The sequence below is a fragment of the Melospiza melodia genome, chromosome 1, assembly GCF_035770615.1.
Source record: "Melospiza melodia melodia isolate bMelMel2 chromosome 1, bMelMel2.pri, whole genome shotgun sequence".
NCBI lineage: Eukaryota > Metazoa > Chordata > Aves > Passeriformes > Passerellidae > Melospiza > Melospiza melodia.
Window position 1 is genome coordinate 11,243,403 of NC_086194.1, and position 124,982 is coordinate 11,368,384.

The following is a 124,982-nucleotide window of genomic DNA, read 5'->3' on the forward strand; positions in this document are numbered from 1 at the left end:
TGAGCTGAACTGAAACTGTGCATTACATGTTGTGTACTGTCAGCAGGAAAGAGGAACAATGTGCTTATGGAAGTTTTATCTCTGCTGCTGCTGAGCTCACTGTAGATAGAGAGGCTATGAAGAAACAAACTCACAGGGCATAAAGAGCTGAAAATTATGTTGTGTGTAAATGAAAGGTCATTTGCCTGTGTTTGGGATGAAAGACCTGCTATAGCTAATTCTTGGAAGGAATGGTAACTTGTGAATTTTTCATATGCCTAATTCCAGGATTAGTGCATCACTTATATATGATATGAAGAGGTTAAAGAGATGCAGCATCAAGGCTTGCAAAAAGCCACACTCTCTATCCAGATATATTAATAGTTATCTATTAATAGATCCTGTTACATGCAAATATGCTTGATGCTAACATTATTTAGCTAAAATACAAGCAATAAATACTGTTCTCTAAGGCACAGGAAATACAGTGAAAAACAGTCTATGCTTTAATAGATTTCTTGTGTCCTTGATAGACTTAAAGTTAGATAATCTACATACCTGACACAGTTTAAGCCACCAAGGCAAAGGAAAGTGTGAAAAACTTCTCAGCATTGCTTCGTTGAAATGACAAGAATACTTTTCCAAAACCAATGCCTTTTCTAATATTCACTCTCAATACATTTATATACACAATTCTTTTTTGTCTCATACGTGCAATCTAATACCAAATCTGACAGAAATGAGAAAAACCTGTTCAGCAGAGTGGCTAAGCAGTTAAAATGTCATTCAACAATTTGCCAGGTCACTGTCACAAATATGTTGCTAGGTGACTGTAGATGTTATCAGCCACTAAAATACATGCATTTTCCAGATGTATTCATTAAATCATTTTCTGTTGAGTGATTCTGTGGTACAATGAAATTGAACGCCTTATTAAGGACCTAAACACTTTAAAATATATAAGGACCTAAACATTTTTAAATATATAATGTAATCTGAATTATATTGAAAACTGTCATTTGTTGTGTAAGTGGAGGAAAGGGATCCAAATTTGGGAAATTTGACTAAGGGTTTCTAGAGATTCAGCTCCCTAGAAACTGCAATTTTACACTATCCTCTTGGGTTTTGTAACTTCTGTGCATACCTAATGCTCACATTCTGCATCTAATTGTTCTACAGCTGATCCCTGTTAATTGCCATTTGTATCAGCTAGTGATATGACTCATTAACCCTTTGGAAAGCAGTCTTTCAAAAGTTAATAACCGTAGAGTTTGAAACTTCAGGCTGACGTGAGACCCAGTCATAAAAACACTGGCAGTGAAGTGTGAGCTTGAGGCAGTTTCAGATGCCATTCTGGGAGCTGATTGTGCCAGCCACACAGAGCTCACCCCACAGTCGAGACCCCAAAAGCTGGGCTGGTTTTCCAGGTTCCTGTTCCAATGTCATGCATGCAGAGGTTGGTCTCTGTACCAAAGTGAGCCAGAAGAGCTGCCACACTCCTGGTAGTGTGCACTGGTGACGCTGGAAATGACTAGGGCACACATTTAGGTACTGGGCTCAGGTATAAAACCTGTATTAGAGGGTTCTAATCTGCAAGCTGACTCCACACTCCAAATAATGGGGGCAATTATTGGATACAGCTGTCTGTCTGTTATAGTGCAAGTCAGATCTACGGATTCATTCTGGCCTTGATATCTACAAATGTACATTGAGTAGATATGAGCAGGGTTCAAAGAATGTGCTACTGGTTGCATTTTTCCTAGAGCTTTGAACTGTAACATCTGTGTGTGCTTCCTGGTTCAATGTTCATCTGGAATGATCGAGAGATTACTTAGAGTGGTTTGGCAGGGACTTACAAGATCACAATTTTCAGCTCACACCAGCCTGCATCAAAGGTGTTCACATGTGCATGGATGTAAGTGTAAACTGTCCAGACAGAAAAACGTGCTAGTGTTAAATCCAAAATTATCTCCTCTAGCTCAGGGAGTTCCTGGCCATGAGGGAAGGCAGACAGAGTGTTTATTCTGAGAAAATACTGCTATTTATTATTTTTCTGCATTCAGCAAATTTTTCCCTAGGCATCCACTTTTGGCTGCATATCAGAGGTGAAATACTGCACCAGATGGATCTTGACCTGGTCTCTGTGGCCAGTTTTATGTTCTTAGGCCTGTGCAGCACTGACTCTTTGTGACAGTCTAGGTGATTTCGAGCAGCACGGGGAGTTCATGTCATTGGTCTCCAGGGGGTTGTAATAGGTACAGAAGGAAAATATCACAGAATAAATCCTTAATCTTTCTGGCAAAGCTGAAGGGAGGGCAGCAGTTTGAGGTTTATGGTTACTGTAGGTGCAGTTTTTAAGCATAGCTTAAATAGCTGTATGTGTTATGCCTCAGCTAAGTGTCCTTTACCACATCAAAAAAAAGTTTAGACAACATATAATGTTCTCTGTTCTAAAAGAGTGAGGGAGCACTTCACAGTCTGTCTGCTGGAGGGTGTGCTGTCCTGCCATTGCTCCAGGGAGAAGTGGTTTGGAGGAGATTCATTGCTCTTCCTCTCAGCTTCACTGGGATCAGCTCATGAAACAGGAGACTGTGGCCATGAGCTGTGGCTTGGGATCCTCACACCGGACTGTGTGACCTCTTGAGATCTCTTCCAGTCAACATTTCTGGAGCCCATAGAAGGCCTACACTAACCTGAATCAGTAACTCAAGGCAGCTATTCCAGGGCATCTCAAATGGCTTCACACTTTTATGTGATGGCAGCTGCATCGTGTCCCCTCAGCAGCAGAGTTCAGTGGGAGGGATGCAGCTGAACTGGGTGTTTGACACTTCACCAACCAAGCAGGTGGAAATGATCCACACCCTTTGGGATAGCCTGGCACATCTGACCTTCAGATGTCACTTCAGAAGGACCTGTGCCTATTATGATTCTGTGTCATTTTGATTCTGCCCCTTTTACTCTGCTTTTGTGAGATCCCACCTGGAGTATTGCAAACAGTTCTGGTGTCCCCAACATCAAAAGGATGCGGAACTGTTGGAATAAATCCAGAGGAAGGTCATGGAGTTGAAAAGAGAACCGGAGCACCACCCTTGTGAAGGCAGGCTGAAAGAGGTGGGGCTGTTCAACCTGGAGAGGAGAAGGTTGTGTGGAGACCTCAGAGCAACCTAAAGGGATACCTAAAGTACCTAAAGGGATAGACAGGGGAAAGGGGATCTACTGGGAAGCTGGAGAGGGACTCCTGACCAGGAACTGCAGCCATAGGACAAGGAGTAATGGATACAATTGAACGAGGAGAAATTTAGGTTAGATATTAAATGTAGTTAGACAATGGAATGAATGGTTTGCCCAGGGAGGCTGTGGATGTCCCAACCCCAGTGTTCAAGGCAGGGTTGGGACAAGGCTTTGAGCAACCTGGTCTAGTGGGAGGTGTCCCTGCCCATGGGACTGGATGGTCTTTAAGGTCCATTTCAAACCCTTATCATTCTGTGATTCTATGAGTATCCCATGTGTCCAGAGATATCTCCACTGACAGGACACACTTCAGCACACTTTAGGCAGCTGAATCAAGCCCTGGATGTCTCCTGGGGTGAACAGAAGCAATTTTGCTTTTTCATCTGCAGCACAGAAGGTGTCAGGATATCCTCAGTGGCCTGTTCACCTTAAATAATCATTCTCTGCAAGGCTGTGGTTGGTAGCTTTAGCTTGCAGAATCCCAGCACCAGGTCAAACAAACATCCAAGCCCTGCAGTGCACAAACGATGATCTGGGATAAAGCCCTGCTGTCAAATTACATTTGTTCAACAACTGCAGTTGCCTAACCAGGGCCACAGGTCAGGCTCATGTGCATGGTGGCTCATTTACACATTGTTTGGGTTCTGCCTCGTTCTTTCTGCTGTCACTCAAAGTGGAGCTGGGTGTAGGCACTGGTCCTGCTGGATTTTGGGGAACAGCCACCCTTTAGCAGTTCCCACGGGGGCAGGCCAGGGGGGGACACAGCCTGGATCCCACTTCCACTGATGTTTTACACAGGCACCAAAGGGACCCTCAGTGATGAAAGGCATCTGTCACAAGGCCAAGCAGAGAAGGATGAGCCCTAGGGACAGAAAGGTGGTATCTAAAGTTGAAATTACTTAAATCAATTGTTACTCAAGTGCAATTGCTGCAGCTTCCTTGTGGTATTTCCCAGAAGCCTGGATACCCTTGCTTTTCTCAGCACAGACATTGGAATATCTTAAATGAAATATATTCTTATTGACATTCCTTTTAATGCAATGTCAGAAGTTTCCAGAAAGATGCTCGAACTGTAGAAATTTAAGTCCATATTACTTAAATTTAAAATTAATTCTGTGTTTTGAATTTGAGCAATTGATTGCCCTGATCTTGGAATGAAAGTTCCAAAGAGAGCTTCCCACAACATGATGTGGAAGGACAGAGAGGTGCTCCACACACTGGAGATGGAGGGAGTACTGTAGTAGAGCCAGCCTGTTTCCCTGGAAATCAAACCACCTGAAACTTGGCTGCGCTATCAGAACACTGCAGCCACTGCCAAGGTCCTCTCTGCGTATTTAAATTTACACCAACTCTGTGTTGTGACAAAGTGCCAAGCACTGATGGGAACCTTCTGTCTCTAGTAAGAATTTTGGACACATAATAACAACACAGGATTAATATAGCTTTGCTTGAAAGCAGAATTTAAATGAGGTTATTTAGGAAAAAGCAATCTTATTTCTTTGAAATATTATTTCATTATATGAAGATATAATGAATTAACATCTATCTGGAAAATGCTTTTTTTTTGTATTTCACGACTACTTTTTAGCATTTCCAGACTGAATAATATTTTCTAGAATATATTTATTCTGGAATGAGCTTTTGCATCTTTGAGTGATAGACTCAATCAAGAAATTGATTGTGTACGTTTAACAAGAAAAACAACAACAGTAACAGTGGTAGTAATAATAACAGTAATAAACCAAACTTAATTCTGAAAAAATGTGGAAAAACTCAATTATACATTTTGTCTTTTTTTTTTTAATGACACATACACGAGTTTCTGATGCATCATTCAATCCTGTCTTACAAACTGCAATAGACTGAGATTTACAGGGGTCTATTTAGTTTATCCTTGCTTTGAGAGTCAGTTTGATTATAGCATACAAGCATTATCAGAGGAACAAAACACTGTAAACTAAGAGCTGTTTAATATAACAGAGACAACAACAATACAGACAAAAAATTAAGACTTACATTTTTATTAGCAATGAATACTATTTTAACAACACATGCAGATGAAATCACAACAGATTACCCAATGAAAATGGTGTTTTCTCCAGTAGTTTTTATCTTCAAACAGGCACTTGAATGTCAAGGTGATGGTGAGCTCTTCTGCAATAGTCTGGACCACTCTGTGAGACTGAGGGACACCTGAGGAAACCTGCCCTGGGGAAAAAGACCAGGACATTAAATTTTCCTCTCTCCTAACACAATTCCCTAATCACCATTGAGCAATTATCCCTTTCCATTTGCTCCAAAAGGAAAACAAGTGATAATGTAGATTAACTTAAATGGCTAATGATTATTCAGAGATGTAGGGTCGAAAAGAGTTTCCCTAAATTGAGCAGACTGGATCCTGCTGTGATATAAACACTTTTCTTTGTGACCAAGGCTTTAATATTTCTCCCTTGAATTCAGCTTTGCTCAGTCTCCCAAAGGGGCTGCACATTAACAGCACCTCTGGACTGGCAGCTTGGTACATTTAAAATAAACTTTGTTATTGGTGGGTTGTTGTAACTGTCAGAATTTTTAAAAGTTACATTTTCCTACAGCCCACTAGAGAGGTGTTAAGTCATTAAAATAATGTGTGGTCTGTTTATTTATTTATAAAGGACATATTAATGGTAGTTTATGGACAGCAAACTTTTCTGTTGCAAAATAAAAGTACATAACTGTTGAATGTGCTTTCTAAAGCTGTAGCACTGGCATCTGTTGTTCAGACTGTTAATACTTTAATATTTTGAAAAGCAAGTTAAATTAACTCTCCAGTGTTAATGCACATTGCACACACTCATGGGCCCCTCAATTTGCTCATTCTGGATGAGGCCATGACTGTATAAACAGGGACATTTCAGAGAAATGTATTCACTGATTTATCTTCAGCACAAAACACCAAATAATAATGAGCTAATATTTCGATTTTTCACATGGAGCACTGCAGCACAGTCCCACTCATTCCAAGATTGGCTCTTGCAGGATGTACCTCCCTTGCTGAGTGTGGTTCATGGTGCACCCCAGAAGCCTGCACATTCTTGCTTTTCTTAGAATGGATGTTGAGTTATCTTTAATAAAGTGCACTCCTACTGAGATCACTTTTAATGCAATGGTGGAAGTTTCCAAAAAGACATTTAAGCTGTCGAAATCTGTGGGAGTAGCAATGCTTAAGGACTAAACCTTTCTACTGCGCCACTAACAAAGTGCTTCACTTTCTACATGACTTGTGCTGTTACCAAGGGCCATTTTGTATCACTGAAAATAAACAGAGTGATTCTTATTCATAAAGCCTGTCTTGCTGGCCTCATTCCGAATGACTTTGGTAATGCAATAAATTTTTGCCACTTCCACTGTGCAGGAACTGTGCTCTCCAGCATTCCCACCACCTCTGTGCATCAGGTGAATTTGATTTTCCTGTAGGCTTTACTTACCCACACTTTGTTGTCTGTGGGCCTGATGCAGCCCAAGTGGCTCAAGGATGGTTTTGGGACCATGTCTGGTCCACGTGAAAGGACAACAAGGCAAGGTTTGAGTTTGAGGGATGCTGATGAGTTGGTTTGGAGCACAGGTTGATGAGGAGAAGGAGGCTGTGATAATGGGAAGGCTGTCTGGTGGTTCCAAAGTGCACAGGATGCTGCAAAGTGTGGGATTGGAGGCATTTATTTTAGTGTCATACTGAGGCTCTTCTAGAGGGAACATAAACTTGGAGCACAGGATGAAGTAACTGGTATTTGTTTTGCTTTTGTGTTTTTACTTCATTTGCCCTGTCCACACATGTCTAAGCCTCAAATTCCAAAACTTAACCACGACTTAATCCCTTCTCCTCTGGGGCCCTTGGAGGTAGAAAACAAAGTTGTGGTAAATCATATCATTAGACTTTAATAGCCAATACACAGTAACTAACATTTTTTCCTCCCAAGGGAGTTATTTAATGTTTAATGAAAATAGCAATTTGCATAATTCACTTGCAGTATAAAGGTCACCAACAATCTGTCACTAGGATAACAGGGTAATTACTTAAGATAACTATCTTCCATTGACAAAAGAATGTTAATTTCTTGAAAAGGACTATTTAAAATTACTGTATTTTAATTATTATATCATCTTTATTCTATTTTTAGGAATGTCAGAACATCTGCAGCAGAGCTGTGTATCACTTTCTCAAAGGCAGTGGGTGTTGAGACCAGGCTTCTCTATTAGCTGGTAGATGAATGGCAAAAATATCCATAAATATGAGAAATCTGAGGAAATCTGAGTGATGGACCAGTGCAGAAGAAGGTGTTTGGATCAGAGCGGTCCCACACCATGTCCCCTCTGTGTTGGGATCAGGAAGACCCTGATAGTCACACTCTGTGGCCACATTTCTCTTCAGAGAGAAAAGCAAGGCACAACTTCCCAAGGATATTTTCTGGGAATCACAGTGAGGAACCTCAGAGAAAGGAAAAATAATTCTTATCTCATTTGCTGCTCCTCTTGTGCACAAGTGGAATGCAGTGTGGAAGATTGTTTACCTGAATTGGTAATTGGATTCTGGTGTGAGAGTTTTGATTCACTGACCAATTGAATCCAGGTGTGTGTGTCAGGACTGGGCTGACAGTCACGAGATTCTGTGCAGGTGAGTGGAGCTGAGTGCTTGTGCAGATTCAGTTTAGATGCAGTGTAATATAGTATAGAATAATAAAGTATAATAAAGTAATTAATTAGCCTTCTGATAACAATGGAATCAGATGTATCATTCCTCCCTTCATCAGGGCTGCCTTGCTTTCACAATAATACTCCATCACCAAAACCTCTTGGGTCACAAATATTGTCCAAATAAGGGTTTTTGTTTTACAGTTTGTGGTTTAAGAGCAGAGAATGGTTCTTAGTGAAGCACAACTCAGCCAAGCACTGCACACCTGCATGAGCAAGCCCAGCCAAGGACTGGACATGATGGCATTCACACAGGAGCCAGCAGATGATGGAAATCTCTGCTGGGGCAGTGTGTGGAGCCCAGCACTGATCCTGGCAGCTGCTTTGGGCCAGGGGCCACCACCACACCCAGAATGTTTGCCAGGAATGTCCAAAACTGGCATCCAGCTACCAACTGGGCTGGAGCACCCTGCATTCCCAGGGGAAATGAGTCAGAACAGGCCTGCAAGAGGGATTTCCTAAATTGTGAGTCTCAGCAGTGCGGCCACAGCCACACAGGAGTACTCCTGGGCTGGAGCAAATGGTGTCACTTTGTACCTCATTGTCCTGCTTCTCTGCAGAGATTCCTATCAGGGCCATCAGCAGGGCTTGTAAAGATGACTCAGTCTAATAGAATCCTCTCCCATTCACTGCAAAGCCAGGAGGATTTCTCTCTTATCCTGCAGGTGCACCATAAAGGTGTCTTTAACACAGGGAAGTGCCCCTGAGTGAGTGACACACTGTTTGCAGAGGGACAAACCTACTTTTGCAACTCAGCACAATAGACCAAAACCACACCATGTTTCATTTAATGATTACTCCTGCACAAAGCTTTCAAATAATAAGCACTAGCATATTTTTAACCTGAGCAAGCTAAACATTTAATTTACTATTCACTTGACACCACTTTAGTTCATTAAAACCTCTGCAGCACTGGAGAAGGTGAAGAGGGCAATATGATTAAGATAGCATGGTTAGGGCAGGGCAGGGGTTTCTCTCAACTGAGAGTTGAGGGAATCTCGTTCTTTCCTTCAAAGACAGCAGTGGTGGTTCTCCTGGGCTGGGAGCTCCAGGTTTCCCTGCTCTTGGGCACTCTGCAAGGTGATGCTTTGGGGATAAGCCTTGCACTGCACAGAATGACCCCAGCTGTTTACCTACATGTCCTCAGAGCAGTGTTTTTAAGGGATATGATATTGATAACTCAGATCACCTCTGCTGTGATTTAGAAGACATCTAATTGCATTTATATAATTATAACTTAAATAATTATAAACATGTATATATATTTTAATACTAGTTGCCACTGTGAAATAAAGGTGATGTACCAACTTCATTAATAAAATCCTGGCAGCTATGAAAAGATGGGGGATGCCACAGCAGCAGCAGTAGGGGCCTGCAGGTGTTAGAGCTGATGTCCGAGCCCATCCCCAGGGAGGTGTCCAGTGCCCAGGGCTGGGGCTGTTCCTGCTCCTCTCCCAGGGACCTGAGGCACCACACACAGCCAAGAGCTGAACGTGTAATTCCTGCAAAATCTGTCTCCTGCTTGCATTTAGTCACAGAACTTCTTTTTCCACCTCCTCACAAATCAAGACTCAGGAAAACAGCACAAGATTCAATGCTGGATTTAGGCAGATTTCTGGTCAGAGGCTTCTCTGCTCTGCAAGCCCTCCAGCCCCCATGGTGAGCATGGCCATGACCATCCCAGGTGCAGCTTCCCAGCTACTGGAAGCCATCTCATTTGAAATCAGTGGTTGGTCACTTCTGTTTTGAATTTAGGTCCTGGGTGATTTCCCAATGCAGAACTCCCATTAAAGAGAATTAGAGCACAATAAAAATAGGCTTTAGGGGACCAGCCTGTCCAGTCATACAGGAGGTTCCTTATAGGATTATTTTCTTGATACACAAATGCATGCAAATAGTCACTAGTCACTTTGGAATCCTTCCTAAGAGGGGCCAATAGCAGACATACAGAAGAGAGCTTTCCAGTAACAGACATATGGAAGAGCTTCCCAACAGCAGCATTTCCACACAGTATCCCAGCTTTAAGCTGTCTGAAGTGTAGGCCTCCTTAAACCACAAGTGGCATATTTGTCTTAAACAAAATTAATGCAACACAGCATCTAAAAATAATCCCATGGAGTCATACATTCTCTTGTTCCTCAGCATTTGAATCACTGCAGCTGACTGCACAGTGTCATAAAACACATTTTGAGAATGAAAAATATCCAAAATTTTCCTAGAGTGAAATACTTAAAAATAAACAGAATCTCTCACTCTGTAAAGCAGCTACCTAAGTTGTTTTGTTTCAGAAAGGGCTGAAGGCTCTGGATGAGGAAGTTCTGGCCACTCCTTGGTGCCCAGAGGCCACACATGGCCAGAGATGTGGGCACCCCAGCAGCTTGGGTGCAACTCAGCCTGCATCAAGCTCTTAGTTGTTTTCCCACATGACCTCAAAACCTGAAAACAATTAAACTGCTAAAAACCTGATTATTCTCCAAAGCTGAGCTCTGTGGTGGAAGTCCCAGGTGTGCTCACAGAGTGATCAGCACAGGGCTCAGAGCAAACACCACGAGTGCAGCTGGGGGACCAGAGCCATCCCTGCTGCAACGATGCTCCCGCAGCCAAGAAAACTGACTCGAGCTGGCAACGAGCAGGGGGCAGGGAAATTTATGGATTCTTTCCTTCTTCAATCAACAGTTTAAAGGAGACACAGAGCAATGACTGGACCCCAAATGCTCTGTTGACTAAATCTATAAATAAGCAAACCTCTGTTGTTCACATTCTTCTGCTCAGGTGGTTTCTGGTAGCCCCTAAAATGACAAGAATCATCTCCAAAATGCTCAAGTTGTGAAAAATAACAGTATCTTGTTCTTATATACTACAATTTCATACTAATTTTACTTGGGAGTGTACAAAGCAAAAGAGGTTAAGCCAAGCCCTGGATTTAGGTACGTGATTTTTTTTTTTTTTACTACAAAAAGGAAAAGGCTGAGACATCCTCATTTAGGTGGCTTTGATTCATCCCCCGTGCTCTGAACTGGCTGTGCACGGTCATCACGGCGTGTGACAAACACCCCGGAGCAAGGTCTGTCCCCAAGCTTTGAAACATCCCCGCTTTGGGAAGCGCTACCCTCAGAGAATGCAGGTTCTAAACCAAAACCCGTCTGCGAGCTGCTCGCGGGGAAAAGAAGGCAGAAATCAGATGATAGCATCTCCCCCTGCTCCACCCGCTTCACGCTAATTATGTGACCTGAAAGCTCGTGCTTTAATTAGCCCGGAAACAAATTACGCTGGCTCCTCCTGGTGGCTGAGCCGGCCGAGCTCCCCAGGCAGGCCGCGGGTACAAGGGGTGAGCGCTCAGCTCCTCCCGGACCAGCGGCCGGGAGCTCTGGGGCTCTCTGTCCGTGGGGCTCTCTGTCCGTGGGGCTCTCTGTCCGTGGGGCTCTCTCTCTGTCCGTGGGGCTCTCTCTCTGTCCGTGGGGCTCTCTCTCTGTCCGTGGGGCTCTCTCTCTCTCCGTGGGGCTCTCTCTCTCTCCGTGGGGCTCTCTCTCCGTGGGGCTCTCTCTCCGTGGGGCTCTCTCTCCGTGGGGCTCTCTCTCCGTGGGGCTCTCTCTCCGTGGGGCTCTCTCTCCGTGGGGCTCTCTCTCCGTGGGGCTCTCTCTCCGTGGGGCTCTCTCTCCGTGGGGCTCTCTCTCCGTGGGGCTCTCTCTCCGTGGGGCTCTCTCTCCGTGGGGCTCTCTCTGTGGGCTCTGCTGCGGGGCCCGGAGCCGCCGAGCGATGTCCCTCAGGCCCTGCTGTGTGCGGCCACCCGCGGTCCCCGTTCTGGCCCTGTCCTCGGCCAGGTTCTGCTGCTGGTGGTGGCAATGTCCCTGAGCACCGCAGTGTTAGGAGTAGAAAAGTTGCCCATTTTTTTAAAAGGTTGCAGAGTTCACAGGTTGGGCTAGTTGCTGCTAGGGTGGAGTTCTAACTGTTTGTTGTTGTAATCACCTGTCGTTTTCGTTAGCTACCTGTTGTTGATGGTTCAGAATTCCCCCGTTTGTCGACACCCTGCTGCTTCCTGGAGGGTGGCACCTGCGACGATGAAGAGGAGGGGACATCAGGGTTGGCATGCAAATGAAGAAGCCCCTCACCGAACCTAGTAAAAACCCCTAAAAACAACGAGCCAACACGGAATTGAGGGGTTGAAGTGATATCTAGACGTGAGGAACGGAATCCAGTGTCCACTAAGACCCTTTTTACCCCTCACCCTAAACTAAAGATATCGGCTGGACAGAGGAGCTCGAATGTCAAACGGGAAAACTGGTGATCTCCCGATGCTCTCTGAGGATGGAAACCCCAGCTCTGCCTGCAGACCAGCGGACACAGCTGCACTCTTCCTCCTCCTCCGTGCCACTCATGGAAGCAGCGGCGGTGTGAGTGCGACCTGTCGATTCTTCCCACCTGAGCTGATCACTTTTAATAAAGACATTAAAAAAGAGAAAGTTCTCCTGCTGTATTTATTTCAGGAAAATGTGGTGGGTTCTGTGTATTGGGGGGTGTATGGTGCTGCTGGGACTCGGCCCTGCACCATACACCCATTTTTAGGGGACCATTCCTGGTGTGCGCTGCTGGGACTTGGCCTGCACATCCAGCTCCAGAAGGAGAGCTGGAATAACACAGCTGAAAAGCTTGCTGATGCAGGGGGTAACACTACAGTTCAATAATAAAGGAAAGCAGCTGGATTAGGAATTGAGCCAGTTTGTGTTCCCTAAGCCTACCCAGCACTCATTTTTGGAACGGAACAATTCCCCTCTCAGCATAGAGGAACCAGCGTCCCCCTGGGAGGCTCGCCGCAGGAGGGGGTGTGGGCAGGTCAGAGGACACTGTGCACTTTCATGGTGAAATCTGAATAAATACTCTGCATGGAAACAGGCCCAGTGACTGAGCACGCTGGCAGGCTAGCCTGGAGACCTGGCTGCCTTTGAAGGACTGTGGTTATAATTACTGTCACCATTACTTGCATCAAGAGTTACAACCACATGAGTTTGGAGCCTCATCACTTTTAGTCAGTGCTTTAAAGCTGCCTCCCTCTTATGCACGCCCAGAGGTTTTCTTGACCTATTTTTGGACAGTGAGGAATTATTTATTTTTATATACAGACTTCCCACCTAACCATGATAATACAGTCAACAGGAGGCTGGGAGGAACAGGAGTAATAGACCTGCACTCTCACCCTGACTGTACAACTCAACAGGGAGCAGCCCTGGATGTAATGCTGACTAGTGTTACAGAAATCCATCATACTGAAAGTGCTGGTGCCACAAAATGCAGAAAGGGGATGAGGATTACCTCAGGCTGTGTATTGTCAGATATTCTGTATGGAAGAAATTCACACAAGCCAGAACCTTTTACAGGTGTGAGATATGAGACCTCTACCAGTTCCTTCTTCATCCCACTCTTTCCTGAAAGTTGAAGTGTTGAATGGTATCAAAGGAATATCTGATTCCTAGGGAGAAATAATATAAAAGCCCAGTGGTGCATTTATATTTGTTCCAAGAATAGGATAATTATTTGGTTTATAGTTAAACAAGAGGATCTGTGCTCCCCATTTCCTCTGTATGTTCATCTGTAGCACCAGTATAGGGGCTACAGAGGCAGATCTTATGTACAGCTCACATATGAGCCCCATCTCTGAGTCAGAAAAGGGTATAGTCCAACAAACCCTCTTCTGCTAAGCCCCAATAAACATCCATTCATGGGCACCTTTGACCCCCAGCACTTCATCATCTCCATGGATAGACACAGCTGAGGAACACAGTGACATAAGAGAAGCCAGAGGACATCAGGGTTTTCAACAAGTAAAAAAACCAAACAACTGCAACAAAAACCCCAGACAAGACTCCCCTTTTCCATCAAGAATGAGTAAAAGGTCCAGCTGAAGCAAAAAAAAAATTGAAAAAAAGAATAATGATAGATGTGCTGACACATCTCCTGTATTTTTCTCAGTTTGGTGAACAGGTGAGGGATGAAATCAAAATGTATAAAAGAAAGAAGGTTTTAAATAATTTGGATATATATTTTAATGGGGTAAATGTAATTTAAATATGCAAATATGAACAGGCAGTGGGTTGCCCTGAGGGGCTGGGCACCTCTGTAAAGCTCAGCACCCCATGGATGGTACAGGAGTGAACACCCCTTCAGGTGCAGTATCTCTGTGAGGAACTTGAGCATGGACTAAAGCTCTGTCCAGCCTTGCAAGCTGCCTCTTTTACTGTTTCATAACAGATTTCCAGTAGAGCTTGTGAGAACAAGATAATGTCCAGCTTTGCCTTCCTGAATTGAATATACTGTGGCCCAGTCTCCAGTAATGTGCAGCTCAGGCACATCCTGAGCCAGAGGCAGTGTCTTTATGTCCAGCAGTTGCTCATGGACACTTGGCTGAGTCTGTTCCCCCAGAACATGAATCCACACTGTTCATGGGTGTGCAGCTGTGCCAGCTCATTAAGCACTGCCCCACTGGTGATGCTGTCCTAGATAAGTGGCATGTGCTATATTTTCCCTTTATCTAGGCTATAAAGTCAGTGTGAAATTTGTATAAAATGCAGCACAGATAAAAAAGAGCAGATTATTTCTACAGGTGGAAAGACTTTGAAGGTGACAGTACTATATTTCTTTAAGACTGACTTTGTGTTTGTTCCTGCAGTGCCCATTATGAGGAGATAATATAGTATGTTGGAATAGCTCTGTGCAGTAAAAGATCTCTTTTTCTCCAAAACATATCTGTGTGTAGCTCCCTTCTTCTCCATATTTAAAGCAGATGGTCCTTTTTCATATAATTGTTGTGTGGAGTCAGAGGCAAATATTGATAGATAGTGACAGAGTTTAATTTATTTCTTTGTTGAAGATTGATTTTTCTTGGGTTTCAGCAGTACTGGCTGCCTTCCCAGAAGTGTTTCTGAATTTATCACTGCTGGGTGCCAAACTGAGACGGAAAAAACAGCTTTTAAATACAAAACCCCTCAAACTAGGGGGGCATTTCAGCTTGGTGAAGTTCTGGACATAACCTCGAGTGCCACGGGGTAAGGACAGCTGAGAGAAATTGAGGCAGTGATTTATTTAACAGTGTCAATGGAGGGAGATCAGCCTTAGAGAGGGATGCTCCTGTCTGCCATGGGGTGATTACTCCTCACTCCTAACTTTTGGTTCATGCTGAAGATCTTTTCCTTCTTTGTCACAGTTGTGTCTAGGCACTGAGTGAAAGAAATGAGAGTGTAAATTGAGACAGACTTGCCCATCTGCAGTTCTTTGCAGATTCCAACACTCAGAGCCACTGTGGGAATCCAGCTACCCAAATTGTTGATGGCAGAAGATTCACTTCACATTGCCTGGCACAGGAAAGCTCCTGGCCTTGCTTTTTGAGTCTTCCTGCTGACAAACTTCGTGAGTTTTAACAGCTCCCTTCTGCGGGCAGTGTCTGCAGAGGGCAGGGAGAAGCCCACTGCTGAGGCACGAGGGAGGTGACATTCCTTGGAGGCACACAGGGATGCTGATGTGCCTTGTGTAACACCCCATCACTGGGGCTGTGCACACTTGTGCACAGCTGAGCTCAGCCATGGTGCTCCTCTGGGGGAGTTCAGCTGCTCCGTCTACTCTTGGTATCATCCTACAAGACAAATCAGGAGCCAAGGCAAAGTAAGTTGGATTTTGTGCTAAACTGGAAAGATTAAATACTTTTATCGACTTCATCAGAGTGAAGATATTTAGGTTTGTGCCAGGGTCTGTGGTGTATAGCTCAGGCTGCCAACAGCAGTGCATGTAAGCACCATTGCACCATTCAGCTGGCGAAGTTACCACGGCTTCTCTCTGTGTAAACCCCTCGTAGCAGCTACTCCTTGTTGCACTCATGTGGCTGGGCAAGCTCTCAGCACATCCTTCCTGAAGGGGCTGCAGCAGGGGGGATGTGGAACAAACAAAAGTAGAGACAAGAGGTTGTAAAGCAGTGTAAAGCAGGAGAAGCACCCTCTTCCACCACAGGAAGATCAAGGCAGTTAACAAAATCTCCGGGCACCCGGCAAGATCAGACCGAGCTCCAGCGCTCCGTGTGCTCGGAGATCTTCCCCTCCCTGCAGCAATGCGGCAGAGCCTCTCGCTCCCTCTAACGTTAAAACAATGCTTAATTTAAAAGAAAAGGAGCTCCGATTGTTCTGATCGCTGGTTTTCACCGCCTCAGGAAAAATGGAATGCCGCTTTCACTTCCCAGGGAAGTGGGAAAGTGAAAGCCCACAAAGGAGGCTCTTTCCCAGTCCTTTCCCTTTGCAGGGAGCTCTCGTCCTGGCGAACCCAGCTTTTCCTGACACAGGAGAGGTGTCAGTGCTGCCAGGGAACCTCCTGTCTCCTCCCAGCGAGAAGCACCTCCCAGCGGATTCATTCGGCTTGGAGAGGAGAACCTCTCTTTTTACCAAGGATCTCACCTCTCTGAAGACTCTTTATAATTAATTCTGCTCTTCTCTGAGCTTGGCAGCAGTGGCTGGTGCTGTGAAGCACAGCAGCCTTCGCTGATAAGCCCTGAACTCTGCATATCTTCCTTTCTTTGAGTGTTTTCTATCAGGAAAGCACCAATTTGTATTTCCTATAGAAATTGCTCCCAGCTGCCAGGCTGGATGGGCTTTTCTCTGACAGAAGTGGAGGTGTACTGAAATGTTTCTGCTCTTCTTCTGTGGCATCAAAGGAAGCAGCATGTGGCATAGGAAAAGGATAAAGGGGGACGCAGACACCGGTTCCTGCTTTCCTGCCAAGCAAAGGTGCCATTGAAGAGTTTCCCTTTCCCTTTGCCCTTCCCAGCAGATGGTTCTTCTGAGTGAGCACAGGAGTGCCACAGTGCCACTTTTTCTCTTGTCCCAGTGTTAGGTTCTACCATTCAGTTCTGACAGCACTCCATTTTAAGGAAGCACATTCCTCCTTTAACCTCTGCCCTGGTGATGTGAGCTGCAGACCCTACTGCTCCTTTTGAGGGGAATACAAGACATTCCTCATACTGAAAGGGCTGGGATGTGTTTCTGGTTTGAAATAACACTGTGCTGGGTGGATTTCATCACACATGGAGGGGAAAAAAGTCTGCAATCCCACATCTTCCATTGTACACGGCCTAGGTCCCACTGTGGCGCTCTTTGCAGCATGATAATACCATATTATTGGAATTATCATGGTATTGGAAGATCCGAGGAGCTCAGGTTGAGTACAGAGAGGTTTCTCTTCCCATCTAGCCAAATTCTAAAGCACAGGGTAAGATTTCAGCTGTTTACGTAACAAATACATTTTCTGTATAAAAAGCCTCAATGGCTTGCCTATGCACTAGAGCACAACTTTGGGCAGGTTTAAAACTGTACAACATGTCCCAGTGCTTCAGAAATCATCCAAAACATAGTATGTACAAGAAAATGTACACTGTAATATCAAAGCACTTTTCAAAAAATTGATCCTGGGCATAATCTCTAATTACTTAAAACTTAACCTCAGGAATTCACATTAAGAGGGATAATAATTGCCTAACTATATCAGAGCAGAACAAGTTCACAAGCAAAAATTCATTAAGGAAAACTCTTTCTTGGTAAACTACAGTGAAAATGACTGAAGGGATTCACACCTGTGCCCTTGAGATATGTCAGCTCTCCTAAAACCTAATACAGAGTTTAGTGTATGCAGACACCTTCCTCAGAAATAGCAAAGAGAAATTACAGCAAAACCAGGATTTCTCTTTAACTTGTACTGCTTTCTGAGTTCCTTTTGATATATATTTTACCTAAATCTTAAGAATTTAGCACCTAACCATGCTGGTTTTGTCAGGCCCAAGGTGTAGAGAAGCTCCAGGTAATGTCCTACTAAAACCTATTTCTAGTGTGCAAAAACAAAGCAAATGGTGCTAATTAACCTCTAGGGTCTGTCAGGCTGCTGTGGGAGTACTGAAATTATATTTCTGAACATTCATCTAGTCATCAGCATAGGCTGTTTTGTCATTGTTTAATTTCTGTTGAAGACAATCTTCTGGAACAGGCTGTATGTGTTCAGAGAATCCCACTCAGGATGTCATGGTGGTCCATACAGCTGATCTCATCCTATCTGCACACACCTATAGCCCAGGAACTTCTCCTTGCAGCAGAGCATCATTTCCATTCACTTCCAGATTCCTTCAGAAAAATCAAGTCATAAAAAGCACTTTAGCTTATCTGATACTCCCACTCATCCAACATCCATCTCACTTAGAGATAATTGAGCAGGGGATGCATTCAACACATACAGAATTTAAAGTAAAAAGCATCTAGAATCCAGTGTTGATTACTGGAAAATATTGGGCTCATCCTCCAATAATGTGCTCATCCATTAGAAATATGTATTATGAAATATCCATTTATTTAGACATTGCAGGGAAGATGAATGATGTCATCATTCATGATGTCATTGCAGGGAAGATGAATGATGTCATCAGAATTCCTTTTCTTTTTTTCTGGATGAGGGATGTGGTATTCCTGACATTAATATGTACCCATTGTGCAAGATCCCTTCATAGGGATATGTTGATCTGCATTTGAAAATGGATAAAATCAGCATTGTCATGATTGTTCCTGGAGGAACTCATTTTAATTGGGCTTTTGTTGTGAGAATAGCGAAAAGCAACACTGAAATTTGAGAATTTGCTTTAACTTATAGCCATATCCAGAATTTAAACTGAGATCTCCCATATGGAAAAAAAAAAAGAAAGAAAACCTCTAGGATATTGTATTGCCCACTCCATTATGTGGTAGTTAATAATTAAAAACATGCTGCAGTTCCTTTTATGAATTCATAATGTGGAGATGAAGGATTACTGCAAGTCGTAATTTGACATGCAATAATCTTGACTGTATTTCAGTAATTTGCAAGCAAAGCTTCATTTCCTTTCTCAATTTTGATGATACAAAGAAAGAATTAACATCAGATGTTTCCTCTGCACTTCCTCAATTCTGAAGGGCCTTCATTTAGCAGAAAATAACATTGCTCACAGTTTGCTAGAGCACTTCTTACATGTCACACAACAACCCATCACCCCTGGGGGACAGGCCCATGAGAGGCTGCCCTGGGGGCTGCTGCTGCTGCTGCTGTGATGGATGGATCCCTGCAGGCCTTGGGAACACACTCTGATCCATCACAAACTCGAGGGGGTGGATGGCAATTTCCTAAGGTAGAGTTGCTATATTTATGTCCCCAGGCACTGCAGCTGGTACCTAACCCTGGGTACAGCCAGGAGCTCTTCTCCCAGCTGTGTTTACCTGCTGGTAAAGGCCAGGCCAAGCTGAGCTCGGGAGCAGCTGGCACAGAAACACCTCCTGCCCAGCAGCTTCCCAGGAGGGGAGGGAAGAGTGCAGACAAATAAATGGACCCTGGGGTTAGCAAGACAGCATGGTTTCCTCAAGTGTGTTTTCTGTGCTTCACAAAGAAGCCACTCCCTAGCTTGAAGGGGTAAAGGAAGAAACACTGAAGCATCTGGAATGGCACAGTTGGACTCTGGTAACTCCAAGGGGATGGGTACAGTGTGCCATTGTGTCCCAGCCCCTAGGACAGCACAGTCCATCAGCAGTGCCTTCCTTGCACAGTAGTTCCACTCACACAGAGGAAGGTGTGTCACAGGCAACCACAAGGGTTTTGTGGGTTCAAATCAGTGTCCTGGTTTCCACCTGTGATCTTACCCCAAGCCTGGGCTGTCAGGAGGAATCCCTTGGCTGTGCCCATATTGACAGGCACCCTGCAGTGCCCAGACCATGCTGGACCAGGTGTGGACCTGGCTGTGGTCCTGAGCTCCTGAGGCCTGTGAGTGACACGTGTTGGGCACATCTGTGCTGGTACACTGAACAGTGCCAGGGAATGTACCCAGGGGCTGAACCTACAACATTTCTGATGGATGGCCCAGAGCAGGGCTTTAGATGTGCAAGACAGTGCTCTCCCAACCCCAGTGCTTCTGCCCCATGAGCTGCACGTGTGCTCTTAGCCAATATTTCCAAGTTTGCTTCCAAGGATGGTGGGGAGGAGGAGGACAGGACCTGCCTGGTCCTCTCTCCCTCTCCCCTCTCTCTCTCTCTCCAGCTGCCATAGAGAGTGAAGAGTCTGAAAGGGCAGATGTCTGTCACTAGCAAAGGGCTGGCATGCAGCCCTAACTGCAAAAGGCTGCAGACTGTGTGAGGCACCAACGAGGTCTCCCAAGTGCTATGTGCAGTTTGTCACAAGTTGGCATTTCTGGCTGCAGCCAAGGACTGGTGTCTGAATTTCCATGTCTGCACACAGCTTCCAATACCTTTAATGCAAAACAGCACTGCTCAGCTGTAAAAAGCTCTCTGTACTTTATGTGTCTGGTATTTCTTCATATTGCTGCTGGCAAATCCTCTTGCCAAAGAAGCTGTGGGCACAAACATGGTCCTTGCAGATGTGGACCACAGGCACAGCTGCTTCCTAGCCAGCCAGATGCGGCTTTTTGCAGTATAGCTCTGGGTGTAAAGCATGTAGATAATGGCATAGTGTACATGGGACTCATCTGCAGGCTACATGGAAGAGCTCCTCTCTATCAGTAACTTGCACATCAGTTGTCTCACTTCCAACAAAATGCCAGTGACTGGATGTGTCAGGATCAGCTCTCTGCATCACATGCACAGGATCCTTCGTGATCCTTGGTGTTAATACAGTGGAAACAGGAGTGACTGAACACCAGCTCCTGTTCTGTCTGCACACTGCTGTCTGTGGGAGCTCATGCTCTGGGGCAGACCACAGGCACACAGGAGCACTGCATCCCCTACAGCTCCATCCACCATCCCCTTGTCTCTGGAGCCCTCTGTTGCATCTCCTGTTGGGCTGCCTTGATATGTGCTATTATTTGAGAATTATTTGAGCACTTACTATGTTGCAAAGGTTAATTAATTAGGTTTTTTTAAGGGTGGGAAAATGAAAAGTGCTGTGTAAGTGCTCCTAAGTATTATAAAACAATGGTTCACAGCATCAGGATTTTTCCAGGTATTTCTTTGCAGCTTTAACTTCCTATCTTGGTACCATACAAGTTTCAATTACCAGTACTAGTTCAGTAGACCATGTATCAAATGATAATTCTCAAAACATGTGAGAAATAAATTCTAAAGGCTAGGAATGTTTTGTCATTATAAAACTATGTATATTTTAATATGCCATTTGTTATATAACATATAAGACATATACATTATCACATATGTATATATTACAAACAGGTATACATGTATGTATGTACATATGTATGCATGCATAGGGACAATATGATAAATTATTGTATGATAAATAGTAATTATTCACACATGATGCTGTGATAATATACCCCTGAGAAATAACACGCAGGTCCCTTTAATTTCACAATGTCTGTGTTTCTGATACTGCCTTAGTATCAATGTTTCATAGCAATTACAAGATTATACAGTAAATTATGCACATTAAATCAGTTACCATCATAGTTTGCTATCAAAGGCTCTCCTGGATTTAGCTCACTATTATTTCAAGAACTGTGAAGACATACAGGTGCTGCTGAAAGGTTCTCTATCATCACAGTGACAAGGTGACCTTATAAAGATCCAGACAGAAACTGGTAAGGAAAGGGTTTTAATTTCCTCTGTCACACTGTGATACAAATGGCATCTTCTCACAGTGGAGTGTGGTTGTGTGCCATATGCAAATACAGGAGAAGCGACAGCAAAGGAAAGCAAAAAATGCTCAGGAAAGCCAAAATGCTCAGGAAAGCCCGAAATGCTCCGTACCAAGTCACATTTATGTCTCAGGGAGTTTTCCTGATTTATTGGCAAAGAAAAAATACTGCAAGGACATTCTCATTGAGCAAAAATCAATGAAAGGTTTAAAAAAAACCAAAAAAGAAATTCATTCTGAAAATACTGAGCAGTTCTACAGCCATGTAATTAGCAGGTATTTTTAGTTTTTCTTCAGAAAGAATGCCAGGCAGCATTCATGTGATTGACAAGGACAATGCTGGGGTGAATGACATATGGATCTGTATGGCAGGACTGAAAGATGTGAAAAGAAAGGGTTTGAGATGGGTGGGGAGACTGGCAGCTGAAGGGCTGTGGGACAGGGAGGTCAGTGACAAGAAGGTAATGAAAATACAAAATTAAAATAGTGGAAAGTAGACTTGTTTGGTGGCCCTTTGCTCAGAGGAGGGAAGCTCCTGCCATCCAAGGGAGTGTCTGTTTTGAATAATGAGAAATGTTCTGTCTTTTCTCTCACCTCTGTGGCTGCAAGAACAGGGGACTGCAGAACTATTGTTGGCTGGCTAAAACCAGCCTGCAACCAGGCTTATATGCTCTAGCTTAGGACAGCTGAGTCTTCAGACACCGCTGGCCTGACATGGCAGAGTGACTTGCAGAGCCAAAACCCAGTGATGGTGGCAGGCTGGCAATCCTTTGGTGGGATCTGCACCAGGGAACACAACTGACTTGTGTTCCAGAACTCGGATAACCAGCAATTGCAACCCAGAAACATGAGGGGACAGCACATGAGGTCCTGGACCACCCACAGAAGTTAGGTCCATGAAGAATGAGTTGTTAGGGCAAATTGTAACAATATCAGTAGCTCTTGGCAAAATACAGCCCTTGGCAAAAGTATTGTTACTGTGCCTTACACTGAAACAATAGATCCAGCAGAATGCCATAAATCTTCTCTGAAACTGCCCAGAGGACTGCAGTGTTTCTTTTGGCAGTGTGACCACGCTGTGGTTCCAAAGCCCCACCTGCTGAGCCCACACTGGACAGAGTTTTCCCAGCTGCCATCTTCATCAAATATTGTTTTATCTACTTGCAGCTCCTTGGCTTTTTCAATGGCTTTAGCAATATCAGGGTGATACTTTTAAAATGTCATTGCTAATACATTTTAACTACACCCCAACAAAGATTTAGTATTATTCTAAAACCTGAAACCTGCTATCTTCAGTGTAGCAAAGTGAGGATGAAGGCATTACTTTTGGAAAGGACATCAGCTTAATTTCCAATTTTATGTCAAAAATATATCTGTAGATAGAGTTTATGTCATAGCTGATTGCAGGCACATTTAGATGTCAAACTTGTTCATTTGCCAGACAAAACAAAATAGGCATCTAAGTACAATAAAATGTGCCTGCAATTATATGTGCCAGCAAAAATGACACCTGCAAATGTTCTCAAGATGTTGTAGATGCAAACATCTAAGAACACTTGAAATCATTTCCAAGCACGTGAAGTTTGGAAAATGTAGGACATGAATATCTATTGTGAGTACAAAACACATCCTGCTTCTGCCCATGGAGAAATATCCACTCAGTCATCTTGACTCCTGATTTTTACATTTCTGGATCTTAAAATATATTAAGCCTTAAACAAGATAAATAAAATAATAATTAAATAAAATCTTAATATGGTCCTACTCTGTGTTACTTTCCAACACTGCTGTTATTGTTTGTTCTGTGTTCTTTTTTTCTTCCTTTCCTCTCTCTCTCTCTCATGGTAAATGCTGCCTGGCTGATTCCTGCTGTCACTATTCAGGGAAGGTTCACAGAAGTGGTTAGTCTTTTGTGAGTGCAGTTTAACCCTTAGTGCCAATGATCTCACACTTTGGGCCTCAATGTCAAGAGCCTCTGATCATAAGGAGTCTCAGTGAGGTCTCTGCCCACACTCCTTTTTCCATGGAGCTACCATCAGTCATGACTGGGTCAGCAGCTTAGGATGTAAAGTAATTTAAAATGAGGGTGACAATAAAAAATTAGAAAGTGAGCTAGTGGAACACAAAAATAACTGTCTTGCACCTGAGAGCTGGGCAACAGCCCACCATTCCCCTCAGGTGTCTTGGGGAGCTGCCCAGGGCACACTGTTGCACTGCACACTGTGAGCACTTTCTTCCAGTAAAAGAAGCCTGGACCTGGCTGGTTTTGAAAATGGAACCCACTGGTGCCACTGTGTCGGGGCCAGAGCCTTGACAAGGCTGACATGAGGCACTATTTTTGCAGAAGAATTACCTATTCCTTAAAGCATGACAAAACCCTGCCAGCTCAAACACTGTGTCCATATTCAGAAAGATCAGCAAAGCAACTCTTTCCTGACCATAAGAATCACCAAACTTCAGATGGTTCCAGGGGATTTTTTTTTTTTTAGCATCAAGAATGTATAGTATAGCAACTTTCAGTATGATCTGCTGAGGGTCTCCACTCTTTCAGTTTGGCTGTTGACTCCTTGGGGAAGGGAGGGAGAGACAAGACACTTCAGAAGCTCCACCTGGGGCTCTTTAAGGCTTTTAGAGGCTCTCCCAGCCTGTGCTCTCGGCTCAGTGCCTGCAGAGGACACAGGAGAAGCCCTTTCCTGCCCTCCACTCTGCCCTACCCCAGCAGCTCCACGTGCCTCTGCTTATCCTGACACTGGGGACAAAAGGCTCCCTCCACAGGGCCCCCCCTGCTTATCCTGACACTGGGGATGAGGGGCTCCCTCCACAGGGCCCTCCCTGCTTATCCTGACACTGGGGATGAGGAGCTCCCTCCACAAGGCCACCCATGTTTATCCTGACACTGGGGATGAGGGACTCTCTCCACAGTGCCCCCACTGCTTATCCTGACACTGAGAATAAGGACCTCCCTCCACAAGGCCCCCCCTGCCTTATCCTGACACTGGGGATGAGGGGCTCCCTCCACAAGGCCCCCCCTGCCTTATCCTGACACTGGGGATGAGGATCTCTCTCCACAAGGCCACCCCGGGCAGCCTCCAGCAGGAGCTGCCAGACACAGAGCAAATACTCCACTCACCATTGCTGTTCTCTGTAGCGCTGCCATGGCAGATCATGGAACAAAAGGACATTCTCCCCCATCTCCATTTTGGTAAAGTTGTCTCCTCCCCCTACAACCATAAAGAGGAGCAACTGGGAAAGACAAAACATGGCGTGTCTTTATTATAGACTTCCTTAAACAACTTCAAAGTTTTCCCAGACTACACAGTAACTACAGCTATTAATACTGTATTCCTTAGTGTGCCTCAGCCATGTTCCTGAGATGCATTAGATGGCATTACTCTTCTGGGGCAGTATTGTCACTCTCCAAAGCTCTTAGATCCATTACCATGCATGCCCTTTGTAATGATAATTTAGTAAGAGAGTCTGATACTTAATAATTCGATTTTGGAACTTCCCCTTTGTGTGTGATGTGCCTTTTGTGTGCTGATGTGAAATGGCACCAGTTCAAAATAAAATCGAGCTCTTGATATTTCAGATACTGCAGATAAGTGTAAGCACTATTGCCTGTTTATAGCCTTACTTTCTGTATTTAATGTCATACTTCTGGGTTGGTAGTTCAGAGATCAATGCTCTCTGATGAAGCCTGGAGGAGCTGTGAGAGAAGGAGCAGTAGTTTTTTATACCTGGCATCTACCAGTGCCCCTTGGCCCTGACCTCTTGCATCCAATTTACAGAGCAAAAGGTTAGGGAAGCTGCCAGGTCTGTTTGGGGCCCTGCCTTTTCATTGTGAGGACCAGAGTGGAACTGAATATTTTTCTTCAGCTTGGCTACTGACATGGAGATTTTCAAAACCAAGAAATTAAACTGAAGCAAAATTGCTTCCAGAAATACCATTTTCTGACTAGCCTGTTAGTTGGCTTTTAAGCTGCTGAAATCAAGAGTTGAGGTGGACTGCATATTGCTGCCAGACCAGGTGATCACATAACCCCTCTGAAAAGCTTTTTTCTGTTATGGAGACAGGAGGAGAGCAAGGAAGCTGGGGAAGGGGCTGGAGCAGAAGTCATATGGGGAACAGCTGAGGGAGCTGGGGGTGTTCAGCCTGAACAAAAGGAGGCTCAGGGGTGGCCTCACTCTCTACAACTCCTGAAAGGAGGCTGCAGCCAGGTCAGTCTCTTCTCAGACAGCCAGCAACAAGAGGAGAGGGGACAGCCACAAGCTGTGCTAGTTGAGATTTAGGTTGGACATTAGGAGGAATTTCTTCACAGAAAGGGTGATTAGACATTGGAATGGGATGCACAGGGAGGTGTTTAAGGGAAGACTAGACATGGCACACAGTGCCATGGTGTGGTTGACATGGTGATGTGTTTTCATCTTAATGCAAAGCTCCCATACCTCTTCAATGATTTCTCATGGACAGCTCCTTGCAGCACTGACTCCTTCCTCACAGCCAACAAACTCCAACAACAACTCTCTTCTCACCCACCTAACCCACCCTTTTGTAGCACTCATCCCCATAGGACACAGCTGTGGCCTGTTAAGGGCAGACCTGTTCCTAATCTTTGGTGATTAGTTCAGCTGCAACTTCTCAGGGGTAGATTACCTTCTGCTCTATCTTTGTTTTCTTACATTCTATCCCCCAACAGTGATGCTGGGTTGAATTCAGTGGCCTCAGAGGTCTTTTCAAACCTAATTTATTCTGTGATTCTGTAATGCCACATCTAGTTGTCATAAAAATTCCTGCATGTGTTCTGCAGAAGCATTTCTTACAGAGGACTGCTTGGGTGGCTCCCCAGGCCTTGTCTATTCTTGTGCCTGTTTTTGCAAGTTCCTCTCTGGCAGATTGGCACAGCACATGGTCTGAGCCTTGCTGGTGCCATTAGTTACCCTTGCACAACGTACAGGAATAATTTTGTGTCGTTCAATTTCAAATTTATATGAATTACAGTCTACTAGAATGGTGTTTTAAACATAAAATGGAGAATAAGTGTTACATGCCTGAAATTTATCATAAATATGAATGACAATGTCTGAGTGTAGAAAACCAGCTGGGATAAGGAATTTTCTGGTCCAAAAAAAATGACTGGACATGGTCAACGTCTGACTTCTGAAACAAGAGAACACAATGTCTAGAACGGTACCCAAATTTTGTCTTGGAACTTGTTCTCTTGAAAACTGCCCAAGGAAGTAGTAATGTAGAGGCAGTGTGAGAGCACGGGTGCCAGGGCCTGCTGGGATAAATGAAATTTATCCAGGGCCTGCTCCTGGATACTCTGAATGTTGAGGATCAGTTTCCTGGGGATGCACAGAGCGTGTCTGCATGTGAGTCTGAAGTACCTGCAATGGGCACCGGGGCCTTGGGGCTCACACCTAAAAGTGCCATGGACTGGGGAAGGCTGGGTCTGCTGGTCCCAGCTGCTGGGCAGGCTGAGTGTCCCAGGACAGCTCATGGAAGGATCTTTCCAGAAACTGGGGAAATGTGGGGATACACTTAGAGAAAAGCTCCTTCAATTCCATAGAATGATGTATTTGCAGGCAAAATGCACTATAAATAAAGTGTGAAGTCAAATCTCAGTGCACAAGAACACTTCAAGAAGGCAGACTGAAGTGGTGATATCAAAATGTTTAGGAAGCTGCACATCCCTTCAGAAGGGGGCAGCTGCAGCCCCACTGTGAGACCTGAGACAGGAATGGCTCTAATACCATATTTATGAACAAGTAGTGCTCATGCAGTCATTCCTGAAGTTAATTGCTGGAAAGTATTAACTACCATCTGGCTGACAAAATGAATTCTTACTTTTCAAATACCTTACAAATTTCCACTGCACTGGACAGCTGTTTGGAGCATTTCAGCAAAACCAGGAGCACAGTTAAAGAAAGGAAATGTAAAAGGAGTTATGCATTTGAATTTCTAGTACTGTAGAAAAATGTGCAATCACAGATTAACACATAACTAAATTCTCTCAAGTGAAAAATGTCATGTTTTGTGTGGAGAGAAAAAAAATCCAAACCAGTGTGGAAGCCAAGGGAATTCCTAATTTTTAATCTAGTTTGCCTCCCAAAGAGTATAAAGTAATTTTTATTTTAAATTATTTTTTATTTAACATTTATTTTTATTTAAAACTGATGTGCATGCCAGCTTACTGTCAAGTGGAAAACAGAGATAGATATGCAAACTGCAGGACGTGCCTACATTCAGGTATCTTAAATATCTGGATTTCTTGTTTGCTGAAGATACACAAAAAACCCTAGAGCACAAGGTACAGTCAAGTTCATAAACTGCTCCAGAATTCACTCATGCTTTGTCTTTATCTGAAAGGATTTACAATTAAGTATGAGACAAGTCACTGAAAGTTACTATGAAAAGAAAGAAATTAAAGAAAAACAGTAAAGAGGGAAGTAAGAGTGTGCTTTGGGGTTAGGAGTTCATCAACCTGATGGAGATGAGGCTGCTGCAGCCCCATGACTCAGACCCAGCTGAAAGGAAGACTGAGAAACACACAGAACCTCAAAGATCATCTCATTCCAACCCCCTGCCATGGGCAGGGACACCTTCCACCAGACCAGTTTGTTCAAAGACCCATCCAACCCAGCCTTGAACACTGCCAGGGATGGGGCAGCCACAGCTTCTCCAGACAACCTGTTCTGGGTCTCATCACTCTCACAGTGAGGAATTTCTTCCTAATATAAAAAATGTTCTCTTTTTTTCAGTTTGTACCCATTACTCCTTGTCCTATCGCTCACTGACAAGGAGTCCCTCTCTGGCTTTGCTGCAGGCCCCCTTTAGACACTGGAAATTTCCTGTGAGGTTTCCACACAACCTCCTCTGAACAGCCCCAAGTTCTCGGCCTGTTGAGCATTTGTGTATGTGTGAAAAACGCCAATCACTTGTTTGTAAAATTTTAAAAGTTTAATAGTAATAAAATGGTTATAAAAATAGTAATATAATTAGAGTAATAACAATTTGGACAATTAGGATTTAGAACAATACGAGACAATAAGAACAAAAAGTTATGGATGGTCCTGGTATGTTTTTCTGGGCAAAATAAACCCAAAAAAGGACCCACGTTAACAGAGGATTAACCCTTAAAAGCGATAGCCTGTTGCATATTCATACACCTCATACATGATGCATAAATTCCATTCAAACAAAGGATTTTGTCTGGTCAGTGTCAACTTCTTCCTCTGAAACCTAACAGCATCTTCAGGGCTGAGCAAGGCAGGAAGAACTCAGTAAGAGAGCAATAAATTCTTTTTCTCTGAAAGATTTAGGTGTCCTGTGGCTGCTATCTCAGTACGAGTCCTCTCTTTAAAAAAGTATCCTACATTATATAGTTTCTATTTTAACATTATGTTACAACATAAAACTATATTTAACACACTACTTAAGAAAATTAACACAGCATTACTTTCTAACATAACACATATCATATTCATTTTAATATTTGCAAAAAGCCAATCGTAAAATACGCAATTTTCACAGTATGCATGTACACATACACTGACGCACAGTGTGCATGCACCATGGTCCCTCCAGTTCCTGGCACCCCAAAAACATGGCCACAATGGAGCTCTGCCTCTTTTCCTGTGGCAGGCACCTGGCTTCTCACTCACAGGAACAGAACAGAGAGCCCCCTCAATCTGGAAAATGGTCCGGAATGGCATTTAGTAAAAAGGGCAGACTGCAGTGATAGGATGTGCAGGGTATGATCAGACATTTGTACTGACCATGGTGTGCTACCAGCCTCTTTTACCCCCTTTTCTCTCCATTTCCCCACACTTTTCCCTCCCTTATCCATATTAATCCCTTGGTCTTCACAGCTTTCATTCTTCCTCTGAACATCTCGTGTGTCTTTCAAGACATTCTCTGAGACATGACATTCTTCGATAGAGACACTGAGGTGCTGGATTGTGTCCAGAGAAAGGCTATGGAGCTGGAGCAGGGTCTGCAGCACAGATTCCATAAGGAGCAGCTGAGGGAGCTGGGGGTGTTTAGCCCAGAGAACAGGAGGCTCACCACAACTCCTGCAAGGAGGCTGCAGCCAGGTCAGTCTCTTCTCAGACAACCAGCAACAGGAGGAGAGGGCACGGCCACAAGCTGTACTGGTTGATGTTTTTGTTGGACATTAGGAAGAATTTCTTCACAGAAAGGATGATCAGACACTGGAACAGGCTGCCCAGAGAGGTAGGGGAGTCACTGTCCCTGGAAGTGTTTGAGGAAGGACTTACGGACGTGGCAAAGTGGCATTGAGATTACATGCTGGTGTTTGGACTCAGTGACCTCGGAGATGTTTTCCAACCTAACAGATTCTGTGATTCCATGATTCTTGCACAATCTCAAGATATTTTTCCTGGTATCCCACAGGTGACCCAGAGCTGCTCCTGGAGATCCATCTCCAGGTGTCTCTGCTGGGCCACAGCACTGGCTGCCAGCTGGACAAGGCCACTCGTGGGCCCCTTGGCCCCTGTAAGGCTTTCGGGGTCCCTTCTGCCATCCTTATTCCCTCTGTTCTTAACTCCTTGGTGCTAATGGAGATCAGCCTTTACTCAGTGCTCAACAGGCTGAGGGTGTGTTTTGCTTTCTCGGCCCTACGGGGCTCAATCCATGTCTGCCCTGAATCATCACATCAGGGAGCCATTGCCAGAACCCGGCTGGCGATCAAATGCTTCTCGGGCAAGATCCAGACACAACCCCAAGCGCCTGCCCCTCTTCCACCTTCCCTCCCTCTCTCCCTTCCCGTCCCTCCTCTCTCGGTCCGCAAGGGCCGGACGCGCGCAGCTCTCGCGAGAGCTCCGGGCGCGCTCCCTTTCCGGCGCGTGGCACGGCGGTGGCGGGGGCCATGGCGCTCTACAACTTCAAGAAGATCACGGTGGTTCCGTCTGCCAAGGTACGGCCGCGCTCCCCCGCTCCTGCCCCGGCCCCGGCCCCTGCTCTCAGTGCCCTCCGCACCGGGCCGTCCCTCCCGTTCCTCCTGCTCGGCGGTTTCAGAGGACCGCGCTGCCCTCCTGCCCCTTCCGCGGTGCCGGCGTGGTGTCGGGTTCGCCTGCTCCCCCTCCCGCGGGAGCCGTGGACTTGCCCGGGCTGGTGCTGCTGCGCCCGGCGGCCTGTACCATGTACAGGGTCGGGGGGGTCCTGTCAGGATCCTGAGCAGCGATCCTGAGGCCGCGCTTCTCCCTGCGGGGATGTCCCCACAAAAATCCCTCCTCTTTTCCAAACCTGCCTCATTCCGAAACTCATGACACCGTCTTGCTTGAAAATAAAGTATTTTTCTAGTCGGAAGAAGGGGTTTTAAGCACGGTGAGGGGAGCTTCGGCAGGGCTCGGACTGGCCGGGCCGCGGTCCATTGCAATAGAAACTGGACAGGGAATGTGCAAACTTCTTATTCCTGCCTGCCCTAAAACTTGCCTGTCCCACTGTGGCTGTACTTAACTCCTCAGCGTGCTCCTTCTCCAAAATAAAATTGTTGCCTTTACAAGAACTTGACGTTTTGTGTAATTAATCATGTTTCCTCGATTGCAGGACTTCATAGACTTGACATTGTCAAAGACTCAGCGAAAGACCCCAACTGTCATTCACAAACATTACCAGATCCATCGGATTCGACATTTTTATATGCGAAAAGTCAAATTTACTCAGCAAAATTACCATGACAGACTCACTCAGATCTTAACAGATTTCCCGAAGTTAGATGTAAGTGTTTTCTCATTTGCTGATTTCTCTGTGTAGACAGTTCGGCTGCTTTCAAGTAGATTTTACTGTGAGTAGTGGCAAAACTTGTACTGCAAAAGTTGTATGTTCCTATGAAGAGCAGAAGTTAAGTTGTGCCCGCGGATGGTCATTAAAGGCTGGAATTTACAAGCTTTTAGCTGATCAGATATGTTTGCCAGAAGTTGCTTTTAAATTAAGACAAAATGTGGGGGTTTTGAGAATATTATGTCTGCCTATTTCTTCTTTGTGTGTGCATATGGAAATTCTGCTTATGTTTAATCTTCCCAAGGAAATACCAAGAAATATAATGTATCATATTGCTTTCCATCTTCAGGAGTTAATTTGACAATATAACTGTTGTCCTTGACCCCATAAAGGGTGGGGTTAGAAACACAGTATTAGCTTCCAACAACTGCAACTCTATGCATGTGCCCAGTGGGACTTTTTTATGTGCAGTTTTCTGCACAGATTGAAATTATTCACCTGTTAAATTGTTTTTCTTGATAATTTCATATCCAGTGAATGTTGCTCCAGAATTCACAGAAATATCTTCTGTGGGTTTTTTTTAACATCATGTGATGAAATTTCTTCAGGTAAATACATAACTAGCAGAAATACTCTACATAAAAGATTTGTACCAGAGATGCCATTTCCTTGAAAAGTTAGGGATTTATTTGGGCATTAAAAAACCCCTTTTTTGTCCAGGCTTGTATAGAATGTAATGCAGCACTCAGAAAAGAAAGTAATTAATTGTATTGCTGTGTTTCTGCTATAATATGAATTTCCTCTTAGAGACAATTTCTGTTGGCTTCTTGCAATTTTTTACTTAAAAAAAGACTTCAAAGTTGTAATATGAAGTATTTTAGAAAGCAGAAGATCAACTGGAAACTCTGCATGAATAAATCAAAGATGTGTTTGCAGAAGAAATTCAGAGCAGTTAAGATTAATGCATTTAATGACCAAGCAGATTATTTTTCTTACATAAGTTGGTAATGAAAATTGTTTGGCTTTTAGTGTCATTTGTGTTAGTGTCATTTGTTCTCCAGTCCATTGTTGTGGAGAAAAAAAAGAACTGACATTGAAGAAGTTATTGAAGAACTTACATTGAAGAAGAAATAAACAGAGTAAGAAAATAAGAGACTTAACATCAGATTCTGCTTTTAACTTAACAAAACTGCTTTTAGCTGCTTTTTTAACTGCCTTTTAAGCTTTCTGCTATTAGCTTAACAAAAAATTCTGCATTTGTTTTAGGATATTCATCCTTTCTACGCAGACCTGATGAATGTCCTGTATGACAAAGACCACTACAAGCTGGCTTTGGGGCAGATCAATATTGCCAAGAACCTGATTGACAAGTAAGGGCTGTTGATTTCTCTGGTTTTGCCTGTGTGGGAGGGATTGTGGCTGACCTGTGCTCATCTCATTTCTCTGGTTTTGCTGTGGCTGGGGGATTGTGGCTGTCTGTGACCGTGTTCACAGGAGTGCCAGGTTGAGGGGGGAGATGAGGATCTGACTCCATGTTTCAGAAGGCTGATTTATTATTTTATGATATATATTATATTAAAACTATACTAAAAGAATAGAAGAAAGGATTTCATCAGAAGGCTAGCTGAGAATAGAAGAAAGAATAAATAACAAAGGCTTGTGGCTCAGAGAGTCCAAGCCAGCTGACTGTGATTGGCCATTCATTAGAAACAACCACATGAGACCAATCACAGATGCACCTGTTGCATTCCACAGCAGCAGACAGTCATTGTTTACATTTTGTTCCTGAGGCTTCTCAAGAGGAAAAATCCTAAGGAAAGGATTTTTCAGAAAATATCTTGGCTACAGCTGACCTGTGCTCATCTCATTTCTCTGTTTTCCCCATACCTGGGGCATTGTGGCTGATCTGTGCTCATCTCATTTCTCTGTTTTCCCCATACCTGGGGCATTGTGGCTGATCTGTGCTCCCTGTGCCTGCAGTGTGGCCAAGGACTACGTGAGGCTGATGAAGTACGGCGACTCCCTGTACCGCTGCAAGCAGCTCAAACGCGCCGCCCTGGGCCGCATGTGCACCATCATCAAGAGACAGAAACAGAGCCTGGAGTATTTGGAGCAAGGTGGGTGTTACATATGGGCTGAAAAAAAGGCACCTGAATTGGGTATAAAATTTATTAGGCTTAGTAGCATTTAGAAGAATGTGTTTAGTACAGGTTACCGATCCAGGAAACACAGTAACCGTTTTAAAAATCCCCAAAAACTTAGTGTTTATTTCTCAACAAAATAGTTTTCTCTTTGAATATTTATTAGCTTTTATAGTACCACTAACAGTGATTAAACTTTTTCTTTGTTTAAAAGTCACAGGCAGTCTTTTACTTACCATTCTTTTCACTAACATGTATGTGAAAAATGCTGCTAAAGATTTTGCAGACATTGCTCCTTACTTCAGACTTATTAGTGCTTCAGGTTACGTTGCCTGACTTGGTGGAGTCATTCTAGCTGTAAGATAGTGGTCTTCATTTCTTAAATATTTCTTAAATTTTATTTTTGTTGTATGTAGATACTTGTGGAGTCTGCAAATTATTACATACTTTCATAAATGATCATATATCAGAAATGTTACTGATTTTTAGGTAAACAATTCAGCATATGTATAGTTATTCAATCTCAGTAAAACTTAAATTATCAGAGATACTTAAAAAATCTTTTTCACATTTCAGTGCGACAGCATTTGTCTCGTTTGCCAACCATTGATCCCAATACACGAACTCTTCTGCTGTGTGGCTACCCAAATGTTGGGAAATCCAGCTTTATAAATAAGGTATGTGTGTGGTTTTTCTATAGATAATATTGAGATACAATTTAATTAAAATAAGATAAGTTTTAAACAATTTGATATAGTTGTGACAGAGTCTCATGTGAGCAGTAGCAAGTTCAAATGTGTGAGTAGAGGTTGAATTAAATTCCTGGAGGAATAAATGGAAAGTTTTGATAGATTTCACTCTTAAAAATCCTTATCTTTTCCAAAATAGCAGCCCATTAGCATATTTTCTGATAGACAAATACTTGCAGAGAAGCTAGAAAAACCAATTTTTAGCTTTTTTTTTTTTACCCCATAGCAAAGACAGTGCATTATAATTAGAATATACTGCTTGCAACTTCAGGAATTTTTAAATAAATGTGTGTGACTAAATCTTGTTTTAAGGTTACAAGAGCAGATGTAGAAGTGCAGCCTTATGCCTTTACCACGAAATCTCTCTTTGTGGGACATATGGATTATAAGTATCTACGTTGGCAGGTAAGAACTGTTACTATTTTGCAGTTCCTTGAAGGAATGAGCTGGTTATAGCCTGATTTGCCTTTTTGCCAGGGGAGGTGCATTTTTCTGTCTTGATCAGACAGGCTGTGTCTGACAGCTGCTGTGCAAGGTGCAGTGTGCCAAGTGAGAGCAGCAGTCAAAACTTGTTCTAAAAATGTACATGCATGGGTCTGTGTTCTGTTGGAGGGAAGATGGGAAATGGAATTATTGACTAATGCCAGATCACTTTTTATCATTCTCAAATTCTGGGCTGGGTAGGGGCAGAATATTCCCTTCCTTTGCAATACTTGGAGTGTTGGTTATGAAACCTCATTCTTCCATTTCTACGTTTTCACATTCCCAGTTTGGCAGAGCTCACAGTTCTATTTGTGACAGAAAGGAAAAACTGTCGCTGTCTTAAAAAAGACAATATAGATGAACAATCAACCACGTGTTCTGCAACAGCTGATCAGTAACACCTGGCTGAATGATGTTAATTTTAGGTGGTGGACACTCCTGGTATTTTGGATCACCCCCTGGAGGACAGGAACACCATTGAGATGCAGGCTATCACTGCCCTGGCACATCTGCGTGCGGCCGTGCTCTACGTCATGGATGTGTCTGAGCAGTGTGGGCACAGCCTGGAGGAGCAGGTGGAGCTCTTCAGAAATATCAAGCCATTGTTTGCTAACAAGGTGAGCTTTGTTCACATTGTTAACAAACCCCAGGGCTTTGTAACATGGTAACTTGAATTAAGATTTTTTTTTTGCCTTTTTATCAGCCACTTATAATTGTTGCAAACAAATGTGATGTGAAGAGGATTTCAGAACTTCCTGAAGACAGCCAGGTTAGAATACTTTGCTCACCTCTTTGTCTTCTGATGTGTACAAAAATACCGTGTGTGCGTTGTGGATGATTATCATTTTTATTGGGCAAAATCTTTTACATGATCATTCCTCTATTGAGCTGCTCTAATTGTGCAGTGGGAAGTAGCTTTGCAGGTCTCAACCCCATCTTTCTTTAGTACTGTCTAATGTCCTTGCCTAAATATTGTAAATGCCAAACAGAAGGCAGGTTCTTAATCGTTTCAGAAATCTCTGATGGTGTGAGAACTTACAATTACTGCTTTAATTGGAAGTTAGATAATAGCTTTACACAATAATCCTTTCAGTGACAGGCACAGTGAGCACTAGACTCAGAGGTCTTGCTGAACAGTTGCAATAAAATGTCCTACAGGTTTAATTCAGTTGTATCTACAGGCTAAATTTTATCTACAGGCAATTGTATCTACAGGCTAAAGCACATAGAACTTGTGTCTCTCTCCCTTTTTTTCTTTTTCCCTTATGGGTCATTTATAGGTGCCTTTTTTATTTGCTTATAGAATAAGGAAGAGATTAAATAGAACTATAATTGTAAGCTTCCTGTCATCTTTTTAGAAACACCTTCTAATAAAATAGTAATGCCTTGTAGGTATTGATATTGGATTAAGATTTCTGGTCTTTATGTATTGTGGTATATTAAGAAATGCACATGATGTCATTATTTGGGTTAATTTTTCAATTTTAGAAAATATTTGAAGCTTTTGAAGCAGAAGGATTTTCTGTAATAGAGACAAGTACACTAACTGAAGAAGGTGTAATCCAAGTTAAAACAGAGGTAGGTGCATTCTCTTAGTTTCATCCCAAATGAACAGCTAACATCTTGCTTCCCTTTATGAGTAAAATCTCAGTTAGACTGCATTATAGACTGCATTATATAAGATAAACTTCAAAAATGTTTTCCTTGTTGCACCTCAAGTGAGCTTGGGTGAAAATGGAAAGTAATGTTGGAATAATTTTTTTAAAATTGTGACTTTTTTCGGAGACCTATTAAAAAACCATATGTGCATATGCATCTTCCCAGCATGCTTTTAATATAAAATAATTTGATGCTTTCTTGAGAGTTAGAAGTATAAGACAAAAAGAGAGTAAGATGTGAAGCCAGATACCTGGGATTGAATGGCTGCAGTGTCATCTGCTGTGTCTGAAAGTCTTTGTTCCTCACCTTACCTTGCCATGTGCCCTCTCAGGCCTGTGACAGACTGTTGGCCCATCGCGTTGATACTAAAATGAAAGGAAATAAAGTGAATGAAGTACTGAATAGATTACACTTGGCCATGCCAACCAAAAGAGATAACAAGGTAGGCTACATGTTTACACTACTTATTGTATTTCCCAATACTTCTTAAATAGGATAAGAATTCTGTCATTGTTAATCTGCAAACAGATTCATATGATGACGTTTTCTAATCTATTGTCTGTAAGTGCCTTTCCTGCTGGGAGCTTGGGATTTTGTATTCTTCAGAAATACATTACAGTGCAGCTAGTGATTTATATCAGTGTAAAAAAACTGATGTGAACTTTTCCTTTTGTTTTTGGGGTGGATTTGTTCCAGGAGCGACTGCCTTTTATACCTGAAGGAGTAGTAGCTCGTAAGAAGCGCATGGAAGTGGACACTCCCAAGAGGAAATTGGTAAGTGGCATCTCTAAATCAGGAAATCAGCAGCTGGATTTTAAATTTGCTGTGTTAGTCCATAGCTTCTAAATTAAATGGTATCTAAAGCCATGTATGTCTTTGCAGGAGAGAGATATTGAACTTGAAATGGGAGATGATTATATTTTGGATCTGCAGAGTAAGTATTAGATAAGAATTGGTATTACCATTATTATTGCTAAATTACCATTATAAGTAAAGTGTGGCTATTCAGCCTTAAGGGGAATACCTAAACCTGACTCCTTTCAACTAGTTGCCAGTGCCACCATTTCAGTGCATACTATCCTTCTGTTCCAGAACTGGAGATCTTCACTGATGTGTTTTGTGGTGTTACTCAGTTGTTTCCCATTTTGGAGTCACAGACATGAAACAGCTGCTCTGATGATTCAAGTGATTTTTTCTTTCCATTCTGTATTATAGTACTTCATTAATTTCTGATGCTCTCTTTGTTAAGAAAGTATCAATATGAGAGAGAACTGCATGTGTTGTGTTTCAGCTGGGTTTTTGTTGCCTGGCATGTCTTGGGGCAGTGGTTCATGCCATCACTGAGCAATCTTTGGCTCAGTGATGTAGTAGGATGGAGATCAGAAATATTTGTGAATATAGCAGAGGCGCTGCCAAATTCTTAGGAGTAGGGCACTTCTTTTGTGTATGTGTTCTGAGTGTTGTTTTTTGTCAGGGAACATTATTTGAAATTAATTTTTGTCTCTTTATCAACTTTTGTTGTATTTTTAAGAATACTGGGACTTAATGAATTCATCTGAGAAATATGATAAGATTCCAGAGATATGGGAAGGCCATAATATACTTGACTACATTGATCCTGATATAATGAGAGTGAGTTTTTCAATTTTTGCTTTACACTTTTCTTTCCTCTTTATCTCTTGTTTGTTTAATGTCAATTACCATTTGTAGATTAAAAACAATGTATCATGAGAACCTGTTCTTTTTTTGCATTGTCTGCAATTGTCATGGGAAAATGTACTAGTTTTTGAATGATAAAGGACAGAATTTCAGAAGAATGGAAAATTGCTTCACCTTGTCAGAATGATGGTGATCTTAACTGTTCCATTCTAAAATATGAGGTTTGCACTTGAAGTTATATTTCTTTGTTCTTTGACTACAGCTACAGGAATGTAGCTATCAAACTTTATGTATTTTTAATAATATGAAATTCATCCATCAGATTTATGTCTGTGGAGGAAATGGACTGAATGCTCAATTTGTAAGATTTTTAGCTAATAACAGTCACTGTTTGGATTTCCTGCTGGGTTGTTAAGGAGGAGTGGTGAGTGCAGCCCATGGAGCCTGCCAGTTATGCTGTTGGGTTCCTGTGAATTGCTGGTGTCCTGGACTCATGTTGAATGTCAGAAGAGAAGGGTTTTTCAGTCTGTTTCCAGAAATGGCACAGCAAGCACAGCTCACAGGACAGTACAGCTGCTTTCACACCCTGGGCAGCTTTGGGCAGCCACACAAATTTAGCCAAGTGTTGATGGGGAGTGATGGAGTGAGTCTGCACAGCAGTGTGTCCATGGCTTCACAGTGATCTCTATCCCCAGCCCCTTTTGTGTGGTTATCAGGCAAAGTAGTTCCTTCTTTGAAGGGCCTGTGTGCTGTCATGGCCCAGGACCATGTACAAATATGATGTTGAGGATTGTAAGTCAAGGATCTGATCTCCATTTTACCTCTTCAAAATCTAAGAAACTGGAAGAATTGGAGAAAGAAGAAGAGCTGAGAGAAGCTGCTGGAGAATATGACAGTGAACCAGAAAGTGAAGATGAAGAAATGATGGAAATCAGACAGTTGGCAAGGAAAATCCGAGAAAAGAAGAAACTGAAAATCCTGCAGTCAAAGGAGAAAGATGTTCATGGTCCAAGGATGCCCAGAACAGCTAAAAAGGTGAGTGTAGAACATGTTCTGTAAAAAAATCTTGCTGCTATGTAAGAGCATCATGAAAGCCTGTTTCACTGTTGGATAGTGGAACTGATGCCTTTTGCTCATACTTGGCCCTGTCACTGCTTGCTCCCTTCTGTTCTCCCAAGAGTTCTGGTCACTGCTTAGCTGAGGAGGGATAGTAACCCTTTTTTTGTGTGTCACGTAAGTGAGTCTTGGGTAAAACTCAATATGTATTTCAGAAAATTGGATTGTTTCATTGTATATTGTCTGTTTGCTTAAAATTCAAATAATGCTAAGAATTAGATAATTACTTAAAATCACAGTAATTTAAAATTTATTCTGGAAAAGGTGATGTGTCTCTTTAGTAGCCAGGTAATCACTGTATGTGGTGGCAGAGTCTCTTCTGACCAGTCCAGGACAACTGCAAAGTAATAAACTGATAACTAGACATTTGAGAAAATGAATCTAGCTGCTGTTGCCCCCAGGATCTCTTACCTTCTCAGAATGTGTGCCTTTTGGGAGAAAAGGAAACATTTTTGACCAAACTGGCTCTCCTTGTCAGCTTCCCCCCAAAAAGGGAAACTAATTATATGATCTTTGGGAATTGTTGGGCCACTGGAGTCTTGTGAAGCAGAATTTATGGGTGCAAAAAATGAAATGTGAAGGTAGGACATCAGTGACCTGTGTGTGGATGTGATAAAGCCAGTAATATAAAGTGAATGTAATGACTTGTGGTGATATATTGAGACAAAATGTAAGGTGGAAGGATTTTTTTTGAAAGAACTGTGTTTTCTTAACTGTGTTTTTACAGGTCCAGAGGAAGGTGTTAGAGAAAGAAATGACTGATCTGGGACTTGACATGACTAATAAAGATGATGTAAGTTTTTGCTCATTGAACATAATACTTGTTTAAAAGAGACTTAGATAACAGGTTGTATAAGCTGAAAAACTAACATTTATCAAGAATGTGCACTGCTTGCTTGGAATTTGTGTAGGATTCAAGAAGAGGCTTAGGTAAGCATACTTCTTAATTTTCAAGTCTGCTTTGTTGGATGAGACTCTACTATGTCAGAAATAGTAATAGCAACAGATCAGGCCTATCTTTTTATAGTTCATTAATTCCATGAGCTGTAATTGAAGTTTTTGAGGGCAGCTGGCATTTTTAAATGTAAGGCAGATAAAGTACTTTATCAGAGACTGGCCTCCAGGAGAAATTTTGACATAAATGAAAAAAACCCAAAACATTTTGTACAGCAAATCCAGCAGTATTACAGCTCCCTGGATCTTGAGATCTCTAATTCTTTAGCTATACAAGGAGGTAGGAAACAAGAACTGTCAACATTACACATCTGAAGCAAGCATTTATGGTTCTCAGAGCTGCTATGCCATGTTGATGTAGGAGCAATGTAGAAATGTAATACTTATGCTATACATGATCAGTCTTTATGACTGAAATTCTTTAGAGCTTTGCCCAGTGCACAGGACATTAATCAGGGTAGGCTTCGTCATTGCTATTTTGCTGTTGCAAAATTACTTAAATGTTGCTCTCCATTAATTTGTATCTTTTTATTGATTAGTTATGAGTCTACTCCACCCAAAGAAAAAGGCCAGTTGTGGAGGAAAAAAGCTAAATGAAATGTGAATGTTCCTGTAGGACAGAGAGCCAGTGACCAATATCTGTCAAGATCTTTACGTTACCATGGAATAACCAATATAATTTATCAATCCACTTCCTGTATTTCCTATGACTCTGACTAGAAATGAGCTGATTGTTTCTGGCTTTAGGCTTAGATGATGGTTTCAATTTCAGGCCCATTACGTGAGGAGGTCGCGCAGCACCACGAGGAAGCGCAAGCGCGATGAGTCGGAGCCGCCGCGGTCGGTGTCGCGCAGCCGCAGCTGCTCTCGCACGCCACGGGACGTGTCCGGCCTCCGCGATGAAAAGGTTTGTGATTTACCTGTTCTCACCTGCTGGGCAGCTCTACCAGCATGGTTACACCTAGAGCAGCTCCTGGGGAACTTCAGAGTAGGCTGGCTGTGTTTGTCCAGAGGTCATGCTTGGTCTCCCTGCAGCTCCATCATTTTTTCATTTGGACTCTGTTTCTCTACTTCCTTCTCACAAATAACATAGACCATTATTATCTCTACTAATATAGACCAAAGAAGTATATTTAAATTCTTGTCTCTAAATGCAAATCTGAAGGAAGAATTCTGCAGACTGTGGAGTTCCACCTGTAGTAAGTGAGGAATTCCAGGCACAGCATGATCCTGTGTTAGTGCACTGGAACGTTTTGCTAAGGAGGGTTAGTGTCACTTCGATAGTGTCACAGTGATACTGCTCTAGAGTTGGTGTTAATGTCCTTTGTAAAACCATCCAGCTCAGCTGGTTTTCTTAAAGGTGTGGGTTTTCTTAAAACTTGTTCCCTGAGTTACTGAGGAAGTTACTCTGCATGTTTGTATGTGTGTTTGTTTTAAAATAGATGGTGAAGAAGGTCAAGATCATGGCAAAGAAAGCTCAAAGGAAAATGAATCGCCTGGGCAGGAAAGGAGAGGCAGACAGGCACATTTTTAACTTGAAGCCAAGACATCTGCTGACTGGGAAGAGGAAATCTGGCAAAACACAGAGAAGATAAGGAGTCTTCTGAATCAAGATTATAAACTAATCAAAAAAATCCAATTTAAAATCAAAATTAAATTTATTAAAACTAATTTCTAGTCCTGTCATCCTTTTTGGTAATACTTGGTGTTTAAGTGTGTGTTTTATGTTCATGGTTAAGATACTTCAAGCTCAGAATTTCAATATCTTGAAATTTCCCAATTCTAGTGGCAGAAACCATTTATAAACCCATAAAAATACTTTCTTCCATATTCTTATTCCTGACTTTCATGTATCAGTAAAGTGTTTCTATTTCTATACAAACCTAATTTAAATGAGGTTAAGTCTAGAAATATGAACACCTTGTTAAACTACCATTATAAAAAATGCCTGGGTTCAGTAAGGTTTGGATTACTGCATGCAGATAATCCTTTGTGATGAGTTTATGGCACTGGTGAAGGCTGAAATGGGGGGAAGTAACAGAAAGCATCAAGATCTATACAAAGTTTGTGTTTGTGCACTGAAGCACGGGAGCAATGCTGCCACTTCACTGAGCTACAGGGGCACTGGGGGAGAAACTGCAGTTCTGGTACTGACCTGCCACCTGTAATGGGAAGGTTACACCTTACAACCCTGAATATTTCAGATTATTATTTCAGATATGTAGAGAAAAAGGATCAGACTGAAATTTTGTGCCAAGCACATGCTACTGTCATCCTTGGCTTGGCAAGACATTTTCTCTTTGGGACCTGATAGACAAAATTCTGTATCTGCTCAAGGCAAAATATATTGTCAAATGGGAAATATTTTCTTTTTGTCCCTACTTGGTCAATGATTACATAGAAGTTTGTAAAATTATGCATTATAAATGTGTTGCTTGAACAGTACATTTCAAATCCATGTCAAAAATTAACACATGCCCCCCAAAAAATAAGGAGGAAGAAAGAGCCCTCACATCACTACTTTTTGAAATACAGCCAGTGACTACTCAGATGTCAAATTTTGCAGCATGTGTAAATTCATGGAGCTGCTCTCATCTACTTTGTGTAATACATCCAGAATTAAAGTATACTGTAATCCTGCAAAGAAGACCAATGCCAAGAAAAACTGAGGGGCTTTAAGAACTGTTAAACAAAAGTTTTCTTTCAGCTTCTGTATGCACAGGGCTTCTGCTTCAGGATCTGTTTTGCCAGCTTTTGCTCCAAGCTGAACTAGAAAAACAGAACTTTTTTCCATAGATCTGTGCCCTGCTGCCCTGCCCACATCATGCTGCTTCACTGGTGTTTAATGGGCAGGGTGCTGCATGACAGAGATTATTCTCCATGTGGCTTCACATCTGGAAAGAAAACAACAGTCCAAGGGTTTAGGCAAGGTGGTTTAATTATAAAGTTAGATTTTAAAAAGTATTTGAGAACTTCTCCATTGCCTACAGCTGGCTATCATGGCTGATTGCACTGAATTCAACATAGCTGCTACCTCACATCACTGCTCCCTCACCTGATATTTCCTTTGAAACAATTCATCAGTTCTGGCTCATACACAACAAACTTGGCTCTAAACCTTGAACCATTGGAGGTGCTGGTACATGGAAGCTTCAGTGCTGCAGTCACAACAGGGACGAGAAAGAGAAACCTTGACCATGGAAAAAGTTAACTTTACCCTAAATCCAGACACAGAATCATTACAACCACGTTTACTTTTAATGATAGTTGCATGACATCCTATTTCATCAGGCTCTGCAAGAACTTAAAAACAGTGTGCTAACAGAAGAAATCACACTTTTTTGAAGACCCTCCTTTCCCCCAGTCTGTAATTAAAATTGAAGCACCCTTCAGTATCTGTCTTACTGAAAAATCCTCCTAAGTTACTAGCAATTGATTGACTGCAAGATCAAAAAGGATTAGCTCTGGTACTCTTTTACAATTTCTAATTAACTGACATCAAGACCCAGTGTAAGCCCACAAATGTTAAGTCTTGAACTGTGGGGTTCAGGGGTTTGAGTTGTCTGGGAATGACTATTACAGGAAATGAAAAGCCCTTATATCAAAATGCCTTGTTTTCTGAAAATGGAGAAGAGCCATTTAGTGCACATCCTGTCTCCAAAGCCAGAGTACTGACATTAGACAGGTACCACTTACATTTGCTGTAATTAACATCTTTTTAAAAAATTTGGGATGTCCAGTACTCAACCATCAAATAATCAGAAAAGCCTGGTGGGGGGAAAACTCCCAAACAGTGTTTATTATCTAAAGCTTTAACACATTTGTTAGCACTTCAAAGTCAGACTTACTCCACACAGGCAATCCAATTACTTAAGCTTTTATGGGTTTGCTTAATTATAGAGTACAGTAGCTGAAGAGATTTGCTTTCTGCAATTAAAAATAATCCTGATTACTTTGAATTGCTTTTTCCTTCTGGCAGTTGGTCTCAACATCACAGCAGAGCTCACAGTCATGTGTAATCATTATTTAATGTGTGGTTGAGTTCAATGGGAACAGCCCAGCCCTCCTCCCTGAGCTGGGCAGGAGGTGCCTGGCTCCCTCCCAGGTGTGCAGGGCACACACAGGCTGAGGATCTTTCACCAGGCAATGGAGGAGGAGGAGGAACCCAGGGGTTTCATTCTACTGTTACCCATTTTACATGAGATCTTAACAGAACCAAGGATAAGGGGGAAGACATGACAAAGACAGAAGAAAAAATACTGGCTATGCCCTCTGTATGAATTAAACATGCTCCATGTGGAGCAATTCTCTGCAGGTACATCATGATTTCCCAGTGTTAATGAGACAACACATCACTGCTACCTTCAGCACCTTTTATCCCAGCTATTCACATTCGGTGTATTTTTTCATGCTCAACAAATTTGTTCAAGTTATTCAAGTTATCCCACCACTTAAAAAGAAAGGTCTCTGCTATCAGCTTGAACCATGGAGTAATCTTAACTTCATTCCTGGCAGCTTTGTCCAGGAGCTGTTTCAGTTCTTTCTGTGTCACGTAGCAGTAGCTCTGGATCTCGTTGGGGTCAGGATTCAGTGTCACATCCTTCTGCACAAATAAGATATAGTCTATCTCATGTTCCCCCCAGATGCCATCAGACTTGGCCTTGTAGTGAATTCGAGTCAGGTAGGAGATGTCTTCTGGAGGTACCTACAAAAAAACACTTGTCAGAAGTGCTGCCAGACCAGAACTGCAGTGCTGGGCATTGCAGTACAATTTATCAGCTATCATCCTCCTCCTTAGAAATTATTTGTTCCCAAGTGTACAACTGCAATGCACTTTTTCACAAAGAATTACTAGAAAAAGAAAAAGCAGTTTGATGGCATGAATTGCACAGCATTTCTCTAGCCAGACTCACCCTGTAATACTGGGAGTGTATTTCTCCTATATGGCATGTTTTAAATAATGCTGACCAGACTTTATTGCACACTCACTGAGCCCTGGTGAACACAAACACTGGCACCTACCCCTCACCTCCCAAGGAAAAGAGTTGACAACCTGAAGCCAAGGTCAGAACCATGAACTGACAGACCAAGTGTAACCCTGCCCTCCAGGGATCTCTGGAAGTTCACTCACTTCTCTGCATCTCCAAAGATGAGTTGATTTTTGGTTTGAGGCTGACTCTGCCTGCCACACACAGTCTGTAAGCTGGCAAGTGCTGCCAAGAATTCCTGTTTCTCTCTGCTTTCCTTACCTGCTCCATGGGAATTCCCAGCTCTGCCTTCAGCCGTCTCTGCGCTGCTCTCCGAACACCAATGGCATCGTTTTCTTCCAGTTCTTGTGGGTGGCTCAGAGGGTGACTGCAACAAGTGTTGGTGAAACAATCTGCAACAAGTTCAATCACTTCAGTTTGGACACATATACGGACCTGGGGAAAAAAACCCAAAAAACCACAACACCAAAATCCCCCAGAGACAAAGGCCAGTTATTGAACACATGCCAGCCTCATTTCTGTTTTGCAGACAAAGGTCACAGAAAGGGGATATTGACACCTCTCATTTTCCTCTACATATTTTGCACTGGGATTTGCCTCTGCCAAGCACTACTTTGCAGGCTACTGTTTGATACCCATGGGGACAGGCATTCTTATCCCCAACACTACTTAGAGAGCCAGTCTGTAAAGGCCTTGTTTATCTCTCAAATGCTAATTAAAATTACTTTTGGGAGTTCATATGTAACAGAATAATGAAAATATTCCCAGAGCTTCAAGAACAGCTGGCAGTAAGTAGAATGAAATACAAAATTTATATCTGTGTTTAAAGGACAAACAATCTATACTCTGTTTTTAACTTTTTCCTTCTCTGCTAACCAGTCAAAATGTAGATATTCTAACTCTATTTTAGATGCTTCGTTTGTAGATATTCTAACTTTATTTTAGATGCTTTTGAGCTTGATTTTTATAGACAAAAGGTTGAAACAAGCTCTGAAGTAAAGATTCCCTTGGAAAAAAGAAAAAGGTCTTCCTTCCTCAAGTTGGAAACACTTGATTTTGTTTTCCACTGAAAATTCTGCAACAGACAGCTTCATGCTCCCTCCAGCACACCTCATGTGAGCTGTTTCTATTTGATCCCCTCCTTATTTTTATGCCTCTCTATTTGCATTTGACAGTTCAGGAGTGTTCACAAGTCACGCACTGCATGGTTTGGCCACACTTTTGCCTCACTTCTGGCAGAATTAAACAAGAGTTTGTCAAGACAACACAAAGGTCCACAGATGTGCCAGGCACCAGGGCTCTGCTGCACATCAGCCTTTCCCAGGGCAATGGGACACTCTGCACTGCCACCAGAGCCATTTCTTCAACCTCCATAAATGTCTTGCAGCAGAGGGGTAAACACCACACCCTCTGCCCTTGCACCAACAGGAGCAAACATGTCAGGGACAACCACTTCCCAAGAATATATATAACAATACACAAGCATTCCCACTATCTTACTTCACCCACAAGGTAATCTGAACTCCCAAAAGTACTGGAAGAATGTCCTCTCCAAAGCAGTAAATTCTAAAACCTCAGAATGAGTCCACTGCAGGATTGGATTGATGTATTTTTTTAAAGTATTGATCTAAATAAAGCATTTATATAAATACAGTGTTTCAGCACTAACCTGGAAATGTAATTTTGGCATTTGACCTCTGCTGCAGCAGCAGTTTATTTTCTGTATTAAATAAGAAAACACTGAAAGCTCGGTGCAGCAAACCTAAAAATTAAAAAACAAACAACAAAACTGAGATATTTAATACAAGAGAAAAAAAGTATATAAAGACAGTTAAGGGCTTATAATGGCCTCGTTCTTACATAATCCAATTTTAAATTAATATATGTTAAAATCCAGGAATTTGATCAATAACTCAAGAGCTATTATTCAGGTTTCTAAGTCAGCTTATGCAAAACATGGGATTAGAAGAGTTCCTAGAATAAAAATGCAACAGAGGAGTTCTTCTAAACTCAGTCAGCTCACCATTCTGAATGTGCACATTTGGGCAAGCTTCCAAGGAGAGCTTGGCACCCATAAAATTACAATCTAGAAGAGAGGACTCAAAAATTGCTAAAAAACTGAATTTCAAGACCCTTCAAGAATTGCAAAAGCAGAACAAAAACAGGCTCCATTAAAAACAGTATAATTGCTTTATAATTGTTTTCTTCACCTTTTCAGTTTGTTATTCCTCACTCTTCAGGAAGATGCTTTCCCTAAGTACATAAAAAGAGGTCATACACTTCCAAGAGAGACTGTTGAATTTGACCAACCCAAAATCAGTTAAACCCTTTCCTATTAGCAGGGTTTGAAGTAGAACTCTGGGTGAACTACTTTAAAATGAAATCCTTTTCTACTTGAAAAGAACTCAGCAAAGAAACAAACAGCATTCTTTAGAAAAAGCTATATAGAACCAGGTATCCAAAACAGGAAAAAATACTGCTCTATCTTCAAAATGTGATTTAAAATATTTATCAAACTTGTATGTGCAATCACACATTTCTCTCCTTTGCAATTGCCTCTAATTGAGTGTTCCTCTATTCTGCAGCATTTTAACATTAAATATTTAATGCTGAGGAGGAGGGGCCTGAGGGGAGACACTTGCTCTGGTTTGATCCAACACTCACCTGAGATCAAGGCTTTAATTTAATCATGACTATGCTTCTGAAAATATTTGATCAACTTAATGGTTCAATTAGGAGATAAGCAGCCATACCTTTGTCAATGTTTTCATTCAAGTGACAGTTTTTCTTGGTCTCTGCTCCAATCTTATTGTCATTTTCATCGATAAGGATGCACATCTCTGCCAAGAGCTGCACCTGCTGCTCATCCAGGTGATCTGTGTTTACTTCAGGCATCCTGATGGTAGCACACGTTCCACTGAAGACAGACAATGAAAAGTCATTCACTAAAAAACAACCTCCATAAGGATCTGGGCAGAGTGGGAGAAATAACCTAATGGCTTGTTTCTCTGACATGGTGCAAATTGCACACCAGTTTTATTCTGAGAGAGTTTATATGCTTTTAGCTTCCTGAAATTTCTTACCCACAATACAAACCACATAGCAACACTTGACAGGTGCTTGAAACACTTTTATTTCTCAGGAAGGCCTTGCAGCAGCTGTTGCAGGACAGCCACGCTGAGCATAACATTTTTATGGGCTGTCAGTGGCAGGAATTCCAGTTCCAAAGGTCAAGCACCAGCTGCTTTATAACGCCAAGCATCCCGTACACGAGGATTTATCTTCTCCACAGTCCTTAAAGGCTCGGGTACAGGGTTCCAACCCAGGCACCTCCAAAGCAAAACCCGCCCTGCCCAAGCCCCTGCTGCTCCCGCAGCCCAAGGGACCACAGGGGCCCCCCGGGGATCTGCCCGAGCCTCTGCTGCCCTCGGCAGCCCAAAGCAAATCCCAGAGCGGGCCAGGCTGGAACAGGGATCACCCGGGGATCTGCCCGAGCCTCTGCTGCCCTCGGCAGCCCAAAGCAAATCCCAGAGCGGGCCAGGCTGGAACAGGGATCACCCGGGGACCTCCCTGCTCTGCCCGGCTCGTCCCGGGGCACACAGGAGGGCATTCAGACAGCTCTGCAGCATCCCCGGGGCAGGGGCTCACACCGACTCCTGTTCCAAGGGAATAGGGAAAGGAATTCCTTTCCTCACGCTCAGGTGAATTCCTGTGCATCTGCCCCTTGCCTTACTGCTCAGCAATGAGGACCTTTCCCTTGGCACCCTCCCACGGGTATTTATAGATATTAACGATGTCTCCTCTCAGCTGTCTCTCCTCGAGGCTGAACAGACCCAGCTCCCTCAGCCTTTACTTCTAAGAGATGCGCCAGCCCCTTCATGACCTTCGCTGTCTTCCGACAGAGCCGCTCCGGGAACCCCACGTCTCTCGGGCACGGAGGAGCCCAGAACCGGACACAGAGCTCTGGACGCGCCTCGGCACGGAGCTGAGGGCAGGGAGGCCGCTCTGGGCCCGCCCGGCAGCTCTCCCGTGCCCCGCTCTCCCTGCCCCGTCCCCCGCTCACCTCGCAGTCCGTGCGCTCGGCCCCCGCCGCTCTCCCCTCACGCCGGGGCCGCTCCGAGGGGCCGCGCTCCCGGCCCGGAGCAGCGCGCGCCACATCGCACGTCACACCCCGCCCGCCAATGGCGCCGCCGCCCGGCCCTGACGTCACCGCATCGCCCGATCGCCCCACTGCGGCGCGGGAGGCGGCGCCAGCAGTGACAGGTGGGGGAGGTGGAGGGAGCGGCCAATCGCGAAACAGCACCGAGCGGCGCTGGCCAATAGAGACAGGGAGCGGCGGCGAGTTGGCCAATGGGCGCGGGGCGGTGCGGTGGGCGGGGTGTGCAGCGGTGCCCACAGCCGGTACCGGAGAAGGTCCGGGCTGGGCCGGACTCCCTGAGCAGGGAGCAGGCTTTGGCTTCTGAAGGGAATCACAGAATCAGTGAGGCTGTAAAGGACCTCTGAGGTCATCGAGTCCAGGCTATGACCGGACAGTACCGTGTCAGCCATGGCACTGAGTGCCGCATCCACACTTTGCTTAAACACCTCCAGGGACTGTGACTCCACCGCCTCCCTGGGCAGCCCATCCCAATGTCTAAACTTGAATGTCTCTAACATTCCCCGCTGCTTATGGTCTTTTTACCCACCCACGAAAACCGAAGGGCTGTGCCCAAGCCCCGGCTCCTACAGATGTACCGCTGTTTGTGGCAAGCAGTTCTAGCATGGAATATTTGCTCGGTCTGGGAGTGCTCCAGGCGGCGGCCATAAGCCCGGGACTGCAGAGTACCGGGGGGCTTTGGCACATCTCATCCTGGATGCTTTTCTTTGATCCGCAGCAGCATCCTTCGAGCTGAGGAGGTTTGGATGAACACCGGCTCCTTCCTGCGCTGAGCCACAGCTGCTGGGAGGCAGCTCCTGTGCTGACACTGTTGGGTTGGACGTGATATACACACGTGGTCAGGGTTCAAGAATAAAAAAGTTTTTTATTCTGAGCGTTCTCTAGCTTATATACTCTTAACAAAGCGTGATCTTAAGTCATTAACTGTGATGGTGTTTGCAGGGGCCCCAGGACGAGGGAAGAGATGAGAATCTTGACTCCATGTTTCAGAAGGTTGATTTATTATTTTATGATATATATTACATTATATTAAAAGAAAATGATATATTAAAACTACACTAAAAGAATAGAAGAAAGGATTTAATTAGAAGGCTAGCAAAGGAAAGGAATGGAATGATAATAAAATCTTGTGACTTCTCACAGCCTCAGCATAGGTGGCTGTCATTGATCATCAAGTAAAAACAATTTCATATGCTGGGTAAACAATTCTCCAAATCACATTCCAGAGCAGCAAAACATGGAGAAGCTGATGTTTCTCAGCTTCTCAGGAGAAAAGATCCTGCAAAAGGATTTTTCATACAATATGTCCGTGACAATTAACTACATCACAATAACTTATATTCATTGGTGTAAAGCAATTAATGTTAATATAATCGGCAAAAGTTTTACAGAAATTTAATAAGGCACATCTACTTGTATACACATCTACTTATGCATGTAATCTAGCTTACAAAAATTGTCATGTATCTTTTCTAATTTGTTTCTGTGCTGATGGCTTTGTCTTCTTCTTTGCTATGGATACACTCGAAAATCATCAATTGTTATTTCTTCTATTAACTCAGCTTTGTTGCAGGCCAGCTGTCAAACCCCTCCACACTGTGCTAGTCAAGCTCTGGAATTGCCTGGCTCTGTGAGCTCTTGAGGGCAGAGAAAGCAACAACCAAACATCCTGGGCAGCAGTGGAGCACAGGTGGGATGTCAAGGTGAACTGGTCAGATATGGGAGTTTAGATATGCACAGATAACAAATTAGAAAAACTTCAATACCAGCCTCTAGAAACTTCTCACCACCATGGCTAAATACCTTCTCAGCAAGACTTTAGCTGGCTTATTGCTCGTCCACAGATTTGGGTTTTGACTGGATGCCATAAAAAGCCTAGAAATGATATTTCACATGTCTTGGAGGCAAGGCTTGCTCTGAGTCACACTCAGATCAAGTTCCAGCATTTCAGCCTGGTTTGCTTGATTTTTCCTGTGAACAGGACAGATGGCCTGTCACTGAGAGATATCATTAACAGCACAAATGTTCAAATGGACAGTTAATATTTTTCAATGGAGGGGGGATGGGGTGGGTTATCTTACAGCATTCCCCTGTGCAGAACTTGCTGAAAGAAAGAAGAGTGGAGGTGATTTGAGTGAAAGCCACTTGAAACCAGCAGAGCATCAAAAGTGAAAAAAAAGAAAAAAAATAAGACTGTAACAATGTGTTCACTGCTACATATCCTTTTAACTACATAAACCATAGCATTATCTACTAATGTTAATATTGTGTTATTCACTAATAAGCTACAAATGTAATGTTATCACAGGACTGTTGATAATAAATATGTACTCTCAGAAAGGACAGAAATGTACACAGATTGCTTTTTATTGAGTTTACTTTTCCTTACTTTACAGATTACTTATTGCTGAGTCACTGGCACAAAAGAACAATAATTGGAGACTGAGATATACTGGTATATCTTCATAGATATACTGAGAACATCCTTCACCACATGAATCACTTGCTTGTTTCATTGTTCCAGATAAAAATAAACAAACAAAACTGTATTTTTTTTCTTCTATCATTTTCCTAAAGTAACAAAACGAGCTACACAGATCCATAAAAAAAAAAAAAACCAAAAAAACCCCCAACTACTGAGATGGACATAGAAACCAGCATTTTATATGATGCCAACAGAGTTAACACACAGCTCTCCTGCGAGTGAAGCTCTTTTAGAATAGAAACTACTCCCCTGGGAGGCAGAGATGTGTCTGTGCCTGGGGCACAGCTGGCATGGGACATTGGCAGGTGTACACAGTGACCTTCAGGCTGCACAGCAGAGGGAAGCCAGGAGAAATGTGCTTATGGATGATAGAGAAAAGAGGCTTTTCTTCCTAGCAATAACTACTGAAAATTTCTATGCAGGCACCTCAGAACCTGACAGTCAGAAATAATTACAACTTCTGTCTTGCACAGACAAACAAAGCACTTCACCTGAGTCAATGCTGGTGAGCAGCAAGAAGTGGCAACAAGTCCTGGTGGAAAGTGAGAGGCAAAGAAGCAGGGCCAAAGGATGACAGAGACAAACAAACCATTTTCACAAAATAAACAAGGGAGAGACTTCCCAAGCCCTTAACCAGATGCCAGGTTTTATGTCCCCTGTATCATCTTTCCTTTTGCTCCCCTCCAGACTTGCTCTTCACCTTCAAAGCTCTGTGTTGAACATAAAGCATGCTAATTTTTGTAATGGTATGCACTTCACTGTTACCTCACCTCACTTGTACTCCACCCTGCATAAACTGAATGCCTGAAGTGACATACAAATGCTTTTGAGACTTAGTTTTTGCATCTCCTGAAGTCCCCTGACTGTTTTCAAACACTCAGCTAACAAGGTAAAGACAGTTTCCTGTAACAACTGGAAAGTCTTTCATTCCCCTGAAAATCCAACCAGTTGCTAACCCCTGACATAGTTTTGGTGCCTACTAAGAGAAAGGGAAGTGCAATACCCACCAAACTCAAGGAAAACCTTTCAATTCTCCAGCAAGTTAAACAAGCTACAAGATGAAATAAATGCTGAAGAAAGCTGGGATTTGACCCCAGCCTAGAATGCATAAACTCCTGAAAAATGCTTGTCCTCAGTTTTCAGATTTTCCAAGGAAGATTAATGGGCTTCTTTCCCCCCCTTCACGTGTAAATTTGTTCTTTTTCACCTTCCTGTTAACTTGCTCTGATGTTTAAGATTTCCACTTCACCCTTCTCTGCTACAGAGCTATCCTTGTTCCTGATCTCCCTAGAGAATTTCTCTTGTGAGTCCTTTCCTGCCTGGAGCTGTAGCTCTTCACAAAATATTTGTCTAAATGATCCACTCGTGTGCTTATTGAGAAACAACCTGGGTTTTATCTGAAATGAGAAGTAAATTCTTCCCAGTCTTAGCTAATCTCCTGTTCCCTTGACTCTTTTTAAAAGGCCTCTTTCAGGGAAGTGGGTTGGCTTCAGCTCGCTTCAGAGAAGACAGATGTCTTTGTAGTAAGAATGTAATACATATATGCTAAATATCTAAGTAGGATGTTGTATTTGCATTTGTTCTGCTATCTCAAGCTGATGGAAAGAGTGCTGTGATGGATGGCTTCCAAATGTTTTTATACAGCATAAGGTGAATGAATAATGGTATAGGAAACCACTCTTCTAGGAAGGAGTTATTAGAAGGTTTCCTATATGAATCAAGAAATAACCCTTGAGTCCTTTTCTCTCTTGAATTTTTTGGTCGGTTGGTTTAGTTTTATTTCTTTTGGTTTGAGCTCTGGACAGAAGGCTTTGCCTTTTCCTGCTACATTTACAGGTTTGAAAAATGCTGATTTGGGAGGTTCAGCTATTGCTCTGTCATGTTGCTGACTTCCCAAGCCTCCTATCTTCTCTTTTCTAGTCCAGCCATGGGTGCAGAAGTAGATTTGTCCAGGACAACCTAACTTTTCCCACTCTATTTACTGTATTCTTATTGAAAAACCTATTTAAAAGGTGCTGACTAGTACTGCCCTGTTTCCCATGGCTCCTGTATTGATGTTTATGTCTCTTGTTTTGTATCAGGTACTTTGTGAAAAGCAGTCTTTTGTTCTGTACTTGCTCCTACACATTACACAGCTCCTGCCACTCTTGCAGTGCTGTGACAAAACCAAACCAGCAGCAGAGCTAGAGTGACAACAGGCCACTTGTCATTCTCCTCTCATGAAAAAGCAACTGCATCCATACAGGGCCTGCTCATTTTCAGGTGAGGCACCCTGTATTAAGGAAAAAATTGTCTAAGCCCATCTTTCCTCATTTCAGTATTTTGCATTTATTCAGGTGAAAATATGGCCATCTCTGTAATGCACTCTGCTCCTGGGGAGTGTGCTGCTCCAGAAGAGAAAAAAGCTGCCAGGTGTTCTCCCCAGGAAATCTCTAAGGTGGTTCTTCGTGCTGGACATTTTTTTACTTCATACATATAGCTAAAATTGTTACAGTACAGTACAGTTATATTAGTGTAAAGTAATTTTGGTAGGGATTATGAGGCTTAAAAATGTCTAGTTAGAAACTGAACAGCTGAGAACTCGAATTGTCACTTGGCTAAGATGGCTGAGCCACCCACAACTGCACCAACTCTAAAGAGAATTCAAAGCATCAAACTTCAAAGTTCATTCAAAGCATTTAGTCAGGTTGTGTTCAGCTTCCTCCTGGGCACATCTGTTCCATCCCTTGTCCCTCTCCTTTTGCCTGTGCAGTCTCCCCTCTTTTCCCTTCCTTGAAGCCATTTAGCTATTTAGTTTGCTCTCTTTTAGTGGCTTTGAAGAAGGGAATAGGCTAAAATTACAGGATGTTCTCAACCAATTAGTGATTTTGGAGATTGACCTCCAGTAATGGAAAAATATGCTAGTAAAGAGGTAAACCACTATTGTTGTTGCTGTTTAATACAGCTTTAAGACATGACTGCACAGAAGTGAGTAGAAAGGAAAAAAGACAAATGAGAACTGCAGGCAGATTTGTAGTTGGGAAGCACATTAAAAGAAAATGTAATATTTCCAGCTCTCACTGGCACATGTTCTTCTGGCCTTTTTACAGACCTCTTCTAAGGCAGTGAAGATAATCTGCCGGAAGAGGGAAAATAATTAGGCGAAGGCCTCTTTTGACTTTCACTATCTGCTACAATGAATAAGAATTTTAGGTGGAGGTTTATTCCAAGTGCTAATCAGCAAAGGAATTAATCACATTTCAATTACGCCTTGTAGGCTTCAGAGTGAACAGCCTGCTTGCAGAACGTCGTGGTTAGCTTTGATGCGCTGCCCCTGTCACTCGGTCTGCAGACACAGCGGAAAAATTCCACATTCAGTATCTCCCAGCCCTTCTGTATTAAAAAAATATGGAATTCCAGTGGTGTTCCAGCAAGGTTTCATCTCCCTGTCAGCCCACCTGATGCAGTGTTACGGGAGGTGACTGACTAACCAAAGCAGCAGCAGCAGTTTCAATTCGGTAACAGTAACGGTGAGGGAGCCAAGCGTTACCCCGGGGGGCCGCGCTCGGCACGGCACACATCCCGCTGTTTAACCTCCGGCACTGCGGGACCCGGGAGCAGCGGGGCCGGGGAGTGCGGGGTGCCGGGGCAGCTCCTGCCCAGCCCCGGCGGCACTCTCGGGCCCGCGGGGCTCTCCCTGCGGCCGGGGCGTTCCCGAGCCCCCAGGCAGCGCCGGCCGGGAGGTTCTCCCTGAGGCCGGGACACTGCCAAAGCGGCGAGGCTCTCCCTGAAGCCAGGGCGTTCACGAGCCCGCGGGCCGTGCCGGGCGGGAGGCTCTCCCTGTTCCCTTCCCGCAGTGCCGGGCGGGAGGCTCTCCCTGAGGCCAGGGCACTGCCAAGTCCCCGGGCCGTGCCGGGCGGGAGGCTCTCCCTGAGGCCGGGGCGTTCCCGAGCCCGCGGGCAGTGCCGGGCGGGAGGGAGGCTGTCCCGGTGCCAGCCCGTCGCCATCGCGGCTCGGAGCGGGGGCTGCGCCGCTTCCGCCGGATGTCGCCGCGAGGGCTCGGCACCGGGGAGGCGCGTCCTGCCCGAGCGGCGCCGCGATCATCGCCGCTGCCGCTGCTGCTGCTGTCGCCGCTGCTGCCCCTCCCGCCTTCTCCTCCTCGTTGTCCTCATCCTTCCCCTCCTCTTTCTCCGCGCCGCCTGCGGCCCTGCCCCTCCCCGCCCGCCGCCGCGGCTGTGGCTGACAGGTGAGTGCGGGGGCAGCGGGGCGCGGACCCTCCGCCATGTTCGCGGCCGCCCGCGGGGCTGAGGGCTGCGGGGCTCCGGGCGGGCTCCGGGGCAGCGGCGGTGGCACCATGGCCGCGCTACCTGCGCTGTGCCGCCGCCGCCGCCCAGGCCCGCGGCGCAAACCGGGGCTCCTGCCCGGGCACCCCCTCCCTGCCCGTCCTATTCTGCTTGATTTCCGCGTGAAATGACTTGCACGTTCTCCTATAAAAACCTGAAATAAGCGAAAATGAGCTGTCCTTCCTCTTCTGTGTGTGGCGGTTTTTGAGCGCTCCCAGCCCCAGGCTGTAGGGATGGTTCCAGGTCTGCGGTGGGGAAGCCGAGGGTGCTGTGAGGAGACTCCTCTCGCTAACTTTGTTCGTGTGCTGCTGTCTACCCTGAGGACAGGCCAAGCATAGAGCCCCAGGAGCTTACAGGTGGAGTTCAGATCCTCTGACACCTGTACAAATGGAGTAAACGTGAAACCCCCAAATTTCTGAAGTGGGGCACAGCTAAATGATGAGGGGAGCACAGTTTGTGGTGGCATGGGGTGAATCTGACCTTCAGCAGTGGGAGGATGACATGGAAGTGTCCAAGATGGATAAAAGTTGTCTGCAAAGAGCCATCTTCAGATCTCTCCTTTTCTGAGCTAAAACCCCATGAAAATAAGTTTGAGGGAAGAATGGATATGCTTAATGTATTCAGGGGTTGAGTGGATGTTAGGTTCCATTCTTTGCAAAGATGAGGAAAACTTCTTTCAAGTTGTGTTGATCTGTGGCTCAAGGACATCATGGTGTTTGTGAGAAAAGAGAAACTTCTATGTGTGTTTTTATCTCTCTTGTCCAGCTTGTCAAATTTATTTTGTTATTGCTGTGAAGTGGGCTTTCTATAACAGTAATGTAATGGAAGGTTTATGTAAGGAACTGGTGGAGCAGCTTCTTCGAAGTGATTCAGTGTCATTGAGTGCACCTTGACATGATACGAACGTCTGTTGTTCAGGCACCCATTTTACAACCTTACAACTGCATCATTTTCCTTGAGCAAATTTCTGAAACTGCTTTCCAAGCTAGTTTGCTGTTGGCGTTTCTGATCATTTTGAATGAGAACTGCTAACCCCAAGAACCCACAAGTATGTTTTCTAATGAGTAGTTAAGATTAGATAATCTTTGTGCATGATGTCAGCTCTAACCTGTCTTGTAGTAACTTTAGATGTCGCTTTGTGTGTTGTGGACTTGGGCAGTTATTTTAAGAAAAGGTGCTGGCACTAAACATTAGCATTTAGGGCCAACTGTAATGTTGATTGTCTTTTTAATGCCAGTTGTTTATGTGTATGTTTGTCCCTGAACTATGTTTATCGTGTTTAATCTAAAGATTTTGAGATGAGACTGCCTATTTAATATAGGCAGGCCCTTCCACCATCTATTTCTTTAATTCAGGACTTGTTTGAAGCATGCAGTCTTTAGTATGCACCGAAGTGCTTAAGTTTGTTGGTACAGTCACAAGACAAATATTGTGTGGTAATAATGGCTTACAATAAGATCTGACTCCTATCCTGAAATTGCAAGCCACAACTGGTATGTGCCAAGTAAGGAGGAATTAAGTGGTATTGCATTCTATACATTTGAGATGAGATTAGGATCATTTTATGTCATGGAATTTTAAGTCTTGGAGCTAAGGCTAGTAGGTTGTCTTGTGAGGTGAAAGCCAGGCTGAGGGGCTTTTTTTGGAGGCCAACCCTTCAAAGCCCTGTGGGGGAGAGCTGGTTCCTGGTCTGTGAATGACCACTGAGGAATGGACAGGAATCAGGATGGTCTTCTTGCAAGCCAGAGTGGTTTGTATTTTCTCATCTGCAAGCAATATGTAGTGACTATTTTTAGGCTTGCTGTTCAAGATGGTAGGCTGGGTGCTCACAGTGCTCTTACATGGTCTGTTGGTAGGTTCTGTAGTTCTCTGTGCTAGACCACATGAGGTAATGCTTCAAGAATGTGCTGTGCAGAGATTATTTATTGGTGCTTCTGAAGAGCTTGCTAGATATATTATAGTCAGAGTCAAAATTACTTGCTTTTGTTCAAGTCTTAAGAATGAAAAGATTTTAGTTTACTTTATATTCCCAGATGAAGAGCAGTGATACTAGAGGTCACTGTGCTTGAATAAGACCATAATAGCAATTAATGAATACATCCATAACAAATACACAAATATTATTTGTTTAGGGACTAGCAGAATAAGATTCTAGCTTCTGAGTGTGGTGCAGTACTTCCTTGAACAAACACCTGGTTAAATTGCTTTTGCTTTTGAACTTCCTTAGGATTCCTCACCCTCAGGTCCTGTATTTGCATCCCTGTGCCTGCATGGAGGCTACTTCTAGGCTGTTAAGGATTTGCTAATACAGAAATGGGAGCTGCAGTGCCTGTGAAACAGCTGAGGAAATAAAGTACCCTTCATATTTTAGGAGTTCACCAGCTGTAAGTAATTTTGCAGGAATTGATGCTATCCCTTGAGTTCTTCAATAAAGTCAGTTCATCAATACCTCTAAATAAAGGAAGGGTACAATATATACTGATAGGTTACTAACTAGTGTTGAACATAAGATGATATTGTATTTCACCATTTAAACTAGTTCAAACAATGAGCACCCTCAGTGAGCACAGGTAGCCCTGGTCTCAAAGGGAAGCTTTCAGGTCTCAGTCTGATGATTATTAGTGGACCCAGGAAGGTTTCTACCATATTAAAGAAAGTCCAAATCTGCTAATTATTGTTGTTTAGTATTAGATAATATGAACTTGTATGGTGGGAGTAACATTTTTTGCTTCAGCAGACTGTGTGGCAGGCTGGGTCAGCCCTGCATTTTGGTGTGACTGCAGCATTTGCTGACATAGTTGAATTAGCAAGATCAAAGCTTGCTAGCTGCAGAACTGGGCTGGCTTACATTTTACATTTGGATGTTGGTGTTAGAAGCTTGCTTAGAGTAGGTACTCACTAATGTGTTAAAGTTTTTATCCTTGATTTCAGCTGTATAACATACCTCAAATTTATTGGTGCAGCTTCTTTACTCGGCTTTCTATTGAAAGGAGGTTGTCACCCTCAGTGGTGGATGCCTGCTTTCCCCCTGCTTTCCCCTTTTACATCTCGAGGAACACTCAGCTTCATTTGAAAGAAAGCTGCACTAAATTTAGAAAAAGAAAAATCAATGTTGTAATGCTCGAGTGGATTTCACAAGGTTTGAGCACACTCATTAGTGTTTCTAGCCTCATCTGTGATGATCTGGAATGGTTTTGTTTCCTAAATATTTACCTTTAGCTAAACAGCTAGTCTTGCAAAGCAGTCTGTTTAGCCTGGTCTTTCTCAGGTGTGCTGTAGTCCTGCAGCTTGCATTGAATTAATGGCACTTGAATGTACAGCATCACTGAGGCAAATTGTTCACTGAAGACCTAAAAATGAAAGTTTTACTCCTTTAAATTTGATTTCTTTGCATATTAATAAAAGAATGTAGTGGCACATGTTGATACTTAAATTCCCTTAACTCATGAATAATGCTGTCAAACTGAGTTCCATGTAATTAAGAACCTAATAACTGTAATCATTCTTCTCTCTTTCTGTTTTCCCTCCCTGCTCTGTGGAAAAAAAAGCCCCAAACCCACACACTCCCCTACATTAATGGGCATCTTTGTATTGGAAGGTTTTAGTGCTGCACTAGACAATAATTACTATTGTAAAATGTCTTTGTGTTTTATATAGTGTACACAGAAATTTTCTTCTAAGCTATGTTTGAAAACGGGAGATATGAGATGAAGAGATTTAAGCACACACAAATACACTAAAATGGTATGGTTTTTTTTTTTTTTTTTTTCATTTGAGACAATCATTTAAATAGCAACTATTGCTATTTCTAAACTCCAAAGAAAATGGAGCAGGGAGATGTTGGGGAAGATGTTGCTGAATCTTCCTGATGCTTTCCCTTTACAGAACTTGTGTGTTGTCTTGAATGAACAAAAAAGGAAATGCAATACTGTAGCCATTCTGTCTGTGCTCTGACAGCAGAGCACAGCTTTTCTCCCTGGCTTCAGCAACATGCATACCCCAGGAATTCTTTCCTTTCAGCAGCCTCCTTGTTCTCTGTTCAAGAGCAGAAGTAGGCAAGCATGATTAGTTACTGCTGCAGTGAGTTTTTAAGTCTGGAAAGGCCAGTGTGTGCACTCTTTGTTGGTGCTGTTTCTCTGTTGTAGCTGACTAAAACAGTAATTGGTTACACATCTGCTCGTTACTGTTACTCTGATGAAATACTTCCTGTGACTGGGTACATCTGTTACAGAAAGGTAGGTGGTGGAACTTTAATTTAACACACTGTAAAATATCCTGTGAGTTTAATTAAACAGCATATCTGAAATACTGGAGTATCTTTGCATTTAGCAAGCAGTAAGCACCTGTGGTCTAGATGTTTTCTGGGACACCTTTTACTCCCCTACTTCTGCAGATTTATATTGCTGGAAAGGTTCTCTGGAGGCTTTCACAGATCACTGTGTGAAGTCTGTGCAATTGGAGTGTTTTCCAAAATGATTGAGCAGAATAGCTCAGTATGTCTCTTAATCTCACTTAGTAATACAGCACTTGTGAACTGCCACCCTTAGTGAAAATACTTTAGTAATACAATATGCTTCCTCTTTCTCCCCCTCTCCCTTTTTTCTCAGAAAGTACATTTCTTCAGGCTTTTTTATGCTTGATTGCTAATTTTTAGCTTCTGTGAATTTAGCTTCATTTGATTCAGGAAGCAAGGTTCCAATGCTTCTTGGTGGGTTTTCCATCCTACTTGCGGCATTACTGAGTAGAAGGAAAGTGACCTTAGTGAATTTTTCTTTTCAGAACCCATTTGGAAAAGTTAAGATTAACTATATCTGGCTAATAATATATAATGGATTGTTTTGAAGCACTTTTTTCTTACTTGGTTTCACTGGGATTCATTTGTGTTTATGTTTTCCCTCATCCCCCCTCTCCTGTTGTCTGGTGTGTTCTAACTACAAGTTTCAAAGAATTGAAAGACTTTGACTGGTTTGTGTACTACTGACTGTTTCACTAATCAATATTTAATATGGTTTTCATAGGATATGTAACATGACACTGATATTCTGGACAGGTAATTTTCATTGTTTGAAAACCTTACATAATAAGGGGAATCAGGTAACTGCTAGAAATGAGCACCTAATTTTTTTAGCATCATATTGCCAAGGATCTATTTTGTGAAATCTACTCTTGAAAAACCTATAGCTTCTTACTGCTGCAATTGGATCAGAAGAGTTCTGAAATTGTCAAAGTGAAGTTAATATTTAAAGGGACACTGTCACTATTTTAAAACTGAATTTAAATCCTTGTTCTAAGAAAAACGTATTGATTATTGCTCCATGACTCAAAGTTTGTCAGGCTGTTTGGTGGGATTCAGAACAACACTATTAAAGGCAGTGAAGCTATTCCCCTTAACTTGTCCTTGCCATCCTCTGTATGCACATGCCTGCTTGTGGCCTCTTTGGTTTCAGCTTTGCTGTGGCTGTGTGCGCCCTCCTGCCGAGCCTGGGAACAGCTGCATGTTTGCCCTCTCCAGAACGTGCATGGGTGGTGTGTCATGCTGCTGCATGAGGAGAGGGCAGTCCCTGGCAGGGACACTGCCTGCAGGGCTACAGAGACAGTGATTCCTACCCAGTCTGCTCCCTTTGCTCACGAGCTGCCAAAGTAGAAACTTCTACGTAGAGAATGTGAGAATTTCACTCTGTAAAGATGTAATCTCATGCATATGACTGTGTCCCTTTAAATTCTATGTGCTAGAGTGTATAGCTGCCAAATCTGCATGTAGTGATGCTGCAGTTGATTCACTGAGAGAAGGGATAGCACCCAGAGGGACCATGACAGGCTTCAGGAGTGCAAACCTCATGAAGTTCAACAAGGCCAACTGCAGGGTCCTGTGCCTTGGGTTGGAGCAGTCCCTGGTATCAGTGCAGGGTGGAGGGTGAACAGATTGAGAGCAGCCCAGCAGAGAGGGACCTGGGGCATGAAAAACCAGACATGAGGCAGAAATGTGTGCCTGCAGGCAATGGCACAAGAAGATGTGGACATGTTAGAGCTAGTTCAGAGAAGAGGTACAAAAGTTATCAGTCTGCTGCAAACCTCTTCTGTGGAAAAAAAAGCTGAGAGAGATGGGGTTTTAGCCCAAGAGGATTCTCTGGGGACACCTTATCAGGGTATCCCTGTCACCTTATCCCTTTCAATACTTAAGGGGAACTTTGGAGAAGGAGAGACTTATTACCAGGGACTATAGTGATATGACAAAGGGTAATGATTTTAACCTAAAAAAGGGTAGATTGAGATTAAATAGAAGGAAGAATTTTTTACAGTGAGGGTGGTGCAACATGGGCACAGGCTGGCCAGAGAGGCAATGGATGCCCCACCCGTGGAAACATTCAAGGTCAGGTTGGACAGGGCTCTGAGCAACCTGGTGAGCAACCAGATGTCCCTGCCCATTGCAGAGGAGTCTGACTAGAGGACCTTTAAAGGTGCCTTCCAATGCAAATCATTCTACTCAAAAAAAGGATATTGCTGGATAATGTCCTCCAAAATGAAGTAGCTTGGCAGAAAGGGCAAGTGGATACTGATATAGTTAAAACAGTGGCTTGTAAGGCATATGCCACATTAACATCTTTGTGTCTAACAGTTCAGGAGCCACATCTGGCAGGGATTAGAAATTGTCTTTTGGATTTTTTTACTCCCCTCTACCCCCAGATCTTAAGTGAAATGGTGTTAATGGATTTATGGGATTATAGTAGCTATGTGAATAAAACTGTCTTAACAAAACTACCTGTGTGCACGCTGATGTATCTGGCCTTAAAATGTAATCCCAAACTGCAGATTATGGTCACTGAAAGCCATTGAAAGAGTGGTTCCCAAGGGAGCTAGGAAGCAGGGTGGAAGAGGGGAGAAGATATATGTGTGCTTGGGATTTGATCCTCTTTTGAAAGGAAATAGAAATGTGATGAGCATGGAAAACCTGTTCCTCATTCTTGACCATATGTCCATGAACAGGAAGATACTTAGTGAAGCCCAGAGAATTGACAGTAACTGTTTATGGGATGGACTTAAAAAAATTTTGTAGAGGACTCTAGCCATAGTGAATAGCAGAATTTAGGCAAATAAGGAACTACCCAATGGTAGTTTTTTCTAGCCTCTTCTTTAATTTGTGAATATAGCTATTTAGTTACTACTGATTAATCACACATTAAAAGCTCTGATGGGATTAGGTGCAGGGGAGAACTCTGTGGAATCCAGAGGATATGAAAAATAAAATTTAGTACAGTACAGGTCACTGGTGCAGCCTAAATTTTATTTTAGATTCACTATGGAATTGGTGTCAGGTTACTGGAACACAGTTCTTCTAAAAGCTAATTAAAATACCAAGTTCTTTAATAAGGATGGATGGGCATTAAAATCTTAACTAAATCTAGTCTCATTTTTGATACTAATACCTGTATCTCTATACATTTTCATTTTGTGATTTAAAACCCAAAGGAGGTTTCAAGCTCATGTTATTCACAGTGCATACTGTGTTTTTAGTGTGCTTTCCTTGGCTTTATGATGTGGTGGGAGCTGCACACACCATGTCCAAGCCCTGAAGTGGTTAATGCCTGCCTTGTTCATAGCCTGGTGCTCATTCCTAGCGTGAGATCCAGCGTGTTGGCGGATCTTAAATTGGAAGTGGTCCTGGGTTTGGTTTAAATTTTCTCTGATCAACTTGTTTAAAAGGAAGCTCAGTTGCCTGGTTAGCTTTGCCAACTCTGCTCTCCTATTTCTCTGCAGACTATTGCACCTATTTTAAGTTTTGATTGTTGTTTCAGAAATGATTTATGCTGGAGAATGAATTTTTATTTTGTTCTTATTGTGCATGATTGAAAAATTTTGGGTAATCAGTCCTGAAACATTTGAAATACTTAACAACTGGTACTCCATGAAACAAAAATTAATTTCTGTTGAGTGTGGGGTTTAAATTTAAAAAATCCAGTAATTAAATGTTTGAAAAATAAGATTTTGACAGTAAAGAACATATTCTCCATATTTATGCAATCAAACATAATTTGATTTTTCATATATATTCTCCACATCTATGCAATAAATCAGGCATAATTTGATTTTTCTTAAACAGGGGAAGCAGTAGCTCATACATGGTAATACTGTTTGGTGATACTGTCAGGTGGTTTTAGGCACATTGAAATGCATATATTTGGCTTTATCAAGGTGACAGAAGTTAACCACATCACCAGCAGCCTGTTAAGTCAGGCACACTTTCACTATTTCATAAATTCATGGGCATTTTCATTATTAAGGAAAGTGAAACCATGAGCTTCCATAAATGGTGGAAGGTAGTTTTCAGAACTTCTGTAATGAAAATTAGTTTCTGCCTAATTCTGAACAAGGACATCTGTTAAATTTCGTACAGTAATGCTTAAAGTTGAATAATACATTTTTAACCTGACAGTGTCCCTAAATTACCATGTTTGCTTTCATTTTCCAGCTGGGTTTTAATTTTGCATGCATTTCATTGAACTATAGTATGCATAATAGTTGTTTCCTGGAAGCATTTTGGGGCTGTCTCTGCTGGTGTTCTCCAAAATGAGCAAGGAAGTGGAATTAATTTTCCTTTTGTGGAGGTTTGTTAGCTAATGAATAAATAATGCAGAAACAATTCCATTCTATTTACCTACATGCATATGGTTTTGGACTTAATGTTGTTTGAAGACCAGCTGTAAGTAAGAGGGATCTCTTCTTTTTAATGACAACCCAAACAACTCCAAAGTTCAGTAGAACCAAATCCTTCCATTTTGAGAAAAAAATATTTAAATAGCGGTTCATTTGGCAATTTGTAATGTGTAATGCTTGTCCTTAGTTTATCATAGGAGCCTCTGTGAAGCTGTTTTTTTGAAGTAATGCCAGTAGAAAGTGGAAGCTGTGCATCTGCTCGCCAAGCCAAGCAGAAGCGTAAATCACACAGCCTTTCCATCCGGAGAACCAACAGCTCCGAGCAGGAGCGCGCGGCGCTGCACAGAGACATGCTGGAAGGGCAGGTGAGCTGCTGCTGGGGAGCTTGCATCACTTTTTGTGTCTTTCCTATGGGGAGAAGCTAAACAAACTTCAATGTTGAAGTATGTCCAGCAAAGCTGCAGGAACAGCAGATTTGTTGTTTGTAAGCGCTCACTGCCTTTGGAGATGATTGACGTGATTGTTGACAGTGTTTCAGGTAGGTTGTGTTGAGACCTGTGGAGTTTATCAGCTTCTGTGTTTTCTTAGATGAATAATCAAGCCATAAAGCCAGTGGTAAAAATCCCAGCCTGTTTATTCGCTGCAACCTCTCCCTCCCACCTGCAAAAGAAAAAAATCAAGATTGATTCTTGCTTTCTTGGAATGGCAGCAATCCAGAAGTATGAATAACCAGATACTTCTTATGATGACTCTGATAGGGAAAATATTAGTTGGAATGCTGTTCTGCATTCCTTTCCATAAAGTAAACAAATACTGCCTGCCTGACAGAAGTGTGAGCTAACTCAGATTTTTGTTTGTGTGGGCTTGTTTGTCTTGTTTGGCTCAAATGAAGGTGTGCTATTCTGGGATTAAATTCAAGGGAATGAACAGCAGCCACTGCTTCTGTAGCTTTCTTAATTATGTCAGAGTAGTGGGTGCAATCTGGACTTGGAATGTTGCACCTAAAAATTCTGAGATTACCAGTAGGTAAGGCTTCTGTCAGAAGCAGTACTAGCAAATATAAGCAAATGCCAGTTTAAAAGAATTTATTGTCAAATTGACTACACAGTGTTAGTGTGGGGACTGGCAAAGATGATGCAAAGCTTGATTTTTATGAGACAGTTGGTTTGAAATACAAATGGAGTTTGGCTGCGAGAAACCTCACACTGAAGTCTGCAGAAACACTGAAGGGAAAACCTGGTGTTTTTCTCAGTGTTGTGACTGTTTTATTTTAATTAAATCTATTTTTTAGTAAATCATAGCATTAGTTTTCTGGGAGTTAACAGAGCCTAGGTTGTTGCTTCTAGTCATCTAAAAGTTGGAGAATCAAGTACTTGGATAGAAAACTCTTCATGCATTTGTAAGTATTGCAGCCTTACTTCAGGAAAGCTGTGAAGGGCAGCTGAGAGGTCAAGATATGCTGTCACCCCTGCATAGTAAACAAAAATGTTAAACTGTTTCAAGTGTTTTAGGCTGTAATGCATAGGTGTTTAAAATGTTTTATCTATCATCTTGTTGGATTTTGTTGACCTTGAGCAGCTGGGTGGCAGATTCTATCAAGTAGAGAGTATTAGTGCCCCTTCACAGTGTAGCTGTAAACCTCATGAGATCTAGCTAAGAACTTTTGCAGATAAAGAGATAACATTATTACATGCTGTTTTAATAAGCTGTTTTAAACAATGCCAATTTTAAACAGAGGAAAGGAAGTGAATGCATTTTACTGTGTTGGTTACTTCATTACAAGTTTAGATTTGTTTATACTTTCAGGCTTTGAGAATTGGTTTGAAAAACTTTTATACATCTCCTTTTGGTTGCAAAAGTTGTAGGATAAGTTAGTTTCTTTCATAACCTTGCTGTGTGAAATTATTGGGTAATTGATTTTGAAATAATTCTTCTAACTTCAGTGTTTCTCTTAACAGTGTTTAATGTATTTAGTATTTTTGTTTAATCAGTTTTGTTTCAAGTTGGTTTCAATTAGGATCTATTGTGCTTCTGGTCTCACCTTGTCTGAGGAGAGGCAGATGAAGAAAGGAATGATGTAGAGGGGCTTAAGGAGCGTGGTCCCACTTCTTCCAGCACAGTGCCACAGCTTAAACCAGCTGTGAACCTGTGTGAAATTGTGCACAAAGCAGGTGTGCTCTGTGTCATGGCTGTGAGTGCCTTCTCTTGCTCTCTCTTTAAACTTTGGAAATAACCTGCCCAGCCAGGGTCACGGGCGGCCTTTCCCGCTGTGCCTGCAGACAATTCCCGGGGCTGGAACGGAAGGTGACTCAGTTCAGTGAAAGCTTTTTTAAAAAGAACTTTAGAGCTGGCTACCTGGGTAAATAGTAAGTGTAGTAAGCCAATTTACAGAGTGTGGTCTACGAGCATCTGAGGAATAGAATGCTTGAGTAATATCTGAGGAGGGAAGGATTAGAAATTGTAGTTTTTCTTCACACTTAGTTATGGTTAATGACAAAAGTAGGTAAATGTCAAAAATACATTTAAAATTTTAGTTTGTCTTAAGCTTTGGTAATAAGATGCATTGTGTTCACAACTTTCTAACCCATTGCATAGTCAACTTTTGAATTACTTTATCAAACAAAGGTATTTCTTCTTGAACTGGAAACATATTGATATTTAAAAGAAATTTTTTCTCACTTTCTATTTTTTAAAATGAATTGTACATGCATCTTGGTTTTGTAATTTTTCTCTAGTGGGGAAAACGAAAACAAATATCACCATAGGTGTTTTGAATTCTATCCCTTGAAAGAGAAAGAATATATAAAATGAATAACTCTATGATGCACATAGCTATTTGTTTTGTTTCTACACTAGGAGTAGTTTTAATTTGCCTCCTTGCTGGGACATTGAGATAACTCTTAAAATCAGTTCAAGACTGAAGAGTAATTTTATCAAATATATGTAATGAAAAATCTAACCTCCCAGTATTTTGCTTCCTAGGATTCTAAGTTACCATCTGCTGTCCGGAATACACTCCTTGAACTTTTTGGGCAAATAGAGCGGGAATTTGAAAACCTGTATATTGAAAATTTGGAATGTGAGTATCTAGTTTTTTCTCCAACTTATAAATTGTTTCTATTTAGGTTATATTAATACTAATTAAAATGTTTACATTGGATAATGCAGTATAATTAGTGTAGTTTTCCTGTGAGCAGTTTAGTAGTTGTTCTGAACTTGTAGCCAAAGATGGAGTTTGTACCTTTTCAGAAAAAATCACTTTCTTAGCTCTTTGATGCAAGCAGTGAGAACTGATGTCTGTGGAAGCCAGTGACAAGTCTGCTCCTTATCATTGTAGGCTCTGGTTATGTTAATCTCCAGAAACTCCATCCAGCCTTTGAAGTTTTTGGCAATGTTTTATATTTACAGGCTTTATTTTAATGATGTAATATTAGTAAATAAATAGGCTTAATTTTAATTATGTAATATTAGTAAATAAAATTAGAAATCCTACTTGAAAAAGTGTGAAATGGGGTGGTTTTGGATCAAACTACTTACACATTGCATAACCAGCACCTGCAGCTGCTCAGGAGTTTTGAAGTCAAGCAGTCAGATAAAAATTCCAGGTGTTATCTTAAAAAGCTATTTGTTTGATGACAGTGCAGTTGTCTGATAATGTAAGTGATCCAAGGTGATGCAAGAGGATCCCAAGTTAAGTAACACAGGCCTATAAAATTCCCTTGCTGGAATTTCAAGCTGTGTTACATTGGCTTGGATTCTGAATTGTGGAATATGTCTGATTGGGGTCCAAGGCAATTTTGTTTCCACACCTAATCAGTTCCCACATTTAAACCAGACACATTATAAAAAAAAAAATTCCTGCCTGCTTTTTTGACATGTTCTGGTTTTTTTATTCTCTTAAAACCTGTGGTTGTTTTGGTTAAAAGCTGTCATCAAAAGTATGCATTTTTAGTGACAATTTGCACAAGTGAACTCTTGGCCTCCTGCTGAGAAGTTGGTTGGTAGCAAGAAAAGTAGAATTTCCATCCCCAGCCCTCAGAAATACTTGTCAGAAAACAAGTGGTGGATTTGTACCCTCCAGAGTATGATTATTTTCCTTCTTTTCCATTTCCATTTCTTTATCTACTTTCTTCACCTCACAGCTCTAGTTATGATTGTGGTCTCTTTTCACCCCCCCTGGCAATTTCTAAATTTTTCTCTTCTCATGCTCAGTCTAATATTTTTTTTCTTGGTCTAATTCCTACACTAGTGCAGGAGTTATTGTACAGAGAATTTTTTTTAAAATAAATTCCAAAGTATAAAAAATAGTCATTTGCAGCACTACCTTTCTTGTGAGACTCTAGTAGTAGACAAGTATTCAGGGAGAATGCTATTTTGTGATTAATAAAACCTGTGTTAAGAAAGGATGTGCTAATTCTGTGGCTAAAATATTTATGGTGCCTCAAGTTTTCTGTCTTCTGCTGGATTTAATTCAATACAGATGGGCCATGTATTTCACAGAAATGGTTTTGTTAAACCTTAGCCTCATTTATTAGTAAGAGTAATTAGAAGCCACCAATACTTTGTGGGAATCTGGGTCAAGGTTGGTCTCTGGAAAATTCAGCATGAGTCTTGCTTTATAAAATCTGCTTTTATAAAATCCCAGTTCATCTCCTTTCCTCTCCTTAGCATAAAATACCTTACTTACTAACCATAACAGTTTTTAAGTAGTGTGTTGATGCTGTTATTAATGATAGTCAGTTTCTGTAGTAATGTGAATTTCTGGGTTTGTTAGTGCGTCGGGAGATTGATACACTGAACGAGCGCCTTGCAGGTGAAGGACAGACAGTTGATGGTGCTGAGCTGAGCAAAGGACAACTGAAAACAAAAGGTAAGAGAGCCACAAACAATCCTAAACCAGTATTTTTGAATCCACTTTTTTGTACTTTGTTGATTGTTACTGAAGGGAATGAATACCAGTTACTTACACAAACAAGCTAATGCTGTATTTGAAATATCTTCCTTTGAATTTATTTGTCTCCACAGCCAGTCACAGTACCAGTCAGCTTTCTCAGAAATTAAAGACAACTTACAAGGCATCTACTAGCAAGGTATGAGACAAATTAATCTCTGTTCACCCATGTGTACTTGTGAAACTAACATGACTGTCCTTTAAGTTGTGAATTGTGGTTTCTCTAAGCTGGGTAGTGCTGGTCTGTAAATAAATCTGCCTCCTAAGGAGCAGTATGTTTATCTAGGATTCATCAGTGACCCATTACTTCAACCATACCATATGATATTGTTACAATAATTGCTCACCTTTTTTGAAGAAGGAATATTGGAGGGGAGAGAGTGTGCACATGTGTGTGTGGGAGTGCTGTTTTGTAAACAGGACTAAAAAAATAATTCTCTTTCTGAGGGAAATAGAGAACTTGCTAGTGGATTTCTGAATAAGATTTGGGTATTACAGTTGAAATGGAGATTTAAGTAGGCGCCTCTGTGTGTACTATTACACATTCCTTTTTAAAATAATTTTTATTTTTAGCTATGAGACTAGAACAATTTGTTTCCTTTATATTGCAAGCCTTGCTCATCAGTAGCTAGTGATGTTTTTTTGCTTGGTGTATGGCACAGTTAACCGTTCTGATGCTTTTCATTTTGTACATCTGCATCAGCCTGGTATTTTTGTTTCCCACACTCTCTCCTCTTTTTCAGTTTTTGGAGAGAGTTTACCTGCTGCTCTTTTTTCTCTATATCAGAGTAATTTAATGATACATTATTAAGGTTAAATAAAATGTAAGGAAACCACAGTGGAATCTGGAATGTGAACCAGCTGTTTGGTCAGCTCTGTGGTGACCTGTAATGCAGGCTGATATGTGGTGTAGGTGTCTTGGAAATGCCTTCTCTTAAATATGAAAGTTTGAGAGTAGGAATAGGGTGGTGAAATAGACTGAAGCTACTGTGATTTATTTGGTCTCCTTTTTATTTTGTTGTTTTTCAAACTTTTATTCTTGCCAATTTGATGCATAAAGGTGCCTCCTTCAAGACTTAATGACTTGAAAATTCTTTAATGAGACCACTTAAATAGTGACAACATGATATTAATAGGGGCTGTATAGTTTTGGCACCTACTATGTAGTTATGAATTAGTACCCTCTAGTGTTGTGTTTTGTGGGTTTTTTGGTTTTGTTTAGTTTTTGTTTTGTTTTGTTTATAGGGTTCATTTTTTTGTTTGGGCTTTTAAGGCAGGTGTTAAATCCTTGTCTTCTTTTTACTTCCTTGCAATGTAGCACTTTTATTTTTTCCTGAGCAAGACAGGGAGATCTCATAGCTTCAGCATGGGAAGCTGGGAAGTATGAGGAGGAGGAGACTCCTGGGGAGCTGATATGCATGCACAGCAAAGCAGCCATGAGTAGTGGAGCGTGAAGAATTTAATACCTGAACATTATGCTCATCTCTTGTATCAATTGGTAGCCAGCATGTGCTGATGTATTTTGCAACTTTGAGTCAGAATGTACTGGGGAGTAGACAGGAGCTGAAGGAAGTTACAACACTGAGAATATCTCTGTCCAGTGTGTTCTTTGAGATCTTAATGCACTCACAGAAGTGCTTTATTTGGACCTCTCCTTCCTCCCCATAAAGAAGAGTCAAGGCTGTAAACTATTGCCTTTTGACCCACAGAGAGACTGTGGCAAAGAGTTAGGAAAGAACATAACTTTCTAACAAACCATGATTTTTCCATCTGGACCCTGACTGGATGTAGTTCCCCAATACCCTGTCTGAGGAAAAACACATTTACAGTTTTAAGAGTTCAGCAGCTTTGAAATTTTTATGGCTGTACATTCTGTGAGCATTGAATGAACAATGCTGTTTCCCAAAATGGTTGTGTTCCAAACTCCCTGGGGTAGGAGGTCACAAGTTTTCTCTTCAGCCCTGCCTTTATACTGCTACCATACAGGGGGTTCTTAGGTATGTGGTTTTTTGCACTGATTGGGTTTTTTTTTGCTTGTGGAAGATTAGAAGAGACTTGAGTCTTACAAACCAATTGTTTTGTGTAATTGCACACAACTACATTTTTCAGATTGACAGTGCATATAGAATTCATTTTTTTCCTGAAAAAAACTTTCACTATTTGCTTAATCTAATGAGAAGTCTGATCCTTGACTGCTTTAATATTGGTAAAAAATAGTAGGACAGGTAAGAAATACTGAAGCAACCTGTTCATTCTCTTGGAGAAAATGCTGAAGTGAGCATTCTTAATTCAAGCCCTTCATGTGAGATTTCCATACTGGAATATTTTTCATCACTTAGCTGTATATCAAGTTGGCAAAACTCGTTTTAGAAAAGCATGGTTTTAGCAGGAAGGGTTTTCCACCAGTGTCTAAATCCTGAAGAGGTACATTTAACACTTGGTGCTGATAAAAGTAATTTTTCTGTTAATGGACAAGATTCCATAATTTAACTGCAGTTGGTTTTAGATGCAAGAATCACTATATGAAATCCCTATTTTGATGTTAACAAAATGTAATGGCTGCTGTTAATGATGCTTGGCTTATGAAAGTTGTTACAACATCAGGGAAGCATCAATTGTTTATGCAGAGTCCTAAAATAAGCTGAAATGATGTAACTTGCTCCATCCAAGCTAAATACCAGGATCTCTGATTTGTCTAGATCAGGATAAAGTCTCTTAAAAAAAAGTATTTATGCACCAGTAGTTAAAAGGAAAAAAACTTTTTTTGACTATGTAGTTTTGACCTCACTGCCTAAAGTTGCTTCACAGGACATTCTGTTCATCAGGCACAGCGTAATGCTTCTGGACTGGTCCTGAGTTGATAAAGTTTTCATTCTTATTTCTAATGTGCCCTGGTTGTGTAAGAAACTTTGTTACAGGGTGCCTCTCTCTGGTTGCCATGCAATTGTTTCAGTTTGTGCTCAGTTTTCACTAGTTCACATAGTAAACAATTGTTTTCCTATTAAAAAATCTTTTTGTAGAAGGAAGTACATGAAACTGTATCAATTTAAGAAAGAGGACAAGCAAAGCTGAAACACACTCAGGATGTGCTTGGTCATTTATTTGTGTATGATGATCTACAGAAGTTACTTCAGAAATTTTCTGCACTACAGAGACCTCTTTTTAGCAAGTTGCATGTTCTTTAAATATTTCCTTTCCTGGCTTGGGACATTGTTTATGTGTGTTTAGCAAAGCAGGAAGTAGTCCAAGTCCTGTCTAGTTTATCCAGTTACTGGTATGTGAGGTGAAGGGCAGCAAAAAAGGAAAGGAAAAAAAAGCTTGGAAAAAGTGTGTGTTGAGTAAATATCTGTGTCAGGATGTTTAATGTTGGATAGTGTTCTTGAACTCCTCTGTGAGTTAGTTAAAGACTGCTAATACCTCAGAAGGAGTTTTACATCCTTGCCATTAAATGATCAGTGAAACCACTGTCCATCAGTTTTGGAAATTCTGTGTTTGTTGATGGGTAGGGTTTAGCTTCTCCTAGAAAACTTTTGTGTGGGTGTTTGACTCAACATTAGAAAGACAGAATAGAATGCAAGTACAGGCTGAGTTGGAAAATACCAAGTTTGGAGCTTGAGCTGAGTGCTGTATTAGTCCTTTCCTGTTAGTACTTAATTCAGCTGTTCCACTTCTCATACATGAGTCCATTCAATTTGAGGACTGTATTCAAAGTTGTATCTGTAGGATGGTGTTCAAAATTGAGGAAATTCTGCAGTATGGTTGAACTAATAATCTTTACCATTAGCCTATTTTCTTTTCATTGCATCTGTAATGACTGCTCCTTCTGCTGCTGTGAAACCAAAATGCATATTAGCTGATAATTTGGAATTCAAATAGGGCATTATCATTTCGTCATTGGAGAGTTGACATGCTAAGGGTTTGGAATGCTCTTGCAGATTTTCTTCTAGCTCTAAAAATCTTTTTTGAAGTAATTTGCTTTAATGGCATACTTAAGACCTTCTATTTTAATACCAGAAACTAATGGGATTTAACCATAGTTTATTGTATCCGAAATGTAGACTTAATTAACTTTCTAACTTTTGCTAAGCTGTAGATAAGTCTTAATGTGATTTGTGTTGATGTATTTAAAGGTTTTGATTTAACTGGTCAAATACCTGCCTGTAATTCCATGCTGAGGAAAACACTGATAAATTGAAGTTGTCTTTTTGTTTCAGTTTAACAAAGCTTTTGCGATAGTCTTTCTCAAAGAAGAGTTAGGAGCTTCAAGACTCATAGGGTAAAAATAGGGTATTGGTAATGGTGGTCTTAACTTTTTAAAGCCATCTTTCATGACTCTTGGTTTCAATTGTCTCTGGAAGTGTTCAGCAAGAGAAACGTTTTTTTTTTTTTTTAATATTGCGCTTCCTTTATCTGAAAATGCAGAATTTCTGCCATTTGCATCCTTTCTGTAGATGCTGAGTGTTTTGAGCATTCCTGCACTGTAGTGACTTGTAGTTTTACTGTTTTACTACACTTTTCTTCCTTTTGTTTGATATTACTTATGCACGTAGTAATTTGGATTTAATGAGCCTTCTCTGTTTTTCCCCTAGTAGCTTCACTTTGAGGGAGCATGCTTATCAAATGTTTAGATGAGTTTGACATCTATTTTTAAAAGCTTCATTACACAAATAAACAGGCATATGCTCTCAGGTTGATGTTTGATTTGATTAGCTTCATGTAGTTTTAAAGAAAAGCAGCAGTGAGTGTTTTAAATTGGAATGTTTCTGGGTTTTACTAGAGTTATATAATAAATACATTTTTTTTCAAAGTCATTATACTGGCTAGCAGGGACTGTCTGAGTAACCAGATGTACTTGTTTGGGAACAGCAAGGAAAGTTTTAAGGTCTTTTGCTGGGTTTGCTCTTCTCCTTTTTTATTCCATTAAAATCCTTACCCAGACTGAATGAGAAATGCACTCTGCAACTGTACAACTCCTTATTCCAATAAGATTGCATTATTGTAGTACAGAATAGTTTGTCTTGCATTCTGTAAAAGGGCTGCTGTTGAAAAAGAAAAAAAAAAAAGAGAGGTATGTTTGCATCCAAACTCACTTTCCTACCATCAGTTGTCACATTTTTGACAGTAGTGATTTGTCAGAATATTGAAGAACCATGGAAAAGTTAATATCTATTTTTATCTGTGAGATAATTACCTAATCTTGCATCGATGTGGAAAAAAAAATGTTGGTGTCTCTGCTATTTCAGATTGTATCCAGTTTTAAAACTACAACATCAAGGGCAATCTGTCAGCTGGTAAAGGAATATGTTGGCCACAGGGATGGTATTTGGGATGTCAGTGTCGCGAAAACTCAGCCAGTGGTGTTGGGAACTGCATCTGCTGGTAAAGTTTTGTATTGCATGAATATTTAGAAAATTCTGGTTAAGTCCCTAAGCTATAGCAAATACAGATCCAAAGCATACTCAAAAACTGAGCTTCACACTGAAAGAGTCCTTTTAAAGAAGTTCTGCAGCTGAAAAATTCTTAAAATTGGAACTTCCTTTCCCTTAGAAGGTTCAAGCATGCTTGTTGGTCTTCCTCAAGTGTGTGCCAGTCACTTCCATGCAGGTCACACTCTCCCTAGTCAGCTCTGGCATGTTGGGGGGGGTGGGTGGGTGGGATGGGGAGCTGCTTGCTTGAGGAGGCCTGTGGCACAGAATTCCATATGGCTGGATACAGAGATCCCTGCAGGTTTTCTGTCCTAACATTGTTTAGTCTTTGTTTTATAGAAGCTGTACATGTGGTCATAGTTGGCATATTCTTGTATTCTTGCATTCTGTCTTTTGCCTCAGGACACTGGGGCAGCTAAATATCTTAATTTTCATTCCTATTTAGTTTATTAGATTTATTCCTTCCACTTGAGGGGGTACAAGTACTAATGAACAAGTCACTAAATCTATTATAGTCCAAAAATCAATGTAGAGACTTGTATAGTTTTGGAAAATTATTAAGAAAATAAATAATAACCAGATAGAATCAGTCAATTTGAAGTGACATTCTTTTGAAGCTGAAGGTATTGACTAAACTTTAATATTTATGGACCAGAAATCTCTGCTGCTTGAACTGAACTGTTACAACTTTTATGTGCCTGCTGAGGGGAAACATTTTGTCTTTGCGTGGGACATCATGTCTTTGTCCTGATTTAACCTAGAAGCCTCCTGGAAATTCTCCAATTCAGCTTTAAGGTTCTACCCACTTAAATACTGAAATTAATTATTTATTTTTGGGTGTGGCAGGATAAAGGAGTGGCATTTGGAGTGATTTCCTTTTTAAATTAATTTTTTTAGTGCTCTGCAGTGACCTGTGTGCATTTGGGATTTCCATGCAGGAAGTAAATAGATTGTGCATAGAATTCCTGTTTGTAGTGGCTGCCTTTTTCACCATGGAGTGCTTTCTCTTTTTTTTTTTTTTTGTCCCTGAGTCTCATGATACACAGCTGGAGCATTATACAGAATTTGCCTTTCAATTTGCCCTGCTACAAATTAATCTGATTAGGACAGCACCTTTACTTTTTGGGGGAGTTGTGTACCATGATAAGAAAATATTTTGTATATAAAGTGGTAGTCAAGAGTTCTACATTTAAAATCTATTTCATATGGTATGTGCTACAGTGGAAGTTAACTTGTTTGTTGAAAGGGTAAAAATGAAAAACATATGTTTTTAACTATTTACAGCTGCTTTTTAATCTTTGTAGATCACACTGCATTGCTGTGGAGCATAGAAACAGGGAAGTGCCTTGTCAAGTATGTAGGGCATGTTGGCTCAGGTAAGATAAGGGCATGTTGTGAAAACTGGGAACAGAGCTTGGGAGGGGGAAATGTGTTTTGGCCAGCTACAGAAATGTTTATTGTGGTTTCACTTGCAGCTTTGCCAACATCATTAAAAAGTCAGTTGTGAAGTTCCACTAATTTTCATACAGAGAACGTTTTGTAATATGATTCTTTATTGGAGAGGCACATTAAGAGAGTTCTGCAAATGCTAAATGAATAAACAAGTCCATATAAAGAAATTTACAGGCACAGTTACGACACTCAGAAGTGAAATGTCATAACTCATTGTGGTCTTGTGCATGTGGAGAACAAAAGGAGCTTATATAATCAGAAATTAGCTGTCTTGCAGGATCTCTGTTATATTTGGGTTAGAACTACAGATGCTAGGTGAATATCTTTTTATGCTTCTTTTTTAAGATGCCATTTGCTGCATAATGCAAAGATCATGTTTTTAAGACAGTTAATTAAATATAGGTATTTTTCTTTCTTTATACCAGTATGAATATTGTGCAAACTGTTTTTTAAACCCCTCTTTGGGTGGGGAGGTGCAGTGCAGTGAGTGTCTTTGATGTTAATTTTTGGTGTCCAATTTGACAGGAACTTGATTAACACCCTTCTGCCTCTTAATGAGTTAGAATACAGGATTTTATAGACCAAAACTGGAGAGGTTTTCCATAGCTTTAACTTGCTGTTGTGACCTGAGCACTTGAGTGATCATACCCTGGGAAAGTGAGGAACCCAGTTATTGACCAGGATTGTTTGGTTAAATAACTCAGCACATCACACGAACTTCATGGCAAGGGTAGAAATAGAATTAAATTCTCTAGAACTGCTTCAGCTGTGAGTTGTACTTTTGCTTCCTGCTACATGACTTCTAGCTCCTGCAGCACAAAGATAAATGCATAGGAACAACTGGTAACATTTTAATGCATTGAGATATCTCAGGTTGTTTGCTGCATGGACCTCTAAGTTCTATAAAGTCATGTTTGAAAACTTCACTCACTTGAACTTTCATGCTGGTAGTTTTCTTTAAAAATTGATGTTTGGATAACTATGAAAATAAGAAGTTCTAACCTGCATTTAAACAATTGTGTTTAAACAACTGTGTTTGAACAACAATGAAAGATAAATTGTATTGTATGTACATTTTATATAACTATATACACCTATAAATTATAATAGAAAGAATATATTTTTTATGTAATAAAACCTTTTTTGTTTGACAGTTGATTTGAAGTGGTGCAAAGGTGTTGGGTGCCAGCAGCTGGTGCACCATAAAGTTGGTTCAGTTTAAGGAGTATTTTTTAGACTCATTACACCATGCTCTCCCAACAACATATGCATATATTTTACTTGTAAAACGGATGGAAATGAGTTCTAAGTTCTGTTTTGAATGAATTCTCTGAAATGAAATAAAGAGCTTTGTTAGTTGATAGAATTCTTGTAGGACATCCTGTTTTGATTACATATGGTTGCAGGATTGAAATCTGATTTGTGTTACTTGCATCAGGTTTTCAGGAATTTGTTCTTGCAATGCTGAGTAATAAGCAGGATGTTGATGGTAACATACAGGAAGTTTTCATTGAGTTAGAAATAATTATGAATACTTAAATTGTCTTTATGGAAATCCAGGGTGTTATCCCCTGTCAGTTTGCATTTGATTTGAATGTGGTTTGTCTGTCCTCTCTAACATGAACCACATGTATTAGATTCAGGAAATAGCTTGCTAGAAAATTGTGTTTTATGTAGCTGCTTTCAATTGTTTCAATTGTAGCTGCTTCCCTTGATACTACACTTTCATATCACCTTAAAGATGACTACCAAAAATTGCTGAAAAGTTAAGACTACTTGATTTTTCAATGCTTTTGATGATAAAATATTGTGAAACAATTCTTTTAGTATACTAACTTAAAACTTTGCTTTGTTTCATGCAGTAAACTCCATAAAGTTTCATCCCACTGAGCAAGTGGCTCTTACAGGTATGTAAAGTTTTTTCATATGTTAAGTATGTTAATATTGATGGAAAATAAGTGTAATTTGCTAGTTTGTTCTAGTTTTAACCTCTCTCCCTATTGCTTGTCAGCATCCTTGTTGATTGAATTATTTTTACATTTGAAGGCATAACAAATCAGAGCTAGATCTTGCCATCTGTGTTTTTCATGTCATGTTGTCATTTGTGCTTGTCTGCTCCAAACCAGACACTTAGAATCATATATCAGGTGAATGTTCTGGAATTCATCCCAGAGTACTCAAAGAACTAGTGGGTGTTATGGCAGGATTTCTCCTGATTACCTACCAAAGTTCTTGGGAGTCTGGAGAGGTCTCTTCTGACAAGTATTACTCCAATATTGCAAAAAGGATGTGAGGAAAGACCAGTGGAACTACAGACCTGTTAATCCAATCTCAGTTCCTGAAAAAATTATGGAGATTTTACTGGGTACTGCTGAGAGGCATTTAATGAATAATGCAGTCATCAGGCACTGTCAGCATGGGTTCACAAAAGGAAGGTTCTGTTTAATTAATTTGACATCCTTCTAGGATAAAGTCACCTTCCTTGTGGGTGAAGATGTGGTGGATTAAGTTTTTCTGGTTTTTAGTAAGGGTTTTGGTGCTGTCCTTCTGCCTTGTTCTGGACAAGTTGCCCAGCTGTGGGATGAGCTGGTTCATGGTGTGCTGTGTGGCCAGCTGGCTGAAGAAAGAGCTCAGAGGGTTGCAGTAAATGGGGCTGTGTCTGCCTGGCAAAGGATGACCAGTGCTGTTCCTCAGGAATCAATGCTAGGGCCAGTCCTGTTCTATAGATTTATCAGTGACTTGGATGCAGGAGTTGAATGCATCATTACCAAGTTTGTTGGTGATACCAAACTGGGAGGTGCTGCTGATTCTCATGAGGGACAGGAGGCCTTTCAGAGAGATCCAAATAAGTGAGAGCACTGTTATCCCATTAATGGGATGAAATTTAACAAGTTTCAATGCCAGATGCTGCAGCTAAAACAGAGTAATGTTGAGCACAAGTATAAATTTGGAGAGGAGTGGCTGGAGAGCAGTTCTAATCCTGCAAGATTAGAACATGTTTGTTCTGACCATAGCAAGGGCAATCTTGAGTTTGTCCTTAGTTAATAATGAATAAGTCTATTTTAAAACAGATGGAGTTAAAATCACATGGTGCCTTCTGAGCCTGTAAACTGCCACTAGTTAAGCTGGGTTCTTTAAAGCAGAAGAGGAATAGCTTCACACTTGCTATTTTGGATTTCTCATTAAAACCATGATGAAAAAGCATTTAATGGAAGAAATCACTGAATAAAGAGCCCCAGGATTTTGAGCAACAGTAAATGAATATCTGGTGATGTATTAAATGCCTTCTTCAAATGCTACATACTGAGCAGGGGTGAGACTCACATTCTGCTGTGTAATACTCAAGTGCATATTTCACTGTAGGAGTGATTAATTTGGTAGCTGCCTATATCTTGCATAATGACTTATGTTTTAGATGTTGAGACTTGCTTACCATAAAGTCATACTGGTTTCTGTTACAAAAAGGTACAACTTAGACAGTATTGCTAAATGTAATATTAAAGCCTGTTTTTATTGCCCATGGAAATATTCTTACTTATTCTCTTTCCTTTTTTTTTTTTTTTTTTTTTTGCTTCTCTTCCTGTGTACAGCATCTGGAGACCAGACAGCTCACATCTGGAGATACATAGTACAGTTGCCTACACCTCAGCCAACTGCAGACTCCAATGTAAGCAATCAGCTTGCTGCCACTGAACTAATTGCCAGCAATTTCATCAGATACAGGTTTTATCATAAGACTGAATGTTAAATTTACACATAATTAAAAAACTACATGATTTCAGGAGTGCCAAAGGTGGGATTTTGAGGTTTTAGTTTATCAGCTGTATTTCAGCTTTTCTTTGAAAATAGACTCCCTCATGATTTCAAAAGCATTTGGTGCAGAATAGAATTTACAGCTTCAAGTAGACAAATTGACGTTTTGTACAAGGTAGTAAATGTGTAAATGAACTGCAAATGAACAGTCAAATAACTTCTTTTTTGTAATAATGAAGTTCTTTTTAAACTGGTTACATTTTTGTAGCATAACTTAATGAGAAGCCTGTATTAGCTGTAGTTGCTGTGGATTGAAAGCTGATGGTAAAGACTTCTAATTTTGGCATTTATTTGAGTCTTCATTGATTTCTAATCAGTCCTTGCCAGCACACATCTCACTGTCTGATTTTGTTGTCCCCAGGGCTTTTAGTCAGTATTTAATTTAAAGTATAAACCTGTTAAATGCTTATTTTACTTAAAAGCACCCTTACTAAATTGTGAAGAAAACATAGTTTATAGCATGAGCTTCTCAGTAGGCTAAGTAGGGGCAAGAGTTGACTGTGTAAAAAGGGACAGATTTCTGAAGGGAAAATGTTCGATTCAGTGTATTTGATTTGGCATCTCCATTCTCAAAGAAAATACAAATGTTATCTTTTCCACCCCCAGGTAACATAAAAGAAAGATGTTTTTGTCTTGTGCAAGTGTAAAAGGAGTTCAGAGAATGATGTTTAGTGATGAGCAAAAGAATTTATTTTGTGTCCTGTTTACATCAGCCCTGCATGATGACTGTGTATTGACCAACAGACAAATATTGCTGTAATGATTTGATTTTTGATGAATAAAAATATGTCTGTAAATTATTGTCTTCCCAAAGATTAACATAATTAGTGTCTTGTTAGATGCTTCCTACCTCTAAAAATTGAAAGGAGAAAAGTCCCTTGGAATTGTGCTGCAATGAAACTCTAGGTTAATACACTTACCAGATAGTAAAGGGGACTGATACTCAGAGCTAAAGAATTTGGAGGAGATTTTAAAATTAAGTAGAAACATAGAATTATTTAGATTGGAAAAAATCTCTTAAGATCATCAAGTCCATCTGTTAATCCAGCACTGTCACAAACCCTCCACTACACCATGTCCTTAAGGGTGATATCTACACATTATTTAAATACGTGCAGGGATGTTGATTTCACCATTTCCCTGGCTTGATAACCTTTTTGGTGAAGAAATTTCTCCTAATATCCAGTCTAAACATGCCCTGGTGCAACTTGAGGACACTTCCTCTTGTCTTATCACTTGTTCCTTGGGAGGAGAGACTGACACTCCCTGGCTGCACTGTCCTTTCAGGGAGTTGTAGAGAGCAATGAGGTCTCACCTGAGCCTTCTTTTCTCCAGGCTGAGCACCTCCAGTTCCCTCAGCTGCACATCAGCAAGTTGTTAAAAGGAGTTATGAAAACTGCATTTAACTTACTGGTTATATTCCTTCAACTAAGTTTGTGATAGTGAGTACTGGAATAGGCAGTGTGCAGCAGAATTAATTTTCCCACATTCACATTAAGGGGATTGGGAAGCATTTACACTGCAAAATGTAACTTAGAGACATTCCTTCCCTTTTACTCTACACCTTTTTTCCCCTTGCATTTTACAGCAAGTGTCTGGAGAAGATGAAGTTGAAATCTCAGATAAAGATGAACCTGATGGAGATGGAGATGGTTCCAGTGATTGCCCCACTGTCAGAGCCCCACTGACCTCACTGAAAAGCCACCAAGGAGTGGTCATAGCAGCTGACTGGCTTGTTGGGGGGAAGCAAGCTGTGACAGCATCCTGGGACAGGACAGCAAATCTGTATGATGTAGAGACTTCGGAACTTGTCCATTCTCTTACAGGTATTTGTTCACTTGCAAAAAAAAAAAAAATTAAATTGGTGGTTTGTTTTTATATGAGGGATTATTCCTAGATACTAAAACACTGAGAAAAGAAAGTTGTTTCTCTGGAGCAGGATGCGTGTACCATCTGCTCAGTGTTGTAATAGTTTTTGAAATTGCAAATTTGTAATTGAAATTGTAAATCCTCTGAGCATGAATTTGTTTTCTTTTAAGCTTATGATTTAACCTGTGAAAAAACAGTTGTTCAAATTGAATGTACCTGAATTTTAGCTCTTGCAAAAGGCTTTTATTGTGTTCATGGTGTGCTAAGCAGCAATAACCTACACTACTGGATGTGAAATAAGTAGTGTGGGTTTTGCCTTCAAATACATTTCCAAACTTTTAGAGCAGTAACAGGATTAAAGTTCAGAATGACCATTACTCCTTTCTGTTTGGGAAAAAGAGAAAAAATCATCAGCATGTCATTCCAAGTGTATGTGGAAGTGAAAAGTGTTATTTTCATGACCTGACACGTTGCGATGTGTGGCTGTAGGGCACGACCAGGAGCTCACGCATTGCTGCACGCATCCCACGCAGCGCCTCGTGGTCACATCGTCCCGCGACACCACCTTCCGCCTGTGGGACTTCAGAGATCCTTCTATCCATTCTGTGAATGTCTTTCAGGGCCACACTGAGTAAGTGACAGCTCCTTCACAGGTTTTCCTAAAGTTTGAAAATTTGCAAATCTGCCCAGAACTGTTCCTGTGTGCATTTTGAGGTGCTGAGTTCATTCCTGTTTTGTGAGACTGATTTTCACAAAAACCCCCAGTTGTCCTTCAAATGTAGCACAGCAGTACATAATTTCCAAAACAGCAGCCAGGGCTCTTGGTGTGCTATTGCTCATATGGTAAGTCTTGATAAAAATTGTTACAATTAAAGGTGATTTTAGGGTATGAGGTTCTTTTTGGCATTGGTTATGCTTGCAGTTTGAGGTTATTGCTGTAATGCAGTGGATCTGGCAGATTGCCTCTGCTTGTCTTGGTACTGACTGTGGAGTAAAGGTTACTCCTTTGAAACCAGTGCATACAAAAGGATTAATTTTTACTCTTGAAAGCTTCTAATTTTTGCATAAAATAAGAAATAAAAGTACAGGCACTGATTGCCATGTTCTGTCAAAACAGTGATTCTGATGTAACATTTTTAGTTACCGGTTTGGGCTTAATGTTGTTACACTGACTACTATTTAATATGGATAAACGTAGTACTGAGAATCTGTGTTCTGGTGTTCACTTAACTTTCTGGTTTTGGAGCTCTGATACATGGAAAATGCAGGTGTAACTTGGAAATACTTTACCCAAGGAAGCAAATCTTTTCTTGACTTGTGAATGTGTGAGCTTGACTGTTTCAGAAAAAAATTCACCTCCTTTCTTCAGAATAAAATATGATTGTTAGTCCTAGCTCAAAATACAAACCCCAAGTATTTATTCACATTTTTTTGTTAATTGTGTAATTTACATTATGATTGAGTTGCAGTACCCTCTGTTTAATTTTCTCATAGCCTACATATAACCAAAAACCTCTTTAACCCCATCTGCCCTGGACTCCTGAGCTTGATAAATTACTTGGTGCTTCACAATCATCCTGTATAAGTGGCCATCTTCTCCTGATCAAGCAGTAACCCTGATTTTGTGGCCTACATCCTAGAATTGTTTCATCTCATCACTTTTGTATTCTTCTATCACTTTTCCTAGAATGCTGTATAAAGTTGTAAGGTTTTGTATCCATCGGTGCTTGCATTTTCCCCCAAGCTGATTAACTGCTTTGTCTCAGGATGTTTTTTTCAGAGAAATGACCAAGACTGACACTTGTGTTTTCCCATATATTTGCTGAGACCAAATGATGTTGACCTTGGGTGTTGGTGCATACTATAAAAACTGTTAGCTGGTGTTTTGGCTTCTATTGCTGCGACCTATAAACTAGCACAAAGTTCATTTTTTGGGAATGGATTAGATCTTGTGCAACCTCTTCAGTCACTCTTACTCTAGCTTTTAATCATCTTTATATTTGTGTTTGTCTTCTGTATCAGCTGTCTCTGTTTTGTACCTTGAATGTATGAGTTTTTAGTATTGGCATAGGCTTTTTCACCAAATACACCCTAAATTTGACAGTCTCAAAAGTGATTTTACTTTTCAGTGGCCAGGCCTGTTGAGGCTTTCATTTGTGGAAGGGGTAATTCTGTTACAGAAGGTGTTTCACTGGTGAATGCAGACTGACCAGAGATGGGGGGGGGTTTGATATTTTTACAGTTGAGACATACTTTAAGGAATTTTATTTTTGTTCTTTTATTGTACCATCTGCTGGCAAAATATTTTTAAATTACCCTCTAATCAACACTGCAACAATCTCTTGACATTAAGCAGCATAGAAGAAACTTTTTTTTCCCTTTTCTGAATGTCTGTTTGAATAACTTGCCAAGTATTTAGTATTTTGATAGGCCCTTGGCATCACTTCTGTAAATTGGATGTTACAGTTGTTAACACTGATGATTTAAAGTCCTCAACCATAAGTTTTAACACCCTCTGGCTGAATAGTATCTGAGGAGTCTGGCGCTCACAGAGCAGCTATTTTTTCACCAGATCAACTCCTAATGCGCTATGCCAATATAATGAGATGCCAAACATCTCAATCCCGAGGCCAGCATTCCGTGTTTGTTGTGTCATACGCCCAAAATCTCGTCCCAGCCGTGCCTTCCTCCCGGCGCGGATCCGCGCTGCCGCCGCTCACCAGCAGGTGGCAGCACCGGCCCGAGGCAGCGCCTTTAATTGGCCTTAATGAGGACACCGGGGCTGCGGCTCCTTGTCGTGTGAAACCAAAACTGACGCTGATGTGCTGAGAGAATAAAGAATCCTGTTACAAGCAGAGTGTAGAAAGCTTTTATAGAGTTAATTGATGTCAAAAAATGAAGAGTTGCAGTGTGTTGTCCTGTATGTCAAAGTGATGATATGTCATCATCTGTGAGAAATTATTTATATCTTAAATCACCTTTAAATCAATGAGAAATCACCTTTCATTGTAGTGTCTGAACATAGCTTTATTATAAGCAGAATGTTTCTTATCATTTACTACTAAGGCAATTTAAGAAAATAAATTATCTTCCAGTAAGGGCAGAAGGAATCATTGAGATCAACCTGTCTGTCTTGAGCTTGCATTGATAACTGTTTTGAATTAAGAGGTAGTTTTATAATTGCCAACTGTATGTTAGGTTGCTCCAATAGTAAAGATTTCAACTTACCTCTTGGCAAATTCTGTAAGTTGCTTGTTTAACTTCCCTTGTAAACAAGCAACTTACAGAATTTGTGCCTCCCTAGTCGCCATAGCTTCAGATTCATCTTACAGTTTTTTAACTTCAAGATCTTTGTTTCTTATGTTAATTATGGAAATTTCCTGTATTTTCTTCTTGTATTTTCTGTTCTTATTTACAAGTCACCTAATTTGCCTCAAAGTGTGTTTTCAAGTATATTTTGACATTTATAGACTAAGTATAGTACATTGATAATACTTTTGCCCTTTGAGTCTGCATTCAGCTGGGGTCTTTCAAAGTTGTATCTTACCAGGGAAGTTTCCAGTTCTGTAAACATTACTTGTTTACATTTTTCATATATATATATATATATATGTGTGTGTGTGTTTGTGTATGAATATGACTGTTTCAGTTCAATAAATGACTTATTTGCCTGTGCCCTACTCACATAGCAGTAGAAGTACCTTGTCACTTACTGCTTTAGATCTGCCATGCCCCCAGCTCATCTCACTTATTCTCTGATGAAAAAAATATGAAATGGTGTGGAAATAAGACTGATGTTTGCTTAAATATAAATATTTGTTATTGTCCGGTTCTGTATGTGCACCATTAGGAATTAGTCTTGCTAGTGCTGTGAATCCCTGGTCACATCCCCACATGAAGAGTTTAACAGAGCCCTGGGAAAAGATTACATTTATGTTATTTTCCAGGCACTAACTTGTGGCCTTTAACTAAATTGATCTCCCGAGTTAAAGCCTCCAAAAATCATACTGGTGGCTCATATTCCAATATCTTTTTTCCAGCAGATATTGCTTTCAAATACGTGGATTGATAATAACAGCTGTTCTCCTATTGAGAAATTATTCATTTAAGAGGTTATTGATGAGAGCTCTTTAAACTGAACTAAGGTTTTGTTCTGTGGAGTAAAATGGTTCTGGCATCTCCATGGCAGTTTTCATTCCACTTCACTTGTGCCTTCCTTTGCTGACACCTGCACAGCCCATCTTGTCCCAGCTGTGAAGGCCTTGCTTTTCCCAGCACAGTGGTCTAGTTGAGTAACTCTGCTGTTGACATGCTCTTGAATATCTGCTTGATGAGTTTTTCTGTCCCTTTAAGCACCCTGCATGTGCTGGGGTGTGTCTTGATGTGTGGAGCCTTCTAAAATGTTAATGCTGGAAATGTTTACCATTTGTAGCTTAAAAAAAATCTTAGTCTATACAGGTCTAGCCAGTACTTTACAGATTTTATACATTTGTTCTGACAGTTTAGTAACACAGGAAATAAATTAATCCCCTATGGGCAACAGAATGTTTATGAGATAGTGGATTCACATACTGTGTTTAAACTACAGCTTTTGCTATACATTTGAAGCATACTGATGCTTATATGCAGCTGAAAAATTACTTGGTAAATAATACAGGGTTTTGTTTTCTTTAATGACTGTCAGAGGTACACAGTGGTTGGGGACATTGCTCTTGAAACGCTTGAAAAAAATATGCAGGGCTTCCAAGTCTGTACTTGCAAATACCATCCTTCAAGGAATAAAGTGGTATCTTCAGAAGCAGCTTTGGGTTGCTACTCTTGAGTGAATATCCTTTGGTAATGCTTTTTGATTGTTCAGTAGTTATGCACCACTTTGCCATGGCAATTGAATGCATTTTAGGCTTTAAGAACCGCCATAAATTGGAGTGGGTACTTTTGTCCTAGCCCAAAAAAAAAAGAAGAAAAAGTTTGTTTACTACTTTACAAACTTACTAAATTGGCTAAATTGGGCCAGTGCATCAAGCATGAATGTGTGTTAGCTGTGGAATCTGTATGAGTGTTACTTTCTGGGCAAACTCAGGAAAAAAATTGCTGATTGTGGATCTTATGTGATTTCTTACAAAGAGCTTAGAGCTCTTTTGGGCTGCAGCATATTCCATCTCCTCTCACTCTGCTTGTATGGCTCTAAGAGACCAGAAGGGAAAGTTCCTGTTCATTTGCTGCCTGTATGTCTCTGAATGTGGCAGCTGAATGGTGAGTTGTGCTTCATCCTGAGAACTTGGAAATTAGAGAATTGCAAATATGTCTTGTTTCAACTTTATGTTTTCCAACTCCTATGCTTGCTGAAGAATCTGCATTAAAAAATACAAAAATTACTAAGCAGCTGCTGATTAGGATGCTGGGCTGAATTCTGACATTTAGTGAATTGAGAGTTAATGTCAAAATGGCATTCTGTTTCAGGAGAACAGTAATTGCTTTAGTTTTTGTGGGCACTTGGGTTTGCCAAGGTCATTTGGCTTTCTCAGATTCTTGGGCCTGCAAGATTTAATTCTCATATCTTATTTGGGTCTGTTTTGTATATATTGTTCTTGAAAGAGCAAGTCATGGCAGGGGGAGAAGTGCCTCTTCTCCAGGCAGTGATGGCATTGGACATCCCTGTTGGAAGCAGTCTTATTCTAGATATGCCCAATATTACAAGGCCACTGCTAGGTATTCTTGTTCAACCACACTTTCTTGGTGAAGTTAAAGCATGTGTAGATGTAGTCCTAAAAGTGCAGACTTTGCACCTTTGACTAAATTGGGCTTTCAGTTAAAACCTTTTGTGCCAAACAAAGTGTAACCAGTTGGATGCTATCAGTGGTGTTTGATGAGTCTAACACATCTGTTCTTTTCAAGATAGTCCTGTTCTTGCTTCAGTTATTAATGACTTTAGTGATGCTTTGTCTACCATTTTTCTGTTGTTTCTCATCAAAGAATGCCTTAGGCATTACCCATGTGTGGATATCTCAATCTAGCTTATCTAAGAAATGCAAAATTTTTGTGATGAAACATTCAGTTTTCTTCCCAAGCCTCACTGATTACCTAGATGGTTCTGATATTGCTATTAATATTCCTGCCTTGTTTTGTGTGCTGAGGGACATTTTCCTCTTGCATTTCATTGAAAAAAGGCTCCAAACTTGCATTTCACACACTGTTTTGATCCTACATTTTCATGTTGAATATTCTTTAAACGAAGATTATGGCCTGGGCTCAAAGCTCTAGGGTTAGCTTTTTTGAAATGCTTCTGTTGCTTCTGGACATTTTTACAAAACCTTTTGGTTTACTTTTACTATATAGGTGTAACAGACCATGATGAGAATTCAGTGGTTTTCTTAGACTTGTTAGCAGCCTTAATACTGATAGCTCAGGGATCCAGCTTTGAATGTGCCTCACTTCCCTTGCTGAGGGCTTCTTCATAGGTCTATTTCAGGACTGACTAGGGCCAGCATGTTTTACATGCCTTCAGCCCATCCAAGCCACCACTTCTTGTTCCCTTGCTCAACTCGAATTCCCAGTTTTCTCTTGTAACATTCCCCCAACCTGCTACTGGCATGGAGTTATCAAAGTGTCACTCTCTGCAGCTCCCTGAAAGGAGGTTGTAGCCAGGTCGGTCTCTTCTCCCAGGCAGCCAGTGGCAGGACAAGAGGAAATGGTCTCAAGCTGCTAGGGGAGGTTTAGGTTGGACGTTAGGAGGAATTTGTTCACAGAAAGGGTGATTAGACATTGGAATGGGCTGCCCAGGGAGGTGGTGAAGTCATGGTCCCTGGAGGTGTTTAAGGAAAGACTGGATGTGGCACTCAGTGCCATGGTCTGGTTGACACAGGGGCGTTCGATCACAGGGTGGACTCGATGATCTCTGAGGTCTTTTCCAACCTAAATGGTTCTGTGCTTCTGTAATTCCTTCATGGTTTGCTCCTGCCATTTCTTAAGTTGCAGGAAAAAGCTCTGCTGATATTTGGAGATAAATCCACAGACAGCCTTTGGGAATGATGTGGGTAGCTCTTGCTGGAATTGAGTATTTTTAGCATATCTGAAACCTGAATGCACTCAAATGTGGGTGGGTTCCTTACCTGGGCCTCCTGTGGCCAGTGCCATCTCCTGTTGAGATGGGCGGTGGGGTTGTCCACATCTGGAGGTTTTAAACACAGTTCCTGGCTTCCCCTCAGGCTGCAGACTGCTTGATGTGAGGATATGCTTTGTTCCCCTAAAACAAAGGAAACTTGTGCAGAAAATGTGTTACCAAATTGAGCTTCCTTTAGGTTTTGTTTCTCAGTTTTACTAATAAAAATTAGAGGCATATTTGAGCCTTCAAATTTTGCTGGTTCCATACAACTGTAATTGTGTGTATTCAAGTTACCTTGAATAAATTCATTCTGAAAGCTCTGGTTTAGTCCATTTTCATCCCACACATGGATTTATACATGTAGATGCCTGTTTAAGTCTGTGAAAATGTGTTGCGTCCCAGTTTGATGGTAAATCCCAGTTTAAGTTGCAAATCAAAATGGAAAGAGCAGCGTTAACTTCTTTTTTGGTGCATTGCCAGCGAGAGTTCTGCATCAGCATTTCATGGTCCAACATTTTCCACGTTTTTTCTTTCCCCCCTTCCCCTATGTGTGAAATTTCAGCAGATTGTTATGCAAAGCAGTTTTCTGTCTCAGTGTGACTGGGAGACAGCTGTTGGGCCTAATGAGGAGTGCGAGCAGCGCAGCATTTCTGGTGATTGAGCCCCACGCGGGGAGCAGGATGGTGCAGGCCAGGCACTGGTGTGTGCTGGGGAAGTGCCGCGCTGTCAGCTGGAAGTACACGCTCGGCTGCTCCCTGTGACAAGATAAATGAGTTTTGCTGGGGTTTGGCGGAGGCTGAAGCTTTTTTGGAGAATAGTTGTAGCACACCAAACTCCCTGTGGGACCCACAGTTTGAAGTGTCATCAGACTGCTTCCTCTTTGCTTGTTTCTTTCTTTTTTTTTTCTTTAATGTCCTACAATACCTGTCATCTTTTTGAGTTATTAAAAATCTAATGTCTTCTAGCATTCAATTAACATGGGGGCTGATGATCTTTTGTTGACACTTTTTATTAATTTAGCCAAGGGGATGTTAACCAGAGTTTTATCTGGGTGAGAACAAACTGAAGATTAATATAAACAAAAATTAAATCTAGCCACATGAAATCAGAGGGAAAAGGCTTTTAATTTTTGTGATGTGGATGGGGTTATGGAAGCAATACTTTTGAAAGGTTATTTGTTTATTGGCTGATTCTGTTAAACTTCCTCCCACAGGCATTGTGTCCTTTTCTTCCTTCTCACTATTCCCCTTTAGTTGGGCCGAAATCCTGGTTTAGTTTATGTGTTGGAAGTGGCCTTTCTTCTTCTATTTTGTTTTAATTTAAAAAACCCAAATAAACACAAAACAAAAAAAAAGTTGCTGAGATGCATCTGTCATATTAAGAGATGCCCCAGTTGGAGTACCAGAGGAGACAGAATGTAATTTGTACTGCACAAGATCTGTGAGTGCAGCACTTGCTCGTGTTTTAGGTCTGTAGGGTTGAGCATGCTTTTGAATTTAGATGCATGTGATTTTTAAAAATATCAACTCATTATGTTCCACTTTAAAGTAAAAAAGAAAAAAAAACAAACCCAAAAACCTTTTTGTCTTGACTCTGGTGAATGAAGTGCTGATAACCCTCCCCAGAATTGTCAGGTTTGTGAGAATGATGATACTGTTTTGGCCTTTCTAGACTTAAAACTTCAAGCCTTGCAATCCTATTTTGAGAAGGAGATGTCTTTGAGAATTGAATTGTTTCCCTTAGAGGAGTCATGCTTTGTTTTTGTAAAGCATAGGGAATGTTATGCAGACGTCCATATGCTGTTTGCTCTGGAACTGGGACCAAAATTCTTGGTCATAAACACTAGGTTCAGTAAGAAGTGTTTTTATATTTAGCCATTAAATTCAAAGCTCCTTATGTAAAAGATTGTTTTCATAGTCCCATGTGCTTGCAGATAGTGCATCCCAACCTGCAGGGCCTTGCAGGGCTGAGCTGAGGGTGAATGGAGGGCTAAGGCCACTAAGCACCTTTAAAGTTGCCACTGAAAAGAGATCAGCAGCTTTCCCTTTGCATTTCTTTCTCTTGCCCTATTTCCAGAGAGCTACAGAAGAATTTGAATGGATTTTTATTTTATAAACTTTTGCTTGGTGTACGCAGTAATATCTGAACAGTTAAGCTGAAAGAGTAAGTTAAGCTGAAAAGGATTTTGTTATCTATTGAGAGTCTTTGGAGGAGCAGGAAGGATTGAGCTAACCTGGGGTTGGCATTCTGTTTTCCTGGCAATAGTTTTGAATGTTTTCATTTAAAAATGATAAATCTAAGGATTAGAGAACCTCATGTGGTCAAAGAAACTTAACCATGTTTGAAAGTGATAAATGATAAAGCAAAACCAATATGAGATCAAAGAAGCTGGAAAGCTCTTTAAAGTTTTGAAAAAAAACCACCCAAAAGTGGAGGGTTATTTTAAGACAGTTTCCCAATGTATTCCAACTGTAATTGGAATAAAATGTATGATGGGGAAAGAGATCAGATTTGTTTGTTGGCAGCAGAATACTAAAGCACAGTATATTCATTTTCCTGGAGATTTTCTATTACTTGAATTCTTTATGCTGTTGTGTGCTAGGAAGTCTCCCCATGTGTGTGGAAATTATGGAGATTGAATAGAAAATTTTAAACTTGTAAACTTTGCTTCAAATGTATTGCAGCAGTAGAGAGATTAGTAAAGGCCTGAATTTTTTTAATGAGCTTCTTAGTGTAAAGAACCAGTGAGAAGGGCGGATGTTGGTAAATTTAAAGGAGTTTGGGCTGGTAGGAGATAAGTTTGGTGGTAAGAACATGCCAGCTGTATTGTGCAGCAGCTTGACTGCAAGAGTGAGTTTTGTCCCCAAATAAGATGATGCCTGATGAAAGAGACTCGGCAGTTGTGGCCTTCATGTATGTTTTAACTTTTTGACTTTTTGTTCATAAAGTCCAGAAGATTATTCGAAGACCTCTTGGTTCTTTCTGTAATCATCTCCCTGGTGGCTTAGCTGCACTCTAATAATGTGTTAGGAAACTTGGTATCATGAAAAAAGTGGGCCTTCGTCCTAATTAAAACTTAATTTGGTGTCAATTTAAATTAAGAGGCTTGCATAAACTGGTCCATTGTGACCTGGCTTGTGCTAATCTTAATCAGCAGCTTGGATAGGACATGAATTCAAATTTCTGCAGAACAACTAAAGTGACAGTAACAACTGACAACTTAAATTAAAATTACTAAGTTCTAAGAAATTGATGTGCATGACCCAAGTTACAAGATAGGTCATTAAATCAAATCTGTAGAAACAGAATTGAGAAGCCTTCCCTAAAAATGCTTTGTTTAGTACATTATGTGGGCAGAAAATAACTGGCTTTGAGTTGGGAATTCACACAATTACAATGAAAATTGTAGTACAAAAGCTTTTAATTGGTTAATATGAAATAAAGGTAAAGTATTTAAAAATAATCATAGAATCATGAAAATTGCTTGAACCCAGAATATTGATGACATACTGTTATCTGAGGCTGTAAAATACAAAGATAATATAATTCTAAAATACAATTCTTTATAAAATAACTTCTGGAAGTAATATGTTGGACTTCAATTGCTAGAAATATTCTCATGAGTCTTTCTCTGACTGCCCTTGTGCATTTCTAGGCATGCTAGGTAAAATTTGAAGAACTGTATGCTTGTTCTTCTTACAGCTAATTGCCATTTTTTATCTGACTCTCAGACTTCAGCTGCTTGTGAAACAGGAGTAGAAATCACAACTATAGATTGCTAATTGCTGTAGCTATTGGTTGTGGAGCTACACTGGGGACTCTGTGTGTGGATTACAGCATGTTGAAGTGTTGTGTACAGAACAGCTTTAGCTACATCTTGGGTGTTTGGGGCCTCCTCAGTATCTGTGCAGTGAATGAAAATGTCTGGGATAGTTCTACAGAAATCTTTGGGTGGAAAGAAAAGCCTGGTTCCTGATCTAAAATCAAGTAAAAAAATTTGTGCTCTATGCTGCTAATTCAGCTGGGGTTGTGTGATAAACCTGCTGGACATTAGTGCAGAACTTCAAAAGTGAATTCAGGTCTCAAGACTGGGCCTGTTTAGCTTTTGTCAGAATCAGTGGAATATGAAAGATGCCTCCAGAGTAAGTCTCTACTGCTGGGCTCCTCTTAGCACTTGGGCCACTCAAGCCCTGTTCACCTTAAGTGTTGCAGCTTCTTTTAAGAATATTTTTTAATTCAAAAATAACTGCTTGGAATTTCAAAATTTCAGATTACTCTGCTTTAAAAAAAAAAGGCAAGCTACATGTGTTAAAGGAAGCACAGGAATAGAAAATAAAACTTTAAATCAGATGCTAGTTTAATAAAGAAGTTTAGAGTTTGACATCTTTGTCTTTGCTCCTGGTTGTTTAGCACTGTGACATCTGCAGTTTTCACTGTGGGAGACAACGTTGTTTCTGGTAGTGATGACCGTACAGTAAAAGTTTGGGATTTGAAAAACATGAGGAGTCCCATTGCAACCATCCGCACAGATTCTGCAATCAACAGGTGAGCAGATCTCTGGGTTACTGCTTTGCTTAATTCGTGCTTTCTTAATTCATTCTTAATTTCTTTCACATGTGGGAGTGGTTTAAAGCTGTGCCACAGAGGTTTAGATGGACATTTCTTTCCTGAGAGGGTGGTCAAACAGGTTTCCTGGAGAGGTGGTTGATACACCAAGCTTTCCAGTATTTATGAATTATTTGGCCAATACCCTTAATAACCTGCTTTAAGCTTTGGTCAGGCCTGAATTGGTGAGGTAGTTGGACTGGATGATTGTTGCAGGTACCTCTCAACTGAAATAGTCTATTCTATTAATTCACTGAATATACATCTATTTTTTGTCCCTGAAATTAAACTTGAGATTTATAAGAATTTGAAAAAGGTCTGAAATGGTTCTATAAAGTACAGGTGTGATCAACATTAATTTTTAGTAAGTACATTGCTTTTAAGAAATTTTCTATAAGAAAATGTGGATGTTAAGGCTGTTTGAGGATCTAGTACAATAGAAAATTGTTGGGAAGATAAAAGTCTGACAAGAAAGTCTCATAGCTATGTATGCTTGGCAGAAAGATTTTTAAATGTAGTGTGATGAAGGAATAGAGATGGAAGCAAGTTTTGATATAGAAGAAAAGAATTGCTGAGCCAGTATTACTGGATAACCAAGAAGGCAAGGGGTGTGTTAGTTAGAAGGGGTTTTATGACTTAGAGCAAAGGATAAACCTACCTCAAACAAGATGTTTTTACCAAGCAGAAAGATAGCACAGGCAAACAAGTCAGCAAAGTTGCAAGCAGGAAAAAAGTCTCAGAATTTTCCACTGCAAGAAAACTGAAAAACAACTTCTAGCTTAAACTGTAATGTACTAACTTTTAGTGATTGGAGAATAGTAAGATGAATATGGTAATTATAGTAGTGATGAGAGGCTATAGATAAAAGTTAAGGTATAGATTGGTTCTACTGTATTAAGGTTATCAGCAAAGGAAAGTATATAATGCAATATAATCAAAACCAAAGGGTCTCCAGGCCTGCCTGCAGCTGGAGCTGACAGCTGTAGGCACAGGCTCTGTCACCCATGACCCTGGGCTGCTGTAACCTCTTGGATAGAATAAACTGCATTTTGGAGAGCTGCCTGGAGTCCCACATCTCTCATTTCGGCTCTTGAAGAGAACACCTCAATGGTTCAATATTTATTTTCTCTTTCCATTTGTGACTTCTAGCCAGGAAAAATTCAGCTGCATCCCTTCCCGTGAGCTTAAATTTGTGCTGTCAGTTTCTAATTGCCAGGCCTGTTGTTTGCTCCCCACCTCCTTTGTCCCTTCTCTGCAGGATTAACGTGTGTGTTGGCCAGAGGATCATCGCCCTTCCCCACGACAACCGGCAGGTGCGGCTGTTCGACATGTCCGGGGTGCGGCTGGCGCGGCTGCCCCGCAGCAACAGACAGGTACCTGCAGGGCTGCCCCTCCCTGCCCCTGGCCCTCCTCAGGCAGGGTAAAACGGCATTTGGTCTGTCTGCCTTACAGCTGAGCAAATGCTGAGTGCCACTGTGTCACAGACATCTTTTATGAAAAATCCTTTCCTTAGGATTTTTCCTCCTGAGAAGCTGAGGCCTCAGGAACAAAATGTAAACAATGGTTATCTGCTGCTGTGGAATGCAACAGCTAGATCTGTGATTGGTCTCATAAAGTTGTTTCTAATTAATGGCCAATCACAGTCAGCTGTCTTGGACTGTCTGTCCGAGACACAAGCTTTTGTTATCATTCTTTCTTTTTCTATTCTTAGCTAGCCTTCTGATGAAATCCTTTCTTCTATTCTTTTAGTATAGTTTTAATATAATATATATCATAAAATAATAACTCAAGCCTTCTGAAACGTGGAGTCAGATCCTGGTCTCTTCCCTCTTCCTCGGACCCATGTGAACACGGTCACAGCACTGGTCTCAATAAATACGCCCTTAGTTATTCAAAATAACCAACATGGTGATCTGAAACGTTTTAAACGTTTTTATTGGAGTTGGTGATGGTGTTTCAAGTGAATTTTATCACGATGTTTCCCCTTACTAAAGTGAAACACATATCTGCCTTCTCTATGAAATGGAAAAAGTGTGTAAGAGCATTTCTGATGTGTTTTAATGTCTTGATGTGAATCATGTCAGAAAAATGGCTCACTATGAGGTTTAATGGTGATTTTCTCACTGTGATTTTTTTTTTTATTTTTAATTACACAGTATGTAGCTGGTTTATATATTCCAAGCTGGATGGGGCTCTGAGTGACCAGGTGTACTAGAAAGTGTCCCTGCCCATGGCAGGAAGGTTGGAACCAGAGGATCTTTAAGGTCCCTTCCAACCCAAACCATTTTGTGATCCTATGACATAGAAACATAGAGGGAAAACGTGAGGGTCAGTTTTGTGAGGTCACCTTGTATGACTTGGTGATAAATTTTATTTTTTTTCTTCTATGCTTATTCACATACATTCTAGATACATCCTACCATGTAATAAACCATCCTTGCTGCAGCCATCAGGTTTTGTGCATTTATGGCACTATTTGGCATGGCAAGCATGACTAATGGAGCAAATCAGACTAAGTGAAATTAATTGGATTATGTCACATAAATAGGCCTTTTTGGGGGTTGATTCAGCAGTTCTTGACAGAATTTAGGAAGGACTTCTAAGACTTACTTAATCTCTTTTAGATTTTTTTTCTAATTTAGGTAAGTTTTAAAATTTATTATAGTCTTGAGGGGTTTTTTGTGTATGTGTGCATGTTTTCCTTTTTTTCCTTAGTAGTTCCATTCAAGCTGACACTGAAATCATGACTTTATTTATTTCTTTTTTAACCTGAATGTTGGTCAGAACCCTATTTTGGACATTTTTGTTGCTACTGAACTATATGCATCAGTATCACACTCTTCCTGCCTGCAGTATTATCTTTCCTGAATTATGGATGTTATGGACACTTAGTCTTGCAGGCTTGTTACAAAGTAGTTGCCATCAAGTAATTCCTTATTTTAAGACTGATTTTATAACTAAAAATGCTAAAATCAAAATTTGATTTGCTTTTGTGAAGAAAATATAACTAGATAGCAAACAGACCTTGGAAAACTCAAAAAATTTTGATGCACCTTTTTGTATGCATCTGTCCTTATGGATGCAGTGCTGGTGCCGAGGAGTCACATCATTATGAAGACTTTTAGCATACAGATGCAGGTATCAGTGACCTGTAGGATTCTCAAGGGCTGTTTGCAGAGAGTGGGCTGAGGATTGGCAGGGCTGAGTTGCAGTGAGCTGTTGCCCAGCAGTTCCCATTCCCTGTCAGTAACAGCGCTGTCTCCCTCCCGCGCGGTGGCAGGGGCACAGGAGGATGGTTTGCTGCTGTGCCTGGTGTGAGGACCATCCCATCTGCAACCTCTTCACGTGTGGGTTTGACCGCCAGGCCATCGGCTGGAACATCAACATCCCTGCTCTGCTACAGGAGAAGTGAAGTGCTGGGAGTTTCTGCGTTTGTGTCGCCGTGGACTTCTACGCCTGGGCAGACTGCTCTGAACACTGGTCTGCTGTCGCTGTAACAGCTCTTCCCTGAGGGGAGACTTGAGCAAGTGTTGTTCTTGTTACCACATTGTGCACAGTTTGCATGGGTTGTACAGAAAAATGTGATTTTTTAAGAATTAGTTTGTCTTGTGTATGAAATTTTATATTTTGGCATCCACTGGTCAATATGTTCACTGTTGCGTAGAGCACATAAATGTTCATAAGTTATTGAGCATTTAATAGTTACACAGTAGGGCATTCCATTTGTGACATAAATGTGAAACTTATGTAATTACTGTAGAGAGTGTATACAGTCTGTTACGTTTTTCCATGACTCTACATATCTGCCTTGTGTTAAAAGGAATCTGCAGGGCTAAAACTTTGAAATGAAGTGTGAATTTCGCTAGTTGTATGATTGTAAACATTTTCCTGTTTGCATCTGATTTAAATACTTTTTTTAGTGCTGCCATATAGTGCAACTTCAACTCCATTTTTACTCTGGTTACTAGAGAAATAGTAGGTTTGAGAAGGAAAATGCAAGAAACTTGTAGTGAGTATAGACTGCCAGGTTTATTTGTAATCTTTTTTGTACTTTTTATTTCGAAAAAAAAAAAAAGAAGAAAAAGATTCATTCTGCCCTTCTTATATAAAGTGATTCTGAAACCTCATCACATTTCATATTAGCAAAAATCCAGAATATTATGATTCTAATCACTGAAATCTAGTCAAGCAAATTCTGAAGCACTTTAGTTTATAGCTATTGTTATAAACCATTTATGAACGTTTGACTTTACCAGTGAATGTGAGCTAACCTTTGTAAGAAGGATTAATTCCTTTTGGTGATCTGCCCAGAAAGGAAATAGTTTATTTGGGGGTTGATGATTTTGTTTATGTACCTACAGTGAGCATACTTTTAATTGTGTTCACTTCCCATATTTTTATTTTGAGCCAGCAATACAAAGTAAATGAGTACTACCTCAAAAATGAATGTTGGTCAAGATGCATCAAATCTCTCTGTAGCCTAGAAAAAAGCACCTTTGGTCTGTGGCTGAAGTACTATCTCTGACAGGAGAGGAAAGACAATCATACTACATGTGATCCTTAAGGTAGTTAACACATAAAGCTAGTGGAGCAATACACTGTCAGCATCATGTGCCACCCAGCCATGACAGGGGCACTGCAGTCTCTGTCCTGTTCCAAAAGGGGGGGTAATTAGCATACCTCTCCCTTCTTTCTCCCAAATGATCTTTGGTTTTACTCCTCACTGTGTTTAGCTGTTTTTGCACTGGCAGTGGGGTGTTACTCTGCAGCTGCTGCTATCAGTAAATGCAGGTGGCAGCTGGTGTCTTGGAAAGAATGGAGGGGCTGCCTCACACAGACACTTGGTTTTGGCTGAAGGGAAATGCTGCCCCAGCTGTCTGACATATCACAGTGTAAGATGAAGGGTGGGGGTAAGGAAGGGTGCACTCTGACAGTGGGAATCTTGGGGTTCATGGTGGCTTGGCAGATGTATTACGAGCTCTGTATCTCATCATCATGATTCTGTGCAACTACAGCTGTGCTCATGTCCTCTGCATCACTGTTTATAATGGCATTAAGATATGTGTTAGCTGGTTCTCCTGTTAACTAACATTTGTGTGGCATGGGAGTACAGTGGGATGGGATGGGGTAGTGAATGCATCAGTGAGGAATGGAAGGAAAATGGGGGTCCTAAACATTGTTTTGGACTGTAACATTAAGGAAACACAAAATATTTAATGGAGAATATATGTAGTGTCCTTGTAGTACACGTCATCAGAGTGGTTTGATCCCTTGTTTTTTTCTGTTATGGGGTTTGGGATTTTTTCTTGAGAGGCAAGATGGACAACTGCACTGGAGTAATCTTAAATACTAACACTAGTGAGGTTGCAAAAAGCAGCTGCAGAGTTTTAAGTCTTCTGGTGGTAAGAGTTAAATGATGGTGACAATGTTTATTTTCACTTTTTTTTTTCTCCTGGATTTTTTGCTCTGGGTTAAAGCCATTTGTTGTTGCGTTACAGGTTTTATTCCTTAAGAAAACAAGACTCACTTTCTTTTAGTTGGTAACAGAGAGAACTTTACAAAGGTTTATGCTGTTTTTTAAAACAAGAGAAAAGTGTCTGGCCAGTACAAACAGTTTCTCCAGCATGGCCTGCATGTAGGATCTGGACAATGGCTCTCCTCTATTACCTGAGGCAGAGGAGAGAGTCACTGGTTTTGGTCCTGCTTAACTAAAGTGTCTAAGCTTCTCTCATACATATGTAGTACAGAACCACTGGACTCTATGCAGTTTAATCATCATTGCTGCAAACTTTTTATATCACCAGAGGGGCCATCCTCTGGCACCAGAATGGGTGAAACATTACATGGTTTCATTTTGAAAAGAATCAACCAAACAAGGTGCTAGAGCCACGTTCTTATGAGCAGGCTAATACTTAAATCAGCTGAACACTGAACTATCACTTAGTGTAGTTTTCTGTACTGTAGTGAAGGGTAAGCCAAACTGCCATTCCTCTGGAAGCTAAACTTATGAGCAGGGGTAGTGAACATACCACATTGACTAAATATGTGGAAAACATTTCATGGCTCTAAATGTTCTAAAGAGTGTTTTTTCAGCACTAACAATGTCCAGCATTTCATTAAATGGAGCAGAGTTGCAGTTACAGTTTCAGTATTGTGCAGAATTTCACAGAAAACTCATCACCAGGCAAAACCAAGCTTCTGTGTCTTTCTCTCAAGCAATGCACATCAATTTTCACAAAGTTTGTGTATACTTTACAATCAGAAAGATCTGGAATGAAACATCTTATTTGTTGCCTAAATCTGTGAAAACTACCTTTTGGGGAAAAGAATTTATAAGTTATGTGGAACCACTTTTTATTATTCTGCTAATTTGTTTTTAGATGTAAAATGTTTTTCTTCATTACAATTCAAAATGCATTAAAACATTCAACAATTTTTTTTTGCAATTTGCTGTTTTTCTGTGTTGCATTAAGGTTACTGTTGATGTTGATGTCAATATTTCAATTTTTTTGTAGTCAAAGATCTCCCTAGTCACTTTCCACTCTTGTACTAAAAAAGTTTGTTTCTGAGGCATTGATGAGCACAGTTTGGAAGAGAGGGACAAGTCTGTTTATTACAGTGAGTCTTCTGTAGCACTAATTGCCACACTGCCAGTAAAGGGTGTTCAGGACTGCATTTGTACTGTCTGCTCCCATTCTTTATGAAAAAAAATTGTAATTGCATCTTGTTATGCAGATTATGCAGAAGTTTCCATGACTTTTCCATTATGCAGAAGTTTCCATGACCCCACTTTACAAACTGATATTTTGAAATGAAATCTAAGCAATTTTTAAATGTTTAGAATACAGTGAAAGTATTGCAAAACTACTCTAATGAGGAGAACCCACCCTCAGTTTTTCTGTAGGTTAAAGGTAGGTTGCTTGTTGGACCCATGTTCAAACCAAAGCTGTGTAGTTTTGGAGTAAAACCCAAAGAACTTGGTGTTGTAGAAAGCCTTGGGTTTCAGAAGCCAAGGCAGAGTGTTGGCTGGTGCCTGAGTGCACCTTATTCTCCTTCAATGTGCTTTGGATCCCTCATTTGGCCTTAATCAGAGTTGCTGGTGGTGTAGACCCAAAATAAGAGACTGGAGTTCCAAGGTAGCACAACTGACATAAGGGCTGGGTTGTGACAATGCCAAACCCTGGGCTTCAGTTGATTTTAGCTGAGGGCTTACAAATCAGGCTTTACTGCCGACTGACTTAAACTTAGTATTTCTGGTATCATTTTAAACCCCTAAATAAATATCATGTACAAGTAGTGGTTTCAGGAGTCTGTCTGTGTTTAAGCTTGAAGATGAGCTGCAGGAGAACCACTCTGTCATGCACCGTAGTTTGCTCTTTAGACCGGCATAGAAATTTTATTTAATGCTCTGTTGAGACCTGAGTATGTCTCCGAAAAATTACTCAGCCTTGTGATATTTTATTTTTAAGGAGTTGTTGTTACCTTTTCTAATTCCCAAAGGTCAGAGTTTTCTGAACATAAGTAATTTGCAGGAGCTTACAGAGGAAATCCTGTTTAATTCAAACAGTAAATCCTGGTCAAAACTTAGCATTAACTGGGAGAGGTGTTATAGTGGAGCACTGTGGGATTTTGTAGATGTGCTGCTTGTCAATGTCCTCCAAGTGAGAATATTCAGTACTACCACAAGGGGCTGTTTCTCAGAGGTGTGGGGTTGAGGTTGGTGGGTGTTTGCAGCGTTGAACCCAAGTTCCTGAATTTGCAGCTTGGATATTTTGTACAGGTTTGGGGTGTTTCTGGCATGGTTCAGCATGCCATGTAGAAGCTGGATTTCAAGCATTCAGACTTAGTCCAGGAAAATAGAAATGGTGCAAAGTGTCAGTGATGGCATGTACAATAGAAGAGAGTTTATGTAGAAAAAAACCCAGAGTTCTGCCTCTGCCTTGAATTGTTTTGAAAATAGAAGCTTCAGCCTGGCTGGTGACTGCTGTGCAGTGGAATGACACCATTGCAAGTTAATTGTATTGCTTGACTCTGCTTGAAGCTTCATTTCCATTTGTTGGAAACTGTTACAGTTCTGCCTCCTTCTACTGAAACTTGTCATACTTGGCATTTGTTTAAGTTTGACAATAATTTTACGTAGTTCCTCTCCCACTAGTATTTGTGGGAGTTTGTCTCTCTAGGACAGAACAAATTTATTTACACCTTTTTTTCAAAGCCCCATACCAATGGAACAAGACCATCCAGCAGTCCTGTGCTGGGAGGAGAGAACTGACTAATCTCCATGTGCACTTCATCATCTTAATGATTTTAATTGTTCAGGTGAAAATTTTTAGTAATGGAAGTTGCTTGAAGGCTGTATGCATTAATGGTCTGGGGTTAGTGAAGGCTGAATCAAGTCTGTGCACCTTAACTGCTGAGAGAAAATAGATTTGCAGTGTTGTAGGTGACTTAAGGCTTTGGAAAGGAGCATGCAGTGATTTCAAGTGCTGCAGAAGAGTTATAGAGGAAGACTTTCCCTTACTTTGGAGCTTCTGTGCTGTATGCAAGAGTGGTGACCCAGCATTTGAGGAGGAATTAAGATCATTTGAGAAACACAGAGGCACATCTGTGGTGAAAGTGTTTAGACTGCAGATGAGGAACACAGAGGAAGAATAATGAAGGGGAATGAGAAACTGGAATAAAATTGGGACAGCTGTGGGAGGTAGGCAGAAAGAAAATGCAAAGTGGTTCATAGGAGTGCATGTCTAAAAGGTGGAATTTATTGGTCAGTTGGGGATAAACTGCTGGGAAGTCAGTGTCTGGTGAATGCCCCTGACTTAGGGAGGAGAAAGGAAAACAGAAGGGAACATGGCAAGGCCAGCCTGCAAAGGGGACAACAGCAGGACTGAGCTCAGGGGAAGCATGGATATTGGGATGTACTAATGGCTAGAGCCTAGAATGGAAACAACTGGAAGTTAAGATTCGTTTGCTTTTTTAAAATCAGTCTTCTTGGTTTCTACATCCTTGATTTTGGGGGAAAAGCTTATTACAGAGTGAGAGAGAGACAAGTTTATTTGCATATATTGCATTTTCCATTCCAAGAGTTGCAATGGTGCAGAGATCACTCAACAGCTGATGCATTGCTAGGATTACAAATTACAAAGATTTGTAATCTTAGCAGAGAAGTGCAGATGTTACATGCAATCTCCAGGTATGACAGCAGGGCATGTGGTTAATTAGGAGTCACTCCCAGACTGGAAATTTCTTGAGTGAATAGTTGATTTGGGAGAAGTAGAAGATATTTTGCACAATCCCTTTGAGAATATTATGCCAGTCCAGAAAGAATCACAGTGGTTTTGGTTGGAAGGGACCTTTAAAGGCCACCTAGTCCAACCACCCTGCAATGAGCAGGGACATCTCCAACTAGACCAGGTTGCTCAGAGCCCTGTCCAACCTGACCTTGAATGTTTCCAGAGATGGAGCATCCAACACCTCCCTTGGCACCCTGTGAAACACTGGCACAAGAGAAGTTTTATTAAATGCTTCTTCCTTAAATCTAGTCTAAGTTGACCCTGTTTTACTTAAGTTGACCCCTTGCCCTATCACAACAGGCTCTTCTAAAAATTTTGTTTCTAACTTTCTTAGAGGCCTCGTTCAAGCACTGGAAGGTTCAGTATTTTAGGCCTGAAAGCAAACCATCCAAACACAGAGATTGCATCAGGGAGATACTGCTGTGTTTCAGTAGTGCCTTAGTTCTGGGAGAGGCAGAACTGGCCTTCAAATTTTCACCTTGTTGATCTGTCAAAATTTGACAGTCTCGTTCACAAATCCAAGTGGAAATATGTATAGATTTTGACTTCAGTGATCAAAAGTCTGGCTCCAGTTGGCCGCAGTGATTTTGGTCAAAGTATAAATCTTAAATACAGACAGGATCATCTTACACAGAGGTGGCATTTTGACAGTAAGGAAAACAATTGTATGACTTCATCAAATAATGCCATACACTTATGTGGATTTAGCATTTAATACTTTCAATGATTTACTTTTAATGATTTTTTTAATACTTTTAATGATTTTTTTAAAGCATGTTACTCTTTAACGTGCTTAATTTGGATAAAGACAGAAATCTCAATTTTGTTGGGTTTTTTTAAACCTTATTTAAATTTTTGCTAGGTCACTGAGATCAGCCTTGTACAGACACAAAACTGAACCTGAGTATTTTGTGGAGCAGTCTGTGATGTCTGAGCATACAGAAAGGTGAGTAATCCTAACGATAAGAAAGAGTAAAATCTGACACACCACACCACAAACACCACTGAAATCAGGTTGATGGTGTAATAAAAATGTAAAGTACAGTATTAAGCATTAAAAGGGAGAGACATGAAGGAAAGGCAAAACTTTTCAGCAGCTCTTTAAAGAGTAGAGGGCGTAGTGATGATATCATTAAGGTTGTTTTTCAGTGTGGATAATTGCAGGACATGTTGTTTTGGCCTATCGTATTTTCTGAAGCTTGTGAAAGCTGTCTCTGCCAGAAGGCTGTCAGGATGTTGGATGCTGTCATTGAGTGGTGCCATCTTCAAAGGTGCTGAGCTCCCCTCACAGTCTGATGGGTGGTTGCTAGCTCGGAAAATCAGATTCATGAGCCTAAATATGGATTTAGAAACTTCATTTCAGGAGCCTGTTTTTGAAAATGATACCCTAATTTTGTATATATTTTATATTGCTGCTGAATTAATGATCTGAAAAGTTCTTGGCCACAGATGCATGGTTTGCTGAAATATAAGAAAAGCAGAGAAATTATTTTCCCTCCCAAATTATATAAGGCTACTTAGAGGTTACTGTTGGGAAACTGAAGCTACACTGCATCAGTTCCAGATGTAACTGCTTACTGCTCAGTGAACAAACACTTCCTGTCAGATGCTCATTTTCCATCTTGCAAAAATCTCACCAAAGCAGACATCATAGCATGAGCTTTCCATAGCAAAGGAAACAGAAGGATTGGCTGATCATAAATGTGGATAGATAGATAGATGATAGATAGATAAATAGACAGATAGATAGACAGATAGATAGATAGATAGATAGATGGATGGATGGATAGATAGATAGATAGATAGATAGATAGATAGATAGATAGATAGATAGATAGATAGATAGATAGATAGATAAAAATCCCAGACATTTCTGGGATTTCGTAGATTCCCAGACATAGATTTCCCAGACATTTCCCATAGATTTCCCAGACATTTCTATAATTTCATAGATAGATAAATATATAAAAATCCCAGACATTTCTGCCATTACCAGCAAAACTGAGGAAATCAAACCTCACTATATGTGTATGGCCCTGACCATCCAAACTGATGCTGTGTTTCTGTGAAAATAAGATGTTTTGGTAGATCTCTCCTGTGCGTACTTGAGGACACTACTGGATGCCCATCTGCAGATGAGCTACCAAGGGGGATTTTTGATGTCCAGAAACAAGTGTAAAAACAGGAGGTAACAGAGGAGGTACATGCTTCTATCTCCAAATGGTTTTTAACCAGAAAATACAATTTCCTTGAATTAAGCAAATGCACAGCATTTACTTACTTTGGTGCAGGCATGTGAGCCCTTGCACCTGAAATGGCATCAAATGAAACTTGCTTGTAACTTTTCTGTGCCAGCAAGAGATGGAGCCACCTTCTAAAACCTGAATTTTTTCTTCTTTTTTTCTTGCTCAACTGCATCATCTTCCTTATGTCCATGCAGGTGTATGTTTGCAGTAGTATTTTTAATGATATGATTTATTTTGTCAGACTTGTGTTTTGTTTTTGGCAAACATTCTGGCAAGGTCTTAAAAAAGCAGATATAAACAGATCAGCTATGAACAGTGAATTAAAGGAAAGTTTAACAAGAAGAGCCCATTAGAGCCATATCCCTGTGGAGATTAGCTGTGGTCCACACAAAACCAGCAGTCACAAGAAAAATACAAGTATCAGCAGGCAAGACCACCCAAAATCCTGAAGTTTTGCTCTGCTGGAAGGAGAGACCAGCAGGTAGAGCTGCTTCTGGAGAATAAAGCAGTGAGGGACTTTGCAAGTTCTCTCTTTCCCTTTCCACCTCTTCACACCAGCTCTTCACTGTGCCAGGCTGCGTGGGAACCATGGGGACAGAAGGTGGAGATGAATTACAAGGGATTTGTAAAGAGAATTGCCAGGGTGAGGCACTGGACAGAAATCTTTTCTTGGAAAGATCTTGAGTGTCTGGTCAGGGTGGGCCTCCAAAAACTGTGAGAGAAGGGGAAGGAGGGAGCTGGGAAGGGCCTTTGCCATGAAAACAAGAATCTTGTTTTCAAACAAAACAACAAAACAAAACAAAACAAACCACCAAAAAATAACAAACAAAACCAAAACAGCACTTGATGTGCAGAGCTCTTCAAGAGATGTTTGATATGGTCAGACGAGAATGTAATTTTCAGCTCTATCAACTGTGAGACTAAAGGAAAGGAGAAAGCTGGGATGTGACCAGAACCATCATTTTAGTTTGGCTGAAGAGAGAAAGGTTGTGATTCATTGATGGTGTAAAATAACATAAATAAAAAATGTTTAGGACTAAACCCTGAAATAAACACAACATCCAAGAGCAAGGCAGAACTTAGGGAAAAGCAGCTGTGCCCTGCTTCACTATCAGGTGAGTGTTGAGGGAGATTGGGAAGGAATTTGGATGGAAGTAATAGGTTTGGAGAAAGGCAGCTGTACCTGAGCTCAGCTGGTGTTAGCAAAGAAACCAAGGACAGGGCCTTGTGTTGCTGCAGGAGTCCAGGCTCCAGCATTCCCCAGGAGCTCTGTGGGAGTGTCAGGCTGGGGCTGGTGGCACTGGGTGGCTGTGCAGGGGACTGGGACCCCAAAGAAGGGAACATTAGCTCCACCGTGAAATCACAGGAGAGGGTGAGAGGGTGTGAAGGTGATGGGCTTCAGTCACTAAAGTGGGCAAAGGAGTTGAGAAGATGAAAAAACTAACATAAGTCAGTGTCTGTGAGAGTAAGAAGAGGAGTAGGTAAGGTGACATCATGGTTTTGTCACTTTTCTTTTGGAGGAGCTGCTGAGATCCAGGGCAGTGTGCAGGAACACTGAGTATTTCTTTGGAGGACCTGGTGAGCAGGAACACTGAGTGAGGACTTGGCTGAGGCTCTAGGAGCGAGTTCAGCTGGATCCTGACTGGTGTCACAGGCTGAGAAATCAAGTTCATCTGAGTTTTAAAAAAGATCTACTTCCTAAACCCCTAAAAGGTTAGCCTCCTAGCTGAAGTTTAAGAAAGGATAATAAGAATAATATCTTAGGAATAATATCCTCCTTACCAGAGAGCCTCAGTTTGTATTACTGAGTACAGGAGGCTTTGCCACAAGGTCAAGCATTCCTTCCAGAAACCTCTCTGTTCATGAGGCCTCCCCAGCAGCACAGTGTGCTAGCAGCAGTGCTGTGCATTGCCCCGAGTGCTCCAGGAACACTGTCTTTAGTATTACAGAAATATAGGCACCCTGTTTTTGGGCTCCTAAGTGTCCAAATGCACTCTGTTTTTTCCACACGCCATCCCTCCATGCCATGCTGTTGCCCCCACAAGCCTGCAGCAGTCAGGTGTTTGTGAGAGCTTCATCTGCTTGTTTGGCATTTTACCTTGAACCACCTACCCCTGGAACATCCCTTATTTCTGCTCTCCCACTAGAGAGCCACAACCCCTGGATGTCCCTTCCACTGTTCTCTCTACCTCCTGAAAAAGGGTTTTTCCTTGCCGTGTTCAGCATCTTCCTGTCTCAAAGTGACTTGAGGGGGGCAGAGAAAGGTAAAGCCAAATGCACAAACAAAGATTTTTCCTCATCAGGCTTTTTCCTAAGCAGCTTCTGTGATGCCACAACCAAGCTGCTCAGTCAATAGCCTTTTTATTTGTTTTCCCATAATGAAGGCCAAAGATTAATTTATCTGGACGTCCATTCCACCTTGCAACACAGCCTTGTATTATACTGATAACATGTGGAGCTTTTTTAATGCAGCTTAATTTGATTGTGATCTTTAGTTAATATCCTTTTGATTTTTTCCTCTAACCTGTGTTCCTGAAATTTACAAGTATAAAATTGTAGGAGAAATGGTATCTGACTTCTGATCCACTTTGTTAATAAGCTGATTACAAGTATTTAAAGTTATCTCCTCTTCTCCAGATGCAACAGAACAAATGACCTCTAAACACCATTAGTCTTGCCAACAAGTTTCAGAGCTCTTGCTGGAAATAAACAATGTCAAAATGCAGATGGAGACCTTGATCCTGCAAGCTGAACAATTGTGCAATTCCAGCTGAGATCGAAGGAGCCCTATCAAGGCACAGATTTCCAGTCCTGCAGTTCCATCAAATGTGCAAGCTTTCACTTGGAGAAACTGCCAATAATGTGGGGAATTTGCAGGAAATATTTGATTTATGATTTCTCTGTGAGTACCACTGGTAGGTTGTTCCCTCTGCTGGGGCTAGAGGCAGCACAGCCTAGTGCTCAGCCCAAGGATAACAAAGGTGCTGCTGCTGCCCATCCTTGCCTCTTCCCTCTGGTGTAGGGGGATACAGTATGGGTAAATGAAGGTGGTATAGAATGTAATCTTATCCCCCCAACAAGTTACAGCTGAACCAATTACTAAAGAGTAGGAGTAGGCCTGATGTTAACAGGCCACAGCTGCAGCAAATGAGAACAGTGTTATAAAAGAGTGGATTGGTGGGAACTGGAGTCAGATGGCTGCTGCAAGGACCAGGAAGAGCCAATGCTTAGAGGAGCTGCCTATGAGAAACATTGAGGCGGTGATATGGAATCCTTGCACTATAATGATAATAGACCTCTTGGTATATAAGACAACACTCTGATCCCTCAGACCTTTATCCTTATTTTTGATGTCCTGAGCTTTTCCACAGGATCAACCTCATTGTGTATTTGGGCGAGTCTGGTGAGCAGCAGCTCCCCGTGCAGGCACTTTGCCTCTGTGGGAGCAGGGCTGTGCTTGTCTGTGTTCCCATGGCGGGGAACAGTGGGATCTCTCCCAGAGGTGACCTCCAGCAGTCAGTGCAAATGTGGTCAGCCCAGATCTGGGGATGTGGGACATGGAGACCTGGTTGGGATCCTCTTCTGAGGACCTCTGGGGTCACAGTTAGAAGATGAATGAGAATGTGGGGGTCTTAGCACCCAAGTGCTGGGAGGGAGGGAAGGGACTTGTCCCTTGTTTTTCAGGTCCACAAGTTATTGGTGAATTGCCAGACTTGCTGGTGAGCTCTGGCTATGAGGGAGCTGCAGGCACTGGGACAATATTATGTGGTTGCTCAGTGATTGTCCCTTGGAAATGTGGTAGGAATAACTCTTGTCCAAGGGCTTTCCACAGCAAATGTGCTCTGTGCCAAGAGTGCTGCTCCAGGGCTGCACCATTTTTCCCTGTAAGGGAGCTCATCTCTTCTTTGGGACGGATTTTATGCTGGTGTCCCTCTGTTAACAACAATGGCTTTGCATGAGGTATCTGAGAGCACAGACAGATTCTTTTTGGGAAGAAAAGAAATCTTTTCTGCTCCATTAGTAATGTCTCTGCATTACTAATGGACTTTCCTGCTTGTGTGGTCCCAGGCCCTTTCAATGTAAAAATTCAGTAGTCAACATACATTTAAAGGGCATTAAATAAGGACATCTCTGACACTGCCCCTAGAACTCCATAATTCAGCAAATAATATGCCAGAATGAATTCTTCATTTTTGTTATTTGTGTTCCATTTCTTTCCCATTTAACTGATTTTCAAAGTATAAATCAGCACCAAGCTCTGTAAAAACTTGTGGCAAGAATGAAAGAAGTGTTCTGGCTGTTTAAGGACAAGAGGTAAGCGCTGGATTTGTGCCAGAACATCAGTGGCTGTCAAACCATATCTCCTACCTATGTCAAAGACTTGCTGCCGGACCACTGGGTGGGCACATTTGGGACCAGCAGCTCCAGCCACCCTCCCACCCTTCCTGGAGCCTCTGTCTTAGGAGAACAATTTCAGTGTTCACAGGATAGGTGCTCTCACCTCACAGCTCTGCACGAGTCCTGCTCTATTGCTAATGCTCCTGCCTTTATTTTCCTCTCTTTCTGTCAGAAATTTGTGCGTTTACCAAAAACTGTCCCAGAGTGAGCAGAGCTGCTGGCCCCAGGTGTTTCCCAGGGAGGAAGGTTTGGACACACGGGGATGTGCTGTTAGGAATAAATGCCAGCAGAGGGCACACCAAGATATGCAGACAGGGGAAAAAAAAGTAAAATTGGGTCTCCGTTTTGTCTGAGGAGTTAAGCGAAACTCTGCTGGTGCATAATTCATGTGCCCGTAGGACATTGTAAAGGAATATAATTGATCTTTTAGGGCAGTGCTGGTATTTTGCTTTGCAAAAGCAATCAGCAAAATATCTTAAAATATCTATGAATGTAATATGATTTCAGATGTGCTGATGGAAAGAAAAGAGGTTCCTTTCCTCTGGCTCACCCAGTCCCCTTCCATTAACCTTTCCCCCACCACATTTAGAGGCAACAATGCTTTGCTGTTTTAAAGCCTCAAAAGTGATTTTTAATAATTACATCTCTTTTATTTTTGCTGTTATTTTCTTGTTTCTGTTGCATTTCAGGGCTAGATTTGTACTGCTTTGTGGTGGGCATTGTTTTCCAGCTGAGAGTGCTTGTCTGGGTGGGATTGTGCTATGGAAATTTCCCAAATGTGAATCCTCCTGGGAAACAGCACATCCTCAGGCCTCTGTCCAACAGCAGATACTAGCAGCTATCCAGCACCAATAAATGCAAAGGAAATATTGATGCCATCCATTGGAACTCTGCCTTAAGGACCGTGTGGAAAGTCACCCAACCTACCTGTTTTGTTTTGCCACCCAAAACTACCTGTTGTGGTTAAGGCTGACCAACATAGTTTGCAAATACATCAAGTAATTTCTGCCCTTGGAAAGTTGCACTGCTTTGAAGTAATGTGTTTTTTTTTTTTTTTTTTTAGATTACTTTTTCAAAGTAATTAATCAGCTTTTGGTCCTTTTACCTAAGCAGCAAAAAGATTCCCAAATAAAAAAAGTTTGAAGTTAACCAAAACAATTTTTTCAATCCAGTCAATTTTTTTTTCCTTTTCAGAAAGGAAGTAACCTGACAGATCTATTTGGATAGTTTAAACTGCCTGTAAACGGAATGCATAGGTGAAAGGCATCATGCACTTTATGAGACGATTTATTCAGATACAACAATATGTCCAATACTGCCTTTGGTGTCTGATCAATCTTCCAATATTAGCCTTCTGTTGAATTAAAAGAAGTACAGAAATGCTCAAAAATCTTGCTTTATTTGGCCAAAACATGTATAAACTCTGCTAGAGAGCTGGTGGAGCAATAAATAAACATGTTTAACACCTAAGGCACTGCTCCCCTCCGTAGAATCTAAGAGTTCATTAAACCTTGCCCTGTAAACTTATGGACCAATTTTGCCTCATGCTGTCTGCTCTGCCAAGTTCTTGCTCTGTAATTCCCTAAACAGGATAAACTCCTAAACATTCAGCCAGCAGCCAGAAGAGCAGCAGCTGTGTGTAACCAGCAGTCCCCACCACCTCCATCGCTGCTGTCCCTGCAACCTGCTTCCATCCCTGCTTCCCAGCTTGTTTCCATCCCAGCTTTGTCCAACACCAGATGCTAGCAGCTATCCAGCACCAATAAACTGCAAAGGAAAAATTGATGCCATCCTCTCAGGACCTGTCAGCTTGCTTCCATCCTCCCTGCTTTCCAGCTTCCTTCCATCCCTGTTTTCCAGCCTTCCTCCATCCCTGCTTTCCATGATCCCTGCTGTGACCGTGCTCACAGGGGTCTCAGGTTGAGGGAAGAGATGAGGATCTGACTCCATGTTTCAGAAGGCTTGATTTATTATTTTATGATATATATTACATTAAAACTGTACTAAAAGAACAGAACAAAGGATTTCATCAGAAGACTAGCTAAGAATAGAATAGCAAGGAATGATAACAAAGGTTTATGGCTCGGACTCTCTGTCCAAGCCAGCTCACTGTGATTGGCCATTAATTAGAAACAATCAACATGGACCAATCACAGATGCACCTGTTGCATTTCACAGCAGCAGATAATCAATGTTTACATTTTGTTTCTGAGGCCTCTCAGGAGGAGAAATCCTAAGGAAAGGATTTTTCATAAAAGATGTCTGTGACACCCTGCCATCCCTGGAGCGGCCTGTGCTCTGCCTGAGCTTTCTGCCAGGGCCTCCCTGTGTGCCCAGGCCATCCCTGCTGCTCTGCCCTGGCTCTGGGCACCTGGAATCCTGCTTGGAATGAGGGGCTGTGCCTGTGCTGTGCTGGCAGGAAATTCCTCTCAGCTCTCTCCCTCCAAAAGGAGGTGTGATAGCAATAGGTGCCTTCACCCAGCTTACACCACATGTGGGGCTTGTGGATGGCAAAAGCCGCAGGGCATAAATTCCCACATACACTCCAGAGATATGTATGTGAAGTTTGAAGTTGGAATGTTGTTCCTAACCAGTGAGGAAGGGAGGGCTTTATGAGACATTTGCAAAGTAACAAGGTTTAATTAAAAAGCCTGTTGTATTCTTATGTCTCTCCCCATTATAGCAAAAAAAAAAAAAAGCGGCAATTCTGAATTGTAGGAGGCTACTGTGGTTTTTCCAGCATAAGAGAAAGGTTAAAGAAGCAAAGTATCAACCTATAATTGTTGTCCCCCCTTCTTTTTTTTTTTTTTTCTTTTCATCCTTCATGTACTTCTCTGTGAGCTGGATCTGTGTTTATCACAACTTAGTCCCAGACTAAGGGGAAGCCACTGCATGCTATTAACCCAAGATATCCCATATTCTTTACAGATTACAGATCTCTGAAAACAGACCTTAGAAAACTTGGAAGACCATTATTAGGCCTATTTTATGCACCTGTGGCTGGCAAATGATGCAAGATCCTAGAAAGAGAAAAATATAAGTTAGTAGTTCATAAGCAGACACTTGTGTGACCTTCTGAGGGCTGAAAAGCCATTTACAAGTCCAGTGGCTGGTTCCCAAGGGGGAGGCATGAGGGACTGTTCTGAATGTTGCCCTGGACTCCAGGTGAGTGAGGGTTTAAATGGAGACTCAGCTTGTGCTAGGAAGGCCTGAGCTGAGCAGGACCCAGCCATTCCCCTCTCAGGTTTCAGGCAGAGAAGAGGGGATGGGGAATCCTTTGTGCTGAGGGTGGGCAATAATTTGATGCTTTGTTTTTACAAGGATGATGCTGTTTGGAACAGTCCCACTTTGCTGCTGGCTGCCGGCAGGTGGGAACCACATGGTGCTGTCAGGGCCTGGGGAGGGTGGCCGGAGGCACGGGCTGTGTGTCCTTCCTTGGCTGTGTGTCCTTCCTTGGCTGTGTGCCCTTCCTTGGCTGCCCATCTCCAAATCCTTTCTGGTCATTGGTCTGTCATAAAAAAGCGGCGGTGCCTCTTGTGCTCCCTCTGCTGTGTTCACAAACGTGGGGCTCACTGGAGCCCTTCTGGCAGCTGTGAGAGGGGAGCAGCCTGGTCCTGCCCCCCCCTGCCTGATCAGAGATGGGTGGGTTTGGTGCCAAGAGCTGAATTAAGGTTATTTGGGATTTGAAGGCTTCCTATTGCTACCAACACCAGGCTTCAGGTAATGTCAGTAACAAAAGCTGTGCAAAATGTAGAAATATTTGTGTTTGTCACTAGGTGGGAATGGAGCACCTGACTGTGCTCTGGATATTGTGTACTGTTCAGAATATTGCAGTAGTTACTTTTGAGCTGACACACATTTTCAGTAAATTTCAAATAGCTGGAATAAATATATAGAGAGTTCTAGTAAATGGTTAATACAAATGATATGTTCCTACAGAGAAAGAATGATAACAAGTGCAGTAATTATGACTGACAAACTGCATGGGCACAGTAGAATTGCAGTCATGAATTTTGCTTTTGATTGATACCAAGAACACACGGCTGTTAGAAATTAATAGTAATAGCACTGAAATATGCATCATCCCAAGCAGTAATGTAACTTTGTGTACTTGTGTGGCAAATTTAAGTGTCTGTCTTGAAGTATGTAATTATTAAAGAAGGATAAACTTAGGTCTGCAGAGATTAAGCATGAATATTTGGTATATTTTGAAAAAGTGTGCAGCATTTTTTTTTCAAACTGGACACCTTCTGTAGTTATATTAATACATATAAACAAATTATTTTTTCAAATCACTTCTCCAAAGTGTTCTTTCCCCAGGTTTTGAGTTTCAGAACTTCTGGTGCAGCATCTCATACTCACAGTGATAACGTGATGGCAAGGAGACACTCTCAGAGCCCAGAGCTGGACCAAGATGAAGGTCACACCATGGCTTTTCCCTGTCCAGGAGCTGGTGCAGGGCCAGCACAGCTCTGCCCAGCCCATGGCCTGTCAGGGTGATAGCTCTGCCTCAGCTTCCCTTGTTCTCCATCTCAAGCCCGTGGTCCCATGGGGGAAAGCTTTAGACCACTGCTCCTGGGAGCTTTCTCTGCACAGGCAGCCTGTGTTCTGTCCCTAAATATTTCTGGTTTTGTTTCTTCTCCACTCCTGCCTTGATTGAAGTGGCTGTTCCCTTCTTTCTCAGTCCTTCTCAGCCCAAGCCCCACACTTTCCACAGGAAGTTTCTATCCCAGGGTCAATGGGCAGGTGGTGTGATTTGTTGGCCCAGCACATTTTGGAACTGATTTTGTACCATGTCTTTGTTTCAAGGCTATTTTGGAGAAGTTGCTGCTGCTAATTGATCTTGTGGAGGGCCAAGCTCACTCTTGTCCCTTAATGGTCAATAGCATTTGATCAATTTTGTACTGATTAGTGTTGGTCACTCCTGGCTTAGAAAAGGTAACTTCTGTCTGAATCACTAATGTGTTGGGGCTGTAAAATCTCTTTTAGCACATTAGCACTGTTTTGTAGTGTGATATTTGGTGGATGAATGTGTGTGTTGTCTGTAACCTATTTTCTCCAAGCTCAGCCCAGAAAAGCAGAGTGTTCTAGTCTCCCTGGGAATATTGCAGCATACCTTCATTTTCAGTCATAACCACATTTAGACATAGTGCTGCTGTTTTAAATTGGGGTAATGAAATCTTGACAAGTGGTTTGGACAAACACAACATAAGCAATAACAGAAGCTTTAATAAAATGAAAGGATTTCCAGGGAATACCTTCATTTCTTCCATCTTCCAATTTAATTCTTTTTGAGAATAATCAGACCATAACATAAGACTAAATTCAAGAGATGAAGTTCAGCTGGAGAGGAAATAATGCCCATAAAATGTTTTCAAAGGTTGTTCATTTGTTTGAAATGAGTTCTGTGAGTCAGATTGATGTGCCTTAAATACTTTATAAGCAAAAATACGTTGCACTTGAAGTACAGTTTCACCTGGGGATATCAGGGCATTTTACAGGAAGGGGGAAGAATATCTGATGTTACTGCCTGTTGCCAGCTAAGAGCAGCTGGCTGAGTCTTTCAAGGCAGCTCCTCCAGCCCTGATTCCAGTGGGGATGAATTTGGGATGCCCATCCCATGAGCTGGTGTATGCACCCGATGGACACATCTGCCTTCCTTGTCCTCCTCCCCCCTGTGAGCTCTCACTGCAGCTTGGATCCATGGCAAGGGAAAAGTACAAAGGTTTTGTGGGGTGTTTTAGGGCATTTGGCTGGAGAATCAGAGGTGCTGTGTCAAAATAACAACTGGCTTATTAAGGAAATCTCAGTCAGAGTGAGCTCCAGTTCAGATGATCCAAGTAACCTCCATGCAGGTCCAGAAAAATTCAAGAAGTCTCCTTTCCTACACTAGGGCATGGTGAATGAATGGCAAGTGCTCGGCACAGCCAGGGCCACACTGCTGTCAAAGCTCTGCTCTGAAGGCATGTGTTCCTGACCTGCCTTGGTCTCTGGTCATGGTGACCCAGGTGAGAGCCACAAAGGCATGTCTGTGTCACATCTATTCAGCAGAGTGGGTGTGTGTAGCCATGATGTTTTCTGAAAAATTCTTAGGATTTCCTTAGGATTTTTCCTCCTGAGAAGCCGGGAAGCTTCAGGAACAAAATGTAAGCAATGATTATCTGCTGCTGTGGAATGCAACAGCTAGATCTGTGATTGGTCTCATGTGGTTGTTTCTAATTAATGGTCAATCACAGCCCAGCTGGCTCAGACTCTCTGTCCAAGACACAAGATTTTGTTATAGTTTCCTTTTCTATTCTTAGCTAGCCTTCTGATGAAATCCTTTCTTCTATTCTTTTAGTATAGTTTTAATAGAATATATATCATAAAATAATAAATCGGCCTTCTGAAACATGGAGTCAGATCCTCGTCTCTTCCCTCATCCTCAGACCCCTGTGAACACGGTCACAGCTCTGTGGTGTGACACCAGCAAAAACCCCCAAAGATGCAGTGATAACAACTTGGCCCATGGAGAACAAGTACAGAGAAAAGAAATCCACTTTTCTCCTGCTGCTGGGGAATCTTGAGCATCAGTGGCACATGAGGGAGTGCTGGCTGGGGAGGGACTGGGGGCATTGTGCACCACCTGTTAGTGTGGGCAAGAACTGAGGATTATTCCATATTTCCTTCTGGCCATAGGCCCACAGGGTGCTGACAGTTCTGCCTGGCTGAATGACCAGTTTTGGGTCAGGCCCCAGAGAGGACATTGCACTCCCGGGTGGGAGGTGAATCCCTCAGCTGAATGTCTGGGCACCCCACAGTTTCTCCTGGCCACTTTAGGCAGAGGCTTAACAAAGGGAAGTCAGAGATGATGATTCTGTGAGCTTCATTAGTACCTTTTGTGTTTCATTTGACAGTGGGGCAATTAACACAGGGCTCATTACACAGGATTTTGATAATTTCTCTGCTTATTCATCATAGTATTTTCTCTGAGAATAGCAGAGACTGTGATTAAGTGCAGTTTGTTTGAGATTTCAATCACCTTTTTGGGGTCAAATTGTATTACAGCTTTCAATCCTAGAGATATTTATGGCAGATCTGCATAGAGCCCTGCACATAAACTCTGCTCTTCAGCTTCTGGCTGAGGTTATTTTCTGTTTCCAGCACAGACCAGTAGCTCCACTTGGAAAAACCTCAAAGCTGCAGCCTCAAGGTCAAGCAAGGTCTAAAAAATATTATGAGAACCACAAAACAAATCACAGTAAGCCCAAGGGGATAACTGCTTTGGCCCTCGATCCTTAAAATCAATGTAAAAACATTATAAGATGTCATTATTAGGCTAAGACACTTCTAATTGTCCCAGTGATTGTTACTGACAGCAGAATGTGGATGCCCATAGAGAAGAGTGTAGGAACAGAACAAAGAGGAGGTCATGTCCCTCAGCTCTACCATCCCAGGCTCCAGCTGCAGGACCTTCCTGAGATGTTTAGAACATCTTAATATTTCACAGATTAGATAAAATACTCCTACAGTAACTTGTTCAATACTTGGATCATGAGGGGAAGATATGAGTGATATGGCATGGATACTTAAAAAAAAAAAAATTTCTTTCCCAAAGTCAAAGCCATCAAAAGGCATGGCATGCCATCAGGTGCAGGGACATGCACCAAAGATTCCTCTATTGGTCCCCATTGAAATTGCAAGATTCCTTTTCCCTTCCCGAAAGGAAATTTCATTTCCTTTTAGGAAGGGAAAAGGAATCTTGCAAATCCCAAAAGAAAGGCTTACAAACACTCTGGAAAGGAGATAGGATCAAATGAAATGCAATTTGAAAAAACCTGAAAAAAAACAGAAAATGGGGACTTTTAGTGTCTTCAAAAAATAGGCTGTGAGGAAATGAGCTGCATTGCAAAGGACCAAAACTAAGCTCACAGATCTTGCAAAAGCATGGGGAAAAAGTCAAGGACGAAGACAAAATTTGGAGGGGAAGATATGAGGGACATGGCATGGATATTTAAAAAAAAAAAAAAAAAAAAAAAAAAAAAAAAAAAAAAAAAGAGGGAAAAATCTTTCCCAAAGTCAAAGCCATCAAAATGCAGGCAGGCCATATGCCATCAAGTGCAGGCACATGCAGCAAAGCTTGCCCAAAATGGATCCCCACTGAAGGCCAAAAGAGAAAGGAAGGACTTGCAAACATGCCAGAATGGAGATACCAACCAAGGAATTGCAATTGGAGGGGAAAAAAAGAGAATTTGGGAAATTTGGTGACTAGAAGTAAATGGCCCGGGATTATATCAGGTGCAGTGCAAAGGACCAAACTATGCCAAAATTCAGCTCACAGATGTTTCTAAATCAGGGGGAAAAGTCAAAAAGGAAGACAAAACTTAGGGGGAAGATATGAGGAACATGGCATGGACACATAAAAAAAATACGAAAAAAAGAAAAAAATCTTTCCCAAAGTCGAAGCCATCAAAAGGTATGGCATGCCATCAGGTGCAGGGACATGCACCAAAGATTCCTCTATTGGTCTCCATTGAAATCGCAAGATTCCTTTTTCCTTCCCGAAAGGAAATGAAATTTCCTTTCGGGAAGGAAAAAGGAATCTTGAGAACCCCAAAAGAAAGGCTTACAAACACTCTGGAAAGGAGATAGGATCAAATGAAATGTAATTGCAAAAAACCTCCAAAAAACCAGAAAATGGGGATTTTTAGTGTCTTCAAAAACTAGGCTGTGAGGAAATGTGCTGCATTTTAGAGGACCAAAACATGCCAAAACTAAGCTCAGAGATGTTGCAAATGCAGGGGATAAAGTCAAGGAGGAAGACAAAACTTGGAGGGGATGATATGAGGGACATGGCATGGATACTTAAAAAAAAAAGAAAAACAAAAATTCTTTCCCAAAGTCAAAGCCATCAAAAGGCATGGCATGCCATCAGGTGCAGGGACATGCACCAAAGACTCCTCTATTGCTCCCCTTTGAAATCGCAAGATTCCTTTTCCCTTCCCGAAAGGGAATTTCATTTTCTTTTGGGAAGGGGAAAGGAATCTTGCGAATCCCAAAAGAAAGGCTTACAAACACTCTGGAAAGGAGATAGGATCAAATGAAATGCAATTGAACAAAACAGATAATCGGGAGTTTTAGTGTCTTCAAAACGTAGGCTGTGAGGAAATGAGCTGCATTGCAGAGGACCAAAACATGCCAAAACTAAGCTCAGAGATGTTGCAAAAGCAGGGGAAAAAGTCAAGGAGGAAGACAAAACTTGGAGTGGAAGATATGAGGGACATGGCATGGATACTTAAAAAAAAAAAAAGAAAACATCTTTCCCAAAGTCAAAGCCATCAAATGGCACGGTGTGCGTGTCTCTCTCACTTTTGTCCTTCATAATATGTGGTTTTGAATTAAGAGTGAATTGTTTTATTTTGAGCGTGAGCTGTGGTGTTACTGTATAGGATTTCCATTCCTAGCTGCCTGATTATCAGTAGAACTAAAAACAACAGAAATTTGTTAGTTAAATCCCATGTGTTTACTTAGGTGTGAAATTTTCATTTTAAAAGTAGTTCTTTTGCGTTAGTTAGAAGAAGGAATAGAGGAAGAGTGGGGACAGAGGGTTATGCTCCTGGGTTCATATGTATTCATAGAATCACTAAAGTTGGAAATGACGTTTAAGATCATTTGATCCATTAACGCAGCACTGTCAAATCCACCACTAAACCATGTTCCCTGGTGTCACATCTTTGTGTCTTCTAAATACCTGCAGAAATGGTAACTTCATTGCTTTCCTGAGCAGCCTTTTCCAGTGCTTGACAACATTTTTTGAGGAAGAATTTTTTTCCTTATTTCTGATCTTAGAGCAACTTTAAACTATTTTCTCCTGTCCAATCACTTGTTGCCTTTGAGAAGAAGACAACATCCACCTGGCTTCAGCCTCCTTTCCAGACGTTGTAAAGAGCAATAAGATACCCCCAAGCTTTCTTTTGTCCAGGCTAAAGAACCTCAGCTCCCTTAGCTTCTCCTCATAAGCCGTATGCTCCAGACCCTTCCTCAGCTCCCTTGACCTTCTCTGGACATCTTTCAGCACTTCAATGTCTTTCTTGTCGTCAGGGGCCCAAGACTTAACACAGCTGTGTTAAGGAGTCATCCACAGTTCTTTGTGAGGCCAGGAGAGGGTTATCAATCAATTCCACAAGGAAAAATATGATGTTCTGCCCACAGTCCCAGCGTGCAGGCTGGAAGATGTGGGGCCCATTTCCGTCACGGTTACTGGGTGGGATTGGTGTGGATCACTGCCCTGGCTGTCCTGGGGCTACTGTTTGCCTTTGTCCCCATCTCCCATCAGTTTCCACTTGACTGCACAATCTCAGTGTTCAGAAGCTAGACCAACTCTGCTGGGAATTTTGGACATGGAGACATAGGTTGCCTTTGTTCAAAATGTGCCTAAGGAATACTCTAAACACAACAAAGAGGGACACACCCAGTAGAGAAAAGGACATTTTTTGGGCTTTAATTTATGGGCAATTAGCTCCCCTGGGCCTCAATTTCCTGTGCCTATAAAATCCCCTCACTATGATGTCAATGGATGCTGTTACAAACCCACTGCCAATTGTCATGCACCACACAGGGCTGTGACTCTGCAAAGGGTGGTTTTGAAAATCTGAAAAGGGAAATTGCATAGGAAATTTGTAAATACTTCTCTGTTGGAAAGCTGGCTTTTAAGATATAGGTACTCTGTAGGATTTTAAAATCTGAGGAAATGCAAAGACTTTTATTTCCAAGTGGCAGGATAATATCAGACACAAAATATCGTGTTCATTAAAATATGGGGAAGGAAATTTTGAAAGCATTTTCAACAGCCAACAGCTTTGACCAAAAATCAGTCTTGGGTTCCTAAGTCACTTAATCTTTACCTCTATTTCAAAGTATTGACAGGAGTTATTGTGTAGCTGAAGGTCTGCACTGAAGAGATATGGGTCATTCCTGCTAAAATCCATGCAATTATTGAAGTTTGCAAACATTCAGAATAAATTAAACGAATAACTGCTGAATATTCACACACAGAATCCTTTATTTTTTAGGAAACTTGAAATGCATTTTGTCCACTTTTTAATGACAATGTTAAAAATCAGGTTTCCCATTATTTGATTAACATGGGCACTAATATATTCTGCCTGTGAAGCTGATGCAAAGAGGAATGCTGAGCCCAGGAAGAAGCAAAGGTTTAATTTCCTCTTCCTGCTCAGCACCAAGCTGATACAAAGGCCTCTCAGTGAGAAAAATAATTGTTCTTAGGGCTTGGCATATGGAGGCACAGGGTGTGGAGTGTGCAAACATCCCAGCTGGTGGGAGATGTTAATGCCTGGAGAGGATCCAGCTTTCCAGCTTTGTCCCTGCTGAGAGCAGACGCCACCCTGCCTGCAGAGCTTTGCTTCACCCCCTCCTGCACCCGGCAGAGCCACAGGAACAGCTCCAAGCCCACTCTGGGATGCTGCTCCTGGACCAGCTCTGCCCTGGGGTGGCACCGTCTCCTCAGCCCCAAGGAACAGGAGCAGGATCCCAAGGGACAACCAGGACCCAGCTGTGCCTGTTCAACAGCCCAGGCAGGGTCCTAAAAGGATTCCCTCTGCTCTAGGGCAGACCTCTGCTTGTGTCTCCCCTTGTGAGCTCTGCCCTGGTGATATTTGGTCTCCTGAGCCAGGTCTTACAAACTCTTGGAGATCTGTATCACACCCAAGATAGCTCAGCTGCCTTGGAAGGCATAAAATCATCCGGATGGCTCCTGTGGTAGCATTGGGAACAGAAAAGTTTTAATAGAAGGCAAAATAACAAAACTATTTACAGAGAAAACCCGAGCCAGGTGCAAGAGGTTCTTGCTCCTGGTAAAACATCCCCAAAAAAGGGATTAGTTTTTTTGTTTTCTTCTTTTTCTAGTGAATTCCTTAGGCAGGACTTTTTGGCTCCTGTCCAATTGTCTGTCCTTAAGTTTGAGGTGAGGTCCCCAAGGTCCCATGAGGTGTCTTTTGTGACAGTGGTCACAGGGGTCCTTGGATGAGGGAAGAGACGAAAATGTTGACTCCGTGTTTCAGAAGGCTTGATTTATTATTTTGTGATATATATGTATTACATTATAACTATACTAAAAAGAAATAGAAGGAAAAGGTTCATCTCAGAAAGCTAGCAAAGAATAGAATAGAAAAGAATGATAACAAAAGGCAGCTCTCTCGGACTCTGAGATAGCTTGGCCTTGATTGGCCATTAATTATAAACATCCAAGATGGGCCAATCAAAAATCCACCTGTTGCATTCCACAGCAGCAGATAACCATTGTTTACATTTTGTTTCTGAGGCCTCAGCTTCTCAGAAGGAAAAAAAATCCTAAGAAAGGATTTTCACAAAAAGATGTCTACAACAGTCTTTTACCTAATTGATGAAGGAAACTTCTGGGCTTTTTCCTTTTTAAGGAGACAAAAGATAGTTTGGTCACTCCATCAAAAGGGGGCACATTCCTACACCCTGGACCTGTGTGTGTGGTGTGGATACTCCTGGGAGTACTGAGATTCTGATGAACCAGCAGTTTCTAATTTGAAAAAATATTTGTTTCAGTAAATGTTTCCTGGCTGGTGCTGGAGTATTTCTGTCTGTGCTAACAATATCGTGTTGCTGGGAGGGAAAGCTCATTCCACCTAATTGTGCTAAGCGTGTGGTGATGGAGATGGGAACCTAATTATCTTCATCAAATTGATTTCATTTTGGTTACCACATGGCTATTAGAGGAATGACAATAAATTTTGGTCTCTTTGATCAGGACTGGAGTTTAACCAACATTTCTAAAGTCATTAATGTGTTATGCCTCCCCCAGGCTAATGATTTGATTACCATGTAAATGTACTGAAGCCAAACACTTCAGCTATACATTATGGATGATGGATAGAAAGTTTTGAGAAAATACATGTTGTACTAAATACACTGGAAACATAGAGGATGTCAGAGAGCTACTGGCAGGCGGGGAGAGACAGAGAATCAATCTTCTGTGATTGTAGAATCATAGAAGATCTCCAGTTGGAATGGTCCCATAAGGATCATGAAGTCCAGCTCCCTGCTTCTTGCAGGGCGACCTAAAACTAAACCATATGAGTGAGAACATCATCCAAAATATTGATGAAAAACTGCACGGATGCCTCTTTGGAACTTTTCTCGTGACTAAATTCTTGCACTGTTGGTCCCTCTGTGAGATCACAGCAAGCTGTCTCAGCCCTCAGGCCCACAGGGGTGCTGTTAGCAGAGGTAGGAGCAAAGCACAACCAGAAGCTTTATTTTAGCTCAGTCCTGAGCCTGGAAGTGTTGAGGAGCCATTGGGAGTCAAGTCCAGCTCCCACCACCTTGGATGCTTCCCCATGGCTTGCCTGTGTGAGGGGAATGAAGTGCTGAGCTGCCACTGGGCAGAAACTGGAACATTCCTGTCTTAGTTTTGTTCTCATGAACATACATGTACAGTTATAGAGTGCCAAGAAATTCTGTGGGATTTTATCTTTGTGGGGTTTTAGTCTTTTTTTCTGATATGCCAAAAAATATGGGTTATATCATGATATGTTAATATTTGTGCCTATTATAAGATATATGTATGTATCATATGTTGATAATATGATTGTTACTAGTGTGCTGTTGCTATCACATAACATAGTGCAATATGACAAATTAATAGATCTTACAGTTAAATATTCCACAATGTATTTTAATATGTTTTATCTTAAACCCTTTCTGGCTTGCTGCCATCCTTTTTTTCTTTCCCAGGTCAATTTCTATTGAAAGGAAGTATTTAGTTCTTTAGGTCAGGGAACTGAGACCAGCAGTTTGAATGATCCAATGTGTTCTTGCCACCAGGCTGACTCAGACCTTGTGCTCCTCATAGGATTATGTCTAACAGTGCTGCAAACCCAGGATTCCTCAGCCTTCCCAGGCAATTGGTTCCTCAGGGCATTAAAGGAATGATGGTGCTTGAGCTGATCCAGAGCATTGCTCACCATCTGTGGCTCACCAGGGCAGAGCCTTTCCCCTCACCAGGTTCCACCCTGGAGGTTCAGGAAGGCTTATGGAGGAGAAGGTGTTTGCCCCAAGGGTGCACGGCCTGTCAGGCACTTCTCACCTGCAGGGCTTTGCTGTGACCACCTTGGCACTCTGTGCCTCAGTTTCCCATCAGGAAGGCACCAGCATCTGTACTATTCATAGTACAGTACAATATGATGTAGTACATCCTCTGGTAAGGACAGTGAGTGTACTACAGCTAAAACGGGCCTGTTTGGAACAACAAACATGTGTGTTATTCCTGTGTTATTTGTAAGTGCTTTTCAGTTCTGTGTGTTCACAGGGAGGCTCAGGTGGATGTCTGAGTGCAGACAGGAGGGGAAGGAGACATGTGTTTGCAGTGTCACCATCACTGCATGGAGTGGTCCCTTCACCTGCCTTCCTTCCTTTCAGCCCCCTCCACCCTGTTGTCTATTCTGAAGGCCTATCCCAGGATAAAACACAAACAAAAGGGCACCAGGTGTTCAGCAGGATCAACTTTCCTGCTCTGCATCCCTGGCACCTGCCTGGACTCCAGTGTCAGGGATTTGGGGGCATATACATTTTCCAGAGGCAATCCTGGCTTAAATGGAAGTAAAACTACTGCTTGAACATCAGGACATGCAGACTCATATCCCCTTTTCTGGGACAGCAGTCACTGACCAGCTGACAGGCCTCTGAGCACCCATGTCCTAGTTCAGCACACAGAGTGGAGCACTTCAGAAAAAGTACACAAATATAGGTATAGAAATATGCACAGATAAGCTTATATTCATGCCAAAGGTACCAGCCCATGGGCAGCAAAAGCTCCTTGGAGACAATGAGGCTTTTCCCTTTGGAAAGAAAACCAGAGGCCAGCCCTGCCAAGCTGGAGGCAGCTGCTTTGTTAGCTCACTTTTCCTGGGCAGCTCCTGCCATTTCCCCAGCTCAGGCTGCTGCCGCCAGTGCTTGGGGAGAAGGATGTGAATGACTGAAGAGCTCTAGTCTGTTAATTTATATTATTAATATAAATTAATGCAGTTTTCTTTTCCCTGGCTTGCATTAAAGGCCACTATGACTCATAAGCATGATCTATCCTGTCACTGGTGGCAAAGACCCTTTAATCAGC

General features: G+C 41.6%; 3 protein-coding genes across 5 annotated transcripts; 2 read left to right on the plus strand and 1 right to left on the minus strand.

Annotated features, from left to right (window-relative positions):
- Positions 1-30,428: 30,428 nt before the first annotated feature.
- On the plus strand, positions 30,429-41,756 carry GTPBP4 (GTP binding protein 4). The gene is made up of 17 exons (XM_063148155.1): positions 30,429-30,518; positions 31,151-31,321; positions 32,591-32,694; positions 33,305-33,441; positions 34,042-34,142; positions 34,527-34,619; positions 35,123-35,314; positions 35,401-35,466; positions 36,186-36,275; positions 36,688-36,798; positions 37,053-37,130; positions 37,239-37,290; positions 37,888-37,988; positions 38,853-39,050; positions 39,859-39,924; positions 40,858-40,992; positions 41,528-41,756. The coding sequence occupies exons 1-17, from the start codon at positions 30,471-30,473 to the stop codon at positions 41,678-41,680; spliced, it is 1,896 nt and encodes a 631-aa protein (XP_063004225.1). The 5' UTR covers positions 30,429-30,470; the 3' UTR covers positions 41,681-41,756.
- A 1,249-nt stretch (positions 41,757-43,005) lies between these two features.
- IDI1 (isopentenyl-diphosphate delta isomerase 1) lies at positions 43,006-49,241 on the minus strand. The gene is made up of 5 exons (XM_063148168.1): positions 49,137-49,241; positions 47,827-47,990; positions 46,743-46,835; positions 45,335-45,465; positions 43,006-44,790 (listed from the first exon to the last, which is right to left on the minus strand). The coding sequence occupies exons 1-5, from the start codon at positions 49,229-49,231 to the stop codon at positions 44,473-44,475; spliced, it is 801 nt and encodes a 266-aa protein (XP_063004238.1). The 5' UTR covers positions 49,232-49,241; the 3' UTR covers positions 43,006-44,472.
- Positions 49,242-55,756: 6,515 nt separating this feature from the next.
- On the plus strand, positions 55,757-100,352 carry WDR37 (WD repeat domain 37). 3 transcript variants are annotated; one of them, XM_063148183.1, is made up of 15 exons: positions 55,757-55,939; positions 61,055-61,086; positions 64,876-65,053; positions 67,671-67,767; positions 69,463-69,558; positions 69,714-69,778; positions 74,883-75,018; positions 76,370-76,441; positions 78,380-78,424; positions 80,108-80,184; positions 81,919-82,156; positions 82,689-82,830; positions 93,712-93,846; positions 95,165-95,279; positions 97,187-100,352. In XM_063148183.1, exons 3-15 carry the CDS (start codon positions 64,916-64,918, stop codon positions 97,316-97,318), a joined length of 1,488 nt encoding a protein of 495 aa, XP_063004253.1. In that variant the 5' UTR covers positions 55,757-55,939; positions 61,055-61,086; positions 64,876-64,915; the 3' UTR covers positions 97,319-100,352. The 3 variants fall into 3 exon arrangements, with proteins under 3 accessions (XP_063004253.1, XP_063004263.1, XP_063004271.1); XM_063148201.1 differs by lacking the exon at positions 55,757-55,939 and adding an exon at positions 58,332-58,420; XM_063148193.1 differs by lacking the exon at positions 61,055-61,086.
- The last annotated feature ends 24,630 nt before the right edge of the window (positions 100,353-124,982 follow it).

What these genes read in the sequence shown, in the direction of transcription:
- GTPBP4 (XM_063148155.1), top strand. Translation starts at nt 30,471, where the DNA reads ATGGCGCTCTACAACTTCAAGAAGATCACGGTGGTTCCGTCTGCCAAG. An exon ending in CGGTGGTTCCGTCTGCCAAG is followed by an intron (nt 30,519 to 31,150) that starts GTACGGCCGCGC and finishes CCTCGATTGCAG; the next exon opens with GACTTCATAGACTTGACATT. An exon ending in GCCAAGAACCTGATTGACAA is followed by an intron (nt 32,695 to 33,304) that starts GTAAGGGCTGTT and finishes CTGTGCCTGCAG; the next exon opens with TGTGGCCAAGGACTACGTGA.
- IDI1 (XM_063148168.1), bottom strand. Translation starts at nt 49,231, where the DNA reads ATGTGGCGCGCGCTGCTCCGGGCCGGGAGCGCGGCCCCTCGGAGCGGC. An exon ending in CCGAGCGCACGGACTGCGAG is followed by an intron (nt 47,991 to 49,136) that starts GTGAGCGGGGGA and finishes GTCTGTCTTCAG; the next exon opens with TGGAACGTGTGCTACCATCA. An exon ending in TGCCAAAATTACATTTCCAG is followed by an intron (nt 45,466 to 46,742) that starts GTTAGTGCTGAA and finishes AACTTGTTGCAG; the next exon opens with ATTGTTTCACCAACACTTGT.
- WDR37 (XM_063148183.1), top strand. Translation starts at nt 64,916, where the DNA reads ATGCCAGTAGAAAGTGGAAGCTGTGCATCTGCTCGCCAAGCCAAGCAG. An exon ending in ACAAGGCATCTACTAGCAAG is followed by an intron (nt 69,779 to 74,882) that starts GTATGAGACAAA and finishes CTGCTATTTCAG; the next exon opens with ATTGTATCCAGTTTTAAAAC. An exon ending in TGTAGGGCATGTTGGCTCAG is followed by an intron (nt 76,442 to 78,379) that starts GTAAGATAAGGG and finishes TGTTTCATGCAG; the next exon opens with TAAACTCCATAAAGTTTCAT.